This window comes from Podarcis tiliguerta, assembly GCF_965153285.1.
Source record: "Podarcis tiliguerta genome assembly, chromosome: 3".
Lineage (NCBI taxonomy): Eukaryota > Metazoa > Chordata > Lepidosauria > Squamata > Lacertidae > Podarcis > Podarcis tiliguerta.
Window position 1 is genome coordinate 11,502,475 of NC_139536.1, and position 121,896 is coordinate 11,624,370.

Here is a 121,896-nt window from a genome sequence, read left to right on the forward strand (position 1 = left end):
ACTCTTGAGAGTCCCATGGACTGCAAGAAGGTCAAACCTATCAATTCTGAAGGAAATCAGCCCTGAGTGGTCACTGGAAGGACAGATCCTGAAGCTGAAACTCCAGTACTTTGGCCACCTCATGAGAAGAGAAGACTCCCTGGAAAAGACCCTGATGTTGGGAAAGATGGAGGGCACAAGGAGAAGGGGATGACAGAGGACGAGATGGTTGGACAGAGTTCTCAAAGCTACAAACATGAGTTTGACCAAACTGCAGGAGGCAGTGGAAGACAGGAGTGCCTGGTCCATGGGGTCACGAAGAGTCGGACACGACTAAACGACTAAACAACAACAACATAAGTGCAATAAATAAACAAGGAATAACTTTTTCCCTCTCCCTGACCAGATCTGTGACCCCTGCTGCCTAGAGGTCACTTAAAGAATATTTAGCACAACATAGGGCTTGAACCCACATCCCTGAGATTAAGAGTCTGAGGCATTTCGACATGATATGGTTGGCACAAACCAGCATCAGTGCTCTTACTGAGGGTAGCTAGCTCACAAAGAAAGCACAAAGGGCTTGTTAATTTATCTCAACAGTTACAATAAAACATAGGAGTGCAACTCTATCCAACCTGCAAAGAATACAGTACAGTGGTACCTTGGTTCTCAAACGCCTTGGTACTCAAATGCCTTGGTTCTCAAACGCCGAAAACCCGGAAGTAAGTGTTCTGTTTTTTTAATGCTTTTCGGAAGCCGAACATCCAATGTGGCTGTCGACTATTATTTCCGGGGCACCTGCCCCAATCAGAAGCTGTGCCTTGGTTTTTGAACATTTTGGAAGTCAAACGGACTTCCAGAACGGATTAAGTTTGGTGCTTTTGTTTTTGCTATTTTGCATTTTTGTTTCTGAGGCTTTTTCGGTTAATTTGTTTTTGTGACTGTTTGGAACCCAGTTCAGCTACTGATTTATTGACTGCGGAAATGGATATAAAAGCAAACAATGACTATCATCAGTGCAGGTAAGAATTTTTTTTTAATTTTTTTTATCATCTACAATACTGTCTTATTTATTTTATAGTGCAGCACATTGATTTATTGCTTTCATTTTATGGATCAATGGTCTCGGTAGGTAGTAAAAGTCATGTTAAATTGCTGCTTTAGGGGTTGTTTTTAAAAGTCTGGAACGGATTAATCTGTTTTGCATTACTTTCTATGGAAAAGTGTGCCTTGGTTTTGTAATGCTTTGGTTTTGGAACGGATTACGTTTGAGAACCAAGGTACCACTGTACTGGCTTCTAGGTTTCCTCTGCACTTTCTTGCTTTCACCACTCGGTGGAGGGTAACTATTTTCTCTGCAACTTTGCACAGATGTAAATTTTGCATTCATTGCCCTGCACACTTTTGCTGACACTCTGCCCAGAGCTGCCATGTGTCTCCCACTGCCCACAAGGTACTCCAGAAGGGAATGTGAATCTTGGACAGAAGGATGTTCCCCACTCTTGACCCTATAAGTGTTCTCAGAGTTACAGCCAAGGAAGCCTCTCCAATCCAGCTGCTGCATTCTGCAGGGATGGACTTTGGAAGGCTGTTATCTCCCTCTTGTCAAGATCAAAGAAGAAGCCCCGTTGGTTTTAAGAGAAGCAGGGTTTCACCCTGCGATTTCTTCTCAAGAAAATCTGCTTGGGTTGTCTAAAAACCCTTGGAAGCCTAAGCCGTATTTGGGAGGGTGCGTGAGGAAGTTGCCCATGACCTATTTATGGCTCTTGCTGGAACTTGAGCTAAACAAACAATTCCCAAAGCTCTCCAGAGCAAGGAAGCAAAGATAAACAAAATGCAAGGTGCCAGAAGGCAGACATCTGATTGCAAGCAGTTCTCAGACCTGCAATCCTAAGCACATCCAACTAGAAAGTGAGTTCTCTTGAATTCAGTGGGACTTCCTTTCCCCCACCCCCAAATTATTTTTATTAAAGATTTTCTTGGGTAACAAAAGTACATGCAGTGTCTCTGCTTTCAGACCTTTCTACAGATCAATTCCATTTGATGTGAGACAATAATGTCATGGAACAGTGTGAGGGGTGGAAGAGGGAAAAGGGGGTTAGTAAACTTTTATTCTTTTAGATAGTGCTTGCGCAGGGTTTTTGTGTCAGCATCCTGTGGTCAGGTTCTTTTTCTATTCATTTTTTAGTTTTTGCTGGCGGTGAGAGAGATTTGGGGGGGGGGGAGAGAGACATGATTGGTTGCCTTCAGTCAGTGGCGTAGCGTGGGTTGTCAGCACCCGGGGCAAGGCAAGTAATTTGCGCCCCCTAACCCGGGGCAAGGCAAGTGATTTGGCCCCCCCCCGCTGCACTGTCCCTCCCCCAGATAGTCCCTCGCTCTCTCTCCGCACTGCACACTTGGCACCCTCCCCTCCACAGTGGGCGGCGACCCGGCGGCTCGGATCGGATTTGCACAGCCAGCACTGAGCCAGGTAGGGGCAGAGAGCTGCGAGTGCGAGCGTACCCCCCCAGATGTTGCGCCCGGTGCGGCCGGCCCCCCTGCACCCCCCACGCTACGCCACTGCCTTCAGTTGACTGCAGTGAGTTGTGTTTGTGTGAGGGAGTTGTTGGTTCAACCATATTGATTCATATGCTATCAGAGGGTTTCTGTTGTTGTCTTGTTGGGCTGTGCGTGTCCTGTTGCGCTGTAGCCTCTCAGCACAGCAGTTGTGTGGGGAAGCATCTCGGAACACCCAATAGAACAACAGAAAAAACATGCAGCCGTTCCCATACAAATCCACCAGGAATGCACTATTATTGCACCATTTAAATGTTGCAGAATATACCTGCAAAAGGAGCACCCTTATCTTCCCCTTCACTGGCTAGAGCAGGCTTCCTCAGACTCGGCCCTACAACTCCCATGATCCCTAGCCAGCAGGAAGTGGGACTTACTTTTGATATGCATACATATGCACACAAAGAACCAGAAACCAGACTTCCCACAGGTATTTGGTTTGCAACTGCAACAACACAATGCTGGACTATATAGGCCTTTGGTCTGATTTAGTAAAGGTAAAGGTAAAGGTACCCCTGCCGGTACGGGCCATTCTTGACAGACTCTAGGATTGTGCGCTCATCTCACTCAAGAGGCCAGGAGCCAGCGCTGTCTGAAGACACTTCCGGGTCACGTGGCCAGCGTGACGAAGCTGCTCTGGCGAGCCAGAGCCGCACACGGAAACGCTGTTTACCTTCCCGCTAGTAAGCGGTCCCTATTTATCTACTTGCACCCAGGGGTGCTTTCGAACTGCTAGGTTGGCAGGCGCTGGGACCGAGCAACGGGAGCGCACCCCGCCGCGGGGATTCGAACCGCCGACCATGCGATCGGCAAGTCCTAGTTGCTGAGGTTTTACCCACAGTGCCGCCCGTGTCCTGATTTAGGAGGACTCTTCTAAAGTCCTTAAAGGATTAGTCTGTTCCCTCAGAAGCTCAGAAAACACATAGCATTACTGGTTATTTGGTCAGTATTTTCCAAAGATTGCTTCATAAAATCCTAGAATTGTAGCGTTGGAAAAGTCCTGAGGGTCATCTAGTCGAACCCCCGGCAATGCAGGGATCTCATCTAAAGCATCCATGACAGATGGCCATCCAAGCTCTGCTTAAAAATCTCCAAAGGAAGAGAGTCCATAACCTCCTGAGAGAGTCCATCCCGTCGTTGAACAGCTCTTATTGTCAGAAAGTTCTTCCTAATGTTCAGTCAGAATCTCCTTTCTTGTAACTTGAAGCCGCTGGTCCTTCGAAGGAGGAGAAAGCAAGCTTGCTCCATCTTTCATGTGTCAGTCGTTGGGATATTTGAAGGTGGCTATCATATCTCCTCTCAGTCTCCCCTTTTCCAGGCTGAACATACCCAACTCCCTCAACCATTTCTCATAAGGCTTGGTTTCCAGACCCTTGATCATCTCGGTCGCCCTCCTCTGCACACGTTCCAGCTTGTCAACATCCTCCTTAAATTGTGGTGCCCGGAACTGGACACAGTATTCCAGGTAACCTGTGGCCGTACAGATGTTGACGGACTGCAAGCCACATCTGCTCCAACCAGTGATGGTGGGAGTTGGATTCTGCCCATGTAAGGAGGGTCACAGGGACGTGGATGGTGCTGTGGGTTAAACCACAGAGCCTAGGGCTTGCCGATCAGAAGGTCGGCGGTTCGAATCCCCGCAACAGGGTGAGCTCCCGTTGCTCGGTCCCTGCTCCTGCCAACCTAGCAGTTCGAAAGCACATCAAAGTGCAAGTAGATAAATAGGTACCGCTCCGGCGGGAAGGTAAACAGCATTTCCGTGCGCTGCTCTGGTTCGCCAGAAGCGGCTTAGTCATGCTGGCCACATGACCCAGAAGCTGTACGCCGGCTCCCTCAGCCAATAAAGCGAGATGAGCGCCGCAACCCCAGAGTCAGCCACCAATGGACCTAATGGTCAGGGGTCCCTTTACATTTACCTTTAAGGAGGGCCACACATTCCATCCCTGCTGCAGTATTTCAACAATGCAATAACTGTTCTAGAGACTTACCTGCTCTTCTTCTGAAATCTAGAGCTAGTGCAGAATGCTAGAGACCTGAATGGGAATTCCCACTTAGCCATCAAGTGTATTGTAGGATGGTAGGAGATATTCTCCCCACCCCCTCTCAGCCCACACTATCTCAAATCAAGGGGCTGGGAACCCTACTTGTGGCACCAGCGACACAAACGGATGCATGAGGACATCTCTGGCAGCCTAAACCCGCCAAAGGGTTAATGAGGAACAAGGCAGCTGCCTTGCTAAAATAGACCCCATCTGCTAAAGCCATGACTTATAAATCACGCCAATTGATACTGCAATGGCATTTGCTCTGATACCAGGACAAACATGGCATTATAGCTACTCTGTAAGGACTACATGCTTCCGGTGTTTTTATTTCAACTGGGGCTAAAGCCCATGGGTGTAGCGAATGCCGGACAGAGGGGGGCAGCTGCCCCCCCTAGATGAAGTAAATCAATAGAAATATTTAACTGACCAATTAAGTCAGTTCTGCCACCCCCCAAAAAAATGTCCTCCCCCCCAAAAAAAAAATCCTGGCTATGCCCATGATGGGCAGAGCCTGGGCACAGTCCGGAGAGGGAAACTAGATGCAAAGTTTCTCATGTGGTTTGCTGATGTATAATCAATCTTTTTTATGAAGCAAATAACCAGCCCGGGGAAGGAGCAAGATCAGCATTATGGCAAAAGGACAAAGAAGCTTTAACCCAGTGGGGGAAGGGGTTGTTTTCAGGCTCCAGGGGCCGAATGCGGCCCTTGAAAGCTTTCTATCTGGCCCTCGGGACTTTCCCCAAGCCATACCCCTTCACAGGCCCTGCTTTGCATCCTCTTGGAGTGGCTTTGCCAGGGCGGAATCTACCACTGAACCCTGCTTGTGTTTCTTGCTTGCCTGAAAGGAGCATAGAGGAAGGCTCTGTTTCTGTGTGGAAACTAGTCCAATGCAAAAAAGTAAAAACCCACACATCTCTTGGTTTCTTGGTGCTGTTCCACAAGCATTGTGCATCCCAAAGAAGATGTGGTTAATCTTCTTGATCTTTTTTTTTAAATATATAATTTTTATTCAGTTTTCCAATAAAAAGTTAATACAATTCATACATCTTTTTTACATCCGTTCTCTTTTTTTGACTTCCCTCAACTTGACTGATACTCCTTCCCTTCTTAATTTCTTACACATTTCTAAAGCCTTCCAGCTATTATTTTTTGTAAATTAAATCTTATTTTACTCATATTCTAACATTTCTTTTTACAGAGCTTCATTAAAGCTTACAAGCGTTATTTGTTTTTCACTTAAATTATGCATATACTCTGTAAACTTTTCCCAATCTTCTGTAAATCTCTGATCTCGTCGATTTCGAATCCTCCCTGTCAGTCTATCAAGTTCTGCAAAGTCCATCATCTTCATTTAATAATCTTCTTGATCACAGTGTAAAATGTACCTCGGTAACAGGTTACAAACCAAACGGTTCTGCATTTATTTTTTCTTTCAAGTACCGTTTTTCACAAGGTTCCGAAAGAGCAACAAGAGGAGCATTTATTCGAAGAGCTTGTGAAGCATAACGAAGTGGCGCGTGCCTTTGCCAAAACCCATTCATCACGACGATATCCTGGCAACTGCTCACCTGCAAGCTGACCAGCTTCTCAGCGCAGCTGGGCTACCTGAAAGCTTGGCACCGCCAGGTAAGCCTCGGAGAATAGATATCTACAGGGATCTCATTATCTCTCATTTCTAACGTTGCTTGTTGAGAAACATGACCGCACAAACACCAGAAACGCCTCACTGAAGCAGACAAAGGCCTCTCTAATCACTGCTATGTTTCCTTCTATAGAAGCTAACTCTTGAGGAAGCTCCAAAACAGGGGATGGAGTTGATCGGAGCAACACTCCCCACCACTTTTCCAAAATAGACCTAAAAAGGTAAAGGTAAAGGGACCCCTGCCCATTAGGTCCAGTCATGGCCGACTCTGGGGTTGCGCGCTCATCTTGCTTTATTGGCCGAGGGAGCCGGCGTACAGCTTCCAGGTCATGCAGCCAGCATGACTAAGCCGCTTCTGGTGAACCAGAGCAGCGCACAGAAATGCCGTTTACCTTCCCACCGGAGCGGTACCTATTTATCTACTTGCACTTTGACATGCTTTTGAACTGCTAGGTTGGCAGGAGCAGGGACCGAGCGATGGGAGCTCACCCTGTTGCGGGGTTTTGAACCGCCAACGTTCTGATCGGCAAGTCCTAGGCTCTGTGGTTTAGCTCACAGCGCCACCTGCATCCCTTAGAATAGACCTGGGGCCTACTAAATATTTAGACGAACACTGAGAAGGTAACTAATGAATGAATAACAAGCCTGAATATAAGAAAGCAGAATTCATCTCCTCCTCTCTCTATCTGTGCTTTCTATTTATTTTGCCATGCTGTTCTTCCTCACAGTTTCAGACAGCTTCACTTCCCACCCACTACTGAATCTCAAGGCACTCTGGATCCAACTGCTCGAAGCAGGTCTGAGACATCAAGATGGAGATTGGAGAGATGGCACCATGCTGCTTGTTCAGCTGTTTGGTCCTTTTGCAATATTTATTAGAGGTAGTTCTGAAGAATTCAGAAAAAATACAACCCTCGTTTGCACATGAATTTTCTTGGGAGCTTTACCGTTTTTGCACACCGTGGCTCTTCTGTACGTTTTAAAAAATTGTTTAAGTGCGTTGTGACTGCCTTTTAATTTATTTGAAGCATTTTAATCCCAATATTCATCTTTTTTAATCCTAATATTCAGCCTCGAAAAGGCTCCCAGTGCAGACTACGATTCTCAGTGAAAAGGCAGGCTCCTGCCCTCAGGCTTACAATCTAAAAGGAATCTTAAAGGAAAATAAATTGGGATGGGGAGGTGAGGAAAAAAGAAAGTTCAGGTACAGTGGTACCTCAGGTTACATACACCTGAGGTTACATACGCTTCAGGTTACAGACCCCGCTAACACAGAAATAGTGCTTCAGGTTAAGAACTTTGCTTCAGGATGAGAACAGAACTCATGTTCCGGAGGCATGGCAGCAGCAGGAGGCCCCATTAGCTAACGTGGTGCTTCAGGTTAAGAACAGTTTCAGGTTAAGAACGGACCTCTGGAATGAATTAAGTACTTAATCCGAGGTACCACTGTATTACCTCTTCGCACAGTTGAATATAACATAATAAAATAATAATAATAATAATAATAATAATAATAATAATAATAATAATAATAATAATTTTTTATTTATACCCCGCCCTCCCCAGCCAAGGCCGGGCTCAGAGCGGCTTACAAGCAATAATAAAAACAAGATGAATGATTACAGCTTAAAAACAAAAGTAAAATACAACATTAAAATAATGGAACATTAAAATATTAAAATGTAGCCTCATCACAGGAGGAGAAGGAAAAGAAAAAAGAAAGAGAGGGAGGGAATCAAATTGGCTCCAAGCCAAAGGCCAGGCGGAACAACTCTGTCTTATTATGAGTGATATACTGGCAGTTTAACCCCTGCAGACACATGCGTTTCTTCCTATATACATAACATCATCACGCAGCCCCCATGGGCAGATTTGTAGTTCTGCATCGCAGTCCTGGATCTCCAAAATGTTAAGGCAGGAGCAAAAAGAGCGGGAAGGTTTTAAAATGGCTGTTGTGAACAACAGCAGATGTTTGACTAAAGCAAGGATGTAAGAATAAAGAGCAGCAGTCAGGATATGGCTTCCAGGAAATGTGGGGATATGGGGGGGGGGGGGGTTGGCAAGGAATGTGAGCAGCAGCAGCAGCACCATGTAATAAGAATAAAAAGAGATCTTTTACATTTCAGTTTCATTTTCCAAATAGCTGCCCTTCCTGTGCTGCAAACTGCAAAATCAGATCCCCCCATGTTTCAAAAAGCCAGCAGACTCTCAGTGTTATCCCCCATCCCCCCAAAAATAACCCCCTACCACTTTTATGCACCACCCACAGACAGAGGGCCTACCGGATAAATAAAAGTGAAATTAAGGCATGGGTAAGCTAATGCAGCAAGATGGTGTTCCTTAAAATTAGGGATGTACAGTGATCCTATCTGCAACATGCACTCACAGGTCAATTTCTAGCCGTGATGATGAGGGTAGCCCTGATGTTGTAACAAGGAGGTTTAATGTTCTGGGAATGCATTCAGTTGTGAAACGCAGACATGGCAGGAGGTAATTATCAGTGGATCGTTGCACTTAAAATAGGCCGGAGTTCAGCCTATGCATCAGTGGAACAAACAAAGCCCCGGCTCCTATTTTCTGCTTGTTACGTTAATTTATTTCAAGCGGCTCCTCTGCGTAGAGCAACTCGACAAATGCAAATGTTGTTTCCTCCGCATTTAGAACCGTGTACCAAATTTAGAGTGACTCCACACTTGGGGGAGGGGGCAGTAGGTAGCTCAGCCGTACAATACACGCTTTTGCATGCAAAAGGTCCTGGGTTCATCTCTGGGTAAGGCTGGGAAAGACTCGGGCTGAATCAAAAAAGCACTTCAGGAAAACGCATTGTAAACTTCATTACGGGAAATCACGTCGGCGAAAGACGGGACTCCACAGCACCACCTGGTGTCACAGTGTTATAACGCATATTAAACGCTTTTTCTTTACTAATGTAGCTGAGTCCTCAATGCCTGAAACCCTGGGTAGCTGCTGCCATTCAGTCTAGACAGTACTGAGCCAGGTGGGCCAGTGGTCCAACTCGGGGTAAGGCAGTTTCCAATGTTCAGGCAGCAAATTTGATCATTGCCACTGATACACTGATAATTGTGCTGGTCCCGGGGGATTACCGTGCGGCGTGGTCCGAGGCTGAAGCGGGGTCCAAGGTAGGGAGTCGGGCGTGGTCAGGAACTCTGGCAGAAACAGGTTTCCAACGACGTTGCTCCCGCAACCCGGGACTGGACTGACTGGCCTTTATCTCCTCTGAGGCCTAGGGCGGTCCCAGCCCACAGGTGACTCGCCTCTCCTGGCCTTAAGGCGAGCACTCCTCCTGATAGAACTTAGTTCCCTCCGCCTTTCTGCCCTGAGCCTCTGCAGCTCCAGAGAGGCTGGAGGGTTACTGGACCCAGAGGCAACCTCACCTTCCCCTGACAGGGCTGGGAGAGGAGCACCTGCAGGCAATGGGTCCTCCATCACCTCCGGAGCTAGAGCAGAGTCAGCTGGTGTCTGCTCCTGAGGATCCAGCACAGGTGAGGGCCCTTCCGGTTCAAGCCCCAGCCCTGGCTCAGCTGGTTCTGGAGGCGGGGACTCCTGTGCAGGCTGGGATTCCTCCGGTTCAGCCTCCAAATCAGACTCCCAGAGCATCACATTAATGCTGCCCACAGCAGACACATGAACTGTGGGCGACTTGTGCATGTCTTTGAGCACATGGATGCACTTGTCAAAGGGCCTCAACTTCACAGGTTTCTTCACAAGTCTCATGTAGGTCTAGGAATGAGTGAACCTGCCAACTTCAGTTTCTCTCGCTTTCTCATTGCCCCAATCTTAAACTCAGTTGTCCTCAATCCATTTTGCAATAAAATAAAATAAAAAGTCCTCAAGAAAATTAATCAGCACTGCTTTCTGCTAAGATACACATATTGTTTTTTTGCAAAGCAATTTCCCCAGATATAATGCAGAGCTGCATGTTATTCTGACTAACATATGTATTTCGATGCATGCTTATACATATTATCTGGCTGAAGAATTGCATTGCAAAATTCGGAGAAGTGCGAATTTTGAAGGATGGCTTTTTATTCAATTCATGTAGTGTTTCAGACAGTGCAAATTAGGCAGCTTTACCTTTAAAGGCACAGTGAATCAAATTTCTCTGCTCTGCCGTATCCCTATGTACATTAGCCACTCAATAATGTTTGTTCTACTGCATCTGCAATAATTGTGCTGAACATTTGAAGTCCCTTTTCATACTAACTCAGGCCTGGGCAGGTCCTTCAAGTCTGACTGATCATGGCTTTCCAGAGCCTCAGAAAAAGACCCGTCTCCCGGCCCTGCTACCCTGAAATCCCTTTTTCGCTGGAGATGTTGAGCATTGTACTGGGACCTTCTGAATACACAGTTCTACCACTGAAGCATCGCCTATGCCAATATGACATGTAGAGTCACCCAGTATGGGACGTGCCGAATTCCTATAAAGCAGATGCGATTGAAAACACAACAAGGATGTGCAAAATGCAGTGCTGGACATTTTGAGTGGGGAGATTTTGTTTTAGGGGACAAGTACTCATTCCAGCACTTTTGAAGATCCCCTCTCCCCAGTCCATAGGGATTCTGCAAGCAGTGACCTGATTCTTCTCAAAGCATCGGCCGCCATCACGTTCAGTCTGGCTCTGCGTAGCGGCATTTAATTGGAATTAATCAAATCACAACCTTCGTTTCGATTCAGCTTCAAGCACGGCACGGCTTCCTGTCCCGTCTCTTGAGCGCTTGGCCGGGTGTTAACACAACACGCTCCCTCGGCCCTGAGCCGAGCTGAAAGTTTCTGAAAACTTTCTGTGTCACGTAGGAGTGTGTAAGGTGAGTTTTGCTGTTTTAACACACCACGCAGCACCGTTTTGGAAGGAGTTAAGGAAGAGCGCTCGTGAACAGGGCGCCCTGTGTACTTGCCAATTAAAAGTTTGTTGTTGTTTTCCCAATCCTGCTCTGTCACTCAGTCATTAAAAAAAGGGGGGGGGGGAGCTGTTTCTGTCAGGCCGGCAGGCGGGGAGCTGTTAATGAAGGAGTTATGAATGAACCGATTGTGTTACACTTTGCATAGGTTCCCCCTTCCAGTACCAGGCACGGATCCCAAGAATAATTTCCCTCCTCCCCTCCATTGTCCTTTCATCTGCCCCCTTAGCTGACCTGCGCTGGCAGATTAATCGCTGGCTTCGAGAAGAAAAAGGCCCAGCATATTTTGTCCTCCCTTTGCCAGGGCAGAACAATATGTTTGTGAAAGTGTCAGTCAACATCTCCTGACAGTGATGGACACAGTTTTGAACTTGAGACGCCCAGGTTGAAATCACCGCCAGCCACTAATATGCTTTTTTTCAAATGTAAATTTTTATTAATTTTCAACATATCATTTTCAACAGTAATTAAACATACTTTCATATCTTATACCATTTTTTTGACTTCCATCAATCACATCTGAACATTTTCACGTAATATACATTTCTTACTTTCACTATTACATTTAAATCTCATAACTAATATCTCTGTTCTTCCTGTACTTTGCAATGTTTCATATATTTTTCCTTACAAAACTTCTTGTGGCTCCTACTAGCGTAAACTAATATGCTAGGTAGAGAACTTGTCTGAAAATATCTCTATGGAGCCAATAGTCTGTGGTCTCACCTCCTCCGAAAATAGTTGCAAAAAGCAATTAATTCCGATTGCCAGAGTGATGTACATTGCAGAAGGGCATTCTGTGTAATAATACATTTTGATTTGTGTTTTCAGGTAATCTGGAATTTGGTGGGAATGAAATGAGTTCCATATAAAGAGGGAGAAAGGACAGAGGTGTTTTTACAGCATGCAAGAGGACCAGAAATTAGATTTCTTAATGAGAATCTCATGCCAGATAGAGTTATTGCCGTGAGTTTAGTTGTTGTGTTTGCAGTACAAAACAACAACAACAACTTGTAGGGTTTGAGAATTGCTGCTTCTCTCCAGTGGCCCCACAGTCGTTTGATTTTCTTGTAGCCAGTTTTTAAGTAATAATAATAACGTTGCAAGAATGCATCCATTGTACCATTCAGGAAACAAACCTCTCTTTTTGGAATGCCAAGCAGAGGTGGACACTCTGGGCCTTTATGCTTGCATCTTTCCCTAGCTTAAGTCGGCTGCTCACAGATGGCCATTGAACACGGTCAACGTTGGCGGCCGCTATGCCAGCCTATGACTTCATCCGTGTGACTCCGCATGCGAACACTTTGCTTTTCTTCCTCTCTTGTTAGTAGGAGGCTCTTTCGACACATTGACAGTTCCATGGCACAGGGACAACAGAGGAGCCCTTTGTGAAAACATCTGAGCGTCGCACAGAAGCGCCGCAAAGTGGCCTTTCGGTTTCAAATTCCCCCACACTCCCACATCCTCCCACATTCATGTACACCCACGAAAGTTTGTGCTAATGTTAGAAATCAGATTTCTACACGGACATGCAAAATCAGAAAACTTCGCCCTCTCAGCTAGTCAATTTCACAGCAGCAGTCACTATCAATAGCTGCTAGCCATGACTGCAACGTTCTGCCTCCACGGTCAAAAGCAATATGCCTTTGAATAGCAGTCTCTGGGAATCTGGAGAGAGGGCTCTTGCACCCGGGTCTTTGCTTCTGGACTTCCCAGCGCCTGATTACTTTTTATTGCAAATATTTAATTTAATTTATTGGGAGAGGGCGGTGCTCCTGAATGCCCCTAAAAATTCAGCGAGTATTTCCAGTGCGGTCAAGACCAGTTGGCAGTTGGCGTCTATTTGTTTTGGGAGACAATGGAGGAGTGAGCCTTTGGGGGTGAAGTCAAGCCGTTGGAAGGTTGTGGTTCCTGCTGTGGCTGTAGAGACCCATGCTGGACAGACATGTTTTGTTGCAGCTGGGGCAGATGGAGGCATCCCGTTGTGCTGGACCAGCACAACAAATATGGATTTGAGGCACCAGGCCACGTTGGCCCGAGTCATTTGCTGCTTTGAGGCAACAGAAAAGATTCCCACCCCACCTTACTTCAAACAGTGACTATGGGACTCCGGTTCTGTTTTGTTGGTTTTGGGAACTGGGGCCATGATTAAGGGGGACGGCAGGGAGAATTTGTATTGTGCAGCTTGAGGTGAACCAGAGTGAAAGCATTTGCCAAGAATGTTTTCATTAGTCAAGAACAAAAGTCAGAGGTTCGAAGACGATCAGATACCGCTGTAGTTCCGACCATAAACAGTGCTGACTAGTGGCATTATAGATAGATGAAAGAAAGAAAGAAAGAAAGAAAGAAAGAAAGAAAGAAAAAGAGAGAGAGAGACTATGGGACAACACCATCCACTGTACCTGAGGGCAGCATTCTGGGTTTGGGGGCTCAGAGGTTGAGAATTCACCACCTGAGTGTTACGGAAAAATCTAGGTGCGAGGCTGCTCAGTCACCCAGCTCGTCGGGCAGAGCCCACGGGTCCCTGCGGAATAAAGGAAGGAGTCCAGCCACCAAATAGCTGCAGAACAAAGTTTATTGCGCAGAGGAATTTTGAACCCCGAGGATGGGGTGACAAAGACTTTTAAAACTTTCCCACCATATCCCAGAATACAGTTCATATAGCATCATTGCTACATCACTGACATGTCACCAAAGGGGAGGGGTAGACAGGGGTTTCACTAGTTTAACCTTGCCAAACATGTCCAGACAAGTCCTTGGTACAAGATTAGCATAAGCAGACATGTCAGGGCAAGACCCAGGTATAAGATTAGCATAGGCAAACACCTCTGAAGTCCCACCACCCAAAGTACAATAGAACTTCCTTTGCATGTCTGGACCCCTTGGCAAGTCTGGTGATGGGATTAGGCTTTCCTTGGCCAACAATCAGCTCAGCAATTGTCACCTCTGGGGACTTCCTGGAGTCCCTTTTTCAAGAGCAAAATAGCGTTGGAATGGAGGACACTGGCAAAGGAGTTGATTTTATATTATTTTTAAAGCTAGGTAACTTCCCTGAGCTGTCAAGTTGAAAGGATGTTGTCGTTTAGTCGTTTAGTCATGTCCGACTCTTCGTGACCCCATGGGCCAGAGCACGCCAGGCACCCCTGTCTTCCATTGCCTCCCACAGTTTGGTCAAACTCATGCTTCAAGAACACTGTCCAACCATCTCATCCTCTGTCGTCTCCTTCTCCTTGTGCCCTCCATCTTTCCCAACATCAGGGTCTTTTCCAGGGAGACTTCTCTTCTCTTCTCATCAGGTGGCCAAAGGATTGGAGCCTCAGTTTCAGGATCTGTCCTTCCAGTGAGCACTCAGGGCTGATTTCCTTCAGAATGGATAGGTTTGTTCTTCTTGCAGTCCATGGGACTCTCAAGAGTCTCCTCCAGCACCATAATTCAAAAGCATCAATTCTTCGGCAATCAGCCTTCTTTATGGTCCAGCTCTCAGTTCCATACAACACTACTGGGAAAACCATAGCTTTTACTATATGGACCTTTGGATACACTTATGCATAATATTTGTAACATTTAACAACTTTAAAGATGTGCCCCCCCTTGTAATTTCCGTAACATGAGGCACTTCCCCAGTCCGCCAGATGGTAGGGCCGGCTCTCTGAGCCGGTATCTCATCATGTGGCTCCTCAAAATGGCCCGCTACCTAACATCTTGAGAAAAAAATTGCATCGACACGAAGCTTGTGCACCTCTGCTGTGTTAAACACTTCCTGACTGCCCTCACGGCAGGGAACAGAAAAGATTGCTTAGTGCTTTTTGTCCTCGTGATCCAGACCTGCTGAGTTCTTTAGCCTCAGCCGGTTCCTATAAGTCTGCATGGCTGATGGGCAAAGGCAGAAGCTGTGCAGCCTCCGAGGCTTATCTCCAGGCAAAAGAGTCAAGCAAATGGGGGATTTGGCTCCCGGCTGGCAGCACTGAGTTCGAGGCAAAACGCTGCTGGCCCGGTAACAAAATGGAGCCCGCAGAAATGCCCAGAGAGGCCAACAAACAACGGTTACCTAACCATCTACTTTGGAAATGGTGAATCATCTGCCCGAGGCGTGATCCTGACTGCTATTCCCTGCGCTGGAATGTGTACGAAACTGTCTCTCATGCCAAGCTACTCTGCACATGTCCTGCTTACCAGCTTTGTGCAGAACAGATAACGCCCCTTCCTAGAAGCTGAAAGAGATAATGGAGTGTAATTGTCGCCCCCCCCTTTTGTTTCAGACCACAGGCAACATTTGCTCAGGAGCAATCTCTGGCAATCATTAGGTATCTTTCTTTTTTCTTCAAAGGCAGCTACAATTAAGAAGAGGAGGGAGAAATTCAATTTGGTTTGCATTTAAAGGTGAATGTAGCATATGGTTACCAGATTTTTTTCAATGAATCCGGGGACACTTTATTATTATTATTAATTATTATTATTATTATTGTTATCATTTTGAAGCTGAGTAGCAACAGTGGGAAACCCTGATGTTGGGAAAGATTGAGAGCACAATGAGAAGGGGACGACAGAGGACGAGATAGTCGGACAGTGTTCTGGAAGGTACCAGCATGAGTTTGACCAAACTGGGGGAGGCAGTGGAAGACAGGAGTGCCTGGCGTGCTCTGGTCCATGGGGTCACGAAGAGTCAGACACGACTAAACGACTAAACAACAACAACAACAACAGGGAGTCAGTAGTGGGGATGGTGAGGCGAAAGACCCTGGGCCCAAACACACCTGTATATTGTATAAAGGTGCAAAGCCCTTCTTTCGCACCCTGTGAAACATAAATGAGCAGAGTTTTTAAAAAACTGGGGACATCTGGTAACCCTAACGTAGCACTTTCCATGACAATACATGAATCAAAACGCAGTCATCCTTCCCTGTTGGCACTTTACGAATTTGCAGTTGATTAGATTTCTGCGTGGAGAGACGAAATCAGATAATTTCACAATGGGAGCTACTCAGGCAATTTCACAACAACAGCAGCTATCAAAAGCTACTAGTCATAATGGCTACGTTCTGTCTCCGTGGTTGGAATACCAGTGTCTGGAAACCACAGGAGGGGAAAGCGATGTTGCGCTCCTGTGCCTCTTGCAGGCTGGCCGCTTTGAGAACCGGATGCTGGACTCGACGGGCCCTTGGACCTATCCAGCACACTCTTCTTATCATAGAATCACAGAGTTGTAAGGGACCCTTACAACTCCCCCTGTTCTCATAGTAGCCAAAGGGATGCCTGTGGGAAACCAGCAAACAGAATTCAGGCACAAGGGCTATCTCTCCTCCTGTGGTTTCCAGCAACTGGTATTCAGAATTAATAATAGTAATAATAATAGTAGTAATAATAATAATAATAATAATAATAATAATAATAATAATTTATTTATACCCCAACCATCTGACCCTGCCCCAGCCACTCTGGGTGGCTTTCAACAAAATATTGAAAATACAGTACAGTGGTACCACAGGTTAAGAACTTAATTCTTTCCGGAGGTCCGTACTTAACCTGAAACTGTTCTTAACCTGAAGCACCACTTTAGCTAATGGGGCCTCCTGCTGCCGCCGTGCTGCCGGAGCACGATTTCTGTGCTCAACCTGAAGCAAAGTTCTTAACCCGAGGTACTATTTCTGGGTTAGCAGAGTCTGTAACCTGAAGCGTATGTAACCTGAAGCGTATGTAACCCAAGGTACCACTGTAATGCATCAAACATTAAAAACTTCCCTAAACAGGGCTGCCTTCAGACGTCTTCTAAAAATCTGGTAGTTGTTGTTCGCTTTGACATCTGGTGGAAGGGCGTTCCACAGGGCGGGTGCCACCACTGAGAAGGCCCTCTGCCTGGTTCCCTGTAACTTGGCTTCTCGCACTGAGGGAACCGCCAGAAGGCCCTCGGTGCTGGACCTCAATGTCCGGGTAGAATGGTGGGGGTGGAGACACTCCAGATATACTGGACCGAGGTTGTTCAGAAGCATTGCTGGAGGGGCAGAGCATAGCCACTGTGTCTAGCAACCATGGTTAGACCTCTCCTCCTTGCATCTGTCTACTCTTTTAAGGTCATCCAAGTTGGTGGTCCTCACTGTGTCTTGTGGGAAGGAGTTCCACAGACCGGCTCCCTGAGGAAAAAGTTTGCTGACCCCTGGCATAAAGCAATACTTTCTTTGATCTGTTCTGAACCTTCCCAAAGTCTGCTTCCTTGCATGTCCTTCTTAGACGGCCCCACAGCAAACCTAGAGACATTTCACAGGTCCAACCACTTGATCATACATTGGATTTTGGGTTTGCGTGGCAGACAAAGATGGCTGAATACGTAGAGTTGGCAAAGCTGACGGGGAAGATCTGGAATTGGCGTGACGAACTGTTTAAAAGGACTGGAGCAAATTTATATTTTATACGAAAGAAAACTGTAAACATTTGAAAACGTTTGTAGGTTTGAGTTGAAATGTTTGTTAAGGTGAAAATAAGGAGCCGACTTACGTATAAGGAGGTGAATGTCAAAAGAAGATATAAGGTAAAAAAGTGGCTATAGAAGTGTGAAGAATTTGTAAAAGATGTTAGGAAGACAGAAAAAGGGAGGGAAGGAGGTCGATGCTATGTTTGAGCAATGCTTTAAGTTATGGATTTGTGTAATGAAAATATAGATATATGGAAAACTCAATAAAAAATATGTTTTAAAAAAGGTGTTATGTACTGAAGTTCTCACCCTGGGCCAGCAGGGGGATACTGTAGATAGTTATGCAAATAAGGGATCGAAAGTGACGTTCAGTGATTGGATAGTTTTAGAAAACTGTTACAGTTACGTTGTACTGGAGCTCTATATAAGCAGGCTGACTGAACCCTTCAGTTCTGTTCTGGCCTGTGAATAAACAAGAGATGTTTGAAGAATCGCTGTGTCGTCTGATATGTTCACCCACAACTTAACAAAAGGATTTTGGGGTTGCGGCGTGTGAAAAACACCAGAAGAAGTGTATGACTGACAATGTTGTGGATATAAAATGTGATGATTGCATGTGTGGTTGGGAGGGCTGCTGCTGGAGTGTGCTATCAATAAGCTTGTCGACTGCGGAATGAAAACAGAGGCTGCAGCAACAGAGTTATCCTTTGGGGAAACGAAATGAAAGCGAATTTGGCACGGAGGGAGGGAGGGAGGAGAGTTAAAATTACACAGCATTGTTTCGTGGTCCTGCTGAGTCATCCCCCTCCTACCCAGCTGCCTTTTGGGAACTGCTATCAAAACCTGACTGTCCCGTGGCTCTTCAGCAGAGCAGGAATGCCGATGGCACAATGTTCTATAAATAGCTCCAAAAAAGCTGGAGGCATTCCAGGTTTTTTTTTAATGCTGCTCAACTCAGATGTTCTGATATTGTTCTGGGGGGGAAAGGTTTTGTTGTGGATAGAAAGGCAGAGCCGTGTGATATTATGGGGTGGTTAACAACAGTCTCCAGACTCATCTGTATATCTCACTGAGCCATCTGACCTCAGGAACAAAGGAGAGAAGGAACAATCATGCTCTTAACAGTAGGCCTGTCATTTGGATCTGTTTTCCTCCTGCCAAAGTAATCATTTGAGATTTATTTGTTTTGCAGCACCTAAACTTGGAAACTCCCTGCCTATTGATACCCGGCAGACGCCTTCACTGTACTTGTTTCGGCAGGTGCTGAAAACATGGGGGTTTTTTAGGCGAAGTGACCCAAATAGGTAAAAGGATGCAATTGTTTTAGCTTATCATCAATTTAAATTATTTTTTGAATGTTTTAAATAGCTGTTTTTAACTGTGTTTTTACTGATAACCTTTGTTCTTTTTGTTGAAGGCTTCAAGTTTTTCTTTCTTTCAATCAAGAGGTAACTTAATTTTGTGTGTGTGTACAGTGCTTTTTCTAAAAAAAAAGTGTTTAGGGGTACTCTCATTTTGACTCAAGAAAATCACCATTTTATAGTTCAAATCGGGGAAAATAAATGCAGTAAATGGACAAAAGTACAAAGAACATGCATTGCTCATATTGAAATACGGCCCCTCAGTGAGGGCAAACGTTCATCAGTAAAACACCACACGTCCACATTCCACACTGCTTCACACATTAAACGCCCGCTTCCATCTGAGACTCAGGAAACACCGAGAAAGGAAATGAGGCCGCCATTGGGGGCCGACCTTCTGATCGGCAAGTCCTAGGCTCTGTGGTTTAACCCACAGTGCCACCCACATCCCTAAATGCATACATATACAAGTATACAAACCCCGTGTCTGAAATAGTACAGAAGAGCAATCCTGAAGCCATTCTTGCTCTCCCAATGACTTTAAATATTCTTCTGCAGTAAGGGCAAATGGGGAAAGCTTTCCCACTGTCTTTTCGCTTACAAATCCTTCAAATCCTGTCTTAAGGGCATATTTGTGTATGAATAGGGTGAGCCTGTGACCTGGATTCAGGAACTAAAGTATTAATCATCACAAAAGAATGGCCAGGCTGCCCAGGTAATGCAATCAGCAACCATGATCAGGTATCCTGGCAGACAGGATTTCTGCTGTAGACTGCCTCCTATGATGTATGCATGATGCTTTTAGGGTGGTCTTTGGCTGGGCAATGTCAAAAGTCTTTAAAGGTTCCTGCGCGTTTTTGTTCTAGGTCTCTCCCTCCTTGCAAGGATGGGAGGGAACTCTGTTGCAGCAAAAAAATAAAGATCTGCCTTGCTTTCCACTGGATCCTGCTTCCATCCATTCTTCTCTGATTGGACTCAGAGTCCCATGGGAGTTGGGCAGCAAAAGCCAAACCCCAATTTTTACATCAGCACCAAGGGAGGAAAAGGTCTTTTAGAAACTTTCTCCGGAATGACAGCCTACCAAGCATTCCTATCAACAGCCAAGGCAACATTTTTCCACCTTCGCCGCATCAAGCAGGTGGCCCCTTACCTTTCCCGCACCGACCTGGCCACAGTGATCCATGCGACGGTCATCTCCAGGCTTGACTACTGTAATTCGCTCTACGCAGGGCTGCCCTTGAAGCTGTCCCAGAAACTCCAGCGGGTGCAGAATGCTGTAGCAAGGCTCCTCACGGGGTCTCTGCCATGGGAGCATATTCACCCAGTGCTTTTCCAGCTGCACTGGCTCCCGGTGGAGTACAGGGTCAGATTTAGGGTGCTGGTTTTGACCTTTAAAGCCCTTCACGGCCTAGGACCCTCGTACCTACAGGACCGCCTCTCCCGGTATGCCCCACGGAGAGCCTCAAGGTCAATAAATAGCAACACCTTAGTGGTCCTGGGCCCTAAGGAAGTTAGATTAGCTTCAACCAGAGCCAGGGCCTTTTCAGCACTGGCTCCGGCCTGGTGGAACGCTCTGCCTCACGAGACCAGGGCCCTGCAGGATCTGATTTCTTTCCGCAGGGCCTGTAAAACAGAGTTGTTCCGCCTGGCCTTTGGCTTGGAGCCAATTTGACCCCCCCCTCTTTCTTTTTTCTTTTTCCTTTTTCCTCCTGCGATGAGGCTGCATTTTAATATTTTAATGTTTCAATATTTAATGTTGTATTTTAATCTTGTTTTTAAGTTGTATTCATTCAACTTGTTTTTATTATTGCTTGTTAGCCGCCCTGAGCCCGGCCTTGGCTGGGGAGGACGGGGTATAAATAAAAAATATTATTATTATTATTATTATCATCATCATCATCATCATCATCATCATCATCATCATCTGAAGCTGGTACCCTTTAGAAATGTCTCCAGCCTTTGCTAAATAGCTTGTGAGCAATGACGTTGCTTTAACAATGGAATTCCTGGCATTGGTATGCTGCAGTTTCATGGGGGAACACATTTAATAAATGCGGTTGCCAATGAAAGCCTACCGCAGGCCTCCTTATCTGTCCTGAGCCTGACCGGCAGCCTTTGAACACCCTTGCATCTGATTGGCTTGAATATCTGACCTCATTCCAGAAACATTAGTGCTTTAACAAGACCTGTCCCTAAAAATAAATATCCTGCAAACTTTCCTCAATTGCAGCAAACAAAAAAACCTCCCACTCCAGAACCTCTGTCAAGTGCAAAATATATTACCTACATCCTACTGAGCGTTTTCACAACCCTCAAATTGATTGGTGGTACGTCGGGGCTGCCCTGCACATAAGCCTCATTGCTTGTGTTCTTTTGACATTAATTTCCTATTAATGTCACCACGCACTGATGGAAAACTCGGCTGTAATGAGGAGGCGCGAGAAAAACAGAGGCTCCGACATAAATGTTAAAGAACAGGAACGATTTCATTTTCTTAACAGGAATTAATTGGCTATTTCAGGGAACGAGCTTGGCGGCTGATTAGGAATGGCTAATTGTAGCAACAGTTGAAATTGAACCAACATGTTGGGTAGGAGGGTAGTGGCGGGGAGCATGGAGATAATAGAATCATAGACTTGTAAAGCAATGACAAACCTAGACAGCATCTTAAAAAGCAGAGACATCACCTTGCCGACAAAGTCTGTATAGTTAAAGCTGTGGTTTTCCCAGTAGTGATGTATGGTAGTGAGAGCTGGACCATAAAGAAGGCTGATTGCCGAAGAATTGATGCTTTTGAATTATGGTGCTGGAGGAGACTCTTGAGAGTCCCATGGACTGCAAGAAGATCAAACCTCTCCATTCTGAAGGAAATCAGCCCTGAGTTCTCCCTGGAAGGACAGATCCTGAAGCTGAGGCTCCAGTACTTTGGCCACCTCATGAGAAGAGAAGACTCCCTGGAAAAGACCCTGATGTTGGGAAAGATGGAGGGCACAAGGAGAAGGGGACGACAGAGGACAAGATGGTTGGACAGTGTTCTCGAAGCTACCAACATGAGTTTGACCAAACTGCGGGAGGCAATGGAAGACAGGAGTGCCTGGCGTGCTCTGGTCCATGGGGTCATGAAGAGCCGGACACGACTAAACGACTAAACAACAACAGTCTTGTAAAGCTGGAAGGGACCACAGGGGTCATCTAGTCCAACCCCCTGCAATGCAGGAATATTTGCCCAACATGGGGCTCCAACCCGTGACCCTGAGATTAAGGGCCTCATGCTCTACTGACTGAGCTATTTGTTTCACCCTTTTTCAATCCTTGGCATATCCAGTTTGGCCTGGAAAAGACTTGTCTGGGACCCACCTCTTCTTGTTTTTTGTTAGCCATGTGGCAACCAAAACATTAAACTGCAGCTTCTAGCATCTTGCCTTGAAACCACAACGTGAAACCATGGTTTGTTTGTGAACCATAGTCTCAAAACTAGTATGCCAGTCCAGACATTGTAGCAAACCGTGGTTAACAGAAACAAGGAAGTGTAGTAAGGAATAATAATAATAATAATAATAATAATATATTTATACCCTGCCCATTTGGCTGGGCTTCCCCAGCCACTCTGGGTGGCTTTCAACCAAATATTAAAATACAGTAATGCATCAAACATTCTCTGCATGAGGCAGGAGAAGGAAGAATCAGACACACCTCTAGGGTCCTGCTGATCACTAAACCTCGGTTGGGTGTTACGCCTGAATTGAGTGAATGGAGGAAGGAAACGGGATTGTTCTATGTCTAAAACCATATCTTAAAAATATCCGACAGCAACACAAATGCCTTCGATCAAAATGCAATCTGCAGTCTCATGCTGGCAATGGAAAACAAAGGGCAAAAGGACAGCCTTCAGCTGCCTAAAAATAAAAGCTCTGTCTAGACATCAATATGCTGTGTCAGGTTATCTGATGGTCCAGCCATCCAAGTGCTTGCTCATACCCTCCAACATTTCTCTGATGAAAATAGGAACGTCCCATTCCATGATGATATTTTTACTATTTATACCCCACACATCTGACTGGGTTGCCCTAGCCACTTTGAGGAACCGCAAAAATATGCTGATTATTGGGAGTCACATACCCACCAACATGTCCTAGAATGTTGTTGCTGTTGTTGCTGTTGTTGTTATATTGTTTATACCCTGCTTCCAAAATAAACAGCCTCTGTCCAGTAGACCTGAAGGAGCGTCTCCACCCCCATTGTTCAGCCCGGACACTGAGATCCAGCTCCTAGGGCCTTCTGGCAGTTCCCTCGCTGTGACAAGCCAAGTTACAGGGAACCAGGCAGAGGGCCTTCTCGGTAGTGGCACCCGCCCTGTGGAACGCCCTCCCATCAGATGTCAAAGAGAAAAATAACTACCAAACTTTTAGAAGAGATCTGAAGGCAGCCCTGTTTAGGGAAGCTTTTAATGTTTGATAGGTTATGGTATTTCAGTGTTCTGTTGGAAGCCGCCCAGAATCACAGAACTGTAGAGTTGGAAGAGTGGCTGGGGAAACCCAGCCAGGTGGGCGGGGTATAAATAAATTATTATTATTATTATTATTATTATTATTATTATTATTATTAAACATTAAAAAAACTGCCCGATACAGGATTGCCTTCAGATGGCTCGGGAGTCAGATAACTCCATACCCTCCAACATTTCTCCAATTAAAATAGGGACACCTTGCCAACAAAGTTAAAGCTATGGTTTTCCCAGTAGTGATGTATGGAAGTGAGAACTGGACCATAAAGAAGGCTGATCGCCAAAGAATTGATGCTTTTGAATTATGGTGCTGGAGGAGACTCTTGAGAGTCCCATGGACTGCAAGAAGATCAAATCTCTCCATTCTGAAGGAAATCAGCCCTGAGTGCTCACTGGAAGGACAGATCCTGAAGCTGAGGCTCCAATACTTTGGCCACCTCATGAGAAGAGAAGACTCCCTGGAAAAGACCCTGATGTTGGGAAAGATGGAGGGCACAAGGAGAAGGGGACGACAGAGGATGAAATGGTTGGATAGTGTTCTCGAAGCTACCAGCATGAGTTTGACCAAACTGCGGGAGGCAGTGAAAGACAGGAGTGCTTGGCGTGCTCTGGTCCATGGGGTCATGAAGAGTCAGACACGACTAAACAACAACAACAAATGCTTTAAATAAACCTTAGTTAATAAACAATGGCTTAGCATTAAGTGTGGATCCAGTCCAGTGCCTTAACAGTGGCTTATTAACAATGGTTTGTTATTGAAAATAAGCTATGGCTTGCTCAGTGCCAGATTTATGTATAAGCTAAACAAGCTATAGCTTAGGTTTATGTATAAGCTAAACAAACTATAGCTTAGGGCCCCACTCTCTTGGGGGCCCCCAAAAAATTTAAAGGAAAAAACCCTGCATGTACACTTCCAAAATATAAGATAAAAAACAAATAAAATAAAACCTACATACAGCAACAGGCTCCTATGATGTAAGCTACCAGCATGAGTTTGACCAAACTGCGTGAAGCAGTGGAAGACAGGAGTGCCTGGCGTGCTCTGGTCCATGGGGTCACGAAGAGTCGGACACGACTAAACGACTAAACAACAACAACAAAGGAAAAGTGTGACATTCCGGGATCAAATCAGAAACTGGGACGGCTTCTCTAAATCAGAGACGTCCCTGGAAAATAGGGACACTTGAAGGATCTGCTAGACATTTAGCCCGGCTTGTTCTTGGGACAACATGTAGCAATTGGATAACTTGTTGAGGCACTTGGGATTGCGGTATTCCAATGGCCGTTTTCCCTTGAGATTCCACATGGTTTAATGGGTCACAAGGAAGCACCTTGAAGCTGCATGACGTGGCTGGCAGCCCAGGCTAGTTGAGGCAGAAAGAGAGGTAGTTGCTCACCGCAGCCGGTGCCAACAGGAATCTTGCCAGCATCCCTTTTCTGCCGCAACAGAAAATGAAGCTTCTTGAATCCTTCTGTTACTCACAGAAGAAGAGATCTGGAGGGAGTGGGGGAGGCTGGAAAGGGAACAAAGCAAAGGCATAAAAGAGACATGATTATCAAGAAGCGGCAAAACATTAGCCTTTAATACTGAAAGGAGCGGGAATTCACCTTGGAGCAAATATGTGGAACTCAGAAACATGTACTGAAATTAAACATTGGCGAAGGAGACGGATGCCCAGTAGTAAATACAGATTGCATTCTCTGCTGGAAATGGGCATGCATTCCTAGTTGCTCCTCAGTCCCTGCCCCCCCCCACCGCTCCCCATCCCAGCTAAAGCATATGAAAGAGCAAGGAAACTCTGATCCCAGAGTCCAGTATACCAGGCCCTAGGCAGTGTACTTTGGGTCTACAGTGGTACCTCGGTTACATATGCTTCAGATTACAGACTCCACTAACCCAGAAATAGGACCTCGGGTTAAGAACTTTGCTTCAGGATGAGAACAGAAATCGGGCTCCGGCAGTGCGGCGGCAGCAGGAGGCCCCATTAGCTAAAGTGGTGCTTCCGGTTAAGAACAGTTTCAGGTTAAGAACAGACCTCCGGAACGAATTAAGTACTTAACCCGAGGTACCACTGTATGTTGCAGTGATGCCCTGTATCAGACCCTCCATATGTCCTGGATTTACAGAAGCCATCCCAGCTTCTGACTTGATCCCGAAATGTCCCACTTTTCCTTAAAGGTAAAGGGATGCCTGACCATTAGGTCCGGTCGTGACTGACTCTGGGGTTGCGGCGCTCATCTCACTTTATTGGCCGAGGGAGCCGGCATACAGCTTCTGGGTCATGTGGCCAGCATGACTAAGCCGCTTCTGGCGAACCAGAGCAGCGCACGGAAACACCGTTTACCTTCCCGCTGGAGCGGTACCTATTTATCTACTGTGGGTTAAACCACAGAGCCTAGGACTTGCCGATCAGAAGGTCAGTGGTTCAAATCCCGACGACGGGGTGAGCTCCCGTTGCTCAGTCCCAGCTCCTGCCAATCTAGCAGTTCGAAAGGACATCTAGGTGCAAGTAGATCAACCAGAGATACTGTCAGTCAGCGCAGACAATTCTGATGTAGATGGACCACTGGTCTGACTCAGTGTAACTTAATACAGGTTTACTTTATATAGGTGAAAAATGCAAGTAGTTGAGTAATTTTCCATTGGACTTGAACCAGTCTGTATTGATCTCTTTCGGAGTGCACTCCTGAATGTTAGATGTGGCTTATTCCACTCATCAGTTAAATTCTGGCCGTAGCAGTGAATCTTCTGAGGTTTCTTGGATGCGATTCTTCTGCTGATGGGCCCTAAAATAGCATTTAGTCTCGTGTTAATACAGTAGATCCTGCTGACTCACGCCTACTTTGTGAACCACTGCATAACATCCTCATCTCTGCTGATGCTGCACCAGAAATGATGTGCAGGATTATAGAATCATAGAATCATAGAATCATAGAGTTGGAAGAGACCACAAGGGTCATCGAGTCCAACCCCCTGCCAAGCAGGAAACACCATCAGAGCACTCCTGACATATGGTTGTCAAGCCTCTGCTTAAAGACCTCCAAAGAAGGAGACTCCACCACACTCCTTGGCAGCAAATTCCACTGTCGAACAGCTCTTACTGTCAGGAAGTTCTTCCTAATGTTTAGGTGGAATCTTCTTTCTTGTAGTTTGTATCCATTGCTCCGTGTCCGCTTCTCTGGAGCAGCAGAAAACAACCTTTCTCCCTCCTCTATGTGACATCCTTTTATATATTTGAACATGGCTATCATATCACCCCTTAACCTCCTCTTCTCCAGGCTAAACATGCCCAGCTCCCTTAGCCGATCCTCATAAGGCATTGTTTCCAGGCCTTTGACCATTTTGGTTGCCCTCCTCTGTACACGTTCCAGTTTGTCAGTGTCCTTCTTGAACTGTGGTGCCCAGAACTGGACACAGTACTCCAGGTGAGGTCTGACCAGAGCAGAATACAGTGGCACTATAACTTCCCTTGATCTAGATGCTATACTCCTATTGATGCAGCCCAGAATTGCATTGGCTTTTTTAGCTGCCGCGTCACACTGTTGGCTCATGTTAAGTTTGTGGTCAACCAAGACTCCTAGATCCTTTTCACATGTACTGCTCTCAAGCCAGGTGTCACCCATCTTGTATTTGTGCCTCTCATTTTTTTTGCCCAAGTGCAATACTTTACATTTCTCCCTGTTAAAATTCATCTTGTTTGTTTTGGCCCAGTTCTCTAATCTGTCAAGGTCGATTAATGTGCTTAATGTGCTTTATTAATTATTAATTATTAATTATTAATTATTAATTATTTATTAATGTGATTAATGTGGATTAATGTGCTTAATTTTTCTCCCGGTATGCAGCTGGCGGTGGATCATTTTTGTCCTTCACATCAAGGGTCCCCAAAGCTTGCGCAGAAAGATTTAATATGATACTAAAACATATTGATGCGGGGGGACGGGGACGGGACGGACAACCCACCTGAGTGCCTTATTTTATTGCACCTTCCACTGAGTAGCTGTTTCACACATCTGATGGAGTGGGCTATTGTCTAGGAATTTGCCACAATAAATCTGCTCATCTTTTAAAAACTACATACATATGTTTTATCAATTTTTCAAAACAACATGGAATAACAATCTCCCATCGAACAGGTTCCCCACCCCCCATCCTCCAAACATAGTTCCATATGAGAAAATATTGTTCTAAACGGTCCAAGGGTTGCCATTGTGAATGAAAGTCTGTTGCATGTGTAATAAAAGGATGCCCCATTGTTGTAAAGTTATCCTCTTCTTCTTCTTTTTCCAGCCAATGCCTTGACTACCTCAGTTAATTCTTCTGAGAGTGCTAGTTGCCATGCTTTCTGTTTCCACTGAGATACTGTATTTTTCGCACCATAGGACGCACCGGACAATAGGACGCACCTTGTTTTAGAGGGGGGAGAACAAGAAAAAAAATTCTCCCCCTCTCTGCCCAGCGCCCCTTCAGCAAAGCGGCAGGAGGCGCTGCACAGAGAGGGGGAGAATTTCCCCCCTCTTGTTTTCCCGCTCTAAAACAAGGTGCCGTTTAAGGTGCGTTCAGGCGGCTACCTTGGAAGCCTGGAGAGCGAGAGGGGTCGGTGCTTCAGGTTCCTTTCGACCTGCTCTTTGGGGCTGGCGGGGGGAAGCCCACCGCCAGCCCCAAAGAGCAGGTCAGGGAGCAGCGGAAAGGCGCAGCGGAGAGGCTCCTTCCATAGCCGCGCGTCACCTCTCCAGCCGGGAGAGGGTAGCGGGGCTATGGCGTCTTCGCTCCATAGGACGCACACACATTTCCCCTTCATTTTTGAAGGGGAAAAAATGCGTCCTATAGAGCGAAAAATACGGTAATTGCAGATGTCCTAGAGACTTCCAGTTTGGAGCTGTGCGTTGTCTAGTGACTACTCAAAGGAAGGTGATTAGTTCTTCATATCGCAAATAAGAATCCGCTGAGCTGATACAAGACTCATCATTCTTTACTCCAATAATGCACAAACTGTGTAGCACTGGAGAACAACTAAGGAGCTGTGAGGAACAAGTAAATTAACAGTGCAATTCTGTGCATTTCTACTCTCAATGAAGTGGCCATGTCTGGGTTTATAGTTAATATAATTTTGTTAACAACGAGCCAGGGCCGGATTTAGGTTTGATGAGGCCCTGAGCTACTGAAGGTAATGGGGCCCTTTATATGTCCAGCTGTTCTTTGTCAACAACAAATTGTCGCTTTTTGTGTTTAATATATGCTATATGGAAATTTATGGACCTAATAGGTATCTAAAGCCATTTGCACATGCAGAATGTAGGCACCCTGTATATAGAAATGAGCAAACCAGTGATATTTTAGGGATCAGGCTAGCAGGCGGGGCCCATGACTTACATCATAGGAGCCTACACAACACAAAACACTGTTGCTGTATGTAGGTTTTATTTTATTTGTTTTTTATCTTATATTTTGGAAGTGTACATGCAGGTTTTTTCCCTTTAAATTTTTGGGGGTCCCCAAGAGAGTGGGGCCCTAAGCTATAGCTTGTTTAGCTTATACGTAAATCTGGCACTGAGCAAGCCATAGCTTATTTTCAATAACAAACCATTGTTAATAAGCCACTGTTAAGGCACTGGACTGGATCCACAATGCTAAGCCATTGTTTATTAACTAAGGTTTATTTAAAGCATTTGTTGTTGTTGTTTAGTTGTGTCCGACTCTTCATGACCCCATGGACCAGAGCACGCCAAGCACTCCTGTCTTCCACTGCCTCCCGCAGTTTGGTCGAACTCATGCTGGTAGCTTCGAGAACACTGTCCAACCATCTCGTCCTCTGTCGCCTCGCCCCCTTCTCTTTGTGCCCTCCATCTTTCCCAACATCAGGGTCTTTTCCAGGGAGTCTTCTCTTCTCATGAGGTGGCCAAAGTATTGGAGCCTCAGCTTCATGATCTGTCCTTCCAGTGAGCACTCAGGGCTGATTTCCTTCAGAATGGAGAGATTTGATCTTCTTTCAGTCCATGGGACTCTCAAGAGTCTCCTCCAGCACCAGAATTCAAAAGCATCCATTCTTCAGCGATCAGCCTTCTTTATGGTCCAGCTCTCACTTCCATACATCACTACTGGGAAAACCATCGCTTTAACATGGTGTCATATTATGTGTTACTCAGGCCATTGTGTTCCATGGGAAAGTGTGAACAGGACTGCAGTTAAGCAATGAAAGGCAGGGCCAGTCCTAGACTCCAGGCAACAAGGATCTTCAAGACCCTTCTTCATTTGTTCATTGTTTCAATATGCGAATGATATTGATAGATCCATGAGCACACATTTATCATATTTTCTATTAGAGGGATGAATCATAAACTTAAATTATGCAGCAAAGCCGTGAAATAAGATACACATACAATTAAATCTAATGTGACTTGGGAAACACTGGTTTTAAATAGTAGATTTCATACTATAAGGCTGCGGTGTTGAGATCAAAGCACCTTCCCCATAAATCCATCCTTTGAATTTCACCGGGTTTCTTTCGGGTGGATCAGTAATAGCTCTTCCATTCTTCCGCAGTGACTCGTTAAATGCCTTCCCGTCTCTCTCTCTTGTTCTCTCTCTGCACATCAGCAGGAGAAAATATTGGAAGGTATTTACAAACTTACACAAAGGGCAGGGGGGAAGGAAAGAATTATTGTACTATTTGAGTAGGAGAGGATTGGTTGCATGCGAAGGATGGCTCTGCAGGCTTCCATGACATCAGTCCTCAGCACTAGAAAAACATGGAGGAAAGACTTCTACAGCAGACATAGGTGGAATCTACACAAATATAAAAAATGCTGTGAAACGTTGTAAACGTTTTGAAAAATATATTGAATTTGCCATAGCTCACTTTCACCATCTAGTGTCACATTTGTATATTGCACTTTTCAAACACACTTAAAATGTTTTATTTGCAGCTGTATAGCTGAGACCACAGTTGGTCTACTGCCTGATATACTGAGGTTAAACCAACAGAGCTAAGAAGGCTGCCAAGATGTTGTGAAACTCCTATCTCATCAACCCCAGCTGGCCTAGCCCACATGTGAACCATGAAGAGCCATGTAGACCTGGGTTTGAATCTTTCCTCTGCTCCCCAACTCAAGAGAATGCCTTTCAGGGAAGACATGTGATTTCCTCAGTCCCCCTCCTTCCTCACTGGCCCACATATTTATAGTAGAGTCTGAGATCCTCTCAGCTGGCAATGCTATGCTGAGGATTAAACCTAGAACCCTAGTAATGCAGAACACTGCCTTGCCCACCATAAGGCCATTGGGCTACCTAACTTATTATTGCCCCCATATGATATCACAGATAGTCCAGAGCACAATTCAAAGTGTTGGTGCTGACCTTTAAAGCCCTAAACGGCTTTGGTCCAGTATGCCTGAAGGAGCGTCTCCACCCCCATCGTTCTGCCTGGACACTGAGGTCCAGCGCCGAGGGCCTTCTGGCAGTTCCCTCGCTGCGAGAAGTGAGTTTACACGGAACCAGGCAGAGGGCCTTCTTGGTAGTGGCACCCACCCTGTGGAACACCCTCCCACCAGATGTCAAAGAGAAAAATAACTACCAAACTTTTAGAAGACATCTAAAAGCAGCCCTGTTTAAGGAAGCTTTTAATGTTTAATAGCTTATTGTATTTTAGTGTTTTGTTGGAAGCTGCCCAGAGTGGCTGGGGGGACCCAGTCAGATGGGCGGGGTATAAATAATACATTATTATTATTATTATTATTATTATTATTATTATTATTATTGGCAACAGCTGGGGTTGCATCATCATCTCAGGGTGCGCCCCAGTAGATATTTGTGCGCTTTCTTATTTTGAAATACTAATAACTATAATAACTGTAGCTTGTTAAGGGCAGCCCCTCCAAATGTCCCTGTTTTCCAGGAATTTACAGAAGCCATTCTGGTTTCTGATTTGATCCCGGAATGTCCCGCTTTTCCTTAGGACGTCCCTATTTTCACCGGAGAAAAGTGGGAGGGTATGGAGTTACGTGACACACACCCAAGCCAAGGAGATATGTAACTACAACCTTTAGAAGACATCTGAAGGCAGCCCTCATAAGGAAGTTTTTTAAATGTTTAATGTTTTATTACGTTTTTATATATGTTGGAAGCAGCCCAGAGTGGCTGGGGCAACCCAGTCAGATGGGGTGTAAATAATAATAATAATAATAATAATAATAATAATAGAATAGTAAAGGTAAAGGGACCCCTGACCATTAGGTCCAGTCGTGACTGACTCTAGGGTCGTGGCGCTCATCTCGCTTTATTGGCTGAGGGAGCCGGTGTACAGCTTCCGGGTCATGTGGCCAGCCTGACTAAGCCGCTTCTGGTGAACCAGAGCAGTGCATGGAAATGCCGTTTACCTTCCCGCTGGAGCAGTACCTATTTATCTACTTGCACTTTGACGTGCTTTCGAACTGCTAGGTTGGCAGGAGCAGGGACCGAGCAACGGGAGCTCACCCCGACACGGGGAATCGAACCACCGACCTTCTGATTGGCAAGTCCTAGGCTCTGTGATTTAACCCACAGCGACACTTGCGTCCCTAATAGAATAGGACGTCCTTATTTTCATCTGATAAATGTTGGAGGGTATGTAAGGGTGCTCTGTAAGGGGATATAGTTCTAAGCATTCTTTGGGGGAAGCCATGCAATTTAAGAGTGCTTTGAATGCCTGGTGTAGATATGACCCTAATATCCACTGCCTATCTCCAGTGTTAGAGGGAGTGTGGATACCAATGGAAACCAGTTGCTTGGATTCCCAAGCTGGAGAACACTGTTGCACTCAGCTCCTGTTAGTGGGCTCCAAAAGGCTGTTCACCGTGAGAGCAGGACATTGGATTAGATGAGCCTTTGGCCATCAGGGCTCTTCTCATGCCCTTATCTGTGCTGTTACAGCTGCAACGGATCATTCGTGCATTGCGGTCATCACTTGACGTGGTTTGTCGTCAGCCAACCGGCTGGAAATCTTAGGCAAAGGGGGAACCTCTGGCTTGGAACTGCTTAGACTGGAATCTGTTCTTCTAGGGTTCCCATACAGTGGTACCTCAGGTTAAGTACTTACCGTATTTTACGCTCTATAAGATGCACCAGACCACAAGACGGACCTAGTTTTTGGAGGAGGAAAACAAATTAAAAAAAAAAATCTGAATCTCAGAAGCCAGAACAGCAAGAGGGATTGCTGCTTTCACTGCGCAGCAATCCCTCTTGCTGGTCTGGCTTCTGGGATAGCTGTGCAGCCTGCATTCGCTCCATAAGATGCAAACACATTTCCCCTTACTTTTTAGGAGGGAAAAAGTCAGTCTTATAGAGCAAAAAATACAGTAATTCGTTCTGGAGGTCCATTCTTATACCTGAAACTGTTCTTAACCTGAAGCACCACTTTAGCTAATGGGGCCTCCCGCTGCCGCTGCACGATTTCTGTACTCATCCTGAAGCAAAGTTCTTAACCTGAAGCACTATTTCTGGGTTAGCGGAGTCTGTAACCTGAAGCGTATTTAACCTGAAGAGTATGTAACCTGAGATACCACTGTATTTCAAAAAATAAGAACCAGGACAGCCCAAAGGTTTTATGAAGACCCCAAAATTGTTGAGCTTTTTAAAAAGAAACCCACCAAAGTGGGTTGGGTTTTTTTACCAAACACGTTTTCCAGTACAGTGGTGCCTCACAAGACGAAATTAATTCGTTCTGCGAGTTTTTTCGTCTTGTGAATTTTTCGTCTTGCGAAGCACGGTTTCCCAGAGGAAATGCATTGACGGTTTCCCATAGGAATGCATTGACGATTTTAAGAAAAAGGCGCAAAATGTTTTCGTCTTGCGAAGCAAGCCCATAGGGAAATTCGTCCTGCGAAGCAACTCAAAAAACAAAAAACTCTTTCATCTTGCGAATTTTTCGTCTTGCGAGGCATTCGTCTTGCGAGGTACCACTGTAATTCCCCTCAGATGGGCACTTCTGCCTTTGAAATCCCAGCCTACTGAAGCATGCGACCACTGTCTCGAAAACCAGCAGTGCCTGACTGACTGAGCCACAGGCATGAATAACCAATCGAAGAAGAAAATTGTCATGGTGTCCAAAACACTACAGCTGCTACACTTCTTTCTGTGATACTAGTTGGCTTGGAGAGCTAACCTATTGCATCATCATAACAAGGAAGGCCCTCTGGAGCCCCAGAAAATTTTTCAACAATTATGTGCATCGCTAATTATGTTTTGCACACATCTATAAATATGCCCTGGGAGGGGACAATGAAAAGCCTCTGGGTATAAACAATGTCAGCAGACTGGTTGGGTTAGTCTGGTTTTTAAGGAGGGGACTTTGACATCTGATGGTGACTAAGACAGCAGCTCCATAGAAATAGCTGCAGAGCGCTGCAATTTCATGGGTATTTGCCTGTGAATAAGCCCAAGTCAACACTGTAATTGGATCAGATTTGTTTATTTGTATCTAGTCATTAGACCATCACAAAACAAAACTTAATAGTATGAAAGTAACACCAGGTAACTTCAATGTAAACTACAGCTTGAACAAAGTTAAAACTCCAGATTTCCTTGCCAGATCACAACACGCCCATTTCAAAAGGAAACGTTGTTCCTCTTTTAGCAAATATTAAAATGAAATCTTAAAAACTGAGATGCAATAAAATTAATTTATGCAGATCTGAATAGTATTATGCAAAATCTAAGTGAATAACAACATAAAATAGAATTCTGAGTCACCCTGACAAGACACAATATTCTCTCTTAGTAACTTTCTCATCACTTCTGTCCTGCAGATAGAAAATGTCCAGTTGTATACTTATCTTGTCCACCCAGTATATAAATTATAAAGTATTGTCCTAAGTATTAGGGAGAGATGGGGAGAGGTCTGTCTTTGAGTCCGTAATTTATCTAATGGGTGGGACACAGTGAGACTTATGTTTGCATTTAGGATTAGGTTGTGTATAGAAGTTTATTGCAATGAGGGGCAGAGCTGCTACTCAAACTTCCCGGCAGGTGGGTTGCTGTTGCTTCCTGGGGGTAGGAGGTGAATAGGTGAGATGTCAGAAAGGTCAGCACACTCCAAGCACACCAAAAGAGTGAATCTGCTGTTCCTGCGGGTGTGTTTGCACCATGCTGACCTCACTGCTGCCTTTCTTCTTCCACCTTCTATCAAGCAACAGTGACCCACCTGCTGGGAATCTAGCGTAGCTCAGGTGGTAGGAGAAAGGTACTTAACTTGAAGGAAGACTCCCAACAGGTCCAAAGTCAGCTTGAACCCAGCTTCCTGTCCAAAGCATTGACGGCCGGGATCTTTTGCTTTTGGAATACAGTGGTACCTCGGGTTAAGTACTTAATTCGTTCCGGAGGTTCGTTCTTAACCTGAGACTGTTCTTAACCTAGAATCATAGAATCATAGAGTTGGAAGAGACCACAAGGGCCATCGAGTCCAACCCCCTGCCAAGCAGGAAACACCATTAGAGCACTCCTGACATATGGTTGTCAAGCCTCTGCTTAAAGACCTCCAAAGAAGGAGACTCCACCACACTCCTTGGCAGCAAATTCCACAGTCGAACAGCTCTTACTGTCAGGAAGTTCTTCCTAATGTTTAGGTGGAATCTTCTTTCTTGTAGTTTGGATCCATTGCTCCGTGTCCTCTTCTCTGGAGCAGCAGAAAACAACCTTTCTCCCTCCTCTATGTGACATCCTTTTATATATTTGAACATGGCTATCATATCACCCCTTAACCTCCTCTTCTCCAGGCTAAACATGCCCAGCTCCCTTAGCCGTTCCTCATAAGGCATCGTTTCCAGGCCTTTGACCATTTTGGTTGCCCTCCTCTGGACACGTTCCAGTTTGTCAGTGTCCTTCTTGAACTGTGGTGCCCAGAACTGGACACAGTACTCCAGGTGAGGTCTGACCAGAGCAGAATACAGTGGCACTATTACTTCCCTTGATCTAGATGCTATACTCCTATTGATGCAGCCCAGAATTGCACGTCACAACCTGAAGCACCACTTTAGCTAATGGGGCCTCCTGCTGCTGCTGCGCCGCCGGAGCACGATTTCTGTTCTCATCCTGAAGCAAAGTTCTTAACCCGAGGTACTATTTCTGGGTTAGCAGAGTCTATAACCTGAAGCGTATGTAACCTGAAGCGTATGTAACCCGAGGGACCACTGTACTGTCATGGCTGATCTTGTAGCACACAGTAGACGCTGACCCATCAGTGGGGAATTCCATTCAGCTTAGCGGTGTCTTACAATAGCGGGGAATTTATTTACAAATAGAAGTTGGATGGGGGGGGAGGGAAGCAAGCATCATCAGCCAGAGTATCAGCTGATCTGGGCCAAACTGTTGTTCCCCTGCCAAATACAAAGCGGGAGAGGGAAAGGGAGAGAGAAACAGAGAAGCAGAGAGAGAACATCTCTCAGCCCCTAACTTTGCATTCTTGTTGGCAATCTATGCTCAGGAAGTAAGCATTTTCAACTATCCAGCATGATATATCATGGAGGTGGGGAACCTTTTTCAGTGGGAGAGTTACATTACCACCATCATTTTATTTGTACTCCAGCCACCTGACTGGGTTGCCCCAGCCACTCTGGGTGGCTTCCAACATATATAAAAACATGACAAAACATTACACATTAAAAAGCTTTCCTATACAGGGCTGCCTTCTAAAAGTTGTATTGTTATGTACTGAATTTCTCACCCTGGGCCAGCAGGGGGATACTGTAGATAGTTTTCACTCAGGTCCACATATGCAAATAAGGGATTGAAAGTGACGTTCAGTGATTGGGTAGTTACAGAAAGTGTTACAGTTGCGTTGTAGTGGAGCTCTAGATAAGCAGGCTGGCTGAACCCTTCAGTTCAGTTCTGTTCTGACCTGTGAATAAACAAGAGCTGTTTGAAGAATCTGTGCCGTCTGATATGTTCACCCACAACCTAACATGTATAGTTACTTATCTCCTTGACATCTGATGGGAGGGTGTTCCACAGGGCAGACACCACTACCGAGAAGGCCCTCTGCCTGGTTCCCTGTAACCTCACTTCTCGCAGTGAGGGAACCACCAGGAGGCCCTTGGAGCTGGACTCAGTGACCACGCTGAAAGATGGGGGTGGAGACGCTCCTTCAGGTATACATGGGCCAACCGAGGCTGTTTAGGGCTTTGAAGGTCAGCACCAACACTTTGAATTGTGCTGGGAAGCATACTGGAAACCAATGTAGGTCTTTCAGCAACGGTGTTATATGGTCTCTGTGGCTGCTCCCAGTCACTAGTCTAGCAGCCGCATTCTGGATTAGTTGTAGTTTCAGAGCCATTTTCAAAGGTGACCCCACAAGGAACACATTGCATGACCTACTGGGAACCTTCAGAGGGCTGCATGCCAGCATAGGGTGGAACCAGTGGGTGAAACTACAAACACAAATTTTTACATTGAAGGAGGTGGGATTAGATTCCAACTCTACCATTCTATGATTCCAGACCCTCCAAGTGTCCCTATTTTCCAGGGACAGTCCTGGATTTACAGAAGCCATCCCAGCTTCTGACTTGATCCCAGAATGTCCCTCTTTTCCTTAGGACGTCCCTATTTTCGTTGGAGAAATGATGGAAGGTATGGAGTTATGCGACCCGAGTCAAGCAGATAAGTAACTATATAGTCGCACCTTGGTTCTTGAATTTAATCTGTTCCAGGAGTCCGTTTAACTCCCAAAACAGTTCGAAAACCAAGGCGCGGCTTCCGATTGGCTGCAGGAGCTTCCCGCAGCCAATCGGAAGCCATGGCGGACGTTCAGCTTCAAAAAAAGTTCGCAAAATTGAACACTCAATTTCAGGAGCTTTTTTGTTTGACAACTAAGGTGTTCGACTACCAAGGTACAACCTTTAGAAGACATCTGAAGGCAGCCCTGTAGAGGGAAGCTATTCTAATGTTTAATGTTTTATTATATTTTTATATATGTTGGGAGCCGCCCAGAGTGGCTGTAGCAACCCAGTCAGATGGACGGAGTATAAACAATAAAATTATTATTATTATTATTATTATTATTATTATTATTATTGACATCCTAGGACATGTTGGAAGGTAAGTGATTCCCAATAATTAGCATATTAATGCGGTTCCTCAAAGCATTTTTGCTAGCCAGTTCCATAAATTCTTCTCTTGACCCAGGATACTATTTTTTATATTAAAAAAACAGACATAGGTGTGTTATGAGTGCAAAAATAAATGAATGAATGAATGTATGTGAGGTTTGCTCCTAGATTCAGTTGATCAATATTTGTTGTTAGAAGACTAGGTTTTTCAGGAAGGCGAAATATGGCTCATAACAGCAAGTTATGTTCTGTTGTCTGCTGGCGCAATCGGGCAGGATTTATTCCAGACCCTTTTCAAATTCCTTTCCCCTTAAAAGCACATGAGCTTTGAGGAGTGGGTGAGGCGTGCTGCAGATTATCTTGCGGAGGTATCAGTGAGGTTCCAGGGCTGTTAGACGGAGATCTGGTTTCGATAAAGGACTATTGCCAAGGCAAGATGAATGGCTATCGCATTAGCAGTAGCGGAAACCTGATCTGAAAAAGCACCCGTCTGCGGAAGATTGGGTTACAGGCCGCATTCTCTGACAGGAGATTTGCCTTTCCCTGCTTCTTCTTCAGGCAAGAGAAGACACAAATCAGAAATAGCCCATCAAATATTGGTGAGGCCTTCTGCATGCTTCCCATGCTTGCTTATTTTAAGGGCAATGCTTTAAAGCTGCAGCCTATAAACACCCAACTGTGAACGTGATGAGGCACCTTGTGCCCAGGGGATGAATGCGGCCCTCCAAGCATCACTACCCGGCCCTCAGGACTTTCCCCAGGCCATCCCCCCTCTCCCCAGGCTTCTGCACAGCGTTGCCCAACGTTTTTTCCAAGTGCTTTTGTACAAAGCTAAGAGTAACATCCGTTACTCGGGCCACTTTTACCTCTGTCAACTCCCGCCACTAGCATGTGGCCCCCAGAAGGCTGCCAGGGAAGCCATGTGGCCCTCAGGCTGCAAAGGTTTCCCTACAAAGGTTTCCTTTCAGTATACCTGAAGGAGCATCCCCACCCCCATTGTTCAGCCCGGACACTGAGGTCCAGCGCCGAGGGCCTTCTGGCGGTTCCCTCCCTGTGAGAAGTGAGGTTACAGGGAACCAGGCAGAGAGCCTTCTTAGTGGTGGCACCCGCCCTGTGGAATGCCCTCCCATCAGATGCCAAGGAAATAAATATCTGACTTTTAGAAGTCATCTGAAGGTAGCCCTGTATAGGGAAGTTTTTAATGTTTGACGTTCTATTATGCTTTTAATTTTCTGTTGGGAGTCGCCCAGAGTGGCTGGGAGAACCCAGCCAGATGGGCATGGTATTAATAATAATAATAATAATAATAATAATAATAATAATAATAAAATTTCTATGCCACTTTATCTTTTTAATAAAAACGTCAAAGCAGTGTACAGCATAAAATCAATAAAACAATAGCCGGGCGATGTTCCTCCGACCTCATGAGGACCCTCTTCAGTAGGGCTGGTGAGTGTGGGTCTCACCCCCTAGGCCAGGTAGAAAGGGCCTTGGGGAGAGCAGCCTTCACCCCTCACAGCCAGCTGATGTTCCTCCGGCCTCATGATGAGCCTCTTCAGTGGGGCTGGTGAAGAAGAAGAAGAAGAGTTTGGATTTGATATCCCGCCTTTCACTCCTTTTAAGGAGTCTCAAAGCGGCTAACATTCTCCTTTCCCCTCCTTCCCCACAACAAACACTCTGTGAGGTGAGTGGGGCTGAGAGACTTCAGAGAGGTGTGACTGGCCCAAGGTCACCCAGCAGCTGCATGTGGAGGAGCGGAGACGCGAACCCGGTTCTCCAGATCACAAGACTACCGCTCTCAACCACTACACCACACTGGCGAGTGAGGGCCCTGTCCCCTAGGCCAGGTGGAAAGGGCTTTGCAGGGAGCGGCCTTCACGCCTTACAGCTGGGCGATCTTACAATTATTGGTAATAATCAGGCGATTACAGTGGTACCTCTGGATGCGAACGGGATCCGTTCCGGAGCCCCGTTCACATCCCAAGCAGAACGCAACCCGCGTCTGCGCAGGTCATGATTCGCTGCTTCTGCGCATGTGTGTGATGTCATGTTGAGAATCTGTGCATGTGCGAGCAGTAACGTTCTGCTACTTCTGGGTCGCCGCGGACTGCAACCCGAAAACGCTCAACCTGAAGCATCTTCAACCCGAGGTGTGACTGCATTTCCCCTGCTCTAGGCATTCTGCTCTTTAGGCAGCCGTTCTTTACACCATTACCTGGGAATAAGTGATGCTTCACTCAGCATTTTTTACATCTGTAGATAGGCTTCAGATTGCATTGTTGGAGGGGTGGTGAAATTCCCTCTTGCAGCATGGTATCCTGGTTGCTTTTAACCAGGCAAACATCTGTAGATGTGACTGTGCGAGCTTGCTGCTTTCCAAACAGCTCTGCGTAGCTCTTAAGAACCCGCTTCCTGAGCATCGGCCCATTAGCAGCAGAAATCACCACCTTACCTGTTGGAAATTCACGCTTTGCTTTCGGCCTTTGAACATTAGTGCATTGCATTGACATGTGCTGATTCAGGGAACATGTTCCTCCTTCGTTTTATAGCTAGCTAGACATTTGTAAGCCCGTAAGATTCAGACCAGGTTGTCTTTCTTCAAAGGTAGAGGCGCGACCCAGCTGTCAATTCCTTTTGCAAGCTTTCGTGTTTGTGCAGTTTACTGGTTGGTTGACAGGCCTTGATATTATACTTCTTCGCGGCAAGATTAAGCAGGAAATGGTGCATGTGCTTTGCAAGCTTGTAAAAACTCAAACATAATAGAATCAGACCTGTAACTAGAAATTTTCTGTGTGTGGGCAGTGGAGAGAAACTACAGTGTTATGTACTGAAGTTCTCACCCTGGGCCAGCAGGGGGATACTGTAGATAGTTATGCAAATAAGGGATCGAAAGTGACGTTCAGTGATTGGATAGTTTTAGAAAGTTGTTACAGTTACGCTGTACTGGAGCTCTATATAAGCAGGCTGACTGAACCCTTCAGTTCAGTTCTGTTCTGGCCTGTGAATAAACAAGAACTGTTTGAAGAATCGCTGTGTGGTCTGATATGTTCACCCACAACTTAACATAGAGCACAAATATTGTGGGGAGAGGCAGAGTAAATCAGCTCAAAACACAAACATCTAAATAGGCTTCTTTTCTTTTCTTTTTTGCAATAAAGCTTCATTCATTCACAAATGATCAAGAGAGTAACCCTGACGTAAAACAAGCCGGCACCCAAAAAGCCAAATTATGCCTTAATTTGGGGGTCCAGTCTCACCCAAGCACACTTGTGCGGAGTGAGGTATATTGCTCAAAATTAATTAAACTGGGTTTGTTTTTATGCCACATCCTTCACGCTGTGCGTTTACTGCGGTCTGTTTGATGGAGACAGAGAATCGATATTCAGTTTAAAGTGAAGCAGATGAGTTTTTCGTCTAATATCGGAAGGAGGGAAGTGACTCAGTGTTGGAGATAAGAAACAGGGAAGAGCTCCAAACAGATTGAGCAATACAAGGCAGCAAACTGAAAGGACGAGAGGAAGAAGCTCTTGAGGGCCACCAGTTCCAGACTCAACAAGCAGCGCTGAGAAATACCTTTGCCTGAAACCCTGCAGCAGCTGCTGCCAGCCAGTGTTGACAATACTGAACCAGATGGACCAAGGATCTGACTTGGTTTAAGGCAGGTTATTATATTCCAGTTCACCTACAGGCAAAAGCTGAGGCACACTTTCAAACATTTGGCTTCAGCTGGTGGCTCATGGATCCAAAATCTGGTTTCAGACTGGAGCCTCTATCAGCCGTTCAAACAGGTGGCTTACTTCTGAATAAACATGCACAGGCTGGCAGCCCACCATTGTCTTTGTTGCCTCACAAACAAAGTTGTGAGCTGTTAAGTGGTTGGATTCTGTCCCTTGCAACCTGCCCTAAATCCTAGTGGGGCAGAAATAAATCTGCTAGCATGTTTGCAAAGCTAAGCAGGGACGCGTAAGGTTTGAAAATGGATGGGATACTGTACGTTGAGACTCCTGTACTGCAGGGAATTGGACTAGCTGATACCTTTAGATCCCTTCCAACGTTACAATTCCAATTACGTTGGTAGGATTTTGATGTTTGTACTAATTATTATTAGAAAGCAAAGTTTTGCCTGTGTTTCAGCCTCGGAATGTCTGTCAGTGGCGTGTATCCATGGAAACGGACCAGTCAAGCAGACAAAAGATGGAGCTGTGAACACCTCCCCCACCCCCCAGATTTTATCCAGGGAAGAACCAGTTGCCCTGTGTCTGCCAGACATTTTGAATTTTGTTGTTGTTTAGTCGTGTCCAACTCTTTGTGACCCCATGGACCAGAGCACGCCAGGCACTCCTGTCTTCCACTCCCTCCCGCAGTTTGGTCAAACTCATGCTGGTAGCTTCGAAAATACTGTCCAACCATCTCGTCCTCTGTCGTCCCCTTCTCCTTGTGCCCTCCATCTTTCTCAACATCAGGGTCTTTTCCAGGGAGTCTTCTCTTCTCATGAGGTGGCCAAAGTATTGGAGCCTCAGCTTCAGGATCTGTCCTTCCAGTGGCAGGCTATTACACCAAGGCCGATTCAGGAAAAGGAAATCACATTTTACAGATCCGATTATTCATATTGGGACATGGGTGGTACTGTGGGTAAAACCACTGAGCCTAGGACTTGCCAATCAGAAGGTCGGCAGTTCGAATCCCCGCGACGGGGTGAGCTCCTGTTGCTTGGTCCCTGCTCCTGCCAACCTAGCAGTTCAAAAGCATGTCAAAGTGCAAGTGGGTACCGCTCTGGTGGGAAGGTAAACGGCATTTCCATGCACTGCTCTGGTTCACCAGAAACGGCTTAGTCATGCTGGCCACATGACCCAGAATCTGTACGCCGGCTCCCTCGGCCAATAAAGCGAGATGAGCGTCGCAACCCCAGAGGCGGTCACGACTGGACCTAATGGTCAGGGGTCCCTTTACCTTTACTATTCTATTATTATTATTATTATTATTATTATTATTTACACCCCATCTGACTGGATTGCCCCAGCCACTCTGGGCTGCTTCCAACATATATAAAAATGTAATAAAACATTAAACATTTAAAAAACCTCCTTATGAGGGCTGCCTTCAGATGTCTTTTAAAGGTTGTAGTTACATATTTCCTTGGCTTGGCTTGGTCCCTTTACCTTTCATTGTGCGCTTAAACCTCTGCTCATGCAGTGGATGGGGCTTCAATGCACTTAACTGAGCTCCTTTCCATGGTTAGCAAGTGCTACTGATATTAACAGAAGAGCGCTTTCTCTCTCTCTGTCTCTCTCTGTCTCTCTCTCTCTCTCTCACAAACACACACCCTTCCAGTTCAGAAGACCAACACCATCAAGCTCCATATCTGATTTTCACAGGTGCCCATGGAGTCTGGAGGAAATGAACTTTTCTTCAGGCAAAGCTCTGAGATCAACTAAATCTGCAGCCAATATAAGCTTCCGTCAGGGGCTTGTTGCCAGACACTGACAAGCTGGTGCAGATTCTCCTACTGCTTGGGATGAAGTAATGACACAATTTGCATCCCTCGCTTTTCACCGTGGACTTTATAAATAGTGGAATGAGTCAGGGCCATGAATGACACGGCTAAAAAAAACAATACCTGGTTTAACTACGGAAATATGTCTTTCTTTTCTTTTTAAATCACAAAATCCTTGGCCTACACGTCTAATACCTTCGGGCGGGTGTGTGGAACTAGAAATTTAGCACTGGCACTCTGTACCAAGGCTACATTCACAATATATATTTAAAGCAAATGACTTCCCCCAAAGGATTCTGGGAATGGTCATTTCTCTATCACAGGGCTACAAGTCCCCTTATCAGATTAGGTAAAGGTAAAGGGACCCCTGACCGTTAGGTCCAGTCATAGCCGACTCTAGGGTTGCGGCGCTCATCTCGCTTTATTGGCTGAGGGAGCCGGCGTACAGCTTCCGGGTCATGTGGCCAGCATGACTAAGCTGCTTCTGGTGAACCAGAGCAGCGCACAGAAACGCCGTTTACCTTCCTGCCGGAGTGGTACCTATTTATCTACTTGCACTTTGACGTGCTTTCGAACTGCTAGGTTGGCAGGAGCAGGGACTGAGCAACGGGAGCTCACCCCATTGCGGGGAATCGAACCACCAACCTTCTGATTGGCAAGCCCTAGGTTCTGAGGTTTAACCCACAGCGCCACCCATGTCTTATCAGATTACAGTTCCCATAATTCTTTGGAGGGAAGTCATGTGCTTTACATGGATGTGCACACAGGCTGAGTAGCATAATCTGGGTCTCCACATCACTTACCACCATTTCTTCCTGGCTTGATGGGCCACCGGAAGTGAGTGGTCCAGTTAGAAAATTTTAGACTATGGATTGTTAAGAGGGCAATGTGTATGACAGGGGTCTACAACCTTTAAGACAAAAAGAGCCACTTGGACCCGTTTCCGAAGAAAAGAAAAAAACTGGGACCCGCAAAACTTGTCATTATAAAAATAACTTTTTTGTCACTTTTTTATTATTTCTTTGTTTGACCCCTCAGAATTACTCCTCCTCATAGAAATAAACGTCAAATTAACAAGTTACCTTTTTTTGTGTGTGTGTTCTTCACTCCCCTTCAAAACAGTGACCAGCGTACATGCCCCCTTTCAATGCAGTGACCAGCGTACATGCCCCTTACAATGTAGCGGGCGGGCGGGAAGGTGACGTCAGGACGGTGCGTAACTAACACACGCACCGCCCCCATGCGACGTCACAGCCAGTACAGCGCCCGCCACAGTGGGGAGTGTCGGGGCGCACAATGCGCCTCCTCCCCTCGCTGGTATCCGCCCCGGAGCTGCGGCAAAGGTGTAAAAGAGCCACATGCGGCTCCGGAGCCGCGGGTTGCAGACCCCTGGTGTATGATGTCACTAATGTGTATGATGTCACTAAATCCAAATGCGGTAAGCCAGCCTTGGTTGTGCTTGTGCATTCTGCTAAGTGCCACCATTGATGTCTGAGTCATAGCCCTGGAGACACCACTGGCTATGAGCACATACAGACAGCCATGCACATTGACAGACAGGCCCTTTCTGTCCCATTAATTTGTCACCTAAAATAAAGTCACAATGTGGAGAGCAGCAGTGTTCTGCTCCTCCCCATGTTCTTCAAAGCAGGAAACCAAGCTGTTGCTTCTCAGTTATGGGGAAGTAGCATGAGAAAGTTAAGTCCTCCCACACAATGTATGTATAATAAAGTTGCATGACGGGGTGTGCGTGTTAGTCTGGATGTCCTACCCGAGTTCCCTCCAGGCTTGTAGTTCTATCATCTGTAAAACAGGATTGTGTAGAAGGAACTGCAGAAGCGGTCAAACCTGTCTCCTTGCAGCCATAGCCAAGTCTGATAAGTATCTCTTTGCTTGACTCAAGAGTTGGCCAAGCATAGGAATGTTGCCAGAGCAACTACTAGCTACTGATGCTTCCATGAGGGGGCAGACCTTCACCCGTCACTTGAGCTGAGGCAATGTCATCTTGGATGAAGGAGAACAGGTCAGTGGCCAATCTTATACTGGCTGTAGCTGGGAAGGATGCTTGGCTTGCTCTATGCACTGAAACGAAAGCGGTGACTTTGGGAACTCCCTTAGAAAACTAATGGGAGGGACCAGGATCAGTTGGAAAGTTAAAGCTGTGAGCTCTCCCATCTGATGCTGAGCCTGTACATGTGTGTAATTAAGCCACACTATCACAAAAGTAAAAGGGACATGGGTGGTGCTGTGGGTTAAACCACAGAGCCTAGGACTTGCCGATCAAAAGGTCGGCGGTTCGAATCCCCGCGATGGGGTGAGCTCCCATTGCTCGGTCTCGGCTCCTGCCAACCTAGCAGTTCGAAAGCACATCCAAGTAGATAAATAGGTACCACTCCAGTGGGAAGGTAAATGGTGTTTCCGTGCACTGCTCTGGTTTGCCAGAAGCGGCTTAGTCATGGTGGCCACATGACTCAGAAGCTGTACGCCTGCTCCCTCGGCCAATAAAGCGAGATGAGCGCTGCAACCCCAGAGTCGGCCATGACTGGACCTAATAGTTAGGGGTCCCTTTACCTTTATCACAAAAGTATCATCATCGCCAGTGACCTTCTTCCCAAATACATAAGCTGGCACCCCTGAAATCTCTCCCTGCTTGGGAGATTAGGGTGCGTGTAATTATCATCAAGAAGCTGTAACATTAGTCATGTCTGTTTGGACATTGCTGGAGATAAAGAAACAAGGTTTTGTTCTGTCATTTGAGGCACAGCAGCAGGGAGACCTCTCTCTCTGCCCTGGCACAGCAAAAAGGCCTCTAGTCTGGGTAGAGAAGGCAAACACCCTTTTTTAATAATAGGAAATGGTGTTTTTTGAGGAAGTGGTTGTCCCGCAGCACACTAACTGTGTCAGTGGGAATGAGGCAGCTACCATCCTCTAGGGCAGGAAACCAGTGGCCCTCCAGATGTTGATGAACTACATAGGGGTATTATATAAATGAAGACAATATATAATGTTTGTGTGTGGTTGGGGTGGAAGAGTCCAAACAGTGATGATGGCTAGAGATGGTTCTGCTTCAAGGCTCTGCAGAGAAACAATATTTCTGAAAAGCTTTAAACGTATTTTTAATTGAAGGGTTTCAATTGTTTAAACAATTTTGTTGTACATATTTTATTAATTTCCATCCTGCCTGTCAGTCCTCAAGGAATCCCTAAGGCCAGCTCACATCAAAGGCAGGGTGGAAATAAACCAAAACACAAGAAATGCTTTTTGTCAATTATAATAATGTTCTCTTAAACGTTAGCTATTACCCTTTCGTAATTACCGGCTACGTCATCTTATAATCGTTTATCCACCTCTGTTTATGAAAGCCTTCGTTGCAAAGCCATGTGGTAACCTAAATTCTGAAGCAATGGGATTTGCCACAGATAATAGTAAAGGGCTCAGCATACAGAGCAGGCCAGGCCTGCACAGAAACACTCACATGATAACAGAACTACTTCTGTTCTATAATTTTCTTGACTTATAGATCAATGCACTCCTTTAGATATTTAATTATTCCAGGCAACAGGTGATGTGGAACTTGTGGCCCAACAAATGTTGTTGGACTACAGTACCCATCATCCCTGACCACTGGGCTTGCTGGTTGGCGCTGATGGCATATGGCATCCCCCCAAAAAATCATCAGCTAGTGCAGACGTTCAGGAAGTCAGGCTTCTCCTGGTCTGCAGTCAGATACATTAAAGAAGAGATCTTTACCTGAAGAATTCAGAATAATAAAACAGTAGAATCATAGAATTGGAAGAGACCACAAGGGCCATCGAGTCCAACCCCCTGCCAAGCAGGAAACACCATCAGAGCACTCCTGACATATGGTTGTCAAGCCTCTGCTTAAAGACCTCCAAAGAAGGAGACTCCACCACACTCCTTGGCAGCAAATTCCACTGCCGAACAGCTCTTACTGTCAGGAAGTTCTTCCTAATGTTTAGGTGGAGTTAGTAGAGTTGGAAGGGATCCTGAAAGTCGTCTAGTCCAACCCCCTGCAGCACACTTGGTCTCCCATACCAATTTGAAACCATACCAGACCCTGCTTAGCTTTGCAACTGTGCTAGCAGCTTTAATTCTGCACCACTTCTGGTCTTAATCCTAGGAAGAGCCTGCCGGATTAAGCCCAAGCCCCATGCAGCACAGCATTCTTTTCTCATAGTGACCAGCCTTATTATGCCCAGGGGAATGTCAAAGGGATGCTAAGCCGGCAATTTAATTAAAAATCGCCAAGGAATGTCTTAATGTTTTTCCACGGCATCTCTTTTGCGCAGGTACAAATTAAAGGGTTGCGTTCAATGATGTCCTACCTAGAAAAGGCCTATTAAAACTAAGTCAATCGTGCCTATTAACTTCAGTGGGTCTACTCTGAGCAGCGTTAGCCACTGAACGGCTGTCAAAGTTTTCCATATCCAAAGTTTTTTGAAAAACGAGTCACGTAAAAAATATATGTAATCCGCCCCCCAGGCAAGAACTCAAAACAGGCTTGGTGAAAGAAGCACCTCCTTGAAGCGACGACGTCAGCTTGGATCTTAAAACAAGCTAATTTACAGGAGAGAAATCGCCAGCCAACATTCCCCTCCCCGAAAGGCACGAGGTCTTCCCCGGCTCCTCCTCTGAAAGATGCTCGGAAAGGGGAGGGCGAAGCGTGGCTGGAGTCCATTCCGGTCCGGACCCCGCCCTCGCGCGCCGAAGACCGAACTTTCCCCACTTCAGGACCTCCCCCCCCCCGCCAGGAGCAGCCTCTCCGCAAAACCAGCCACTTTCTTTGCTGCATGATAAAGAGGAGCCGTAGTAGCGCAAGGGCGCGCGCCTGCCGCTTCATCTTCCTCCCCCTCCTCCTCTAATTGGTAGCGCCCTCCCTTGCCCACTTCCTCACTGGCCTGTTGGGCTGTCCTCACGTTCCAAAGCGCGCCCGGGGGGGGGGAATAGAACGGGGGGGGGGAAACTGAGACTTGCTTCAAGTTCTGCCCGCTCATTGCGCGGAGGCTGCGAGTTGCGCGCGCTTCTGTGACTCAACAGGGCGTGGAGACACTGGTGGCGGCGGCGGCGCCCCTTTTCCCCTCCCGAGGCATCGCGCCGGCTCCTCCGGAGGCATTTGCGCAGCCGCCCTCCCTCCCCCGTTTTTTTTGGGTCCTCCTCCTTTCACTTTCTCCCTCCCTCTTTCTCTCCCCCCTCCCTCTCCGACGGTGCGCGAGGCGAGCTCCAACCTCCCATCCCTCTCGCTCGCCTCCTTTGCGCCCAAGCAGCAGCAGCACAGCAGCGAGTGACTTGCTCCCGTTCCTCATTGTTCTCTCGCCCAGAAGCCGAAGCAAGGAGCCATGGACGACCCCGACCAGTCCCCCTTGGTCTCTTCCACCGCCACCTCGGGGGGAGCCGGAGGGCAGGACCAGTGGAAGCCTCAGCAGCCCCTTTTCCAGTACCAGTTCGTCGCGGAGGACGACGGCGAGCCTGAGGAAGAGGACGAAGACGACGACGACGAAGTGGACGACGAGCAGCTGGAAGTGAGGGAGAGGAAGCCCGCCGCCCCGGCCTCTGCCCCGACTCTGGGCGACAAGCCCCCGGGGCCCCCGCCTGCCCCCCACCAGCCGGCCTGGACCAGCCACCCGGAGGCGCCCTCTTCCACCACCTCCCCTTTCTCTCCATCCGCCTCCGACTTCTCCCTGCCGGAGGGGAAGGGCAGGGACCCCCCGCGCAGCGCCCCGCCGCCGCCGCCTCCGCCGCACCGGGAGGAGCCCCGCGCCCCCGCCGTCCCTCCGCGCAGCGCCCCGCTGCCGCCCAAGAGAGACGAGCCCCCCGCCGCCCCAGCTGCCAAGAAGGGCGCAGCCTCAGGCTCGCCGGGTGAGTTTGTGTGCGCGCGCGCGCGGGGCAGGGGGGCAAACTGAGGAAGTCTTGAGGTGGGGGGGGGAGGGAAGCTCCGAGGGAGATTCCCCCGAGGGGAGCTCAGGGGTGTGGCCGATTTGCTTTGTGGCGATGGGGGGCTTCGGGAGGAGTTTCCGCGTGGGGGGTGGGCTCAGACTTATGGGGGGTGGGTTGGAAACAGGAGTGGCCTTACAAGGCTGTGGGGAGAGAGTTTCCTGGGGGGGGGGGGAGGAGGGAAGGGAAGGGGCAGGCTGGGGAGCCGTGAGGAAAATGGCGGGGAGGTGGGGTGTGAGGCATGTTTCCTTTGGGGGGGGGGAGGTGTCCTTGGCGGCGATGGCAGCCGTGTCGGGGAGCCAGGAGGGATCGGGGGTTTCTTTGGGGGGGGGGAGCTGGAGGACTTGTTGAAACGGAAGGCTTGAGGAACGAACTTGGGGGGCGGGCAAGGGACGAACTTGGGGGACCAGGCGTTGCAGGTAAGGGTAGAGAAAGGCGGCGGGAGCTCCTCGAGGGGGAAAGTGGGGAAGGGGCTTAGGAGGTAGGGATGCGGAGGAAGAGTGGCCGTGGGGAGTTTGGGGGTTCAGGGGGGCGGTGATCGAGGCGCAGCTGGTGGCCAGGGAAGGAGTGAGTGGATGTATTGGGGAGCCGGGGGTGTCTGATTGTGCGGCACAATGAGAAGAGGGTCCTGGGGGGGCCGTGGTCAGGAAGAGTGACTGGTTTTTCTGAAGGGAGTGGCCGGTGTGTGTGCATGTGTGCGCGCGCCCGCGCTACAGAGACTTCTCCGTTGGCGAAGGTGAATAACTGTCCTAGCCCAAGTGGCCAAAAGGCGGGGGGGTCTTTTTCTCGGGTTGTAAGGTGATCTGCTGGAAATGCAGCGAGGTGGATCGGGCTGGCGAGGGGGGTGGGCTCTGCAATGGAGCAGATGGGAGTGGCAGGCGCTTTGTGGGGTACACGTGCGCGTGGACGTAGCAGGTCCGGGAAAGGCTCTGCTGCTAAGCGAGCGCGTTACGCAGGCTCTCTCGCCACTTTCCCCTAAAGAATACTTAGGGGGCCGTAAGCAGCGCTTTGCCATCTGTCATGGGAAGAGCTTGAGATTTTCCTTTGTGTCTGGAACCTGTTGTCGACCAGCCTTTTCCAAAGGCATTTTGTTTGACGGGCTCCGAATGCCAACACTGGAGAGGAGGAGAGGAAAAAATAATCTAGGGGGTTACAGGAATAGTTGCAGCGCAGGGAAGAATTCTTGTGTGCTGAGAAGGTGGGTGGGGTAACTGCCATCCCGCCCCCCTCCCGTCTTTTGACTTTTGGAGACTTTTCAATTTCAGTAGCTATTAATGCAAGAAACTGGTTCAACACCCACCCGCCCCCATGTAATTCATGCTCCTCCTCTTTGCTTACTTCACATTCCTGCTGCTTTTGTGCCTTGTTCTTTTCTTGATCTAGAAAAGCCCCCCTTTTTCATTCAGGATTAAGAAGGGGGTTAAGTGGGGGGGGGAGCCCACCCCCAGTCCTTCCCACTGTCTAGCATAGGCATTGGAGCTCCGCATATCTTTTTGTCTGCAGGCTAACTGAAGCCTCTACATCCAGCCCGTCTATTGTCACGGAGAGCCCGCCTTTTCCTTGCACCCACTGGATCTAGAATAGATGAGTGATGGCTCTGGTCCTCCTTACAGCAGGCAGGATTCAGAATGAGCACCTCCCTTCCTGTATATGGAACCAGCAAACTTGACTCAGCCTCCTGCCACCGCCCAGCATCCGCACCAGACGGGAGCATTATGCAGTCTTCTCTCTCTGTCTGCCTCTCTTTCTCTTTCTCTTCTTTCAAAGATTTCTGTGCCTTCAGTCTGGAAATCCAAGGCGCTTAGCAAAGCCCGTGTACATTGAAATGCAGATATCTGCCCCTTAGAAACATGAAAAGGATTCGGAAAGCATTTGTTCTTAAATAGAAACAGAGACTAGAGGAGTGATATAGGGAATGATTTGGGCAGGAGAATGTCAGCACCAGATTCACAAAATACTTTATGGAGAGACTTACTGGGAGGATACAAATGCAAAAATAATATTACGATTCTTTTTAAAAAAGAGAGCGAGGCTCATGTGCTAATTTCATACGTTGTGCGTTTCACACTTACATATTACAGTCTCTTTGGTGTCATTGATTGTTGTTAATGTTACAGAATCAAAATAAAATGTTAAAGAAAAGAGAAGCAGCAGCTGCATAATAAATACAGCACTAAATTCCCACCAAGTTTCATGCTGTTTTAAGTATTAGAAATAAGCATGAAACAGCAGGAAATCCAAGTACTGTAGTATTTTCCAGTCCCCTTTGTCATTCTTGGTAGTGCCTTTAATAATGCAGAAACAAAAATGGATGCTGCAGAAATAGTGCAGTATTAGTTTTTAGAGGCATGTCTGTGGATGCTCACTTTCTGTGTATGAGATGGGTATGCTATGAGATGGGTCTTAAAGCCTCTGGATATTCTCTGACAGTGCTGCATTCAGAATGAACTCTAAAGTAGTTCTTGATAGAAGTATATGATAGGAATCTGGGAATAGATGCTCTTTGCCCTTTAGCCATCCTAGGGGATAAGTGTAGTGAAAGTAGTTTCTCTGCACTTGTGCACAATGTATCAAAACATGTTTAGTGTATTTATACCTCGCTTTTCTCCCAAATTGAGAATCAAGGTGGCTTACAACATTTAAAAACAACATTATAAAATACAAAGCAATAAAAACGAACCAGTTAAAATAATAATTAAAATACATCAGTACATATTTAGCACCAGCAGGGAAAATACAGTTACCCTAACAAGTAGGCTATTGATCAGCATTTCAATACCTTAGTTTTCAAAGCCCTGTCTGAGCAGGAAGATCTTAGCTTGCTAGCAGAAGGATGATAAAGTTGGAGCCAGTCTAATCTTTCTTGGGAGGGAATTCCACAATATGGGAGCCACCACAGAAAAGGCTCTCTCTTGTGTCACAACCAACTGTGCTTCTGAAGTTGATTGGGTTGAGAGAAGGTGCTCACCTGAGGATCACACTGGGAGGTTCATATAGGAAGATGCAATTGTTCAGGTAGCCTAGGCTGTGCCCAAGATTCCTGGAATTACAAGAAAGAGAATGATGTATCGAAACACTCTGAAGCTTAATAAGGTACAGTCTCAAAGTAGGGCGAAGAGGAGTGAAAGGAAAGACTTCGGTAGAAAGAACATTGTATAAGTATCAGATCAATTACAAACGGACTTGATGTGTTTTAACTACAAACTTGATGCCCACAAATGAGATGCAAATAAAAGTGGATTAATAGTTAAGATAGTTAAAAATGACAGCAAGAAATACTTGCCTTGTATTGCAAACATTTATATAGTAAGAAGGTGTGTGTGTGTGTTTCTGTGGAAGAACTTGGACTTTAAAATCTGGCCAGGGTGGGAATTGTCACAAGAATTCTGTGACTGCTTGGGAGAGTGGCTGGTGGTTTTATCATTCCTAAATGAAAAGCGACTTCTGAAAAATAGAATGGTTAGAATTAAATGGAACCAGAAACTTGCCAAAGTCCTGAAGGGAGAAAACATTTGTGGAGCTGCTGTCTGATCTCCAGAGAATATTGGGTATTCATCCAAGTATTAACTAGGTGTATTATCCTTGTTTATGGAATATACAGTTAACGTCACTTTGCTACTCTATCAATCACATATTTGCTACTGTGCTGTCAATCTCTGGCTGCACATTTCCCCCATCTTTCCCCCATCAATAACTGGGTGTCTTTCCTCCTAGTATTTCCATCTTACACTTCCCCTTCATTTTGGAAAATGCTACTATTTCCCCTTTCCCCCAGATTCAAAACAAGGGGTGTTCCGCTTCCTGCAGTTTCATCATTTCTAGAACCCAGTGAATCTTTCATTTGATCTCACTAAAATGTTGGTCTTTTCATGTGCTGATTAGGTAGGTCTCCCCATTTCTCCCCCACTTGACAGCAGGTGGGTGCGTCCCATTTGTGCCTTGCCATATGACACACTACTTGCATGTTGTAAAGTAACCCATCAGGGAGATTACTCTATCGAAAGCTGTCTCTCCCTGATATTCTGGTTTACTACGTACAGAGAGGTTTTTGCATGTGGGAAATTAAAAACATATATGTCCCCTCACCAACCACAACTTGCATTCTGAAGTAACACAGGTCCGGATTCTGTCAGCTCCCTCCTGCAAAATGCTTAATTACACAGTAATTCTCCAGTAGCACAGTATATAGGGGCAGGTCGATTCCGTCATGGCCCTTAAATAATAATGTTGATACATTTTGGCATATTTCTGCAGCTACTTAGTTTAGCACTGGAAATACTACTTAACTTTTAATACATCGGTGTATACAGAATTGAATTTTGTGAATTTAGCACAAGGAATTTGGAAATATTTATGTAATGCAAGCTTTGCTTCCTGTTTGAGACGAGCAAAGAATTTTGAAGGGTTGTTCTCTTTCAGTGGAATGTTGTTTCATACTACAGAAAGGTAAGAGTGCTCTGTGTGTGAACAACCATGCTCACTTGAAAAGTATTTGGCTTTATTGGCAATCCACATGTTGAGAGCGATTTTTGAACTTCTCTTCATGCTGATTCATTCAAATGGAGTGTTTGTGTGGGTAGCCGAGGCTTGCCTGTTAATGCAGCACATGGTTGGATTGTCTCGTGGAGGAGGAGTCTAATGCACATGGCTTGACAGTATGGTTCAGAGCTTTGCACTAGCAACCCCAGCGGATGAGTACATTTGAGCTATCCTAGGGCTTGCCAGTCAGAAGGTCGGTGGTTCGAATCCCCACGAAGGGGGTGAGCTCCTGTTGTTCAGTCCGAGCTCCTGCCCACCTAGCAGTTTGAAAGCACATCAAAGTGCAATTAGATAAATAGGTACCACTCCGGCGGGAAGGTAAACGGCGTTTCTGTGCGCTGCTCTGGTTCACCAGAAGTGGCTTAGTCATGCTGGCCACATGACCCAGAAGCTGTCTGCGGACAAACGGCGGCTCCCTTGGCCTATAGAGTGCGATGAGCGCCGCAACCCCAGAGTCGTTCACGACTGGACCTAACGGTCAAGGGGTACCTTTACCATTATAGCCTTTGAATTGTTTCTTTGGCTGGAGTTGCTCTACTAAAAGCTGGTGCTGGGATGCTGGGATGTAGGAGCCCAATGAACAATCACTAAGAACTGATAAAGCTCTAACTCTGAGCATCCTCTATAGTTAACAGCTATCTCTGACTCATTTCTAATAGTTTGTCCTCCCGCAGCAGATTTTTTATTCTGTTATTAGTAAGAGAGTAAATATGGACTATTAGCACAGGAATTGCATTATGTGTACACTGTGCATATTATTTAAATGCAGGAGTTCAGTTCTAGATTGTGAAGTGCTTGGCTAAAAACTGGCTTGCGGTGGATATAAATGGAAGTATGCATTTTCTAATTGAGGTGCTTGAAATCCTGCTCAGTCTTTTGACCTTGGCATCTCGCTTCCTGGTGTGTAACCAGATTCTTGTTTATGAAGATGCTGCATCTAGCCATGACCTTAACTTGTCAAAAACAAGCTCATACCCTGCTGTTTGCAAAAATCATGCAGTTTCAGCAAATTTGCATTATTATTATTATCATTTGCCTAATTTTGCAGTTAGTCTTTTGAACAACCTGGGATGTGATAATCGGAAGGGAAGAAGTAGGTTGGTGCTAGGACAGGTTGAGGTGAGTTCATGGCACAGAAGAAGTAGATAGAGGTTTTTCTCCCTTTTTCATAAATATACAGCTTGTGGAAATCTAGTTGGAAGATACAGGACAGATAATAGAAAGTACTTCATGCAGTGCATAGTTAACTAAGGCTGTCAATGGCCACTAGCCAGGGTGGCTATGCTTTTTCTCTATGGTTGAAGGTATCAATGCTTCTAGTTACTGGAAGCCATAGGAGGGCAGAATGGTCTTGTGTTTAGGTTCTGCTTGCCAGTTTCCCACAGGCATCCAGCTGGCCACAGTGAAAACTCTTGAATCCAGGAGTGCTATCTTCCCCAGCCACTTTGAGTCTTCATCAGATTGCCTACATGTTCTCAAGTTTGCTTCTGCAGCCTTAAGGACTAGAAACTCATTATTTCAACATGAAAGCTGGGATTCCCAATATGGGATTCCTCCGCCACATAGCCAGATCTTCTAACAGCACAGTACAATGTTAGAAACTCAGATATATAAGATAGGTGTCTGTTCGCCAGGGGGTTGGACTAGATGACCCTCGGGATCCCGTCCAATGCAACAGTTCTACAATTTCTATGATCTCAGCTACATTGCTTGATGGTAGCTTGCTCTTACAACAGATCACTTGTCCCAGTATGCAAGAAGGAGAAACACACACACAGTGGAAATGATACTTTCAACTCTGGTCGTCAACTTGGCGCCCTGCCATGTGATGCCCAAAATCTTTCTGATACACTGCATATGGAAGGCTGTAATTTGCCTATGACTCACTTGCATAAAGCAGCGTGCTCAACACGCAAGCAGGTAGACCTTCATTGTGGTATTGTTAGCATCACATTCTCCCATGCCCTGTTTAGGGAAGCTTTTAATGTTTAATAGGTTATTGTATTTTAGTGTTTTGTTGGAAGCCGCCCAGAGTGGCTGGGGAAGCCCAGCCAGATGGGCGGGGTATAAAGAATAAATTATTATTATTATCAAACCCTTTTGGAGAGGCAAGCCATTTCCATAGCTGCCTTGCCAATAGGCTTGTCCAGCTCACAGTCGATGGAGAGGTTGCTGGTTATGGTTGAGCCCAGGTAGACGGGATTGCCTACCACCTCTAGTGTGTGGTCCCCAGTTCAGAGCTGGCGACATCATAACTCAGGATGCTGGTCTTCGTCAGGCTGAACTCCCTGCGGTCTTGGGCAAAATGTTTGAGATGAGTCTTAGTAGAGCTTCCCCAGAGTGCGTTGTCAAAGCTGTGTCATCTGCAAACAACATCTGTTGGATAAGAACCCGCCACATTTTTGTACTTGGCATGGAGTTGCGCCAGGTTGAGCAGACCCTATCAGTCCTTGAATGGAGATACAGGCTGTCTCCAGTCAAGCTGAAGGCATAGCAGAGCAACAGGGAGAAGAATATGCCAAAGTCATCAAACTAAACTATGGTTTAGCGTGAAAATGTGTGGGGGTCCCCCTAGAAAGGAGATTGTGGCTACTTTGCTTATCTGGTCCTGCTGTGAGCTAAGTCATAGTTTTCCTTGGTGCTTCATCGGAACGTGAGCTTGTGGTTTGTCTTGGTTACCGCTCGTGATTGACCTGGAGGGAGACTGGGATGTTGTACTACAGCTTACATCATCCAGCATGGCTGATTATCTGGGAAGATGGGAGCTGTAGTCTACCACCAACATCTGGAGAGCAGCATTTTGGCTTCCCCACCTCTGGTGGTATACATAGAGAATGCACAACTTTAGTTAAGTCTTGGTAGGCTTCGCATGTAAATGCCTTCTTGAATTGTATCACATTTTTCCTTCTGAAATCAAGGACTGGAGTTCCGGTAGGGTTTCACCATAAATCCTATTTCTATTTACAATAATATTAAAGGATAACAACTTTAAAGTTTTGGCAGCAGCTCAAGAGTATGTCACTGGGTATTTGCATTGTTCCCAAATGTTTACCTGAGAAGGTGTGCTGTTAGAAACATACCTTGAATACCTGTCATCCTCTCCACATACTTTTAGCTCATCTCAGCTTTCATATGCTGTTGGGATGAAGTCCCTTTTCTCAGTGAAACAAACCCCTGTTAAACCCTCCCTCGTTTTCCCCCTCTGTACTCCAGAACTTGCTTCTCTCTGCACCACTATAACACACAGTTTCCCTTTCCCTTCCCCCAATTCTCACGACTTTTACTGCCTTCTCCCTCTACCTGTAGTCAACTTACCTTCCAATCTGTTCTTCTCCCCCTTTATCTAAAGCATCTATCCCATTATTTCACATCAAAGACTTTCCAGAGTAGCTTAAAAAGATCAGATGTAAGGCACTCCCCTGCCTTCAGGATTACAATGTGCTTCTCATCCTAGGAGTTGCAGTTGGATCTCTCCCAGTCAGGAGGTTTGTGCCTAGGAGGGCTAGTGCTTAACCCATCATGTCCCTTCTGGTTCTTCCTAAAGACCATATTTCCACATGTAGCTTCGCCACTGCTGACCTTCAAGTCTCAGTGCTTGGCCTGAAGGGTGGGTGGGAATATGTGCTTATTTGAAAAATAAGAATGCCAAGCAATTATTATTATTATTATTATTATTATTATTGCTTTCCTCAGCCACTCTGGGTGGTTTCCAACAGGAGATTAAAAACGCATCAAAACATCAGTCATTAAAAAACTTCCCTAAACAGGGCTGCCTTCAGATGTCTTCTAAACGTCAGGTAGTTGTTTGTTCCTTTGACATCACCAGCTCAATATGTACTCAACTTTGAACTTCCACAAGGCTGTCTTGAGTCAATGCATCGATTGACGTAGAGTCAGACCCTTTCTGCCACCTGCCAATCTTCCCTGCACATGCTCCTTCAAAACACATCCTTCTCTTTACACTACCACACATCTCTCCACATGTAAATCTTTCAATTTCTAAAATTTATTCTTTCCCCTCGCATTTGCGTGTCTCGCTGTGTTCGCTCTTTCTTGGGGATTCAGCCTTCTCCACTGGTTGTCTTTTCTCTCTCATTTCCCCTTCCTTCAGTATACTGTTTTGCTTGCATCCCTCTACAATGCCTTGCTGAGAACACATGGGGCTTTCTTCCCCCCACACAGAGCTTTTATTCCCCAGCCAGTTCACGCAGGCTGAGAGCCTCAGACAGGTGGGCTAGCCACACTGGCAGCCTGCCTGCAACAGCTTAGCAAAAACTGGCACAGACTTCCAACATGGGCCTCTGAACCCATCCCTGCCCATACTTCCAATGAGCTTGAGAGAGCCTTACATTTTCCCAGGCATAAGTGGGAAACAGTTGCAAACAGTGGAGCCCTGGGAATTCTTCCAGAGTACAGCAAATAAGACAGGGATTGGGCTGTGACGTCTCTTTTGCAAGTCTGCTTGTATGGAGACCTCATGATTGTCAAGAGCTTATGTGTTTTCAAGCGTGATAGCTTTGGCAGAGTGTAACTGTTCTGATAACATTGTTTCGGAAGACTTCTGCAAAATGGGTTTCGCCCTTCTCTGTTGTTGCACTGGGCGTATTTTCTTGTTTAGAAATGTATGCAGATTTGTTGAAGCAATTTAATATTTTTGGAGGTTATGATTTGAGTTCAAAAGGTTCAAACGCCAGTATGTAGGGAACAGATATTATATCATTACCTTCTGTTCTCAGCCAAAACAAGCTTGATTTTATGGAAGTCTAGTCATTATTGAGGGGGAAACCCAGTTGTAGCTGTACATACTAAATGTGTACGGAAGCAGGGAATGAAAGCATCTGGGAAGTCAGCGGACGCAACTGTTGTACAAATGTCCATTGTTTATTTCACTGTTGAATTTGCATAATAGTTGTAAGTTCGTAATGGCTTTGTAATAATGCCAGAATGGCTGCAAGTAAGTTTTCGGTGGCCTTTTTTTTGATCTGTTTTCTCATTGTTTTTCATTCCAGTGCTTGTACGAATGCTTTTGTAGTCAAAGCTGGACTAGTATTTAAGCCGCTCTGGGGCCAAAGTATAGAGGCTCCTACTTGCCATGTTTTGGTACTGTCCTATGCACCTGGCAAGCAGAAGCCTCACCTCTCCTGTTATAGTGTTCCAGGAAGCCTCACTTCTCCTGTTGGTGCTTCAGGAAGGGGAGGAGTCAATCCCAGGAAGCTGAGAAGGGTGGTGTGTGTGTGTGGGGGGGGGGGTTGTGTGCCACTGTTGATACCTGATGATCCATCCTAAGTGGCAATCAACTTGAATTCTAGCTCTTATCCTTCTAGGATGGATGATTGCTCTTGGCAAATCATTTAAGATGGTATTTATACCCTTCTTCTTTTGTAAGCATTTGAAAGCAACTAAATGATAAATGTGAATCTAAAACGTATCCTTAAAGGGATTACTACTTGCATTCCATTTTTTAAAAAGCCTTTGACAATAACTAAATTACATTGATCAATAAATTGGGGCCTAGGGGCAAACAGGGCCCCTTCCCATTAATCCTATCTTCTGTGACCTCTGAACCCTTCTCTTTCATGTATCAACTTCTTGTGAGTGTGAGGGTTCAGTATTTCAGTCTTGGAGAGCCACTGCCAATAGGAGTTAATACACCAGTGTGAGATAGTTATGTTGAATGAGACCAGGAGTTACGATACTTTGAGCAGGATTCCTGTTGATTGTGGAATCAAGGGTTTTGAGGTGTGTTCCTGTGCAGCAGAACAAATAATTCCTGTTTTGCCGCCTCATTGACTTTAGTGCTTCCTCTCCTTAAAGGGGGTGTGTCTTCTCTGAAATAGTAAATGGATGCATAACTTCAATATTAGAGTCTGCATGCCTACATTTCGTATTTGTATGCCACCAAGGGACAATTCTTAAGACAGTTTTGCATTTACAACTTTAAATAAGCCAAAAGAATAGATATTAATGGTAGTGTTGTCTTCTGATGATAAGTAGTGGCTGCTACTTTGCAATTTAATAACTTGGAAAGGTTTTGATAACATGCACATTTAGAAACGATCCATTAAAAAGGCTGAGATTCCTCCATTGCAGGGGGTGATACTATGATTCTATGTTTAAATAAATAAACATTTCAAATGTCTGACAGTCCTCATCAATACCATTTAATTGTTCTCATTTCAGCTATCAGGTCTGCACTAAGGTCAAATTTTAATGTGGAAATCCATCTCATAACTCATTGTCCAAAGTGATGCTTGTCTAGCTGTGCATAAATAATTAAAATGTTCCAAACGGACTTCATGGTGCACACTTTCTCAAGCCCTTTTAACAGATAATAGGGTAGCAGTATAAACTCAAAGCAAAATATGTTGTATCAGTCTGCACCACTCTCTGCTTGCATGAGCAGCACTTATACTCTGCAGCATTAATTTTGTAGTAGTAACCTACAATATGGAGAAGGCTGTTTTTCAGATGCCATGTAGCAATAAATTTTGCACTCTGCAGCTTCCCACGAAGTTCTTCAGCCATCCTCTTAATAATTCCCTTTACACAATTTTGATAACCCAGGGCTTCTTCAGGAGGGAGGCCAGGGTATAAATTCAATAAATAACAATAATCTGTCCCTTAAAATTTACTTGGTGTGGGAAATCAGGCAATGTAAAAACTTAGATGAGATCATCACCCACACCATTTTCTGCATCTTGTGCAAATAAATGCGTGCATTAATAGCGCCTTGGTTTTGCAATGCACATCTTTGTTCTCCTCCGCCGGATCTCTGCTTTGTTGAGTAAGCGTACAGAGGCAATCTAGCATTCCTTAATTCTCGGATGCTTTACTTGGCAACCTGAGCAGTGCAGTAATCTGATCTCTTTGTGCGGATTAATACTTTCAAGAAATCAAAGACCAAATGGGCTCCATTTTATACTTGATGCTTTGGAAGTAGAATGTGTACGTAACAGCAGGACACTATTTAAGTGTAGGTTGGAAAGCATCTCCCCCGTTTTGTGTTCCTCAGCAGTTTCAGGGCCAAGAGGGTGTGTGGGTGTGTATGATGTAACTCCACACAACCCTAAGAAAGTTGGGAAATGTTAATCATGGTGTATGTTTGATGTTTTTAGGCCACTGTTTGCTAACGAGGACAAAGCAATAACAGAATAAAAAAGTGGACTAACAATAAAACTAAATAGAAATATAATTATTTTATTTTAAAACACAAGAGAGAGAAAGCAACTGCAGGAAGCAGAGAAAGACCTACTAAATGCAGTGGATAATAATAATAATATTGTTGCCAGAATAGTGATAATTGGATGGCGTTCTAGAGAAAAGAATTCACCACTGAAAAGTCTTTCTTCCTGCTTGGAATTATGGTACTTATTCGCCAGTAGAGATTGACTGTATGGCAGCCATTGCTATCTAGTATGGACAAAATCGGCACCTTGAATTGGACCCATAAAAACACTGAAAGCCGGGGCAGATCTCTTAAAACAAGTTCCGTTCAGTGTGGCATAACTCTAGGCAGAAGTCTGGCTCCCATATTCTGAAATAACTGAGGCTGCTAATCAGCCTTCTAGAAGGTAGCCCAGTATAATGCATTCTATTCATGTTGGCTTCCTTGGCCACCCAAGGAATTTTCAGCAAAAACATGTAGGTGGTATGCACTAAAAAACAGCAATGGTGATGCTTTCTGCAGCTGGCACCTGAAAACAGTCCCTTTGGGCATGCACTTGCGAGGTTTGGGAGATGTAAACAACATCCAGCAGGCTTTATTTATTTATTTATAAATTTCTATAGCACTTTATAGGGACGTGGGTGGCGCTGGGGGTTAAACCACAGAGCCTAGGACCTGCTGATCAGAAGGTCGGCGGTTCGAATCCCCGCAACGGGGTGAGCTCCTTTTGCTTCGGTCTCTGCTCCTGCCAAACTAGCAGTTCGAAAGCACAACAAAGTGCAAGTAGATAGATAGGTACCACTCTGGCAGGAAGGTAAACGGCGTTTCCATGCGCTGCTCTGGTTTGCCAGAAGCGGCTTAGTCATGCTGGCCACATGACCCGGAAGCTGTATGCCGGCTCCCTCGGCCAATAAAGCGAGATGAGCACCGTAACCCCAGAGTCGTTCACGACTGGACCTAATGGTCAGGGGTCCCTTTACCTTTATACCACTTTATATTTTAAAATAAAAATCTCAACGCGGTTTGCAGCATATTAAACAAATAAATCAATGAAACAATAGCTGGGCGACGTTCCTCCGGCCTCATGAGGAGCCTCTTCAGAGGGGCTGGTGAGTCTGGGCCTTGCCCCCTAGGCCAGGTGGAAAGGGCTTTGCAGGGAGCGGCCTTCACGCCTCACAGCCGGGCGATGTTCCTCCGGCCTCATGACAAACACGACACCATATAGTGCATGATTCAAGCCAGCCATTCCCTATTGTTGATGGTCAGCTGCTATGGTGTGCATTGCTCAGCTTCTGCATCATCGTAGATGTGCACTGGCTCGTTCATAGTCCTTTAATCGCTTTCCCACCAAGTTCACATGTTGCCTCATTAAGTGAGGCTCTGGCAGAGCTCTTCTGCGGGGCACAGCTGGCGCCCTTTGCATAACGCTTTTTTTTGCTTCTTGGATCAGTCAGGAAGGGTAGCTAGTAATTATCCTGCCGATACGACGCTCTTGAAATAGTTGATCGCAAGAGGTGAACTGGAGGGCGTATAAGACTTGGGCGAGGGCTAATGGTTAAATCAAAGCTCTTTTGCTGTTTGCTTCAGTGGAAATATGGTAGCTCAACCTTAGTACAGGAGTAAGTGAACATACATGCACTCTTGAGGCTGTTAAGTCAGTGCACTGATTCTGCCTATGCTATTTCATGGTTTTATACAACCTGCTTTGCTTTTATGTAGCATTTAAAACAATCCCAAATATTATATTAAAACATATTTTCAAAGGCCTGGAAACGATGCCTTATGAGGAACGGCTAAGGGAGCTGGGCATGTTTAGCCTGGAGAAGAGGAGGTTAAGGGGTGATATGATAGCCATGTTCAAATATATGAAAGGATGTCACATAGAGGAGGGAGAAAGGTTGTTTTCTGCTGCTCCAGAGAAGCAGACACGGAGCAATGGATCCAAACTACAAGAAAGAAGATTCCACCTAAACATTAGGAAGAACTTCCTGACAGTAAGAGCTGTTCGACAGTGGAATTTGCTGCCAAGGAGTGTGGTGGAGTCTCCTTCTTTGGAGGTCTTTAAGCAGAGGCTTGACAACCATATGTCAGGAGTGCTCTGATGGTGTTTCCTGCTTGGCAGAGGGTTGGACTCGATGGCCCTTGTGGTCTCTTCCAACTCTATGATTCTATGATTCTATTCTATGATTCTATGATATTTTCCTTATTTCTGCAGTCAATTAGCAATAGCTGTCCCCACCCCCGAGAGATTCAATTCCTTAACGTACTTAATGTTCATATGTTTAGGGGACGAATGTGTGGAGGGGGAAGCGTGCTAAAATTAGGGACTCTTGATCCTCATCTTAGGAGAGTAACCGTGTGAATCACATCTGCTGGTGTGGAATTCTGGGTGGAGTTTTAAGTGACCTGTTAACGACCCACATTAGCAAATAAGTGTAGCGGATGAAACGCCCTGGAATTTTTTGGCTGGTGGATCCTGAGTCAATATTCCTGGGCGTTCCTATTTAGGCTTGCAGCTAAGATTGGGGCAAGTGGCCGGGGTGTGTGTGTGTGTGGTGGAATGGGGAGGAGTGTTCCTTAGCAGAAGCTTTTCCACTTTGTGACAAACAGAGTAATCCTGCATGCGAATTCTCTCGTTTCGCTCTTTTTAAACATGGGTGTACAATATCTGCTAAAAATATGAATGCTGAATACTCTCTTCTCCCTCTTTCCCTTCTTTGAGCTCATTTTCCACATTGATTTCTGCTGAGGTCATACTGTATTTGTTTTTCAGATGAGACCCTTTTTGCTCTTCCTGTTGCATCTGACCCTCTGATGCACTCTTCTGCAGGCAAGTTATTTCAGCTAGCCTTTTGCATTAGAGTATGCCCCCACCCCTCCGTGTCCTTTGCGTTTTCCTTTCCCACTAATAGTTTCTAGATGTATTTACTAAAAAAAAGTTGTCGCGGATCCAAGAATACTAAAGTCTTCTAAATTTGCAAAACATGTTCTGTTTGTTTCGAAGCGGCTCAAAATTCAAACTTGGGCAGTTTGTGTCTTGCAGTTAAACTGCAGCTGTCCATGAATTCTTGGAACTTTCCCCTAGGAACACCTTGTAGCTACTATTAACAGAATAACTATTAAAGGCGTAGTTGCTTTCGCTGATACAGAGTTGGCTCTAATTGGTTACAATTAATGAACTGTTAGCATTAATGCAGTTTGCCATAATTGAAATGGCTTCGTCTTTTCACCTGTCGGGTGTATGATGAAGGTAACACTGCCAATCTCTTAATTACCGTACTTTTTGCTCTACAAGACTCACTTTTTCCCTCCTAAAAAGTAAGGGGAAATGTGTGTGTGTCTTATGGAGCGAATGCAGGCTTCGCAGCTATCCCAGAAGCCAGAACAGCAAGAGGGATCGCTGCTTTTGCTGCGCAGCGATCCCTCTTGTTGTTCTGGCTTCTGAGATTCAGAATATTTTTCCCCCTTGTTTTCCTCCTCCAAAAACTAGGTGCGTCTTATGGTCTGGTGCGTCTTATAGAGCGAAAAATACGGTATATAGTTAAGAGACTGGGCTTCAGATTCTTTGAGTTTTCCTCTTCCTCCTTGTATTTATTCCCCAGTTTACTGTCAACATTCACACTGGCTCTTAACTATGGTTAATGCTAAGCAGGATTCCCCTTGTTACCCTGGCTTGAAGTTGGTTTGCAAATGCTGATTTAGAGGGAACCTACTTCGTCTTAAGCATAGTTGGTGCTAAGTAGGATTGCGGTGAGTCCTCAGTTCCTAGGACACACCCTCTTTTTCAGGGGTAAGATTTGAGACCAACCGCATTCATTTGCCTTTAATGGCCGTCATAGCGTCCTCTTTTCTCTCTCTTCAAAATATGGAAGCCTTAGTTGAAGACTTGGGAGGGAGAGGAAATGCTTTACTTAATGCCTTCTCCTACTCTCTTGGCTATGGTTAAGAGAACATCAATATTATTTCATCACGGGGTTGTTATTATTCACTTGCTTTTTTCAAAAAAAAAAAAAAAAGAGTGGGTAGGAGAACGAGACCTATTTCTCAGGCTTGTTCTGCAAAACCTGTGTACTTTGCATTGCTCTAAGCTCTCCCCTAACCTTATTGGATTGCACAACATTTGCTGCTTCATTTACATTTACCCTCTCTTAGCTTTAATATTGCATGCTTTCCCTACTAACCTTTCTAGCTGTAAGCGTTGAGAGCTAGCTACTGTGGTTTTTTTTTTGGGGGGGGGGGGATCTTGTCGTTAAAACTTGCCTTAACTTTCAGACCACTTGCACTCTTCGCTAACTTTCCTTTCTGTCCACGGCCACAGACAAAGGTATGGACTTGCAGGAGCAGCTGGGTCGTGCATGGCGAGAAGATTTCGCTGCAGCCCCCCTTGACGCTACCGCTTCTCTTCCTTCTCTCTCTCCTCTCTCAGCCAATCCTTTTAAAGACTACACAGCCCCCAACGCAGTATCAGGCGGGCTACCTACAAAGGGCAGTTACGGTCAGGTTGAAAGCCAGGCATTTACCGCTGCTACCAAAAACGCACGGAACCCGTTCCTTGAAGATGCTGGTGGTTCAGAAGCGAAACCTTCGGAAGCAGTGCCCTCTGACACTGGGACAGGGCTATTCTTTTCATCTCAGACCAAGGAACCAGTAGGCACCAATGAAGTGTTTAATATAGAAAAACTATCTCCGCACCAGCAGGACTCTTCTCCAGAATCTCCTGTCGAGCTGTTTGTGAAGCACGATAATGATGCATCTCTTGAAGACCGAAAGCACGATGCTGACGAAAGTATGGCTTTCGTGGACCTTTCCGCAAGGGACGACTATGTGGACTTCAAGCCTTTTGAACCATCGTGGGCTAGCAATGAAAGCAGCAGTTTGAAAGAAATGGCTAGGAGTCAGATGGATGGTGTAGGTAAATATGACACGGAGGAGGCTCAGACTCTGCCGGTAGAAAAAGACTTTGGAAAAGAGAGCGAGAAGAAGCTTGAAAGCAGCAATGAAGATATTTCTTTCCCCAGCACTCCAGAAGCCTCAAAAGAATTTTCAGAAGCTTACATTACTTGTGCCAAGTTTGAATCAGCTGTGACAGTCGAGGGCAGCGCAGCCAAGTCTCTGGTGGAGGAGCAGGCTTCTGAAAATAAAACAGATGAGAAAAAGATAGCAGAGATGAAGGCCCATTTTGGCACGGAACCAAGCATTGCCCACAATGAGTTGGCAAGTGGCCAGGGCAAGAATGCTGAATCTGATAAAGCCGAGAATCCACTGGCGTCTACTGATGCTCTGGCCAATATGCCCGAAGGTCTTACTCCTGACTTAGTGCAAGAAGCATATGAGAGCGAACTTCATGATGCAGTTAGCCCCAAACTTGCTTACGAAACGAAGATCGATTTGGTTCAGGTGTCCGAGTCGTCGCAAGAACCCTTGAATGTGGCCGTGCAGCTCTGCCCCTCGTTCGAAGGAGGGTCTGAAACAGCTCCATCCCCTGTCTTGCCAGATATTGTCATGGAAGCACCGTTGAACGCAAGCGCTGTTGGGGTGGTCGCTCCTGCCGTGCAAACCGAAGCCTCCCCTTCGGAAGCGTTTGCTGGCGATTACGAGAACGACTACGAGAATGTAATGCAGAAGTCTGAGGAGCCTCCCTCGTATCAGGAGGCAATGAATGTACCCACAAGTCAAGCACAGGAAACCAAGGTTGATGCTGCCGATAAAGAACCCGGACATAAGAATGGTGCAACTGCGGAAGACTTGGAGAATTCTTATATATCCATTGCGTGCGACTTAGTTAAAGAAACTAAGGTTTCCAATGAATCTGGTTTGCCGGCCGTTGCAGAGAAATCCAAGGAGGCGATTTCAGAATGTGTTTCCCAACCTGTGCCTGAATATGCCGAGCCTGACGAGAAAGCACCCGGGAAAAGTGACTTATTTGGTAGTTGTCAAGAACCTGTCCTTGCTCAGAAAGAGAGGGAAGCTGTGAAAGAGAAAAGCACCGCATCTGCTGCTAAGATTGTATCCAAGGAAGGCTGGGAGGAGAAGCCGAAGGAGATGCCACCTTCCCTTAGCAAGCCTTACCTAGAATCCTTCCAGCCTCAGACTGAACCCCCCAAAAATGCACCCACTGGTTGGGCTCCAGAAGTAGCAAAGGAGGAGAAGACATGGAAGGAACTAGACATGGAAGAACTACGTACTGGCGCAGGTTATTTCCCTGTTCCCAAGGAGCTCAAAGTGGGAGACAAAATTGTGTTGTCTGCAGAATCCTCTCCAGAGACGGATGACTTCCCCACAGTTCCTTATCAAGCTGCTAAGTCGGTGATGGAAAAAGATGTGTTGAAGGAGATGGAAAGCAGAGAGCCCCGTGATGCATTTGAATCGGAGGCAAGGCAATCTCCTTACCAAGAGGTGGCCCACGACCTTTCTTTAAAGAATGTGCAAGTCAGAAATGAAGAGAAAGGTCCTGCCTTGGGAAAACCCTCCGTGAAACCGGACAGAGAAGTGCCTGAAGCAAGGAAGGAGATCTCGCCCCCAGCTGATGTTACTCCTTCTCCGGCAGAGAAAAAGTTAGACAGTGTAGGGAAGGGAGCTGAGAGAGGAGCTGCTTCTGTCAAGGAAAAGGAGAAACCTGCCCCTATGTTTTCATCAAAGCTGAGTAAGCCTTCAGGTAACCTGCTTTCACTTCCTTTGCATTTCACTAATCAATGTGTTTCTTCAGCATGCCGTGGCTTGTGTCCCTCTCGAAAATGTGTGTCTCACGATCTGGCTGTACATCTCTCTGGTGGCGTCTGCTCAGAAAGCGGCCGTATAGATTTCCTTCCCTCTCTGCCTGCTGCCCAGCCCTTCTTCCCAACATAATTGCTTGAGGTTGAGATTTTATGCTGCACATAGAAGGAGGTTCTGCTGCTTGCTTCAAAACTGTTGCCTCTGTTGGGTCTTCTGTGTAGAATTTGTCTAAGGCAGAAGATGCCTTTGGGTGATGCTTGCTGGTGGTGCTTCTAATCTGGATACTCTAGATTCCCAAACTTGGGTCTCTAACTTGTCCTGCTAGCTAGGGATGATAGGAGTTGTAGCCCCAAAACAGCTGGAGACCCAAGTTTGGGCAACCCTTCTTTAGACACAGTCTAGAGAGTTGAGCCTCGTTTAACCAATACACTTCCTGGGATTATTGCTGTGCAATGATGTCGAAAAGATAGGAATTTTAGGGGAAAGCTTTTGGGAGAAGATTCAGGTAGGTAGCCGTGCTGGTCTGACGCAGTCGAAATAAATAATTTTTTAAAAATTGTCCAGTAGCTATTTTTGGTCATCTGCATACGATCCCTTGCTTTTTGCTTTTGGACTAATTGCAGTCATTAACAGTCGTCAACAGGTTTACCATACCCATTGAGTCAATCATCGATCTCCTACTACCCTTCTGAGAAAAAAACCCACCCCACCCTCCCACTATAGATAAGGGTCCGGTGACTTCTGTATCAGTGTATCCGAAGAAGTGTGCATGCACACGAAAGCTTATACCCAGAACAAACTTAGTTGGTCTCTAAGGTGCCACTGGACAATTTTTTAATTTATTTTTTGGGAGAAGTGAGGGTTTATATTATAAACCTATGTTGTGGCTGTATTTGAAATACTCTGCACAGTTACCCTGTTTCAAAACGGATATCTCAGAACTGGAAAAGAAGAAAAAGGCAACCTAAATGATCAAAACTGGAGCACTGTATGAAGAAAGGCTAAAGCCTTTTCTTGTCCTTTTGGAGAAAATATGACTGAAAAAGTATGGTGGAGGTGTGCTGAGGGTGAATAGAGATTTTTCTTCTCCTCCCTGTCTATTAGAATGCAGATAATTAGCTTAAAGAATTTGCTTCCATAAGGTGTGGTGATTGATGGCTTTCAAAGTGGGGTTGACAAATTCATGGAGGATAAGTCTTCATCTGCCAGTTAGCTATACTTCTCCAATGAATTCCAGTTATTGGATGCAACAGCTAGACATAGAGGCCACCTGAATCCAGGAGGGGGTCCTGGTCTACCTTCTCAATAAAAGCTGCTGAGTTGGAAACAACAAGAAAGGACTGTTGGCTTCAATGCTGCTTGAGCCCTTTGCCCAAGTGTTTGGACACTTGCACACTGAAAGGTTGATGAATCATGGACGGTGTCTAAGGTTCGGCTAGTCAGCACAACCTACTTGGTACCATGGGGGAAAATCACCTGTATAGAATTATCATAGCTTACCCAGGGTTCGGATAAACATGCAGAATTTTTTAAAAATTGTGTTGTATTGATTTCCAATTACGAATGAACTAGATAGAAGAAATAATAGTATCAACAATAGCTGCAACAGGTTGGAGTACAAAGCCATCACAAAAAGGGGAAAATAGAAGCAATCCTAGTTGGAGTTCCTTGGATGTACAGTAGTCAGATGAAAGTGTGTGGAACTTTCACCTGACTATTGTCTGCACCTCATCCAGAATGTTGTCACCAGAATCATTCACCTCTCTTGTTGCCCACACTGTATGAAGCACCCTTCCTCAGTTGCTTCCCCAACAGCACACACCCTCCTTCAGTTTTACCACTTGGAACAGTCTGAAGATCTCCTGCTCTCTAAAAACACCCTACCTATTGCTACCCATTAGGCCCAGAGCTCCCTCGTCTATCCTCTGTATGGCTCTCTCCCTTCCTTCAAACCCAGGGGGCAGAGAATCTCTTTCAGATGGAGGGACCTCAATCTCTTCTCTGGGGAACCTTCTGAGGGACATGGGCCACTGGTAGGCAGCACCAGAGGCGAAAGTGGGGGGCGGGAAGCGAATTCAAATGTCATCTTTGTACAGGAGACTGGTTTCCACACTCCCCTTTCCTCTGATCTCCATCCAGACAAGCAAGAGGTATTGTTACGAGTTCAAGAGCATATTCCAGCCAGGCAGAAACACTTGGGGTAGGACTTTAGGGCCAGGGCCTGAATATAGAAGTTTGGAGGTTTCCGAGGGCCATGTTTGACCCCCAGGCCTGAGGTTTCCCACCCCTGCTTTAAACCAGGGATAGAGCGCATGTGGCATTCCAGATGTTGCACTCCAATTCCCATAGTCTCAGGCCATTGTTGGCTGGGGTTGATGGGCACTGGAGTCCAATTGCGTAGTGAAGGCCACAGGTCCCAACATCTGGATGGCTTTAAACATTTTCTATGACGCCTTTTCCTGAGTTATTACCCAACTGAAACAGCTTTTGCCCAAAGCGCTAGACTTCCCTGTTACTCTTGCTCACCCATCCCTCCTTTTTAGAATCTCGCTTCCTTCGATGCATCTTTCGCAGGCCCTTTGGAGCAGAAACCTGCCTTCTGTTTTTAGCTTTGTAAGTACCAAATAAATTGACGGTACCGTGTAAGTTAGTAACAATCTTTCCTGCCACTGGCCAGAATGAAACGGGTACGGCTGAGTCTTGAAGGAAGTTCACAGTCCACCTGGAACATCTTTTGATGAAGCTCTGCTGAACTAAGAGGAAAAGGGGGAAGAACTTATTCTTGGTGATTATCATCCTCCAGTGTCCTCTTATTCTACAGCATACCCGTATCCCCCTTTTTGATTCTGAGTTAGACAGACGCTAAGGAAAATTGGGGACAAAAAGAAACAGCCACCAGAAAATCCCAAGAATCTGTGTTGAGGTGATAAGGAAACTTTCGGGTGTTCTTGTTCAGCAGGACCTGGAGCCCAGCAACAGAAATTGTTGCTTTGCGGGGGCAGTCAGGGAACCGTGTCTGGGCAGAATCTTTCCCCCTGTTGGGTCTCCTACCTCTCATTGTTGTTGCGCAGAATTGTTTGCCACATTCCAGTTGTGTGTGACTTTCCACTTCAGAACACTGTGCCCCTTGTTGAAAGATTCCTGTGAATTATGCATAAGCCTCTGACTCAGCGGAAAAACTGCTTCTGGCACAGAGCAGAGCCATTCTTTAGCCTTGGTGTGGGATACCTCTGAGTTGCCTATTGTGATGTCCCTTTCAATGCTTCATTTCTGTGCTTATGGTTTAAAAGCAAAGGCTTAATTCTGTGCAAAGGTGTCTGCCTCATGCCACTGTTTTGTGCCTTCCCTGTGCTACACTTGAAGAGCTGGGTCCTGAATTAGACATACCTTTTCAGAATTTCCTTTCTAAAGGTTTTTGTGTGCTAGCTTCCCAAGCAGACCCTGTTAATCTATATTACAGCAACAGCAATAATTTTTGCATCACTTCTGAACCGCCTGCTGTGTTAGAAATCTGAAATTTGCAGCAGTCCTTCTCAGTGCAGCAGTTCTGATTTTATAGATATTGGTTGATATAAAATCTTAGCAATGCCTTAAGTGGAGCCATTGAAAGCAATAAACCTACTTCAAGTAAGAGTAACATTTGATATAGGGATGTGGGTGGCGCTGTGGTCTAAACCACTGAGCCTCTTGGGCTTGCCAATCAGAAGGTTGGCAGTTCGAATGTCCACAAGGGAGTAAGCTCCCGTTGCTCTGTCCCAGCTTCTGCCAACCTAGCAGTTCGAAAGCACACCAGTGCAAGTAGATGAATAGGTACTGTTGCAGCGGGAAGGTAAACGGCATTTCCATGTGCTCTGGCTTCTGTCACGGTGTCCTCTTGTGCCAGAAGCTGTTTAGTCATGCTGGTCACATGACTCAGAAAGCTGTCTGCGGACAAACACTGGCAACCTCAGCCTGAAATGAGATGAGTGCTACATCCCATAGTCACCTTTGACTGGACTTAACCATCTAGAGGACCTTTACCTTTACCTAACATTCGATACCACATAAATATTTTAACTAGGGCACAATTTTTGTATTTAATACCATCAGCCAAAGGCAAGCATAGAATAATATGAATGTGTTATGCATAGTAAATGAATTGAGTGATACCTTAAAATTAATCAGATCAGTCAAACTGCAGTAAGTTTTATAAACGGTTGTATTTGGTAGTCGATAACTCTCCATTTTGCTGATGCTGATGGAGAAGTGATACATTAAAAAGCTTGAAATATAAATAATACAAAAAGACCCCACTGCTCTGACATTTAAAGTTCTAATATACATTTTTAAGGATAAATGACCAAATTGGTAAAGGGGTGAGCTGGGCTGGCACTCACCTCTATGCCACTTCTAAACTGGTTTTAAAAGTGTGTTCCACAGCTATGGTTTCTTCCCCTTAATCTGCCTGCTGCGCTACCAGCTTTTAAAAATAGAAAACACTTCTCTTGCTCTCCATTTGAACTCTGTCTGTTGTTTATTATGTATAACGTGTTTAAAAAACAGACAGGTATTGTGCTGATGCTGCCAACAACAAACAGAGCAGAAGGCAGTTGAAAAGGAAGCCTTTGTTTTCCTTAGCTCTTTTTGACTGAAGTTGAAGGTTGTGGCAAGCATTTAACAGCAGTTATGTTGCTGCTGAAAAAGTATGAAAACAAAAACCACCTTTTCGCTTTGAAATTGTGGTATAGGCATGGAAAGAACTGCCTGCTGTTATAAAAGGCATGGAAAATCTGACCCAGAAACGACTTTGTAATCAATGCGCATGGTCCCAGCTGAAGATAGGTAAGCTAAAGTAACAATGAAGAAGTAAATTGAAACTCAAGAGCTAAGTAAATTGAAACTTCAGTGGAGTTGTAAGTGAACGTTCTCTGGATTGCATCTACTAGCATGACTTTCCACTACCTTCGCATCCACTAACATGGCCTTGTAATCAAAAACATCTGGAAAACCTCAGCTTGATGAAGGCTGCGCTAGCAGTTAAGAGACCCCCCTAATTAAGTTTTAAGAAAATGTAAAAGGTAAAGGGACCCCTGACCATTAGGTCCAGTCGTGACCGACTCTGGGGTTGCGGCGCTCATCTCGCTTTATTGGCCGAGGGAGCCGGCCTACAGCTTCCGGGTCATGTGGCCAGCATGACTAAGCCGCTTCTGGTGAACCAGAGCAGCACACGGAAACACCGTTTACCTTCCCGCCGGAGCAGTACCTATTTATCTACTTGCACTTTGACGTGCTTTTGAACTGCTAGGTTGGCAGGAGCTGGGACCGAGCAATGGGAGCTCACCCCGTCGCGGGGATTCGAATCCCCGCGACGGGAGAAAGGAGGGAGAAAGGTTGTTTTCTGCTGCTCCAGAGAAGTGGACACAGAGCAATGGATCCAAACCAGAAGAAAGAAGATTCTGGTGTTTCCTGCTTGGCAGGGGGTTGGACTCGATGGCCCTTGTGGTCTCTTCCAACTCTATGATTCTATGAATCACTAACCTTCTGATCAGCAAGTCCTAGGCTCTGTGGTTTAACCCACAGCGTCACCCGCGTCCCTAAGGAAATGTAGGGTTGGAATAAATACTGGAGTGTGGGACCATAAGTCAGTGGTGGAACACATGGTTTGCATGTGGGAAGACACAGGTTCAACCCCTGTCATCTACAGTACAGTTCAAAAATGGATTTGGTAGCAGATGGTAGGAAAGACTTCTCTGCCTAAAATCGTGGCGAGCTGCTGTCAAGCCGAGCCAGATGGACAAACAGGCTGACATGATATAAAGCAGTTTCCTCTGTTCTTGATTGTCACACTGGCCAAACAATTCTGATGAGAAGAGGTGAATTTAAAACCATCCCTGCCATACGAGGTATTGGAAGTACATTTCGTATGCTCTCTTTTACCAGACATTGTTCTCAAATGCAGACATGGAATACATCTGCACTGGTCCACAAACCAGCAGAGGTCAGATGCTGAGCTTTCTTCCTTTTGCTTTTTTAAATGTTTCTAGCTGCTGTGGAATTAAAGTTACAAAGCAAAATGTGCAGGCACTGTTGAACAATTACTTTGTGAAATATGGACCTGCTCCCACCTTTCATTGCTTCTAACCAATGTGTGAAGTCAGAGATGTGATTGACAATGGCTACAGAGAACTTTAGAGTCATACAACTTCAGTAGAAGACCCTCAAAATGAGCCAGGAAGTATCATCTTCAGACAACTGAAAAGGGGCTTCCTGGTTTATTTGAAAGTTATTTTTGAGTCTTCTTTGGTGCATGTTTCGCTTTGGTTTTTCTATGTAGATTCAGACAGTACAGTTTGGTACAGTTTGGTTCATTTTGAACCTGTTTTTCACCCCTTTCCTGGGAAAGAAGTGATAGTTGCCCAGAGAAAATATCGAGAAACCCATTATTTTAGTATACCTATGACTGTACAATAGCATATCTGAAGGGTTTTATTAGATAGGTGAGGGAAATTAATTAACTATATTTTATCCACCTACAGACCCACGTGTGTGGGTTAGGAGACAACAAGTTTACTTCTTGTGTTTTAAAAACATTGGCCTGAACAAAGTTCGAATCCCATCTTATGCAGTTCAATTGAAAGCATAAATATTAGCTATTAGGCTAATTAAAAGTAAATGCAGGTAAAATACTTGTGTTTACAGCTTCAGGTATGTACCTGATGCTGGAGCGATGAGAGGCATGTCTTTCTGTGATATGACCATGTAAAAAAATGGGGGTTTTTTTGGGGGGGAAGGCAAGGGATGGGGTTGTGGACCCCCAGGATTCCTTGACTGGGAAACACTGATGTAAATGCATAACTGGAGGGGGTGGTTGGGTATTGTGATCGAGAAAACATGGGTTCTACCAGTGCTACTGCTGAGGCACTGGGAAATATAAACCCTATAGTGCAGTCCAGTATTGCTGTCCAGTTTCTTGGATGGAATTTTTAAAAGTGAAATTTGGTGGCAGGTTCTAGAATTAATAATAATAAAATTATTATTATTATTATTATTATTATTATTATTATTATTATTATTTATACCCTGCCCTCCCTGGCCAGAGCCGGGCTCAGGGTGGCTAACACCAGTAAAATTACAGGTTAAAATACAATTTAAAATGCAGCCTCATTTTAAAAGTAGCCCATAGATCAAAACCATAAGAGGGGTGGGGATTGATATCCTGCCTGAGGGGAAAAAAATAAGGGTATTCTAGTGGGTGGGTCTGCTGCTGCTGCTGCTGCTGGTATAAACGCTAAAAAGGAAATATCGGTACTCATATCAAAGACTCAAATCCTTTTTTTTTTTTTTTTTGCTGGAAAAGAAAATAGCGACTGTTGACTTCAGCTGATAACATTGTTGTCGTTGCTGCCAGGTATAGATAGTAAATAGCTGCAACAAGAGTACACTGCTTGTTTTTCTCTAACAATTTAAATATTGAATTTATTCAAACATGGGCATCTTGACCCTTGGTTGCTGTCAATCTTAAATCTTTTTTGACCTCTCCTCCACTGCATTTGAAATGCCATGCCTGGTCTTGCACTGAATGCAGTATCGCCAGCCTGTGGTCAGTTGATCAAAGAGCTACAGTAACATAACTGGTTTACAACTCATAAAATGTTTTGAGTTCTTCACATGGTGGAGGGCAGCAGAGCTCTTGTGTTCAACAGCTGGCAGAATTTCCACAGGTTAAGCCTTTTCTTGTATGGCAATATAATTATGAGGAAAGCTCCTGCTGTCATTATCCCTGTTAGACATTTTATTTCTTGCACTGTTTTATTTTGGGAACTATTAACCCCCCATGCAAAATAATATAAATTGGATATAATACTAAGTACAGTGGTACCTCGCAAGACGAATGCCTCGCAAGACGAAAAGCTCGCTAGACGAAAGAGTTTTTTGAGTTGCTTCGCAAGACGAATTTCCCTAAGGGCTTGCTTCGCAAGACGAAAACATCTTGCGCCTTTTTCTTAAAACCGTCAATGCATTCCTATGGGAAACCGTCAATGCATTTCCTATGGGAAACCGTGCTTCGCAAGACGAAAAATTCACAAGACGAAAAAACTCGCAGAACGAATTAATTTCGTCTTGCGAGGCACCACTGTACTATATACATATTTTATACACTTCTGTGTCCTCTTTTGCAAGAGAGCAGAAGGCCCAATCCACATGTAGCAAACTGGGCTCTGAAAACACAAAACATACATTTTCCCCACTGCCCGGAAGAATGCTTCTCTGCTGAGCAAGACAGGCTACACTTTAATAAACTAGTTACAAAAACAATAATGTGTACTGTATGGTCTGGAATTGCTTTGCATTGGCAGCGTTCAGAGAATTAGCAACCCCCTACACCACTTTCTGTTATGGCTGCGATAAAAAATAGACACTTCCATCTCCGTTTATAATAACTGCAGTTTATTGTAAACCGTGCTGAAAGATTAGTGTAATGTAAACTCTGCTGCAGTTAGTGAAAGCAACCCTGCTTCTTCCGAACCTATGGATTGCAGTCGGCTTGTTTCCACTAACTATGGTTAAAATAAAGCGGTTTGTCTAGGTTCACACAGAACAGCAAGCTGTTGCCTTGTGAATTTATAATGTTAAATTGTAGTTCAGGGTTGCATCCAAACCAGCCCTTTTGTGTTAGTCCAGTTATTCATCTAGCATAGTTGCTTATTAGGGGTGAGCTTCCGTTGTTCGGTCCCAGCTTCTGCCAACCTAGCAGTTTGAAAGCACAAAGTCCAAGTAGATAAATAGGTACCACTCCAGCGGGAAGGTAAATGGCGTTTCTGTGTGCTGCTCTGGTTTGCCAGAAGCGGCTTAGTCATGCTGGCCGCATGACCCGGAAGCTGTCTGTGGACAAATGCCGGCTCCCTCTGCCAGTAAAGCGAGATGAGCACCGCAACCCCAGAGTCAGTCACGACTGGACCTAATGGTCAGGGTGCCCTTTACCTTTTTAGACATTGTCACTTCTCAAGGACTCTCAGACACAATGTGTTTACCAGCCCTTCCATGAGAGAACCCTTAACCAGAGATCAAGTCTCCCTGCCTTATTAACATTGGACAGGCATTGCTATAGTATATACTATACTAGGACAGCTATTGCTATACTGTCTTAGATGCAAGCTGAAACCATTTCCCCCCCCCCAGCAAACATGTTCAGACACATGATTTAGTTATGCATACTTATCTCTAGCATAGTATGCTTTTATCTGTGCATCTTTGATGGTAGTTTTACGTTTTACATACACTTCAAAGATTTTTCCATTGTTGATTTCTAAATGTTTCTCAATTAATAAATAATGCTGAGCCATAAAGTATAGTTTATTAAGCCATGAGCGTTCCTTATTTGCTTCTGCCTTCCATTAGCAGCTAAACAAAGCAGACTGCTAGCTTAAGTGTGATGTCCAAGCCCAGGATTGTGGTTTTGTTTCGCCTAAACAAATCATGATTGCTAAGCCAACAACATGCCATGCATGCATTCACTAGTCAACACATTTTTTAAAAACACAGTTAAAACTAACCAGAGATTCGGAGAACAGCACTAAAGCACTCTCTCCACAGCTCATCAGTGTTCCTTAAACATTCCAGCGTATTAAGTCAGTCAGTAGACACCTGTCACTCACTCACAAGGTTAGAAGTACAGCAACCCTCTTCACTGAGGCTACAAAGAAATGGTTGGGGAATTATTATTATTATTATTATTATTATTATTATTATTATTATTATTATTATTTTATTATTTATACCCCACCCATCTGGCTGGGTTCAAAGCGGTAAGGCAATAAGAGACCTGAGTTCAAATCACCCAATCAGCTGTGAAGCCCATCAGGTGAATTATGGGGAGGGGTCCATTTTACAAACCGCCTGCCTGCCTTACAAGGGTGATCGTTGAGGATGAAAGAGTACCATATTTAGTATCAAATTTAATAAATGATAATACACAAATTTAATAATTAACACATTGGTTTACAGACTCCACTAACCTGGAAGTAGTACCTCGGGTTAAGAACTTTACCTCAGGATGGGAACAGAAATCGCGCGGCAGTAGCAGGAGGCCCCATTAGCTAAAGTGGTACCTCAGGTTAAGAACGGACCTCCGGAACGAATTAAGTTCGTAACCAGAGGTACCACTGTAATACATTCTACAGCTTTTAAAATGTGTTTGTGGAAATGGGTTATTGGTTTTAGTTTCGTTATGTGTATTGAATTTTTCTGTTGCGAACAGCCCTGGAATCTTCAGCTGAAGGGCGGTATACAAATCTAATAAATAATAATAATATAATAATACCGTATATGCACCACCTCAAGTCCTTTGGGATACAAGAAATCTTATCCCAAGGTTTCACTAACTCCAAAATAGCAATCTAGGGATAACCCCTCTTTTATCAGCCGGCAATCTGCATTCAGAAGCACAGCTGATGTGACCTGAGATGTTTTGTTTATCGGAGCTGATATTTAGTGATTGCTTTGTCTTTTGAATAATAAAAAAAATGTTTATCTAATCTTTGCTCTTCCCCCCAGAGCTTATCTACATTTGTGGGCCATCAATCTGTCTCGTGGTACTGAATTTCTAGGTTAATTAATAATCCGACTGATTATCCAGCTGTAGTATTTATGCTTTCCACAGTGCATAAGTGGCTTTCTGACCTTTTTGAAAAGGGAAAGGGAGGCTGTTTGTCTTCAGAACGATTTCTGGTTGAAAACAGCAGTCAGCTGTGTTTTTCTTCCTCACACCAAAAATGTCAGCCGCTGAAGCACATTCCCTTTCAGTCCCAATGTATAATTTAGGCCCTGCCTAATTAATATTTGAAGGAGTGTCTCAAGTAGGTTCCAGGAAGAAAAGCATTAATATATGCATTAGGAAGGCTGCTTTTCTAAAGGAGGCTCATGTGTTTGCCCCATGAAACCCCCAGCCGTGAATTATGGGCTGCATCCAGCACAATGTCATACTCTGACCCATCGACACCAATGGATGTAAGTTAATTTGGCCAGTTGATTTCAGTGGGTTTACTCGTGAGTTTGACTTCCTTGAATACAACCCGAATTTACTTTGCCTGAACTTTGTCAATTTGTCTTCTTATTTTTAAGTGGATATGGACACGTGAATTTTATAGAACTGTGGTTTTGAAGGTACGGAGGTATGAAGCTAGCTGGAGAGGATTGCTCTTGAAGCTAGAGAACAGTTATAGGTAAATGATGAATAGGGAACATGGCTGGATAATACAAGGAGAAAGACAGCAAGCTATAAATATTCTGGAGGATTTTGTAGGTGCTGTTTGCTTACTTTCAATTCTATCCACAACCACAGAGACAGCGAGAACTTGAAAAATCTGTAGATAGCGTGTGTTTCTGTGACAGGTATATTCTATATGGAATTCCACAGAATGTGGAACTACAGAAAACATGCCACCATTTTAAAAACGTATTTCTCCAAACCAATGCATTACTTTGCAAACTGGGCTGCAGCAGCCGTAAACTCTGAACAGCATGTCCACCTTGCCAATGCAATGGTTGCTGGAGCACAGCAACCCCTTTCCTAAGATTTAAAAGACCCTGGTTGAATAAAAAAAAAGCCTTGACTTGATGGGGAAAAGACCATAAAGGAAGCGCCAGGCATAGTTCTCTGGGAACTGAGGTGCCACAACTGAAAAGGCCTTCTCTGTTGCAATTATCAGCCTCGCGTCACATGATGGCAAGAGGCCTCAAAAGAGGATCTTCAGCTTCAGGTAGATGGAAGATGTGATAGATTTTAGGGAACCCAGTTTCAAGTCTTAAGAGCCCCACATTCCCTTTCTTGTGTTGAGCTTTAGCCTCAGTCCACAAGATTTAGTAATTGTAGGGTGACCCTAAAGGTGGCTGGGCAGGGTTTGGAAATGAGAAAACTCCATTCTCCAGCTTTGAGATTCTGAAATAGGCACAGGAGGATTTGAAGGAGCACGACATTGTTCTCTCCAACTCCCTTCCCAGCCCTACTGAAATGCTGGTGATGTCTGAGTCAACTTGTAATCATTCTTCCACTGCAACTGATCTGTCGAATGTCCATGCTTACTCAAATGCACACTCTGCAGGAGGCTATTCTTCCCACACCATCGTCTGCTGGTCACTGTTCTTCTGCTCCCTTCCCTAATGCTCCTGCACTGCTCAACAAGGAAGAGGGATCTGTGTCCTACTTCTGTAACAATTCGCTGCAATAAACGTTGCTCATTTTCCTCTGGTGGAGCTTGGAGTTCAATATATTGAGTTTCTATCCTGTCTAGCTTTTCCTGTAACTAAGCAATTGCAAGTCAATGCCTGTGGCAAATAGGGCCTTATTGTTGGTGGCCCCCAAATTGTACAGTTTTCTTGCACCAGAAATCTGCATGTTGACCTTCCTTGTTCCTTTTTTAAAGGCCAGCGAAAGCACTTTGCTGTTTTATTTGTTTGGATTTATACCCTGCCTTTCACCCATGGAACTCAAAAGCATCCCACATAGATTTCCAAGTTCCCATCTAGGTACTAACCCAGAGCAGCTCATCTTTAGCAAGGTAGCTGAATTTTGGACTTTCCGTGTACTGAGGCTGTATTCTTTTAGCAGGCATTTCTGCTGCAAGGGTTAACGTACAAGCACCTGTTGTAGGGTTATATTGCCCGATAATGAGTTTTGATTGCTTCATTTGGAAATAGTTTTTATTATTTGTTGTTGTTTAGTCGTTTAGTCATGTCCAACTCTTCGTGACCCCATGGACCAGAGCATGCCAGGCCCTCCTGTCTTCCACTGCCTCCCGCAGTTTGGTCAAACTCATGCTGGTAGCTTCAAGAACACTGTCCAACCATCTCGTCCTCTGTCATCCCCTTCTCCTTGTGCCCCCATTCTTTGCCAACATCTGGGTCTTTTCCAAGGAGTCTTCTCTTCTCATGAGGTGGCCAAAGTATTGGTGCTGGAGGAGACTCTTGAGAGTTCCATGGACTGCAAGAAGATCAAACCTATCCATTCTTAAGGAAATCAGCCCTGAGTGCTCACTGGAAGGACAGATCCTGAAGCTGAGGCTCCAATACTTTGGCTCCAATACTTTGGCCGCCTCATGAGAAGTTTTTATTATGCTGCACCCTAATTGAAGCTCATGTGGAAAAGAGGCCTACTGCTTCTTTGATACCTTTCACTGGAAATTTGAAATACTCATGGTCATGGCTTGTCTTTTTGCATAAAATTTAAAAAATGCATCAACTTTCGTTGGAGCTTCTCTGCTAGGTAGTCAATAGGTAATTCTTAATCACCCCCCAAAAAGTAATGATTTACAAGCCTGCCTCACTTCTGTAATGTCGTTCATAAAAAAGCACCTTTGCTGATTCTGCACCATTAATGCTGTTCTCCTGCCAAGAGCTTGCTTTTACTGTATTTCAAAAGACTAATGTATCCACAAGAGCCGTCTTAATGCAGCTTTGCATCTTGAGAATATTCCCAAGACCGAAAGCAGAGCACTGCAGCCACCTAGTGTTTGCAAAGCGAAAAAGTTCTCTCCGCAATTGTGTTTTACACTTGCAAAAGTTTGACAGCTATGAAGTGTTGTTATTTCTGTAGCCTTTCCCTAAATGGCTTTTTATTTTACTCATTTATCACAGGATTTATATGCTGTTTGACGGCTCCCAAGTCCTCTTCTGGAGTTTTTTATTTTATTTTAAATACTAGAGTTAAGCATCTTAGTCAATTCCCATTGTGATATTTGGACAACTAGCAAATAAAAGGATATATTTTAAGGCAGGGGAAGCCAGTGTGATGCCTTCCAGATGGCTAATTGTCAAGCATGATGGAAGTTGTTGTCCAGCAACATCAGGAGTGCACCAAATTGGCTACCCCCATTTTAAGACATCTTTGACACTGGTGGCAGCTATATCTTAGATAAGTGGTCTTCATTCTGTCCTGGATAGCTCTACAACTACTTGGTCCTGAGCAGCGCCGGCCCACCCATGAGGCAAGGTGAGACAACTGGCTCGGGCAACAGAATGAACAGCTCTTGTTCCTGATATAGATCTTCACTCCCCGCTTCTTCCTTTGGGGGATGCCATTTTGTGGTTTGCCTCAGGTGCCAAAATGTCTTGGGCCGGTCCTGGTCCTGAGGCAGTTTTTAACAGCTAAGAAACCCCCTCAGGGAAAGAATAACCCAGAAAGATGTTTGTTGTTGTTTAGTCATTTAGTCGTGTCTGACTCTTCGTTACCCCTTGGACCAGAGCACGCCAGGCACTCCTGTCTTCCACTGCCTCCCGCAGTTTGGTCAAACTCATGCTGGTAGCTTAGAGGACACTGTCCAATCATCTCATCCTCTGTTGCGCCCTTCTCCTTGTGCCCTCCATCTTTTCCAACATCAGGGTCTTTTCCAGGGAGTCTTCTCTTCTCATGAGGAGGCCAAAGTATTGGAGTCTCAGCTTCAGGATCTGTCCTTCCAGTGAGCACTCAGGGCTGATTTCCTTCAGAATGGATAGGTTTGATCTTCTTGCAGTCCATGGGACTCTCAAGAGTCTCCTCCAGCAACATAATTCAAAAGCATCAATTCTTTGGCGATCAGCCTTCTTTATGGTCCAGCTCTCACTTCCATACATCACTACTGGAAAAACCATAGCTTTAACTATACAGACCTGCTTTTAATTGGCTAATCCCCCAAGACTCCCTGGAAAAGACCCTGATGTTGGGAAAGATTGAGGGCACAAGGAGAAGGGGACGACAGAGGACGAGATGGTTGGACAGTGTTCTCGAAGCTACCAGCATGAGTTTGACCAAACTGCGGGAGGCAGTGGAAGACAGGAGTGCCTGGCGTGCTCTGGTCCAGGGGGTCACGAAGAGTCGGAAACGACTAAACAACAACAACATGGTAGTATAGCCACATCTGGGAATATACTGGCCCCACTAGTCCCAAAGAACCATAGTTTCTGTCCTCTCCATTCTGAATTTGGAAGCATCCAAAGAACTGAGTGGATGATTAGAAAATTAGTCATAAAGGTAGAGTTTTTTCAAACTTTGTTAAGTTATGCAGTTAACCTGGACCCTAGGTTTTCACATGTTGGCAAGTAGAACCCACCAAAGATGCATCTGGGGACAAGGCTTTTACACCAATGTAGGGATCATTTGTGTGCACATGCTTTTTCATCTCTGCATTCATAGAATCGTAGACTTGGAAGGGACCCTGAGGGTCATCTAGTTCAACCACTCCTTACTGCTGCCTTGGTTCGTTGCATGTCTTCTCCTCTTCCTTGCTCAAGCCCCCCACCCTTGGGTGAAAGATTATCCTGCCTTCCAGAGGGTTGGACTAGATGACCCTTGTGGGACCTTCCAACTCTACAATTCTCCGATTCTATGAAGAATTCTGGAAACCTGGTAAGCCATGAATATTGCAAAAAATGGGGGGGGGGGTCCTCAAACCCACCCCCAACCAAATTAAGGCAACATAACAAAAATCACTGCTGAATATTGCATGGTTCTGCACAAGTGTTATGCAGATTTCTATTTTTGTGCTGCGCGTGGCATCTACAACCCTTGTAAATTCTAGTTTGAGGATAGGGTTGAAAATGCATAGTAGTCAATCCCTGATACATGGTTGTGGGTGCAGGACCCAACTAGCTATGGCATGCAACTTCAATACAGTAGATGCTCAGGTTGCGAACGTGATCCGTGCGGGATGCATGTTTGCAACCTGCAGCGTTCACAACCCGTGTCCGCGCACGCACCGGTTGCAGTTCAGCGCTTCTGCACATGCGCAAAGTGCGATTTAGTGGTTCTGCGCATGCATGACCACCAAAACCCAAAGTAACCCGTTCCGGTACTTCCGGGTTTCGGTGGTCTGCAACCCAAAAAGACGCAACCTGAAGCGGCTGTAACCCGAGGTATGACTGTATTCTGGTTAGCTCCTTCCCTTTACTCTAGCTGAGTAAAATGTGAATCTGCCCAGGTCTGTAACCTGTGCAAAACCTCTACTTTTTCTGGGCACAAGTAAGTGCTGAGCTTTGCCATTAGTCACACTCCCAGGCTTTTCTCTGCAGAAGCCACAAGGAGTAGACGCTTGCCCTCCAGTTCTAAATCACTGCACTGCACTTGGGAACCTGCCCACACTGCTGGCGCAGTGCCGTGCACTGCTGCAGCACTGGCGTGGCTTTGCTGTCGTGGCTTCCGGTATATCCCAACTCCAGATATTGAACCAGGAAATTCATGGTGTCAGTCCAGATAAACGCTGGTGGGGCTGGATTTTAAAACAAAGCAAACCAAAAGCCCTGCGTATTGTCATCGGAAATACTTATTGCAAGCACAAACTGAGGATTGGCTGTCGTGCTCTGCAAATCCTTCCAAACTGCGTGGAGTGGTGGCAAGCCAAATTGTGGTCTGTACTTTTAAGAAGGAGCAGCAGGCTGACCAGATGCACGGTTCTACCTTAAAAAAAAGAAATCCATTTTAAGGTGGCTGGCTTAGGTCCACAGCAGCCAAAAATTCAGCTCCCTGCAATTTCAGCATCGACATAGTCAAAAGTACTTTTTAAAAAAAATAGAACCTGGAAATTGATCCATGCCACACGCCAGTTAGCGATCAAGCGCCTGTAAAATACCTGCAAAGGCTGAAAGCTGATGCAGTGTAAGAATAGTTTGCAATGGAGCAAGTCCCCCAGTGTATATGTCACCTCTGTCCTGAACTCACTCAATGAGCTTCGACCAGGTGTGGGGAACCCTTGGCCCGCCAGATGTGGCTGAAGTTCAGGAACATCTGCAGGGTCAAAGGCTCACCACACTTGGCTTAGGCTAATCGCTGCAGCGCCCACCGTACAGGGAGGTGGTAACTATGGTTAAGTATTTTGAATACTTGAAATGCTGTACATAGATGTACAGTGGTACCTCTGGTTGCGAACGGGATCTGTTCCGGAGCCCCGTTCACAACCTGAGCAGAACGCAACCTGCATCTGTGTGTGTGCGGGTCGCGATTTGCTGCTTCTGCGCAAGCGCGTGACGTCATTTTGAGCGCATGCACGAGTGGCGAAACCCAGAAGTAACCCGTTTCGTTACTTCCGGGTTGCTGGTGGGACGCAACCTGAGAACGCTCAACATGAAGCGTCTTTAACCTGAGGTACGACTGTACAGTGGTACCTCGGGTTACATACGCTTCAGGTTACATACGCTTCAGGTTACAGACTCTGCTAACCCAGAAATAGTACCTTGGGTTACGAACTTTGCTTCAGGATGAGAACAGAAATCGTGCTCCGGCAGCGCAGCAGCAGCAGGAGGCCCCATTAGCTAAAGTGGTGCTTCAGGTTAAGAACAGTTTCAGGTTAAGAACGGACCTCCGGAACAAATTAAGTACTTAACCCGAGGTACCACTGTATTATTTGCCTGCAGGCATTTACTGGGCTTAAACTTTCATTTAGACCATGTATTATTTTCACCTTGGGTCCTTTCTTGCTGCCTGTAAGACCTCCTTGCCCTGCTGCGATTTTTTTTTACCCCACGATGCTCCCTAACGATCTAGCAACCCACAAGTTATTTGGATATACACAGTATTAAAAAGCTGTGTGTGTGTTTTCTGTCTTGCATCCTCAAGTCTCTTTCCCCCTGCCCTCCCCATCCCGTTTTTGCTACGGGCAGCAAGCAAACGGTTGCCACGGTAAGCAGATTGAAGCGAGGAATTAGCGCGGGGAATATCAGTAGCCTAGTTACAGATTGCACTGCGTCAGTCTGCTCCACACCCAGAAGACAGTCAGGTGACTTAAGTCCTGCAGCAGCCGTGCAGCAGGCAAGAGACTGCAGACCTCTGCTGGAGGAAGCCTGATGTGTCATCTCTCGGCTGCTTTATTTCTCCAACTGCACCCTTTCCATTGGTATGCATAATTGATAATCCCAGCTGGAGGGGCAGATCCATTGTGAAGAGAGATGGACAGCCAGCCGAGCAATTGGAAGGATAAGGGTATTTGCAGTTTTACTGTCAATTCTTTTTAAGCTTTTAACGATGCCGTGGGCTGCCCTCTGTACAAAAGAGGCTTATAGTGTGCGTTTTTCTCTAGAGGAGCAGTTTTTCTAGGAATGGGCATGAGGGCTCATGGCAAGAGTGTGGAGGGTGGGGAGTCTTTCAGAAGATCAGCTATGAGGAATATCTAAATATGGGGGAGCGTGGGGCGGGCGAAGGGTCATTTGCCTGACGCTCTGAATGTTTTAGTGGATTAAGTCCTGCCATCTGACGGCACAGGACAGCTTGCCTTTGGTATGTCCTGGTTGTACAAATGTCAGGGCCAGCTTCCATTTAGCTGATGTGCTGGCTCAGAGAGAGAGAGAGAGAGAGAGAGAGAGAGAGAGAGAGGAGCTTTTCTTATAATAAAAAAATCAACCCAACAAATGCTGCTAGTGGTTAATGTAATGTAATTTGCTAAATTAATGGATTTTCACCTCTGGATACAGTGCCGTCCTTTTACAAAGCAGAGTCCAGCAATACAGTTTCAAGTCTCCCTTGTTTTCACAGCCTCTCTCGTTCCTCGCTTTGTGACGCTATTTTTAGTTGGTTGTCTTAATGTTTGATATTCGGGGGGTTGTGGGTTCCCATGACTTACAAAACTGTTTGCCTTGCTTTGAATTGCAAAACCGGCATTGCCAATCCGAAGCACGCTGGGATAAAATAAGTACCTAGAGTTAAAACGGTTGACCTTCGCCCCTGCAGCCGCCGTTCTTTGTAATCTCTGTGTTGTGAAACTGTAAGAATTTTAAGTCTGTGCAGCACATTTAAGCTTTGGGTTGTGCCAGTAGAACAAAACAGGCTCTCTTTCTCTTCCCCTCCCTCCCCCCAGCTTTTAATCCAGCTATCCAAAACAATACTTTTCTTAAAGAGGTTGGGTGTGCGATGATGGGGCAACCCAGCCAGTCTGATACAGAGTCCAAGGTCCACAGTTGTGTGTTTCAAAAGCTTATGCATGTACGTTGCTTTCAGAATTTGCTTCAGTCATGCCCTCCCCTCCACCTCTTGAAGTGTTTGGCGTCGCCAAGTGTGGATGGATGCATATTAAGCTGTTTTATGCAGAGTCAAGCTATTGGTCCCTACAGCCCACTGTTGCTCGCTCTGTTAGGCTCTGGCACACTCTCCCTCACATGTGCCAAGCTTGCAGTGACCAACAAATTGTATATATGCATGCTGTTACTTCCCTTTTGGTGACGTATGCGATCCCAGTCTTGGCAAGAAAGGGTTACATTGGGTGGCGGATTAAAATTGCGTCGTTCTAATGAGGTAGGAATGAGCTTTTGTTTTCCGTTTAAGACTTATCCAGAGGGGTGATTTCCCATGCTCAGATCCAGTGCATATGACACACACAAACTTTGTGGGGATTGTGCTGATCCTCACCAGTCCAAATGGCAGAAGCAGGCTTAGTAAGGTCAGCAGCGTGGCGTAGCTCAGTTAAGGGGCTGCCATTTCCCTTTTTCTCCGCGATGCTTCCTCCTCCATTTCTGATTTAGTTCTGAAATCATGCAAGCTGCCATCTGTAAAGAGCTTAAAGCCAACCTCCTTACCCCTTTCAACACTTTACAAATGTTTTTTCCCCTTTTGACTTCCATTGCCATGGCCGCCATTTTGTTTGAAGGCCAAATGAGACCTTAGACCAGCCTTTGGCGACCTGGTGCTTTCCAGATATTTTTTTTTGGGGGGGGGGATCACAACTCCCATTGGCCCCAGCCAGTACGGCTGAGGGGACTTGTAGTCCAAAACACAGGGAAGGGCATCAGGTTGGCAAACACTAAGTTGGATGGTTTGTTGACTAACAGAGGTAGCAGTGTCCTTGGTTGCTACGTGGGTGAATACCTTGCTGCAAAGAGGTAGCTTCTTCAGCTACACTAGAGAAAGGAGGAGGATTAAAATGGATTAGTTTAGGCGCTTCCCAGTACAGACACACACAGGTTGCAATGTTTCCCCACACACTTCCTCACAAGAAAGCCTTGTTGGGAATTAATAAAATTCCCTTACCAGTGGTGTACAAGTCTAAAATCAGCAGCTTAGGATATCCCCATCTTTCCCCACCCCCTAAAGGAGAAGGACCCTCTTTTCGAAGTTTTTAATCATGAGCATTAAGACTCTTCTTTTGATTACTTGGCTGCATAATTCAGAGCTGGGATATGGGGTGGAATCTACCAACATAGAATTGTAGAATTGTAGAGTTGGAAGTGACCACGAAGACCATCTACTCCACCCGCCTACAATGCAGGAATCTTTTACCCAGTGTTTTTTTTCTGGGGAGACACAGGAGTACACATGCCCCTAAACATTTTGTGAATCTAAGTTTGGCCTCATTGAGAGGAAGTGTTTCAATATGAGTAGGAAAACGAGTACCCCTAAACATTTTTTTACAGAAAAAAAGCACTTCTTTTACCCAGCGTTTGGCTCAAACCCATGGCCCTGAGATTAAGAGACTGGATTAACACCTGGAACAAGTAATTGTTTGATAAATAACAAATAATAGTTCTGTTGTCCTAACTCAGGGGTCTCCAAACTGTGGTCTGTGGACCACCAGTGGTGCCCAGCTTCATTCAGGTGGCCCACAACACGCCTGTAGATTTGTGCCTGAAGATGAGAGAGAAGGCACATCCGCTGCGTTACATATTCGTATTAATTTTAAATTGTATTTTCTTGCCCCTTTTTATTGTATTGCACGTTTTGCATTTATTGCAGCCGCAATAAAACACAGAATGTGTAAGAAATAAAAGAAAGCAACACAGATACAATGGGAACCCCTACAGCAATTAGCACAAGGCATTGCAATTGCTGCAAGAGGCAGAAAATTTGATAGGTGGTCCGCCAAGACCCTCCGTGGTCTGTCAGGTGGTCCATGTAGAGGAGAGTTTGGAAACCATTCCCCATACCTGATAGAATTGACCCCAGCTTCTTTAAAGCTATCATAACCTTGATGTCTGTAGTAGTCCTCTTTCCCTGCTCATTAGTGCAGTGGTACCTCGGGTTAAGGGGGACGCGGGTGGCGCTGTGGGTTAAAGCCTCAGCGCCTAGGGCTTGCCGATCGCAAGGTCGGCGGTTCGAATCCCCGTGGCGGGATGCGCTCCCGTCGCTCGGTCCCAGCGCCTGCCAACCTAGCAGTTCGAAAGCACTCCCGGGTGCAAGTAGATAAATAGGGACCGCTTACTAGTGGGAAGGTAAACGGCGTTTCCGTGTGCGGCTCTGGCTCGCCAGAGCAGCGATGTCACGCTGGCCACGTGACCCGGAAGTGTCTTCGGACAGCGCTGGCCCTTGGCCTCTTTGAGTGAGATGGGCGCACAACCCTAGAGTCTGTCAAGACTGGCCCGTATGGGCAGGGGTACCTTTACCTTTACCTTTACCTCGGGTTAAGTACTTAATTCGTTCCGGAGGTCCGTACTTAACCTGAAACTGTTCTTAACCTGAAGCACCACTTTAGCTAATGAGGCCTCCTGCTGCTGCTGCACCGCCGGAGCCCAATGTTCTTATCCTGAAACAAAGTTCTTAACCTGAAGCACTATTTCTGGGTTAGCGGAGTGTGTAACCTGAAGCGAATGTAACCCGAGGTACCACTGTAGTCCTCTTCTTCCCTCTTTCTTTCACTTCCCACCATACTCCCCCCTTCACTTCACCCCCCCAAAAAAAAGTTTCCTAAAAAGACCTGCACTTAATCTGGTGCAAGTGAACCTTTGGTAAATAGCCTCTTGAAAGTGAAGCCCCTGCATGAAGTGGTTGCGAGGAAGAGGGGCATTTCTGTGTTGCGTGGCTACTCTGGTGACGCCCCAGAGATAACTTTGGATCCAAACAGGTGTTTCACAAGCACCTCTCTCTCTCTCTCTCTCTCTCTCTCTGGCCCACATTCCCGAGCCAAAAGTATATTTTTAAGAGAAGCTGGCGCTGCGCCCGATTCCCCAGCTGTGTTTTGTTTGGCTAATGTTTTAGGCTTGGGTGATAGGCGGGGGACACCTGTCGGACAAGATCCAAGGGGCTGTGCAAAGAGAGCAGCTTCCTCTTCTTTTCTGCCACGTGCTGTGTCCACGCAGAGCTCCACTCCCTGGCCAAAGAGGAGAATGTGAATTTCATGAGCCCGCATGCAAAAAAGCTATAGGGCCAAATTAGGCATGGCATTAATTGGACGAATGCCATTAGTGTGGATTTTTTTTAAAAAAGAAAATGTAAATACAGTGGTGCCTTGCAAGACGAAACGTGAGTCTCTTCGTCTAGCGGTTTTTTCGTCTTGCGAAGCAACCCTATTAGCGGATTAGCGCTATTAGCGGTTTAGCGGCTATTAGCGGCTATTAAAGGCTTAAGGGATTAGCGGATTAGCTGCTAAAAGGCTATTAGCAGCTTAGTGCCTTAGAAAAAGGGGGTGGGGAGCGGGAAAAAACCCCCAGGAATCGCAAGACATTTTCGTCTTGCGAAGCAAGCCCATAGGGAAATTCGTCCTGCAAAGCACCTCCAAAACGGAAAACCCTTTCGTCTAGTGGGTTTTCCGTCTTGCGAGGCATTCGTCTTGTGGGGCACCACTGTAGCTGCATCAAGGAGCCCTTAGTTGCATAGTTGAACTCTGCCTCTCCCTTACTATTTATTGTCCTGACAACGCAGCCCCTCCAATGCTATTTTCATTTGGAGGGAAGTCCCTAGTATAGCCCTGCCTCTTTGCCAAGCCCCTTGAAGTGAGCCTACGCTTGGTAATAGAGTCTGTGCTTGCACTTGCAAGGATATATTGCTTGGTGGATATATTCCTGCTCGGTGGATAGATTGCTCCTCGTGTTCTTCACCTTGAAATTCTGGCAATTTGCTGCACGACCGAAAAAAGTTCCTAGGTTTATTTGTTTTTGTTTACTTAAACATTTATACGCGCTTTCCCAGCAAATGGATCCAAAGCAGTGTACAACAAAAGAACAGAAAGGTTATTAGCCTGTTCTTAAAACATCATTATCTTCAGGTTATTAGAAATGAATCCGTGACCTGTAGTATTCTCCAGATTCTCATTTTCCAAAGAAGGAAAGGAGAAAAATGTTGGTTGGTTAGCATGCCTTTCATAGAAATTTGCCTATGTATGAAGAAAAAGAAGACCCCTTTTTACTGTCTTAAGAGTTACCAAAAAACACTTGCGTGTCGAGGTCCCCAGGGCCACCCCAATAACTCACACATCTCACAGAATTTTGTTTAAGGTTTTTGGCATAATTTTGGCCACAACTTTATTGAAATACAAATTTGTGAGTGGTTGCTTAGGCATTGGTTGCGACTATCTGCCCCCACCATGGGGGACAGACTGTGACATTCCGCACGATGCGAAAGTCAGAATAGGGGAGTACACTTGGGGGTTACGCGGAGCAGGGAACCTGCCCTCACCCCAAATGCAACCAGGAGCTCATTGCTATGGCCCGAGCCCCCTTGACAGAGTGGACAAGCAATAGTTAGCCCCCAATTCCTTTAATGGAATCCCTTGCAGCAGCAGCATTAGAGGGGCAGGCACTCAACCTACCAAGGGCAGGCACTCAACCACTTCCCCTCAACCAACCAAACCATAAACCAATGCCTAACCGCAACCTTACAAGTTGTGACGATTTGCTATGCAGTAGGCAAAAACCAAATGGCCCCAGCCAGTCAGCCAGATGGACAAAATTCCTACCAGGCCCCTGCCCCAAGAGCAGACGACCCCATGACAGGCATAGCAAGGTCAAAGTGAACAACCCTAATTCTAGGGAGGCGGGGACGGGCAATCCGATGCACGGTCAAAAAGAGGAAGCCCTAGCCTTGTGCAAGGAGTTTTAGCATTTCTGGCTATCAATCAACAAATGGCAACATTAACTTCTTCCCAACAACAAGGGAAGCCCCAATCGCATCAGTGGCCAGTGAACAACTAGCCCGCCCCCAACTTTGGAGTGTCCTGGTGGCCCCCACCGCAACACGTGATCTCCATGAAGGAGAACACGCTTTGTTTAAAAGCTGCAAAACGTCCATTCTTTCCCAAGTGGGTTCCCAGTTCCCATCCTGATGCACCCTTGTCAGATGTGGAAGTCCAAAAGCAACGCTGCAATTGCAACCCTCTAGCAAAACATTTTCTTCTCTTAAATACCATTCAAAGAATTAAACAACAAGAAGAGCATATGGACGGTGTTACAACCTCTTTCTCCTCAAATATATATACCTTTTATGTGGTTCCCCCCTGCCCCGTTTTTAAAGGAATGCCCTTTGACTGCCGTAGCTGCCTCGGTCTAAAATCTAAATGTAGAACGTAGCATATAGCTGCAAACATATGTTCTGCATTCCAAGGAATTACAGGGGAAACGGCCATTGGACGAGGGCTTAAAATACTGTGTGGTAGTCTGGGGTGTTCCTAACTGTGTATCAGCGAGGCTGCAGGCAGTTGCGTATATCAGATGACCTTTGAGTGCCCTAGCAGGAAGTGGAAAGGTTTGCTAGTCAGCTGTGCAAAATCTGAGTGCATGCAGGCACCCCTGGCAAGATGGATGCCAGAAGTGGTGAGTATGCGTTGTGGTGTCGAGGCTTGCGTTGCTGCGAGCTCTTGCATTTATTGTTTGGTTTGCACTCAAGAGACAGCGTGGTTCGGTGTGCGTTTTATTTAATTCTCTATTTTTTTTTTTTTTTTTTTTAATATATATTTATTGAAGTTTTCAAATAAAGCATATATTAGATAAGCACAACTTATCATTGTCCATTTAACATCTCTCAATTATTACATGGGACTCCCCCACACCTCCCGCATACACTTACATCATTATTAAATTTATTTCAAACAAATTATCATTTAACTCATCTTAATTAATAATCTTAATTTGGTTTGACATATAATTCAGCCTTAAATCTAATTTAATGGTAGACAATTATCTGCACTGGCATCCAATTCAACACTCAGCCAAATTACAATATTTTTGTAAATAAATCTTAAATTCCCTCCAGTCTTCTTCCATCCTTTCTTCTCCCTGGTCTCGAATTCTGCCGGTCATCTCGGCTAATTGCATATAGTCCATCAGTTGCATCTGCCATTCTTCCACAGTGGGTAGCTCCTGAGTTTTCCAATTCTTGGCAATTAATATTCTTGCTGCTGTTGTTGCGTACATAAAGAATGTTCTGTCCTTTTCTAACACACTCTGGCCTACAATACCCAGGAGAAAGGCCTCTGGTTTCTTAGTAAAGGTGTATTTAAACACCTTTTTTAATTCATTATATATCTTCTCCCAAAAGGCCTTCACTCTAGGGCAGGTCCACCAGAGGTGAAAAAATGTTCCTTCATTTTCCTTACATTTCCAACATTTGCTATCAGACGAATGGTATATTTTAGCCAGTTTAACAGGGGTCATGTACCATCTATACATCATTTTCATCACATTTTCCTTCAACGCATTACATGCAGTGAAGTTCAGCCCAGAGGTCCACAACCTTTCCCAATCTTCAAACATAATATTATACCCAATGTCCTGCGCCCATTTTATCATTGTTGATTTTACCATTTCGTCATGTGTGTTCCATTTCAGCAGCAAGTTATACATTCTTGAAAGTACCTTAGTCTTAGGTTCTAACAGTTCAGTTTCTAACTTTGACTTTTCCACTTGGAATCCTAGCTTTTTGTCATTTTTAAACACTTCTTTAATCTGAGCATATTGTAACCAGTCTCGCACTTTGTCTCTCATCTTTTCTAAACTCTGCAATTTCCAGTTGTCACCATCCTTTTCTATTATCTCCCAATATTTTGGCCAGTTGGCCTCCATATTGGCTCTTTTCCGAGCCTTAGCCTCCAGGGGTGACAGCCACCTCGGAGTTTTATTCTCCAGTAAGTCTTTATATTTTGTCCAGACATTAAAAACTGATTTTCTGACAATATGGTTCTTGAAGGCCTTATTTATCTTAGCTTTATCATACCATAAATATGCATGCCATCCAAACGCGTTATTAAAACCTTCCAAATCCAAGACATCCGTATCTTCAAGAAGTAACCAATCTTTTAACCAGCAGAAAGCTGCAGCTTCATAATACAACTTTAAATCTGGCAGGGCAAAGCCCCCTCTTTCTTTCGCATCTGTTAATATTTTAAATTTGATTCTGGGCTTTTTGCCCTGCCAGACAAATTTAGAAATATCTTTCTGCCACTTCCGGAAGCACTCTGTCTTGTCTACAATCTGCAGTGTCTGAAACAAAAATAACATTTTTGGCAATACATTCATCTTGATGGCAGCTATTCGGCCCAACAAAGAAAGTTTTAGTCTTGACCAACTATCCAAGTCTCTCTTAATCTCTGACCAACATTTTTCATAATTATCTTTAAATAAACTCAGATTTTTTGCTGTTATGTTTACCCCTAGGTATTTAACTTTTTTAACCACATTTAGTTCTGTCTCTTTCTGAAGCTGTTCCAACTCAGTATCTGTCAAGTTTTTCCCCAAAACTTTAGTTTTTTGCTTGTTTAACTTAAATCCTGCCACTCGACCAAAGTTTTGAATCAGTTGTAGTACTCTTTTCAAACTAGACTCCGGCTCCTGTAATGTCAGAACTAGGTCATCTGCAAAAGCTTTAAGTTTATATTGTTTCGCTCCGACCTGAATCCCTTCCACCAACCTGTCCCCCCTAATCATATTCAGGAGCACTTCCAGAACCGAAATAAACAGTAATGGGGAAATCGGGCAGCCTTGTCGTGTACCTTTTTCAATTTTAAACTCTTCTGTAACCACATTGTTAACTATCAGTTTAGCCTTTTGTTCTGAATATATTGCCTCAATCCCGTTCTCAAACCCCCGTCCCACTCCCATTTCTTTTAAATTCCCCTTCATAAATTTCCAAGATATGTTGTCGAAGGCTTTCTCCGCGTCTATAAAAATTAAAACTGCTTTAGTGTTTATGTTTGTTTGTAAAAGTTCCAATATGTCTATGATGTTCCTTGTGTTAGTAAACATATGTCTGCCCGGGAGAAAGCCTGCCTGGTCTTTATGGATTATCTCACTTAAAACTTTCTTAAATCTTCGTGCCAAAACATCTGCAAATATTTTGTAATCCACATTTAAAAGGGAGATGGGACGGTAGTTCTTGAGTTGTGTCTTTTCAGTTTCTGACTTTGGAATCAATGTGATAAATGCTTCTTTCCACGATTCAGGCGCCTTCTTCCCCTCCATTATTTCATTACTGACCTCCAACAAAGGTTGTATCAAATAATCCTTCAATGTCTTATAGTAGTTAGAGGTCAGTCCATCTGGCCCTGGTGATTTGCCCTGTTTCAGACTCTGGATGGCCTGTTCAATCTCTTGTCGTGTTATTTTGCCATTCAAAATTGTTCTATTTTCTTCTGACAGCTTTGCTAATCCATTTCTCTCCAAAAATTGTGTAATCTCTATTTCATCTTGTGGCCCTTGAGTGTATAGCTTTTTAAAATACCTCTGGAAGCACTTTCTAATCTCTCCCGGGTTCTGAATGTTCCTTCCTTCAACCTCTAAGTTTGTTACTGTATTTAATCTTTGTCTCCTTTTCAGCTGCCAGGCTAGCAGTTTCCCACATTTATTTGCCGATTCAAAAGTTTTTTGTTTCATTGTTTTAATCTTCCATTCTATTTCCTGATTTATCAGTTTGGAATATTGTGCCTGATAAAGTTTAATTTCTCTCAGAATCGGTTGGGACTTCGGGTTAGATCTTAACTTCTTCTCCAACTCTTTGATACTTTCCAGAATTTTATCTTTCTTTTCATTTTGCAGTCTTTTCTTTAAAGAATTCTGTTGAATCAAGAACCCTCTCATCACAGCTTTACTTGCATCCCAGATAGTTCTTTTTTCCACCGTAGTGTTCAAGTTAATCTCAAAATAGTCCTTTAAAGTTTTTTGGGCCTTCTTTACAATTCTTTGGTCTCTAAACAGGCCATCATTCATCTTCCATCTAAAGGAGCCGGTTGGGATCAATGTCATATCCATTCTCAAGGCGTTATGGTCGGAGCATGTTTTAGGGCAGATTTTCACCTTCCTCACCTTAGGTGCCAGACTTCTAGTTATCCATATTTGGTCGATTCGTGTCCAAGTCAGTTGAGCTTCAGAAAAGAATGTTCCTTCTCTTCCCAAGGGGTTTCTAACTCTCCAGATGTCAACCCAGTCCATATTGTCAGTCATTTCAAAAAAGGTCTTAGGTAGTCTTCCCTCTTTAGTAATGTTCTGGTTCTGTGACTTATCCATATTTGTTGATACTACCCCGTTCATGTCCCCCATCATGATGACGTTGTTGTAATCCAGATAATCCAGCATGGTCTCGTGCAACTTCTTATAAAAATCCGATTTTCCTTCATTTGGAGCATAAATTCCTAATATCAAAATTTTTTCTCCTTGATACTGTACTTCTATTGCGAGGATTCTTCCACTTTCATCTTTAAAGAGAAATTTTGGTGAAAGGCTCTCTTTTGCATAGATCACCACACCTCTCTTTTTAACTGTATCCGATGATATAAATTCTTGACCAAGCCTTTTATTTATTAACACCTTTCTATGGAGCCTAATCACATGTGTTTCTTGTAAGCATATAATGTCCAATTGTTCCTTTTTTAAAATATGAAAAATTTTAGACCTTTTTTCGGGACTGTTACAGCCATTTATGTTCCAGCTCAAAAGCTGCAGAGACATCCTGGATAGGTCTGGTTATTCTTTCTGGGGTGGTACCTTGTTCTCCGGTCCTTGAGGATCCGAGGGGGCGGGCTCCCCTGGAAGTTCTGGCGCTGGCAATCCAAGTCCTTTGTGGAGGTCTTCTCCGTGTGCTCCCAAAAACTTGTCTCTATCTTCCACTGTTTTGATTTTGATCTTTCTCCCTCTGTAGGTAAAGGATAATCCTTGTGGGAACTCCCACCTGAAGATAATTGCGTTGCTTCTCAACAGTCTTGCCAATTCCGTGTAGTTAGATCTAAGGTCCAGCAACTGCTTAGGAATGTCCTTGTAGATTTCAATTCTCTTGCCCAAAATGTCTAGTGACTTTTCGTAGTGCAGGCCCAAAATCTTGTCCCTTTCCTCCTTTGATCTCAGTGTTATCAAACAATCTCTGGGCTTCTCTGTCCTTCTGACTCTGCCAAGCCTGAAAGCAGATACGATTTTGAAGTCTTTTTCCTCTAACTTCCAAAACTTGGCAAATTCCTTAGTTAGAAATTCAATAAAATTATCTTCTTCCACCTCTGGTATTGACCGTATCCTCAAGTTGGTCTCCCTGTTTCGCAGTTCTGTCATCGAAAAGTAAATCTGATGTTCTCCAACTTGTTTGCTGAGTGGTCTTACTTCTTTCTCAAGTTCTTCCAGTCTTTGACTAGTATCTTCAGCCAGTTTACGATTTTCACCTACAGCCTCCTTTAATTCTCCAATAGACTGGGCATTCCGTGCAACTTGTCCAGTCAGCTTATTCAAGCTTTCTGTGTTCTGTTCAATTTTAGCTGTATGCAAATCAGCCTTCTTGTCCAGAGCCTCCAGTTTCTCCAAAATTTTCTCCAAGACAGAGCTACTTGTCCCTGAAGCCATATCTCCCAGGTGCAGCTCCTCTGTCTCTCCCTCCCCTGCCTGTATTAGGGAGGCCGCCTCTATGTCTGGAGGCAAAGTGGAAGGCAAGGCCGGCACAGAAGATCTGCGCTGTGAGGCTGCAGATAAAGTTAGAGTTGTTTGTTTAGTCCTTCCTCTTCTCCTTGCGCCACTCATTCCAAAGTTATCTGTAATCCAAGGTCAATCCAAGTTGTTCCCATGAGAAAGCAGAGTCCCAGATACAATAGTCAAACAGAGGCCGGGAAAGGGAAAGTAGGACAAAGTCACTGCTGTAAATCCAAAATCCTCTAGAGGGAGCTTAGTACGTCTTCAGGGAAAAGATCAAATCCAAGTTAAACTTGTAAATTTAAATCCATGTCCATCGCCTCCACAATGTATTATTTTTAGCAGAGTAAAACTTAAAGCAAAACAGTGTTTCTTACAGTGCCTTGACTGCAACAGTTTCAAAGTATCCAGTTCCAACTCAGAATGTTTCAAAACCTGAATTCAATGTATCCAAAGTTGCAAACTGATGCTCTTCCAGGCAGCTCCAGCACCAGAGATTCTTATTTATTTTGTAATCCACTGGTTCCACAGAAGAAGAGTATCAATGCACTCCCAATATGACCAGCAAAAGTCAATAGCTCAAAGTCTTTCACTCAGAAAACTACTTTAACAGGGTGCCAGCATTTAGTTAACGCATAACTTTTTGTCTCCACTCCTCCTGCTCTTTGCTTAAAGTTCAGTATAGCGGGAGATGGGCTTCCTGCTTATCCTCACTCCGTTTTCAGCCAAGTTTCAACTTTTTTAAAAAAGTTTTAAAAGTTTCAGAAAGTTCTCAAAAAGTTTCAGAAAGTTGACAAAAGTTTCAGAAAGTTTTCAATGTCCAAATTTACTCACGGGTTGTAGTTTCCAAAATTCAGAAAAGTTGCAGGAAGAAAGGACAGCGCTGACCGGCAACAGCAACGCGGCTTCACTTCGCTGTTTGCGCAACGACCCACAGCGCCGCTACCCCCTCCGCGATCCGGAGCCCCTTACGGGGTCCCTTCAACGTTTTGGGGGCTGCTTCTGGCGCCCGCCGGGTCCCGAGACCACAGGCTTCTGCCACCTGTGGTTTTCCTGAATGGGTCTCCGCTTCGCCGTAGCGGACGACCCGTTTACAGCGGAGCTCCCTTCTCCTTACTCGGAGAAGGCAGCCATTACCGGTCGCGCCGCCTCCGGAAGTCCGTTTTATTTAATTCTCTAGCGGAGGGGAGAATGTTCAGGATAGACACAGAATCCTTGTTTGCGCAGCAGCTGCAGTTGGCATTCCAGAGTTGTGCCGTGCTTTTTCATTTTTTAAGGTTTTAATAGGGAGACTGCAGAGCTCTGACTTATCCAGACAGTTGCATTAAAAGCACAGGAAAGATTGTAACTGGATGAGCTGTGTATGCGAGGCACTGTGCTAGCACTGCTATTTTTAGATTCACCAAGTGACGGTCCTTGCGCTTACCAAATGTAGTCAGACATTTGCTTTGGAATAGGCCTGGGTTGTTTCGTTTTGTTCTTTGAAGGGCAGAAATTGTAGATCCTTCACATTTGAAATGCGTTTGCCTCTGGGCAGGTGGCTGTTCAGAAACCCTTCTGTGTGTTCCTGCCAGTGGATACGTTTGGCTTTCATTTTAAAAGGAAGCAAAAGGCAGTTTATCTTGTACGTATTACTCAAGAACTGTACCAGTTGTGACCTAGAAAATGACTGTAGTGTTGTAATTGTTCAAATAAAAATACTAAAAAATAAATCCCAGGTTTAAATGTTTATGCACAGCGCACACACACACACACACAGGCTTGTATTTTGGGATTTGTGACTTAAGCTATAGGAGATAATGGCAGAAAAAAAAACAAACCACATATATATATACACACACTTACTGGTTCAAGGCACTCAGTGACTGCTTTCAGACATAATACTAAACCATGGTTTCATGTTACAGAAGTAAGTTGCAGCCAGTCTCAGGTTTCTCGCTCTTCCCCTCCCTATCTCCCACACACCCCAGAGGAGGATTTTGGCACGCACTACTTTCAGTTTCCTTTAATCTCTGTTTGTTGCATTAGAACCCAGGATTGTGGTTCGTCACTATTTATGGTCAGTTTCAAACAAGCTAACTTCAAACCATGGTTTCTGAAGCTGGCTTATTGAAGGGCAACCACAGGCTGCAGCTCTTGTCATATAGAACTCGGTGTAGTGTTGTGTCCAAACACAGCTATTGGCTCCCTCCATATTTTCCCCCCGAGTTAATTTGTCGACCAGGTGTGTTTGGAATCAGCCTTCTAAGGCAGCCAGACGCCTGTGTTCTGGTTCTTGAGACTCCTGTTTATATGGCTTCCATACAGTTATGAGTGTATGCATTCCTCACTTTGCAAAAATAAAACGTCACCTACGACTGGGTCACCTGTCAAGGCAAAGGTGTCTTTGAAAAGGCTTTTGGTTTGCATGTAAGCTGGTCCTATGGTGTGTTTGCTGTTGTGGTTTATTATTTTTTAAAAAACTATGTTGAGTTCATTGGTTTGGCTTTCGTTATACAATTGTTTTCAGTCATTATTAGCATCGGGGAGGAGTTCTAGATGTGGTGGCACAGAAACATTTTTAACAAACAGAAACAAAAATATTCAGTATGACAAAATCCTCTGGAAAAAAACCTGTTTCTTTAAACACTGCCTAATTTAAATATTGGAATGATTCCAATATTTGAGGCTTTCCTTCAACTGTAGCCCAATGTGGTTGGGATATCACTGATACTTTTACACGTTGTCAAGAAAAACAAAACAGAAGCATAATTGATGATACTGCTGTGACACACAGAGAGCCAGCAGTGACACTCTCTCCCACATCCTCTTTCAGCCCTATGCACTCTATCAAGGCTCAATTTAATTCTACTGGATCTGACTTTTACTCAAGATTGTCTGGAAAAGTGGAATGAACTTATGCATGACTTCTGTTTCTCCGTTTCGGGGGTGGCCAGAGGGAGTGGTGCCTGTGGTTCAAAAAGACAAATGTGCCCAAGGGCCAGTCCCTGGGGAACATGATTCCTGAATTTAATATCCAGTGTGGCATTCCATACTATATTCTATACTCTGGGGTTGCTGAACTCTGCTGTGTGCTGTTGCAGTGGAAGAAAATAAAGTGGTAGGAATGTTGTATTCAATATGCCAAATATGGTTTGCGGATTTCTTTGTGTTCCACACCTCTTCCCAAGAGCCTAGAACTCTGTATTAGCCCATAGAACAGCCTGGCTGTGACCTCTTAGGTAGGGAAGACTACAGAGTGAGTGCCATGACTGAACGTGAGATTTGAGCTGCAGTTTCCCCTGTCCAAGGTTCTGTTTGCCACAGCTCATGGAGGGCTATATGACTTGGTGAGTGGGCTTAGACCTGGCTTTCCCCATGTGCAAACAGAGCACTCTCTTCCTTACACCGTATTTTGCATAAGGGTGTTGTCGCTAATATATTTCTGTCTGCCCCTGTGAGATAAGACCTGTTGGAAATTGTATCCATTGTATTTTGGCCTTGATGGTGGAAACCTGTTGTGCTGGTAGGAAAGGAAAGCAGCCTTGTTCTTGAGAAAAGCGGTTTCGAAAACCCCATCCGTACACTGCTAGTGCCAGCCTGCTTATTCCGATTCCTGGGAACCTCAGGCCCAAATGAGCATCACTGCGCTGTGCTTGCTGCCTTCACCAAACCCATAACAAGAGACAACCTATATTGCTGTGATGGCGGGTACGTTCTCCTTCTGCTCACCTGGGCCAAGTAGTCTCTTCCTGAAGGAGCAGGTGAGAGAGAATTATACTCCAGGCCTGGTGGGGGCAGCACCAACCCCATCAGGGTTAAGGTGCTTCTTTGGCTTGTCTTTGGCATTGAATTACAAGAGGATCTGTCCTGGAGTGTCAACACAAGGGGGCTTGTGAAGAAGGCGCAGCAGAGACTGTATTTTTGGAGAATACTAAGGAAAAACCATCTTCCGCAGAAACTGCTGCTTGCCTTCTATCACTGTGCCATTGAGAGCGTGCTCACTTATGGCTTATGTGTGTGGTACGGAAGCTGTACTACCCAGGACAGGGTGGGGTTGTGCAGGGTTGTTAAGGCAGCAGAGAGCATTGTTGGCTGCCCACTCTCCACCTTAGAGCAGATTTATGCCACAAGGTGCCATAGGAAGGCACTGGACATAGTAAAAGATCCATCGCATCCTGGTCACTGTCTCTTCGAGCTCTTGCCGTTGGGACGGAGATACAGGACGATGAAGACAAGAACGAGCCGTCTTAAGAACAGCTTCTTCTCCAGAGCGATCTTGGCCCTGAATGGGAAGCCCGGACTTTGAAAGTCATCTAATCTCCCTTGCTGTATTATACTGTATTGTTTAACTAGTGTTTTTATGGAGCAGTCAAGTAATTTTGTTGTCCCCGAAGGGGGCAATGACAATAAAGATATTATTATTATTATTATTATTATTATTATTATTATTATTATTATTATTATCGCAGCGGCATATGAGGAAAAGCAAGCCCTGTACTGTTATTCTGACTTCCACTTAAACAGGATCCATTAACTTTTCTGAGCCATCGTGGTGTTTGACACCACACACGTACTAAATTTCCGTGGTAAAATCCCCAACATTCGATGCATGAGTGTGTTTTTATCTATGCATGTGTGTCAGAAGTGCATTCATATATACATTGTGTGTTTGTGTGTGGGGGAAAAAAGTCGGGGCTATATTGCTTTGACAATGTCTTCTAATCTCCTTTCTCTTTAAATCTCTCTAGTTGTTGACCTCCTTTACTGGCGAGACGTTAAGAAGACGGGCGTGGTGTTTGGAGCCAGCTTGTTCCTGCTGCTGTCATTAACGGTGTTCAGTATTGTGAGTGTGGTCGCGTACATTGCCTTGGTCCTCCTGTCTGTGACCATCAGTTTTAGGATATACAAGGGAGTTATCCAGGCAATCCAGAAGTCTGAGGAAGGCCACCCATTTAGGTGAGTGTGTCACCCTACCCACAATCAGTTGTTAAGGGGAGAGGATGTGAGGTTGTACACTCCCCTCCAAGCAAGACTTTGTTTTGCCCTTACCACCACTAGTTCATTTGTAATACCGCATATCCGTAGGAATCCTTGCTTGAGGCAGCTCTCATCAATAACCTACAAAATTCACTAATGGGCGCAAGGCATAAAACAACATTCAAATAGCCATATAAACAATTAACTAACCTAAACATCTCACGTTGACAAAATTAAGCGACCCACTGATAATCTCTACTGAAAAGTCCTTCTAGCTGTCCTGATGCCCAACACTAGTTGTCATGTGCCCTTGTAGCTCAATGCTAGAACACCTGCTTTGCATGCAGAAGGTTGTGGGTACAATTCTGGGCATCTCCAGGTGGGGGCTGTGAGATAACCCTGTCTGAAATCCTGGAGAGGCTCTCCTAGTCAGTGTAGACCATACTGAGCAAGATGGACTAATGATCTTAGCATAAGGTTGCTTCCTATGGTCTTATGATGATCATGCAGCTTCATTGGCTGTGCAATCAAGGTTTGCATGTAGAAGCACTAGGGTCTCTCGCTACCCCCAAAAAAGTACCTCTAGCTGTCCTCCTGCAAATGCAAACATGTCTCTTTCACACATCATGGTTGGCCAAACTTGCATTCTGCAAAGGATAATTATAACATTAATGTAGAGCAGGGCCATTTAATCCCATTTTAATGATGGGGAGGTTGGGTAGTAGTGTCTTCCCTAAGCCAGTCACTAGGGTCTAGCTAAACTGACTCTTGAGTGGAGATTTCTAGCTAATAATAATAATAAAAACTTTCTCCCACTCCTTTTCTATTCAGGGCTAGTCTCAGTAGGCTCCCCTATGTATCAGTTGTGCACATATCTGTGATTTTCCTTCTGCTTTGCTTTGGTGTCTTCACTGGGCTAACCATAGTCTTGGAGCAAACGCCAATTTGAGTTTCCCTTGGATTGACATTTGCTCCAACTGAGCTTTAAAGAGCGGGTTTTTGCAGGGGAAGCTCTGGAGCAAATAAAAGGGGCACTCAGAGAGCTTTAAATTGCGGGTCATGCCTGGAAAGAGCAGAGGAAAGGTAAGTGTGGACAAGCCCTTGTTCCTTTTCAGCCTTCCTGGGCTTTGGAACGGAGTAGTCTTGCAGGTAGCAGCTCCTGTTGTTGTTTGAGTAATCTTAGGTGCATGTAGAACGCTGCCGGTTTGCTTCACTGGAGTGCCGTAATTTTAGTGTTGGCACTGAATTGGAGGCTTTAAATGTTACCTGTCTGCCTTCGGCTGCCTTGGTACCTTTGAAGCCTTTGAGAAGGATGCAGAGCAGGGCCTGAGTTGACAACCTTAAATAGCAATTGAAACAACAAACAGGTTGATGATACAACGACTACTGCAATGGACACAAGATAATATATGAGAGCCAGTGTGGTGTAGTGGTTAAGAGCGGTAGTCTCATAATCTGGGGAACCAGGTTCGCGTCTCTGCTCCTCCACATGCAGCTGCTGGGTGACCTTGGGCCAGTCACACTTCTCTGAAGTCTCTCAGCCCCATTCACCTCACAGAGTGTTTGTTGTGGGGGAGGAAGGGAAAGGAGATTGTTAGCCGCTTTGAGACTCCTGAAGGGGAGTGAAAGGCGGGATATCAAATCCAAACTCTTCTTCTTCTTCATAATATCACCAAGTCAACTATCTGTAAAAACACTAAACGTCCATAAAAAATGGCAAAAGTAGTTTCTTTCCCAAATAGGTTTTATCTTAAACAATTGCAAACGCAGTAAACAAAGAGTTCACTTGTCATATATCAGTGGCTCAGTGCTCATTTCTTCTCTTTCCAAAATATATTTTATCTTGAACAATTGCAAACGCAGTAATAAAGAGTCCATTTGTGCCCGGACGTCGTTCCAGTAATCTGATGTTTAGTTGCTAAAGAGCTTAGTCATCGAGCTTTGTAGTAAATAATATACAAGAGAGAACAGTATATAAACGACTTAAAGCAGGGGTATGTGTGTCCCCATCTGCATATTTCTATCTGGAGGGGCATAGAAAGAGAACATAGAATCATAGAATCATAGAGTTGGAAGAGACCACAAGGGCCATCGAGTCCAACCCCCTGCCAAGCAGGAAACACCATCAGAGCACTCCTGACATATGGTTGTCAAGCCTCTGCTTAAAGACCTCCAAAGAAGGAGACTCCACCACACTCCTTGGCAGCAAATTCCACTGTCAAACAGCTCTTACTGTCAGGAAGTTCTTCCTAATGTTTAGGTGGAATCTTCTTTCTTGTAGTTTGGATCCATTGCTCCGTGTCCGCTTCTCTGGAGCAGCAGAAAACAACCTTTCTCCCTCCTCTAGGTGACATCCTTTTATATATTTGAACATGGACAATGTCCTTCAGTTTGTTAAACCTGCCTGTGAGCAGGCAGGCTCACAGAGGAGCAGTGCCAGCACCCTGAATTGGCCTGGAAGCAAATGGGAAGCCTGTGCAATTATTTGCTCCATTCATGAATCACTTTCCACAAGGCATCTCTAAAGGATATAATGGCACACAGTATATTAAAGCAGGTAGAAACAATTGCATATAAAAACAATAACAATTGCTATAAATATTTTTTTTTAAAAAAAAAACAGTTTAAAATGACAATATTGATTCAGATCTAGAACAGTTGCCAACTGGGATAAAGATGTTTGAAGGTTTGTTGGAAGACGAACGTCTTCAGCTGGTGCTGAAAATGGAGAAAGTTCCTGTCTATGTACAGTAGTTGTCACCATGTTGGTATTCTGTGCTTCAGCACTGGGCTTATATGTTAGTTGACGTGTAAGCTGACACATCAGCTATTAGTTGAATATCTCCCCCTGTTATGCACAGAGGGAGATAGCTATGGTCGTTGTTTAGTCGTTTAGTCGTGTCCGACTCTTCCTGACCCCATGGACCAGAGCACACCAGGCACTCCTGTCTTCCACTGCCTCCCACAGTTTGGTCAGACTCATGTTTATAGCTTCAAGAACATTGTCCAACCATCTCGTCCTCTGTCGTCCCCTTCTCCTTGTGCCCTCCATCTTTCCCAACATCAGGGTCTTTTCCAGGGAGTCTTCTCTTCTCATGAGGTGGCCAAAGTATTGGAGCCTCAGCTTCAGGATCTGTCCTTCCAGGGAGCACTCAGGGCTGATTTCCTTCAGAATGGATAGGTTTGATCTTCTTGCAGTCCATGGGACTCTCAAGAGTCTCCTCCAGCACCAGAATTCAAAAGCATCAATTCTTCGGTGATCAGCCTTCTTTATGGTCCAGCTCTCACTTCCCTACATCATCTATGGTCATAGAATCATAGAACTGAAGAATTGGAAGGGACATCTAGTCCAACCCCCTGCAGTGCAGGAATCCCAGCTAGAGCATCCATGACAAATGACCACCATCCTTGTGCTCACTGTGTCCCTTGGCCTGCTTGCCGTACAGCAGCTCTTGCTGATCAGCATGCAAATTTGCTTCTTCCCCTTCCCTGACCTCCTATCTCTGGGCTGTAAAACTCTTTAGAGCAAAGGTTTATGCTTAAGTTATTTGTAAAGCTCCTAGCCCCGTTTTAATGGAAGCAATTAAAGGTTGACAGAGCAACAGATTTACTCAATGCTAACTTAGGAGTCTAATCCATTGGAAGATGGCTTACCAGACACCTCACAATGCATGCTGGTATGTGCCCTCCTCCACATACCAACAGTCTTGCAGATCTCCATAATAAAAATTATGCACATTAGTGCAAAAAAGAAAAGAAAAGATTACTGTTTTCTTTCCTGCTACTACATGTTTACCCAGGTAGGTTTGGATCCTTAGGCATTTATCATAATTTCACAATGCACTTCAGTACAGTAATGTTTCATTACACTATATTGCATTGGTATGGTATATCAAGAATTTCATAATCTTTGGCCGTTTGAGAAGCATTGGAACCTACATAGCCAACACTGAACCATCTCAAAAGCAATGCCACCACTTTTGAATTGGGCAGTTGTGAAACTTGCAGTAGCTTTAAAATCAGGTACCTTTCACGACAAGAAAAGCATCGTGCAAGCAGAATCGGCAGATGCTACATGCCTGTCTAAGAAGCATCTTGAAAACTTCAAGGATACCACATTTCTGCAAATAGGATAAAAGGGGAGGAATTTGACATTGTGCTAAAGTGGTGGTTCCATCAGGGCGAACATTTTAGCTTGCTAAATGCAACAGTCCCCCTCTCCTCCTTCTGCGTTCTTTCCTGGGGGTTCTCCTAACCCCCAGAGGCAATTTTGAAGGGCTGGGATGGGCTGAAGCATTTATTTCCCCTTTTAAAATATTTAAAATATGTTGGGCTGATTGGCAAGAGGTTAGTGGGACCAAAGTAGAACTTTGAGGGTTGCGATATTCTGGGAAGTGGGTTTGCGTAATGCAGTGAAGCTGTGGGAGTGTTAGTTTTTTTGTTTCAAAACAAAGGCTCTTCTTTGGACTGAGTAGGACATCATCTCCAGTTATATCTAGCCAAAAAGACATTTGATTTTGTTGCCAAGCCTGTGCAAAAAGGCACAGCCTTATTTTATTTTTTTACCTTTCATTTACCTGCTTCAAGTGGCCAGGCATTTGCTTCTACCATTTAAGTGCAGTTTAATGAACTAATTGTGCCCGTTCTTGGAAAGACCTAGGGTTTTAAGTGCGGCAGCTTCACTGCTGTGAATAAATTATAGAGTGCCTCACGCTTGGGTCTTTGTCTATCTATACAATTCTTGAGTGCCATGACCTTCCCCGTTGTTTCTCCATTGTGCTCTGGCTGAGAGCTTGGAGAGCTCCAAGAATCTCGTGCTGCCAAGTCGAATGTTATGAACGGCGCTTTCCCTCTTTTAGGGCTTACTTGGATAAAGATGTCGCTGTGTCTGAGGAGCTTGTGCAAAAATACAGCCATATGGTGCTTGGCCACTTCAACAACACAGTTAAGGAGCTCAGACGCCTCTTCCTAGTGGACGACTTGGTGGATTCGCTAAAGGTAAGAGACTTCCATTATTTTCAACCTTTCCGGAGTATATACTTGCAGAAGGGGAGGGAATCCTGTCCAGGTAGACCTGAAGGACCATCTGGTGTTTGCCAAATGCAGTAAAGCACGTGAGGTGGGCAGGGATGTGGCTGTATGGTTTTAGAGCAGGGATGGCGAACTGTGCCTTTGCTTTGGATGTTGTTGGGACTCCAGCTCCCATCAGCCCCAGCCAGAAGGGGTGATGGGAGTTGCAGTCTAGCAACACATGGAGGGCAGCAAGTTCCCCACCCACACGTTAGAGGTTCTAATGACCACTGGGGGGTATGTGGGCCTATTTGGATTTCAGTTCCCTTGTAAGTCTCACTCAGTATTTATGCCCATTCTTAAATTAGCCAGGCATATTTGAAATTTGTTGCTTTAGAAGCAAGGTTCGTCTGTATTAATTGACTTTTGGGCCAGAAGCCGGAGACTTGGGATACTTCCATACTAGTTATTTAAGGTGGAACTGCCATGGTTTGATCACAGTTTGGGTGGGCACCCATCCAACAGCATCATCTAGTATTTTTGATATTTGTCTTCCGTCTGAATTCCTAGTCCCATCTTTATCAATGCCCTTTCCCAGTTGAGGAAGGCTGCTTTAGAGCTGCTCTTCTGCCTTTTTGAAAGGGTGAATTTTGGACACTAGTTTGGACCTGTCACAGGTCAGCATACATTCCTTATAAAATTTATGACTGGTGCCATTTCATGACCACGTTTTTGACTTTTAATCCTTTCATTATTGCTAAAAACACTTCTCCAGCTATTAAAAAGAGAGAGAGAGATAATGCTATGATGTTTGTGATTTAATTATTCCCACTTTATAGTGTTATGGTGTTTGAACTCTATTGCACCATAATACCGAAACTGGCATAATAGCGTTATAATAGCGTTATGGCGTTACAGTGCTTTCATTAAAGAAAAGTTACAGCTGGAAAAGGATTTCAGCAATTTGAAGCATTGGCTTTTAAAAATGTATGGGGGTCATTAAAAATGGCACCCACCAAAAAAGGTTGTGAATGTGTGTTGTACTTCAGATGGCCCCCACCCATGGATTCTCTGTAGACAGTATACAATGTTGTAAACATTGGCAAAGCAGAATACTTCCAATAGAATAAAAGTCTTTGATCCAACTGGCAAAACAAGAAGAAGAAACCTCTGATATGAAAAATTAATTTCAGCTGTCAGTAAAGTCTTCATTCTTGCCCTGAACAAGGGAATATTCTGCAGTTCCTTTCCAGCTCGTTGATTTAGCATTCTGCCGATCTTTCATGCTTCAAAAGACTTGCATAACTACGTAGGTTTATATGAAGTGGAGCACGTAGGAAGTGCTTCTGAAATAGAAGATAGCTTGGATATTTTCTTTACCCATCTAAAACCATGATTGGTTTCAGATCTAGGCTAGAGTAGCTGATACCGTAGGGCTGTGGACCTTTAATATTTAACCACTTATTTTCTTATTTAACTACTTTATTTTCCATCTGCAAAAAGGCCACCTTAGAGTGCATTTAAATGCCACTTTACAACTTCTTGCTACTGGATAATTCCAGTTGAGAGGTTGATGATCTGAGCAAAGTTTTCCAGTGTTGGTATAGCCACTTCTATGGGAGTCTTCAACAGCCCTGGAGGAGGATCAACTATCTCCTTATCAGAAAATCTGAGTTACTACCTGACACTGTTGATTTGACTGAAGCCGATCTGTTTTGCTTTACTGACTTACAGAAGTTGCTCACTGGCAACTTTGGGGTGTTGAAATTTCAACTCCCTGACTTGGTTCAATTGCTGGTGTTGCCTTAGCAAGAGACAAGCCAGTGTCCTCTCTTGCTCTGCTGAATGCTTTCTCCCAGAAGTCAGCTGCATAAAGCAAGATTGAAGCAACCCATTCCTAAAATGTAAAAGGAAATTCCTGAAGGATGGTTCTGTGGAACTCAAGATGAGTTGGAACAAAATAAAACCTTTAGCATCGTTTTGTTCTCCCCACTGCAGTTGTTTGAGGCTTAAGAACACCAGAGGAATCCTGCTGTATAAGAACAGATATCTGTCTACTCTAGCATTCCAGGTCAGGAGTGGTCAAAATGGTATCCTCCAGATGTTGCTTGACTACATCTCCCATCACCATTGACCATTGGCTGTGCTAGCTGGAGCTGCCGGGATGGGTGGCACTGTGGGTTAAACCACAGAGCCTAGAGCTTGCTGATTAGAAGGTCGGCGGTTCGAATCCCCGCGACGGGGTGAGCTCCTGTTGCTCAGTCCCTGCTCCTGCCAACCTAGCAGTTCGAAAGCACGTCAAAGTGCAAGTAGATAAAAAGGTACCACTCCGGCGTGAAGGTAAACAGCATTTCCATGTGCTGCTCTGCTTCGCCAGAAGCGGATTAGTCATGCTGGCCACATGACCCGGAAGCTGTACACCGGCTCCCTCAGCCAATAAAGCGAGATGAGCGCCGCAACCCCAGAGTCGGTCACGACTGGACCTAATGGTCAGGGGTCTCTTTACCTTTTAACATCTGGAAAGCCATCAACCCAAAGTTGATTTAGAATCGTTTCACGCTGAGGTTCATATTGTGTGTTCCCCCTCCCCCCACAAAGGGAAGAAGATATTTCTCTGAAGTGTGTGGAGTTTTTTTATTAATGACTTTTGGATGAGTTTTCCCTCTGGTTTGCAGTATCTTCGGCATCCCACCCCCTTCTGGGGAAAGGCCTGCGGTCAGCCATATTTAAAATGCCAAAGAGGCAGTGGAAACTGCCCCATTCCTTAAATTCGGAAACTCAGGCAGCCTAGGAGATGCCAGTCACATGTGCTGGAGGGATTGCTCAACAGTTTCCCAATACTATTTGCCTGGTGATGATGGCAGATCAAAGAACTCCCAGCTATGCAGTGATGGCAAAGTAGCGGAGCAGGAGGTTTGCTGAAAAGTTTTCTGTCATACTGGGATTTTATCAAGATCTGCTGTAGCGATTGCAGCACAGTATAAATTCGCCAAAACATATGGTCCAGCCAGTCTTATTCTGCCACAGGACTCGCTCCTATCTTTAGTATCTTCAAACTGTGTTAAGGGGTCAGCTGTTCAGTGTTGGGTTTGGGGTTGATTATTTTTCTTGCTAAATATAGTAGGAGTCACTTGAGGAGGCATATAACAGATCACATATTGGTTTAACGCAGCCTTTCTCAACCTTGGGTCCCCAGATGTTGTTGGACTACAACTCCCATCATCCCGGCCCACTGGTCCTGGTTGCTAGGGATGGTGGGAGTTGTAGTCCAACACCATCCAGGGACTCAAGGTTGAGAGAGGCTGGTTTAATGCCATTTAGCCCAGTATGACAGGATCAAAAGCCTTAGGAGCAAGGGCCAAATGTGCTCCTCCATGACATTTGGTCTGGCCTTTGGAATTCTCCCCGGGTTACATTCCTCATGGTTTTGCTACACACCCTCTCTTGCCTGGCTTTAAACTCTGGAAATGCCTCTTTCTTGTTGATGGAAGATAGAGGTGTGTGTGTTGGGGGTGTCTGCTTCCTGTAGTGGTCCCCATGCTCTTGGCTAACTATATGGCAGAGCCATATGGGCAGGGATGATTCTGCAATGCTGTGTTGTCATGGGTTCATGTAACTGAGCCTGCCTGGTGGACTGACTTTCCTGTAAGATGCACCCTGTCCTATCTCAAAAGAATTCTTGCTTAAGCTTACAGCCTTAAAAAGAAGAAGACGACATACAAGGGCCCTTGCCTGGAAAGAGATTTAGGTATCTTATCTGAGCCTTAACATCTGCTAAGACTTGCAGCCGGTTCTGAGATAAGCCAGAGTACTGCAGAAACAGCCCTTTGCCCATAGTTGCTGTATAAGTAAGACTTCTATGCAGTTTCTGAAATAGTGGTTGATTTTTTAACAATTCCCTAGTGGCTCTTAAGCAATGTGATGAGCAGCCACGTTGCAGGGAAGGCAAGGTTTCTAACCCTTTGGAGGAAAAGGCAAGCTTACGCACCACAAAATGTTTTGTTATGGATGTGCAGAATGACCTGGCCTTGTCAAAAACTCTGCAACAACTGTAGACCTCAGATTGTCGTATACATGCCAGGGGGTGGGGACCTCAGGCTCTGTGTTTGTGTGAACAAGTGATTGCAGCCCTCCAGGACTGTCTAACCTCACTGGCCTTTCTCCACATACTCCTTGAGTGCTTTTGTCTACCTGGAATGTGGCCTTGAAGAATGGAAAGGGCTACGTGTAAAACCTCTGGGGTTTCTGTGACTGCAATGCATCCTTCTGTGCCAAGGAGTTTTTGTGCATTCCCTACTTTTGCATCTGGCCACACCTTCTTCCCCCCGCTGCTGACATGTGGCCTCTGCAAGGTTGTCCGTAATAATAATAATAATAATAATAATAATAATAATAATAATAATAATAAACAATTTATTTATACCCCGCCCATCTGGGAGGCTCCCAATCGAGTGCTAAAAGCAATACAGCATTAAATATTAAAAACTTCCCTAAACAGGGCTGCCTTCAGATGTCTTTTAAAGATAAGATAGCTGCTTATTTCCTTCACATCTGAAGGGCGTTCCACAGGGCGGGTGCCACTACCGAGAAGGCCCTCTTGTCTGGTTCCCTGTAACCTCACTTCTCCCAATGAGGGAACTGCCAGAAGGCCCTCGGTGCTGGACCTCAGTGTCTGGGCTGAACGATGGGGGTGGAGACGCTCCTTCAGGTATACAGGTAACATGGTATTCAGGTAACATGGCCCTCAGCCCGAGAAGGGTTCCCTTTGCCTGATAAATGCCACCAGGCATTTTCTGCTGCATTTTCTTGTCGGTGCTTCCCAGGGTGCTGTGCACGCCATGCTTTTAAGTGAAAAGTACTGTGCCAAGGCGAGAATGCATAATCTTAAATCTACATAGAAGCCTCTCCCAGCAACCCCAGATTGCATGCAGTGGTCAGAGATGAAGGGAGGTGCAGACCAGCAGCATCTACAGGGCCACAGGTGTGCTGCTGCTGGCTTAAGCGTTCAGCAGGAGCCTCTGTTGCAGGTGTTGCAGCCAGTGGAAGAGGAAAAGGGGTATTAACTGGAGATGGGTTGCTAGCTCTTTGTCACCAGTCCCAGGAGTACCCATTTAATAGTGACATTACCAGCATTGCAGGTGCCAAGCGAAAGCTTCTGTATATTCTCCTTGGGCAGTGCTTCTCAAACTTGGATCCCCAAGTTTGTTGTTGGACCACAACTCCCATGATCCCTAGCTTGCAGGACCAGTGGTCAGAGGTGCTGGGAGTTGTAGTCCAGGAACAACTGGAGACCCAAGTTTTTTTTGGGGAGGGGGACTCAGGATACCTTTGGTTAACCAAGGGTCACAAGCAAGGGTTTCTTAAAAGGTAAAGGGACCCCTGACCATTAGGTCCAGTCATGACCAACTCTGGGGTTGCGGCACTCATCTAGCTTTATTGGCCAAGGGAGCTGGCGTACAGCTTCCAGGTCATGTGGTCAGCATGACTAAGCCGCTTCTAGTGAACCAGAGCAGCGCACAGAAATGCCGTTTACCTTCCCGCCAGAGCGGTACCTATTTATCTACTTGCACTTTGACGTGCTTTCAAACTGCTAGATTGGCCAGGAGCAGGGACCGAGCAACGGGAGCTCACCCCGTCAAGGGAATTCGAACCGCCGACCTTCTGATCAGCAAGTCCTAGGCTCTGTGGTTTAACCCACAGTGCCACTGGCATCCCAGGGGTTTCTTAGAATGCAAGAATGAGAAATACAGGGTGTAGGGGGAAACAGTGCCATTGAGTCTTTGGATAAACTCTTGCAAATTTGCCATTTTTTACTACTTTTTAAATTCATTGCAGATTTTTCTTAAAAAAATTAACTCAGTTCATAGTTATATCTTAGAGGCTTGTAACCTACTTCGAACATTATCCAATAAAAAAGAAAACCCAGCCCAAGTAATAAATACTTCTAAGTAAATGATTGTGCAAATGTACCCTTAGTCATTTTGTTCAGAGAGCCCTTCCCCTACTGAACGTTTTGCCCTCAGATTAGCAGTGGGAATCAGCTGACCTGGGAACTCTCACCCACCACCCCACATGCAACACATTAGTGATTCAGCACTTCCAGGTCACACACCCACACCCCTGCCCTTCTTACTTGGCAAGCAGATCTTAAACCCTCTGGCAACTAGTAGGGCTCTATCTCATCCCGGGACACGTTGGTCTCGTTCCCTTATTTCTCATGTTACATTTGGAATAGTAAAGGTGATTCTCCCTCACCTCCTCCAGTTTCACAGGGTTGGGGTTTCGGGTTTGCAATTAACTAGTTGCTTAGGAAAGGTAAACATTTTGCCCTCCTTGCTTCCTCTCTCAAGTCCTAAAGAGCCACCAGTTCCTTGAGAAGAGAGACCACAGACCAAGTTGTTTCTCAAGTTCAGTCCCTGGTGAGCTGGGCAGAAAGGATGTCAAGTTAGCAGGACCAAAAGAGACTTGACGCACTGCTGTATCCCAAGCCAGACCACTCGTCCATCTTGCTTAGCGTTGTCTGAACTGAATGGCAGCAGCTCTCCAGGGTTCCAGGCAGGGCTCTCTCCCAGCCCTACCTGCAGGTGCCAGGGAGCGTCTACATGCAAAGCAGATGTTCTACCATGGATCATGGCTCCTCCCCAGCTCCCTGCCTGAAATAACAGAGAGCTGCTGGGCTGGATGGACTGGTGCTTCTTTGACACAGCAAGTGGGAACTGTGCACATCCACAGCTCTGCAGTTAAAGATTTTGCAAAGCTGCTTCCCCCCTTCTAGACTTAAGACCAGAGATGGGGAGCCTGTGGCTCTCCAAGTGCTAAAGCTAAAGGTACCCCTGCCCGTACGGGCCAGTCTTGACAGACTCTAGGGTTGTGCGCCCATCTCACTCAAAGAGGCCGAGGGCCAGCGCTGTCCGCAGACACTTCCGGGTCACGTGGCCAGCGTGACAAGCTGCATCTGGCGAGCCAGAGCCGCACACGGAACGCCGTTTACCTTCCCGCTAGTAAGTGATCCCTATTTATCTACTTCCACCCGGGGGTGCTTTCTAACTGCTAGGTTGGCAGGAGCTGGGACCGAGCGACGGGAGCGCACCCCGCCGCGGGGATTCGAACTGCTGACCTTTTGATCGGCAAGCCCTAGGCACTGAGGCTTTTACCCACAGCGCCACCCGCGTCCCTAAGTGTCTCCAAGTCCCCGCGTCTCCAAGTGCTACTGGACGCCAACTCTCATCAGGTCCCTACCGATGAAAGAAGAATGAAGTTGATGGACTATGCAGAATTAGATAAATTAACAGGAAGGATTCGAAACCTGCGAGATCAGAGATTCTTAGAAGACTGGAGTGAATATATGAACTATTTTAAAAGTAATTGTGATGAACAGATTACGCTAGCAGGACTGCAAGAAGTTTTGTAAGGTGGATTATTTGAAATATTGCAAGAAAGACTATGAAGAGAATTATTAGTTAAGGACAATTAAATGTAATGCAGAAATTAAGAAATGCAGAATAAGTGATGAAGAACGGAAAATCATCATATTGTGTAAGATGAGAAGTTATGTTGTATGAGTGTTGGAACTGATATGTAAAATTTAATAAAATGTGTGTGTGCGCGCGCACACACACACACACGCACACACACTCATCAGCCCCCAGCCAGCATGGCTAATAACCAGGGATGGCACGAAATGTAGTCTAGCATCAACTGGAGGGCCACAGATTGGCCGCTGCTACTGAAGACAACCTTAACCGCACTCCTCCCATTAGCACTAGGTCACAAAGAAGGGGAACAGAAGCTTACAAGGTCTGGGAAGTGGAATGCAAGGAAGGAGGCTGCAGTGGGTGGTGGTGGAGAGAACAAAGGTTTTGTCCTATGTCTGTGGTTTTCAACCCGTGTGCCGTGGCAACCTGGGCTGCCTTGAATGATGGCCAGGGGTGCCATGGGCAACACTGGCCTCTGTCCCTCTTTCCTTCCCTCCCTCCATCAGCCTCCAAATTCAATCCACCAGTCTCTGAATAGAGCTGTGCAACCCTCCCAAAGGCTTGCACAGCTGTTTGTTGCAGCAGCGCTGGCTGCAAGTTCCCCAGGTGAATGATGCCTCTGGCGCTGGGCAGGGGGTGCTACCCAGGCCCTGGTGGGGCCATGTGTGGAGGCACATCTCTTTGGGGCAAGTGGGGCAGCTCAGAGACCAGAGGCGGCAGCTGCAGACTCCCAATGAGAGGGGAGAGGAGAGGCAGCTGGGTAAACCCTTCATAAGGCAGGGTGTTCGAAAAAGGGTGAGGGGCTGCCGGCTCTGCAGGCACAGGGTGACGCAGCTGGGCTCCTGAGGCTCACAAGGGCACCACAGAAAGAAGGTAGTTGCTCAAGGGAGCCGTGGACCCAAAAAGCTTTGAAAGCCTCTGCCCCGCGTAATATATATCAACCTTGCTTGCTGCTTGGAAGGCATCTTGCTAACGAAACATTCCCTGTGTGGTATGAGCAGCTCACGGCGATCTTAAGTGCATGGAAGTAGCATAGGGACGTTTCTAATGTATTGTGGATTTCTTTGGTTTTATGATTTGCTGGAAGCCGCCCAGAGTGGCAACCCAGTCAGATGAGTGGCATATAAATAAATTATTATTATTATTATTATTATTATTATTATTATTATTATTATTCATAAGTCTAATGGCATAGGGCCTGTCTCATTGCTTGTACTTGAACCTATTCTGTGGTCGAAATGGCCACACAAACCACCGGGAGATGGAGCAGACCTGAAATCCTATGAGACACTTCGTCATTCTCAGCACAGCCAGGGGACCTCAAAGCTAAAGTCTGTGGGATCCCATTACAAGTCCTTTCGGCTATAATTATCTCTGACATACGGAGGCTGGAGCGCTGCCTTTTCGCTGCCTGATCTTTCCATGCTGCCTACAGAGAAGTCCTTCTAGTGAAGGCCACCTAAAGAGTCGGAACAAACGCCAAATTGCCACGGCGGATGCTGCTGCTGCTGAGAGTGACATTCCCATGTCAACTTCCCCCATTTTCCACATGCAAGGCTTTAGAATGGCTTACACTTCTAGCGGATCCCATCACTTGGGGAGTCTCCAGCCACTCCCACCCCCATACCTCACGTAGCGGCCAGCCCGTGGCAACTGCAAAGCCTACTTGAGCAAAATGGTCCACATTCTGCATTCCTACTCAGCTTTCTCTTTTTTTTCCCTTCCAGTTTGCCGTGTTGATGTGGGTGTTCACCTACGTTGGTGCCTTGTTCAATGGTCTGACATTGCTGATACTGGGTAAGTTGGCCCTCTATACTACGTTGCACCAAATAACATGCAAAGCATTTTTGAGAAAAGCAGTACGTCGCCGCGATTTTGGTGTCATGGCACAGCATGATGCCGAGGTGTCAGAGCAAATCGGCAAAGGCTGCAGAGTTTTTGTGGGGAAAGTCGTAGAAATGCCATGTTTTAATCTGTGGGGTTTGCAGAGGAGGGCTGGTTCCATTGCTTTTGACTTGATCACAGTCATTTGCTTGATATGCCAATAGTAGCAATCAGGATCAGTATTCCTACAGGGCAAAGTAAGCGGAAGGCTGCAGCTCAGTGGCAGAGCATCCGCTTTGCATGCAGAAGGTCACAGGTTCAATCCCCGGCATAGAGCTGCAGGTATAGGGCAGTATATAAATTCAACCCATCAGTCTCCGAAAAGAGCTGTGCAAGATGCCTTGCCTGAAACCTGCAGCCGGCCACCGCAGATGATACTGAGCTATGGTCTGACCTAGTATAAGGCAACTTCATAGAATCATAGAAGGAACCACAAAGTACCATCTCTTCCAACCCCTGCAATGCAGGAATCTTGCGTGGCCCTGAGATTAAGAACTCGTGCTCTACCGACTGAGCATAAGTAGCTCAGGTGAGTGCATAGGTGTCTGGATGATGTATTTGGGGACCTTGCTTTGCTTGCCCAGCTCAGCGTCACATGCTCAGTCATTGTTTGGGGGCACTGCACCCCATATTCACAAAATGCAGAGACTGCTGCCTGTTGCAAGGGCTATTTGCAGCAGCCTCGCATTTTTGTTTTAGCCTGGATTCGCACACCTTACTTCAGGGGTCAGCAACCTTTTTCAGCCATGGGTCAGTCCACCATCCCTCAGACCATGTGGAGGGCCAGACTATATTTATTGGGGGGGAAATGAACGAATTCCTATGCCCCACAAATAACCCAGTAAAAGGTAAAGAGACCCCTGACCATTTGGTCCAGTCGTAATCGACTCTGGGGTTGTGGCACTCATCTCGCTTTATTGGCCGAGGGAGCCGGCGTACAGCTTCCGGGTCATGTGGCTGGCATGACTAAGCTGCTTCTGGCGAACCAGAGCAGCGCACAGAAATACTGTTTACCTTCCCGCCAGAGTGGTACCTATTTATCTACTTGCACTTTGATGTGCTTTCGAACTGCTAGGTTGGCAGGAGCAGGGACCGAGCAACGGGAGCTCACCCTGTCGCGGGGATTCGAACCGCCGACCTTCTGATCGGCAAGTCCTAGGCTCTGTGGTTTAACCCACAGCGCCACCCACATCCCTTTAAATAACCCAGAGATGCATTTTAAATAAAAGCACACATTCTACTCAAGTAAAAACACCAGGCAGGCCCACAAATAACCCAGAGATGCATTTTAAATAAAAGCACACATTCTACTCATGTAAAAACATGCTGATTCCTGGACCATCCACGGGCCGGATTGAGAAGGCGAATGGGCCGCATTTGGCCCCCGGGCCTTAGGCTGCCTATCCCTGCCTTGCTTGATTTTTTCTGCATCCCTCTATTTGCATACACTTACGGATGTTTCTTGTGTTGTGTTTCCCCTCCCATACCCCATTCCAGCTCTGATTTCGCTCTTCAGTATTCCTATTATTTATGAAAAGCACCAGGTGAGTGTACGGTGTGGCGCGTATTCCCTGACAATTCTGCCAAAAATGTGATGGTTAATTGGGACGATTAAAAGTGAGTTGTGTACCAAAAAAGATTTGAGAGAGCTCTGCAGAACACAATCCCACCTCTTCTCCTGTTGATCTACTTAGCTGCTGCTGCTCCTAGTGCTCAGCTGGGGTTATGTAAGTCCCTGGAGGGTGTCCCTCTTAAGCTGACTTGGCAGGCTTTCCTAGTTGGGAAACTACTTTGGAGCTGATCAACTCCAAATGACCTGCTTTAGAGACGCTGGGAGGCAGAGAGCAAGATTGGAAGGGGGCAAGACTTTCAGAGAACAGGCTAGCAAAAAGAGCAGAGCACCATTTCAAGTAAACAGATAGTGGGTCCCCTCTGCCCCCATATATGGATAAATTCCTCCTAGACCACATTTCAAAAATTGGAAATCCAGACACAAAAGTTGTTGACAGTGGCTTCAAATTTATATTTTGCTTGGTGGCCCTACAAGGAAGCTTGACAGGCATAAACTTACAGACATTCTCTACCAGACACTGAAAATTGTATTAAATCTGCCTTAATTTGTGGATGATTTGGTAAAATTGGGGAAATCAATAAAAATGATTGGGGGGGGGGAAGGCACTGAAGATTTTGCAAATCTTTAAAACATCACTAATCCTATACTAAATAGGATTGCACAGTTCTGAAATAGATACACATACAGAAGACATGATATACTATCAAGTCCTAGTGGAATAGGGATCAATGTTCCTTTTTTGTTAGGGTGGCAGGAAGCCCCTGTTCCTGGTTATGTTTTGTTTTTTTAATGGGGGGGGGATTGTTGAGCAGAAAGTAAGTGTTAATACATGGTGATTTCCTGTGTTATTGAAATGGTAATTTATCCTTGTGTCTTTACTTGCTAGGTTCAAATTGACCATTACCTGGGACTCGTGAACAAGAATGTCAAAGATGCAGTGGCAAAGTGAGCATATAGAATTTTGAAGATAATTTTAAAGTAGCTGATAGCTTTCGATATTATTTTTAGTGAGAGATCACATCTCTGTGTGTGTTTTGTGTGTGTGTGTGTGTGTGTGTGCGCGCGCGTGCGTGCGTGTGCATACGCACCTCTTTCAAGGCCCTGTAATCTGGAATGCTCTCCCCAGGGGACGCACACCTGGTGCCTTCGTTGTCTGTTTTTAGGTAGAAGCGTTTTTATTTACTCAAGACTTTAGAGTTTAACTCTCAGCTTATTTTTTAAAACGTGGTGGGGGTTCAGTTAATTTGCACTTTCAGAAATATTTAGCTTGTTTTTATTCTTCTTTTTAATCTTTGTTTTTGTACGTCACTTTGGGGAGAGGGAAGCAACTGATAAATATAATAATCTCACACAGCGGAGAGCTGAATGTGAGCTGAATGAGCATATTAAACTTGTGCTTCTTGTAATTTTCAAAACTATCATCTATGGATGACTTATCACTCTATTTGAGGTTGCAAAGAAAAGTATTTTCAGGTCAAAACTGAAATTCACTAGAATCTCTGGGTTTCTGAGTGACATCTCTTTCTCTCCCTTTCTCTTGTCTCTCAATCTCTCTGTTCTTCTGCTTCTGTTCTCCTTGATCAGGCACCCCCAAACTCAACCCTCCAGATGTTTTGCCACTCCAACTCCCATCATCCCTAGCTAACAGGACCAGTGGTCAGGGATAATGGGAATTGTAGTCCCAAAACATCTGGAGGGCCAGGTTTGGGGGGTGCTTGTCCTTGATGGTCAGCATCCCAATCTCTTTGCTCTGCAGCCTCTTTGTCCGCATGCACTTTTTACACTGGACTACTTAGGTTGATTTGTTTGTTATATAAAAAATACTTGTACACCGCAATTTGATAAATAAAATTTGAAAATCAAAGTGGTTTGCAGCAGCCACTGTACAATAAAAAACATGTGCAGATTTAAAATCGGAGCTCATCAGCTAACTATTGCAGAAAAATGCTTTCTTAGCTGGCAGGATAATTCTCTCTTTTTAAAAATAAAATAAAATATTTTTATTATTTTTTACATAAAATTTCCAAAAAACATACAACATATTTTCTTAGCTTATTCAGTGTTTCACCAACCACATCTGAAGATTTTTCAATCTTTATCTGCATTTCATTAATTTCACTATTACTTTTAATAGTCCTTCACTAATAATTCTCTTCATACTTTTCTCTGCAGTATTTCACATAGTCCTCCTTACAAAACTTCTTGCAATCCTACTAGCGTAATCTCTTGATTACAATTGCTTTCCAAATAATTCACATATTTACTCCAGTCTTCTGAGAATCTCTGATCCCAGAGGTTTCAAATCCTTCCTGTCGTCTAATTCTGCATAGTCCATTAATTTTGTCTGCCATTCCTCTTTCATCGGTAATTCTTCTTGTTTCCATTTTTGTGCCAATAGTACTCTAACTGGCAGGATAATTCTCAGCCATCATTTAAAAGTTAAAACAGGAGATGCATGTTGAATTTCTGTTGGGAGAGCATTCCACACAGCTGGACCAATGCACTTAAAGGCTTGGTTTTATATCAAATGAGCTTCACCGACTCTGGGGGATTATGGGGTATCGGGGAAGGCAGGAGGCATAACATTTAAAACGCCTTGTTTTTGTTTCTTTGCAGGATCCAAGCTAAAATCCCCGGGGTGAAGCGCAAAGCCGAATGAGAAACCTAAAGCAACTTTTATTAAAAATAGGAGTTCATCTTTTAAGTGGGGAAGGGGAGGCATATTCATTTGGATTACGTGGGGAGGGTCAGGGAATAGCAAAACCTTGACATTGCAGTGCAATTTCACAGATCTTTTTATTTTTTAGCAACGCAGTGTTTTGAGGCGGGGGGAAATAACCTGTTCTTGACTGCCATGTGTGTTCATCATAAGTATTGTAAGCTGCTATGTATGGATTTAAACCTAATCCTCTTTTGCTTCTCCCGTGTGCAGCACTGGTTAACATAACAGATTGGAGAGCTGTACATTTTATGCTTCAGCCAAGGTAGTCTTGCTGCGTTTAAAGACAGCGCAGTGCCGCTGGAGTGCAGGGAGAGCATTTCAGTTTAGCACTGCCTCTGGTCTGTGTAGGTTGATTGCAGATTTTCTTTAAAAACAAAGAGAGAGATGTGTAGAAGAATATGCCATTAAAGCAAGCTTAAAAAGCCTTGCCCGTTTGGTATCGAGTGTAGCCGTATTGTGCTTTTTAATTTTACTGTTTTATCAATTGCCAATATAAAAGTTATATAAATATATATATATAGTGTTTCACAGCAGCTTAGGATGTCCAGCTCCTCCACAGTGCTTGGAATATCGGAGAACGGAACTGGGTTTTGTTTTGGGTTTTGTTTTAGCTCCATTTAGCTTAAATCTTCAGAAAAAAAACACTAGCACCTATTAAAGAAAGAAAACACCGAACTCTTCTTGCACATTACACAGTTTTCCGCCATAACTTTTGCTGCACAAACCTCCTATAGTCTATTTTGAGTAAACAAGTTTACAGCCTCTCAAAACTCTGGATCTGTGGAAGGAATTTCTGAAGGTGTGACTCTCAAGATCCTTGCGAGGCACTGGCAAGGAGTACCCAGCATGCTTGTTCTCCAATGTGCTCGGAATCCTCAGCGCCTGTGCATGGGTCAGCGGGTTGCGCCCCGATGCTGCAAATGTCGTTTGGAAATTTCGAACCTTGTGAATGCAAGAAATTGCAAATGAAAAAAAAAATGTATACACTTGCGGTTCAAGCTGTATTAAACTAAGTCTGTGGAATGCATTGTGAAATGTAAAAACAAAACAATTTGAGTATCAATAAAGCGTATAGACTTAAATGGTTGTGTGTCGTCTAGCAAATTAAGCGTGAGTGCAGGGACCGGCAGATTACAGGTGCACGAGTATTCAGCTCTCCACCGAGAAGTACCGTATTTTTTGCTCTATAGAATGCACCCGACCATAGGACGCACCTTGTTTTAGAGGGGGAGAACAAGAAAAAAATTAATCTCCCCCTCTCCGAACAGTGCCCCTTCAGCAAAGCAGCAGGAGAAACGGAGCCCCTTCCATTTCTCCTCCTGCTTAGCTGAAGGGGTGCTGCACCTTAGCTGAAGGGGCACCTACCCTTCAGCGAAAGCAACACGAAGCCTCCAGAGCGCGGCGGGAGT

The 121,896-nt window shown here is 45.2% G+C and overlaps 1 protein-coding gene across 6 annotated transcripts; it reads left to right on the plus strand.

Annotated features, from left to right (window-relative positions):
* The first annotated feature begins 47,682 nt into the window (after positions 1 to 47,682).
* On the plus strand, positions 47,683 to 121,569 carry RTN4 (reticulon 4). 6 transcript variants are annotated; one of them, XM_083432503.1, is made up of 9 exons: positions 47,969 to 48,857; positions 63,410 to 63,466; positions 64,955 to 67,291; positions 101,595 to 101,802; positions 106,683 to 106,821; positions 116,036 to 116,105; positions 117,690 to 117,736; positions 118,652 to 118,710; positions 120,382 to 121,569. In XM_083432503.1, the coding sequence occupies exons 1-9, from the start codon at positions 48,338 to 48,340 to the stop codon at positions 120,422 to 120,424; spliced, it is 3,480 nt and encodes a 1,159-aa protein (XP_083288629.1). In that variant the 5' UTR covers positions 47,969 to 48,337; the 3' UTR covers positions 120,425 to 121,569. The 6 variants fall into 6 exon arrangements, with proteins under 6 accessions (XP_083288632.1, XP_083288629.1, XP_083288631.1 ...); XM_083432504.1 differs by having other exon boundaries at positions 48,155 to 48,857; positions 65,063 to 67,291; XM_083432505.1 differs by lacking the exon at positions 64,955 to 67,291 and having other exon boundaries at positions 48,027 to 48,857.
* Positions 121,570 to 121,896: the final 327 nt, after the last annotated feature.

Bases quoted from the DNA above. Each gene is read 5' to 3' on its own strand.
- RTN4 (XM_083432503.1), top strand. From the start codon at position 48,338: ATGGACGACCCCGACCAGTCCCCCTTGGTCTCTTCCACCGCCACCTCG. The intron at 106,822-116,035 runs GTAAGAGACTTC...TTTCCCTTCCAG, and splicing joins ACTTGGTGGATTCGCTAAAG to TTTGCCGTGTTGATGTGGGT. The intron at 116,106-117,689 runs GTAAGTTGGCCC...ACCCCATTCCAG, and splicing joins TCTGACATTGCTGATACTGG to CTCTGATTTCGCTCTTCAGT.